This window comes from Dryobates pubescens (assembly GCF_014839835.1).
Source record: "Dryobates pubescens isolate bDryPub1 chromosome W unlocalized genomic scaffold, bDryPub1.pri SUPER_W_unloc_2, whole genome shotgun sequence".
Classification (NCBI taxonomy): Eukaryota; Metazoa; Chordata; class Aves; order Piciformes; family Picidae; genus Dryobates; species Dryobates pubescens.
Window position 1 is genome coordinate 341,667 of NW_026530689.1, and position 142,751 is coordinate 484,417.

The 142,751-nt window shown below is 47.2% G+C and overlaps 1 protein-coding gene across 2 annotated transcripts; it reads left to right on the forward strand.

The window, feature by feature from the left end:
* Positions 1 to 8,883: 8,883 nt before the first annotated feature.
* Positions 8,884 to 118,888, forward strand: LOC104296286 (ubiquitin-associated protein 1-like). 2 transcript variants are annotated; one of them, XM_054179266.1, is made up of 7 exons: positions 8,884 to 8,927; positions 12,469 to 12,593; positions 97,034 to 97,963; positions 114,332 to 114,367; positions 114,779 to 114,976; positions 116,183 to 116,284; positions 118,209 to 118,888. In XM_054179266.1, the coding sequence occupies exons 1-7, from the start codon at positions 8,894 to 8,896 to the stop codon at positions 118,347 to 118,349; spliced, it is 1,566 nt and encodes a 521-aa protein (XP_054035241.1). In that variant the 5' UTR covers positions 8,884 to 8,893; the 3' UTR covers positions 118,350 to 118,888. The 2 variants fall into 2 exon arrangements, with proteins under 2 accessions (XP_054035241.1, XP_054035240.1); XM_054179265.1 differs by lacking the exons at positions 114,332 to 114,367; positions 114,779 to 114,976.
* The last annotated feature ends 23,863 nt before the right edge of the window (positions 118,889 to 142,751 follow it).

A 142,751-nucleotide genomic window follows, 5' to 3' on the forward strand; every position in this document is an offset into this window, starting at 1 on the left:
GGACAGATGGGCAGAGTCCAACGGCATGAGATTTAACACATCCAAGTGCCGGGTTCTGCACATTGGCCACAACAACCCCATGCAGAGCTACAGGCTGGGGTCGGAGTGGCTGAGAGCAGCCAGGTGGAGAGGGACCTGGGGGTGCTGGTCGATGGTAGGCTGAACATGAGCCTGTAGTGTGCCCAGGCAGCCAAGAGGGCCAATGGCATCCTGGCCTGCATCAGGAAGAGTGTGGCCAGCAGGAGCAGGGAGGTCATTCTGCCCCTGTTCACTGCACTGGTTAGGCTGCACCTCAAGTACTGTGTCCAGTTCTGGGCCCCTCAGTTTAAGAAAGATGTTGACTTGCTGGAACAAGTCCAGAGAAGGGCGATGAAGTTGGTGAGGGGTTTGGAACACAGCCCTGTGAGGAAAGACTGAGGGAGCTGGGGTTGCTTAGCCTGGAGAGAAGGAGATTCAGGGGTGACCTTATTGCTCTCTACAACTACCTGAAGGGAGGTTGTAGACAGACGGATGATGGTCTCTTCTCCCAGGCAGCCAGTACCAGAACAAGAGGACACAGTCTCAGGCTGTGCCAGGGGAGGTTTAGGTTGGATGTGAGGAAGAAGTTCTATACAGAGGGAGTGATTGCCCATTGGAATGGGCTGCCTGGGGAGGTGGTGGCGTTGCCGTCATTGGAGGTGTTCAGGAGGAGACTTGATGGGGTGCTTGGTGCCATGGGTTAGTTGTTTAGGTGGGTTGGATTGGTTGATGGGTTGGACACGATGATCTAGAAGGTCTTTTCCAACCTGGTCTATTCTGTTCTGTTCTGTTCTGATATGTAAACACTCTTGGGTTCCTTGCTCTGGGAGACACTCACTTGTTTCTGCTTGGCTTTGCTTGATCTTGGCTGTTTTCTTTGTTTTGGCTAAGTACTAAAAAACATTTCTCTGCTCTTTCTCTTATCCCTTTGTGTCCAGGGGGGTAAGGAGTGGAGCAGGGAACGGAAGGCTTGTGTTGTTTATAAATTGTAAATAGCTGTAAATATTGTGAATACTGTATATTTTGTACATATTGATTGCATTTCATTGTAGATTGTAGTTTTGCTTGTAAATACAGCTTCATTTGCTTCCAAGTGGGCTGATCTGGCAAATTTAGTGTTGGAGGGAATTTTCAACTCACCACATCACCAAAAGCTGGTTTGCAGAGGGATGAGATTCCTTTAAATTCCCTTTTTAGCAGAGAGGTTCTCCTGTCTGCTAAGAACTGCTTTCCAGTAGAGAGAGGGACAGAACACAGAAAAAAAGTGGGGGCTCCTCTCTCAACAGTGCCCCATTGAAACCCTACTTTGAGTTTGAACATGTGATCCAGCTTGGGGTGGGGAGAAGGCACCGTTGGCTCTGAGCAGCTTGTGGTGGGAAGAAAAGGGTTTGTTCTCCCTCCCCCTGCCCGGGTTCTGAATTGAATCTACCACAGATACCCATGTCTGTCTTCAGTGTGATTAGTTTCTGTGCCAGGTACGCCTCAAAGTCTCTCACTTCTCCATCCTTTGCCATCTGTGAACATGTGTTAACTGTCTGCCAGCCTTCTGAAACTGAACACGGAGGACAAGATGCAAACGAAAACTGACAAATGTGAACAAACTCAATTATATCAAAATGTGTGCCCATTAGCTAGCTTCAGAGTTTCACAGCAAGATGGAGTGCCTGCTTGTGCAGTCTTGTCTCTGGAAATGTGAGTTCAGAGTCTGTCAATTCACTGGCTTTTACAGCTGTTTGCTTCTCAGATGTTTCTTTACATCCTTATAGCTTAGTCTTTGTGCTGGGTTGAGGCAGCCCCCTCTCTCCCCACCACGGGCAGGAATAAGACACTCAGACAAATGGATTGCAAAAGTGATGAAAGTTTAAATAGAAAGCAGTGAATGTTACAGAAAACCCAAAGCGCAGTGACAAAGACAGATCCCAAAGCAAACCCAGAGGCATCCCATTCCCACCTGAGGGTACACCCGAGACCCTCAGGGCTCCTTCTTCCCCCTCCCTCTGCTGGGCTAGTCTCAGCTGGCCAGGCCTGAGACTGCCCATCCCCCCGTGGCCTTGGGCCTAGTCAGGCCCAAAGCCAGCAGACATCTCCCCCAGTTACCGGCTGGCGGAGGAGGAAGAAAAGAGAAAGTGCCAGACCCCGCACTGGATCTTATAGTGGTGCAAAGAATTATGGTAGGAAATACACACAGTTTCCTGTGTCCATCCCTCTGGGCTGGACTTCTGGACACAGGAAGTGAAGACACCAGGGGGGCACCCAGCTCAAACTGCAACATGCCACCCCTTATTTCATACCATAATCTTTGCACCTAAACACATCATCAAATCAGAAATCTCCTGATGACATGTCCGGCGAAGTCCACATCTTCATCTGGGCGTCCACTCAACCAGTCTCTCATTCAGGCTCAAGTGTCAGTCCATTCCAGTTCTTCTTCTCTCATCTAATGGAACCTCCCACGATGCAGAGTTCACTCTTCTGCGGTGCAAGCTCTTCATGGATCCGTTGGACATCCTGGTCACCTGGAAAGAACCTCACAACTTCTCAACCAAACCTTCATTCCCATCTCTATCCACTCAGTGGCATATTTCCACTCCTGGGGCAAGCCAGTCAGAACAATCAGGCTCTGCTGCTTCTCCACCCCTCCAGGAAAACAGCACGCTGAGCCTCTCTCACCACTGCATGGACCTATCCCAAGCCCAGTGCTGACCGCTTCCAGCCGCGGCCCGAGGCTCCACAGACGCATGCCACAGGTACACCGCCCCTCCACTGGGCGTTCGCGTACCGCAGATGTGGCAGCTCCAAGTACACCGCCCCACCCCGGGAGAGGGAGGGGCTGCTCCACAACCTGCTGAGAAGAAGGAAGGTGGAGCCAGGTGCTAGGCGCCATTTTCGGAACTCGTCCGAAAACGTCGGGGAAGAGAACAGGGCTGGCCCCGCCGCCGCTCCGAGTGCACGGTCTGGCCCTCAGCCACCGCAGCCCGAGTGCACAGCCGGGGCCGCCGTCGCCGCCCCGGGCGCACGGCTGGACCCGCCACCGCCGCAACCCGAGCATACAGCAGGGCTCCAGCCACCTCTACCGCCGCGGTACAGAATCAAAATCGCCTCCACCCCTCGGGCATTCAAACGGCTCCTCCAGAGAAAGCCATAAACGCGTCCCCAGGGCCCTTGAGAACAGCTTTCGAACTGGAGTTCCCGTTTGCCCTCCTTGGGTATCGGGAGCCGGGCTCGCCCGCTCCGCCGCGGCTGGCCCTACCCCGCAGCGAGAACGGACCCGACTTTGCTCGCCGCTGCCCCTTCCCCCACTTCACCCCCTGCCGCTTCTGCCGCTCCGCAGAGAGTAAAGGTGGAGGAGGGGCAGGTCCCGCATTCTTAAGCGAAGCCCCAGTTCCGATGGTTAAGAGCCACCCCTGCTTGAAATAGCAGGAGGGGCTCCGTGCCACCGGCCACGCACCAAGTGTCCCCCGGCAATCCACGAGAACTCACACAATCGCCCCAACAACAACAATTTGAGCCCCAACTGCCAGAAAACCAGAACGACGCCCAGAACTAAATTTAAACTCTCTTATCTTTTGCAATCCGATCTGCAGAATGCACACAATAACAAACTCCCCTCCTGCCTGGCTCGCCAAGAATGTGGTGGGTTTAGAGGCAGACCCCCTCCCCACAACAACCATCCTCTGCTACCAAGAATGTGCTGGGTTGAGGCAGCCCCCTCTCTCCCCACCACGGGCAGGAATAAGACACTCAGACAAATGGATTGCAAAAGTGATGAAAGTTTAAATAGAAAGCAGTGAATGTTACAGAAAACCCAAAGCGCAGTGACAAAGACAGATCCCAAAGCAAACCCAGAGGCATCCCATTCCCACCTGAGGGTACACCCGAGACCCTCAGGGCTCCTTCTTCCCCCTCCCTCTGCTGGGCTAGTCTCAGCTGGCCAGGCCTGAGACTGCCCATCCCCCCGTGGCCTTGGGCCTAGCCAGGCCCAAAGCCAGCAGACATCTCCCCCAGTTACCGGCTGGCGGAGGAGGAAGAAAAGAGAAAGTGCCAGACCCCGCACTGGATCTTATAGTGGTGCAAAGAATTATGGTAGGAAATACACACAATTTCCTGTGTCCATCCCTCTGGGCTGGACTTCTGGACACAGGAAGTGAAGACACCAGGGGGGCACCCAGCTCAAACTGCAACAGTCTTTAAAGAATCCATTTTTCTTTTGGGCTTGGCATATATTGGTAAATTTATATTGCTATAGATTGGAGGAACCTTATGTACCAAGCTTTCTATGAACATAAAGATATTTACAATTTGAAGACTGAGAACTGTCCAACTGGGTTAGATGTGATGATCTCTGGAGGTCCCTTCCAACATCTAACGTTCTATGATCCCAGCTTTTACCCGTCCTTGCTTCCACGCTTTGTGGATTCCTCTTTTGTATTTAATTTTGGTCAGGAGTTCTTTGTTCATCCATATACTTTTCCTGATGTTTTTGCCTGATTTCTTCCTTTTACGGATGTAGTGCCTTTGAGTGTGGAGGAGATGATCCTTGAAAGTCAACCAGCCTTCCTGGGCTCCCAATGCCTCCAGGGTTTTGTCCCATGGTACACTACCAAAGAGGTACCTGAAGAGGTGAAAGTTAGCTCTTTTGAAGTCGAGAGTTTCAAGCTTGCTGAGCTTCTCCTCCTTTGCTGGCCTTAGGATCTTAAACTCCACCATCTCATGGTCACTGCAGCCAAGACTGCCCATGAGTTTAACACTGCCTATCAGCCCCTCCCTGTTGGTGAGACCAAGGTCTAGCATGGCACCTCTTTGCATCGGTTCCTCTATTGCTTGGAGGAAGAAGTTATCAGTGCATTCCAGGAATCCCCTGGATTGCTTATGGTCTGCTGTGTTGTTTCTCCAATTAGGGTGGCTAAAGTCCCCCAGGGCTTGTGAACAAGCTGCAACTCTTATCTGTCTATGAAGGGCCTCATTCACTTGGTCCTCTTGGTCAGGTTGTCTGTAGCAGATCCCCACTGTAACATATTCTACCCTTCCTTTCACTCTGGCCCACAAGCACTCAGTCTTCTCATCATCACTTGCCAGGTATAGCTCCATGCATTCTAGCTGTTCAGTGACAGAGGGCAACACCCCCACCTTGATTCCCCTGCCTGTCCTTACTGAAGAGTTTATACCCTTCTAATCCAACACACCAATCATAAGAGTCATTCTCCCATGTCTCTGTCATGCTGATCAGATCATAGTGCTGCAGGCACACAAGCAGCTCCAGCTCCTCTTGTTTATTGCCCATGCTTCGGGCATTCACATAATGGCATTTGAGCTAGGTCCCTGATGAAGTACAGTTGCACTTCAGCTGGGCCAGTGGTTTAGCTCCCAATGTCACTATGCCTTTCCCAGGGTCATCTTCATTTGATCTGGTTGTAACTCCTTCCCCCTTCATATCTAGTTTAAAGATTGATCAATGAACCCTGCCAGCTCATGACTCAGGATCCCTTTCCTCCTTAGAGTCATCTGAAGCCCATCTGGTCTCAGTAGGCCAGGTGCTGTGTAGATCTCCCCATGGTTGATGTGGTGGTTTGAAAGGAAAGGCTCTGCTTTCCCTCCCCCACTGAGAAAGAGACCACGGCTAAACCCAGTCGGAGAAATGAGAGTATATTTTACAAGGAAACAGATTATATGTAACACAACAAATACAGGTATTTTACAGTATATACAGGAATATACAGCAAATAAACTCAACCAGAAACCAGACCCCCCACAGAGGGGGCTTCCCCCTGTGCCCCCTTCACCCCCCTACCTCCCTTCTCCCCCAAAGAGGTAGAAGAAGAGACAAGGATGGTTAGCAGGACAGGGGAAGAAGCGGACAGGCCTGTTACAGGGAGAGAGTTAGTTCTTATCTCTTGGCAAGAAGCCCAGAAGCAGATCCAGCCGAGAGGGACAGCGAAGGAAGGAAGACTGAGAGAAAGTTCCCAACTCCCCTGGGTCCAATCTCTCCTCCCACAATCCTACCAATGAAATTCGTTTAGAATACCAAAATATTTTATAAACATTTAGCCAGTGTGCCCCTTCCTTAAAGGCACAGCGTCAAACGGCCACAGTCCACCCCTTCTAAACAATTTCATTGGTCGTTCGCACTGTCCATCCAATCAGAAACAATATTTACAGTTCGTGAGTAAAGTTCATAGTCCGTTCCGGCTACACCCAGATGTAGACAATTCATAAGTCCAAAAAGGTCAAGAAATAAGAAAATGGAAACCAGCTTGTCTCTCCGCAGACAAAGTGAAGAAAAGGCAAACAGGAACACAGGGACTCTCAGTTGACTCAGGGCTCTCAGGGTTCGTGCACTGTAGATTCCTCAGGGATTCTTCCTTTGGGCGCGTTGTAGCTGTACGACAGTCTGAAACTAAACTCTTTCAGCTAAAGTTAAATTTCTTTGTGGAATACACTGAATTTGACCATTCTCCTGCATTACCCAATAAGTGTGACCCGGACCTTCTGCTGAAACCACCCCTCGGACAGGTTTAGCCTCTCCTGAGGGAGAAAATACCCAAACAGTTTTACCTAACAGATTCTTTTCTCTAACAACAGGAACTCTATCACCTTCTACCCTCCGTAGCAGATCTGAATGTGCTGGTCCAGCTCGGTTCACTGAACCCCAAACTGGACCATTGGCACCACCTTTTAAGCCAAGTATTAATCTGGTGTGCTTTTTTGAGTCTCTCAGTATTTTTTCTTGTAATTGAAGGGACTGAGGCAAATAGAACCTGCACATGTGATCCTTTTAGCATCTGCCCCCAGTGCCCTTTTGATTGCCCCCATCATCTCTCCTCTACCTCATCATTACCATTCTGCATTACTAAAAGCAGCTAATAATCAGAAGGCCCTACCACACCTGGGAGCTTCCTATTAACAACCTTAACCTAGGCCCCAGGGAGGCAGCAGACTTCCCTGTGGGATGGGTCAGATGGGCATATGGGGCCTTCTGTTCCCCTGAGAAGGGAGTCTCCAATAACAATTACTCTCCGTTTTTTATAACATCGTAAGTAATAACGCATAGGGCAGATTGCCTCATTCTAGACAACCCTGTAGATGGTCCTTCTACATCCTCCTTTTCCTGGCTCTCAACTTCCAGTGCTCTATATCTGTTGCGTAAGGGTAACTGGGAAGGCGAGGGAGGCTGGGAAGGGGTTCACCTGCCTCCCTGTGGTGGGTTGAAAGGAAAGGCCCAGCTTTCCCTCCCCCACTAAGAAGAAGTAAAGGGAAAAAACCCCACAACTAGCCCAGCCAGTGAAGCAAAAGGGAATGCTATATTTACAAAGCAATGATCAGCAGGGAAATTATGTACACAAATATACAGAATTTACAATATATACAGAAATATACAGCAAAGAAACAAAATCAGAAACCAGACCCCCGACAGAGGGGGCTTCCCCCCGTGCCCCCTTCACCCCCCTACCTCCCTTCTTCCCCAAAGAGGAGTAGAAAGAGCAAAGGGGTGTTAGCAAGGCAGAAAAAGGCCTAAGTACAGGGGGTTAGTATCTTATCTGTTATTTGGCCAGAAGCCCAGAAGCGGTCAGCTAGAAGGGAAGCGAAAGGAAGCGAAACTAAACAAAAGTTCCAGCCGCTCCAGGTGGATCTTACTCCCCCATAATCCACCAATGAAATTAATTTAGAATACAATATATTTACAAACATTTAGCCAGAGTGTCCCTTCCTTAAAGGCACAGCCTCAAACGGTCACACTCCCCTAGCAGGAACCTGTATCCATTCCCTTCCTTTTCTTAGGCCTCTTCCTTCAGCCTGGTGACAGGAGGGGAGGGGATTCTCTGCTTTTTGAAGAGCCTCTACCTGCTGCCTTCGCATGGTATGATTCCATCAATCTATTTCATCTTATATTCTCTGATTCTTCTCAACCTTACCAGCTCCTCTTTCAGCTCTACCACCTGGCTGAGCAAATCATTGATCTGTTCACACCACAGACAGGTGGTGCCACTGCCTCCCATTGGAACAAGCACCAGGGGAAGGTACTCCTTGCAGCCGGACACCTGCATTGCCACATTTTCATACAGGAGCTCAGTCTGAGTTGCCACATTCCTTCTGGCAGTGGCTTTTGGCCATGTTATAACCATGTCAGGTCCTCTTCTGGGAGGTCTTTCCTCAGGCCCACCAGCCCCTGGCACAGGGATAGTGTTTTATCAGGCTTCAAAAAAGCCACAGAGACCTTTTTGCTTCAGATCCCTTCCCCAGTGCAGCCTTACCTGCCCTGAAGCTGGTCTCTGCAGACATTTGTATCCATTTGTTTGCTCTTTTTGGAAGGTTTCCCACTGGAAACAGGAGCAGTGTTCTTTGGGGGAGAATTTCCTGATACACTGGGCTGTGCAGGAGGGGAGTCAGATGAGTTCCCTTAGAATTGGTCAAACCTTCAAGTCAGTTCCTCCATGGCTGAAACATAGGCCTGTACATTAGAAGAGAAACTTCCCTCATATTGCCAGAGCAGGCTAATCAGTTCATCCACTGTTTGTCCTTGGCCATCTCTCATGGCCCAGACTGACATTGCCAATGAGCAGGCATATGGCAGCTCATAAGAACTTTTTTTCACATGGCTGGTGTGCACACTGCCTCATCTGGGTCTACAGGCTGGGGATTGTCATTCATGTCATAGAACATTTTCAGCACAGGCAGTTCCCTCAAATATTGGATGCCTTTCCTATGGCAATCCATCTTCCAAGATGATCCCTTATACCATCCCCGAAGGGGTACCTGTCTCTTACACCTGCTAGAAGTGTCTACAACACGTCCCATAATCTAGAGAACTGCATAGGCTTATGCTGTGCTACATGTATAAAGTTGATAAAGCTCTTTTAAAATGTTTTTCAGGTTCTAAATGGCTTCTAAGAAGTTGGCATCTGACTCTCATGGTAAGTGAAAACTGATATTCTTCTCTCTTCAATAGGATTGTTGGAGTTTAAGCTTTTCCCAGAGTCCAAGAGCCCAAATGGGACAGATTTAGATTGCCTCCCCTCTCCCTTTTTTCCTGGTAGGGTAAAAGCAAATTAGGCAGGAGAAAGGAGAAGTAAATAATAATAATAAAAAAAAAATCACAAAATAAATGGTCTGGAATTGACTTGGAAGTAAAAAAGGTAAGTTTAACAAAATATATATGGTATTTGAATAATAGAGAAAGTTACAAAGGTATAAGGAAAAGGGTAAATAGAAAAATATAAAAAACCAGGCCCAGCTGGCATTGTATTCCCTTGATGTAAATGTGGATCCTCTTTGGATGCAGTCCTTAGAAGTGCAGATGCAGCATGGAGGCAAGCCACATGGTAACTCAGGAAGCAGGGGCAGCAGAGATGTCTGTCAAGCAGGCAAGGAAGAAGCAAGAGCCAAGAAGATGGCTCCCCTTAATTAGGCTTGCTGGACAGGAAGAAGTGGTGGAATAGACTTTGACCTCGAGACCCCTTCCCCTGGGAGGGGGAAAAACCAAGTCTCTCTGCCCACCTGGGTCAGGTTTCTTTGTCCACTGGGGGGCTGGGTTCTTTTCAGCCCCGCCCCAGATGGGTGTAACCTGACACAAGGATGAATCCTACTATTTCTCTTGACTAATGTACCAGCCTAGACAGGTCATAAAGACTAATCTGTTTAGCCTCTGAGACTTGATAAGGTGCTTGGTTGCATGGTCTAGTTGATTAGGTGGTTTGGATGATAGGTTGGACGCGATGATCTTGAAGGTCTCGTCCAACCTGGTTTATTCTATTCTATTCTATTCTATTCTATTCTATTCTATTCTATTCTATTCGGAATTAAGTGCCTTGGCATCCTTCTTGCATAGTTGCTTGCTGATGCTTTGCCTGTTCTTTGGTTAAACTGTGACTATTCCTTGGTTCTTCATGGCAGAATAATACCTTCCTGTACTTCCACTTTCCCTTTCAGAATCAAAGCTGAACTGCAGTTGTGATACTGATCTGATGTTTGCTGAAGTGGACACTAGATCTGTAGCTCCTTTCTATGGAAGTCACACAAAAAGTTTAACTGAAAGTGAAGCTTTTAATATATCATTGAGCTATGCTTGCTTTTTGTTCAGCAGTGAATTTTTTACTAAATTGGATTAATCTGGTTCAGCAGGCAAGCAAAGAATATCTTCTATATTTGAGAGGTTTAGCACCATGCATATGATTGGTAACAAAAATTTACCTGCATACATGCTTAACTTTTAGAAAATAAGAGATTTAATATTATACATATTATATAATATATACATAATATATTATTATATTATTTGAGATTTAATATTTCTGTGGAACACGAAAGTTCCATTTGTTGTATGTAATGTAGTTTCTTGAAATCAGTAATCAAAGCAATATACTGGGAGGTTCATGTGAAATTTCTAAATCGATTTCTTATGCTATAGAAACTTCTGCTTTTAGAAAATCAGCCTTGATCTTTCTGGGCAATCTTTCAGATAAGAGGGTTCTGGGAAGTTCCATTTTTCCTTGAGCTTTTAATTGAGTCTCAAATGTGAAAAATTGAAGTACAGAAGAAAAAGCCTCATTTAAATACATGATTAAGGATTAATAAAAATGGCCTGTTAAGATGTTAAACAAGACTAGCTCCAAAATTGAGCCCTGGGGAACACCACTTGTGACCAGCCACCAACCGAATTTAACTCTGTTCACCACCACTCTTTGGGCCCAGCCATCCAGCCGTTTATTTTTTTTACCCAGCAAAGCATCCACCCATCCCAACCATGTGCAGCCAGTTTCTCCATGAGGATGCTGTGGGAGACAGTATCAGAGGCTTTACTAAAGCCCAGCTAAACAAGATCCACAGCCTTTCCCTCATCTACTAAGCAGGTTACCTTGTTGTAGAAAGACATCAGGTTTGTCAAACAAGACCTGCCCCTCATGAACTCATGCTGACTGGGACTGATCACCTGGTTGCCCTGCACATGCAGGGCACTTGAGATTCTCTGTTTCATGACCTTCCCCAGCTCCTCTTGTAGATGAGCATCACATTTTCCAATCTCCCTTCAAGTGATATCTCCACAGTTAGTCAGGACTGCTGGTAAATGATGGAAAGTGGCTTGGTGAGTGCTTCTGCCAGCTTCCCTAGTGCCCTTGGGTATACGCTTAAGTGACGCAGCAAGTCACTAACCATCTCCTCTTGGATTATGGGGACTTCATTCTTTTCCCTGTCTTCCAGCTCAGGGGGCTGATCACCCAGAAAACAACTAGTTCTACTACCAAAGAGTGAGGCAAAGAAGGCATTAAGTACCTCATCCTTGGTCATTATGTTTCCCTTACTTAAACTGTCATCTGAGTATGAAAATAGGTCAGATAAAAATGACAAGTTCACTGAGAAATAATGTTGTTCAGTGACTAACCTCTAATGTTGACACTAATGTTCTTTTTTGGGGGGAACTGCAACATTCAAAGCAAAGTTACAAATCAGTGCTAAAGGAACACTTCAGATTGTTGTACACAGCCAGAACCCTTGTTTGTAACTCTAAAAGCTTAGATCAGGGTTCCAAGAAACCTCTTTCAGTTAATCACAAAACTGAGTGCAATTTATATTGTGTGCTTCCTAATATTTCTCCACAGCTCCACATCAAGGAAAACAAATATATAGTCTGGCTTCTTGGAGGTGGTCAAGTTCTAAGTGATTCTGCCTCATGAGTTTGTAGGATGCCTGAAGAACAAGTTTCATCCAAAATTACTTTGGAAATGCCACATAAGAGTGATAGATATAAAGGACAAAGAGGAGACTGAAATATCTGAGGCCTCTCATTGGAGTGATCACAAATGAGACAGCTGATTAAGTTAGATTGCTTTGTTTAAAAAAAAATAAATCAGAAATACTATACTAAATAGTCTTGAGTTATTTGCTTAAAGTGGAGAATCTAGACTTTGGGTCACTTTGCCCTTGTGACCACTTCTGTCCAAATGTTGCTTCCTACTTTTATGGCAAACCCTGGAATTTAGTTTGGTTTAGCTGCTCTAAAGCTGGGTTGTTTTGAAGCCTGTTTTGAATATGACAAAACCAATGGATCTTTTTATAGAAACATAACAATAGTGTTCAGGAGACCTAAAATGTGATATATTGACTCCAAAATCTGTTCAATTGTGGGGTTGTTGCATTGTGTGTGCTTGGTTGTTTGTTTTTTTGTTTTTTTTTTAATAGCTATGAACTAGAACATGGGAAAAAACCCCAACACCCAGCACCAAAACAAACAAAACCCCTCACCAGAACAAAACACCCCAACAAACCACCAAAACCGAGGCGATCAAGTCCAACCAGATTCACTGGATTTCTGATCAAGCAACTTCCTTTGTATTGAGTCACCTGATGTAGTTCAGGCAGCAGAGAGAAAATACTTCCCAAATACAGAAACATGAGCTTTAATTGAATACATCAAATGCATAAGGGTTTTTTTGATACAATTTCTGCTTTTGATCTTAGGGCCTTTCAGTTATCTTGACGATGTCCCATTTAAGATAGGAGACAAATTCAAAACATCAGCAAAAGTTGGATTACCCATTGGTTTCTATTTGCCTGATTTTTCTCAGCTTGTCAGAAAAGCTCAGGTAAGTAATGTTTTTTCTTTTCTACTATTTCCCTCTCACCCCAAGCCTCCCAACATGTAGTGCTGTAAATTGCAAGAAGTCACAATTTGCACACATGTTCAATATTAGTCTTGTCGGTCCTGTAGTGTGACTTCATATTGCTGGCTGTAGCTGCAGATGATCTGTTAGAATGTATAGAAAGATAAAAATATGATAGGCTGTGTAAAAAGTTTTACTTATTTTTAAAAGCCCAATAGTATTTATTTTAGTGTATGTACTTCAAAAACACACAATGTTTTTGTGTAATACTTGTAGATCTAAATGTCACTGTAACTAAATTTGAGTAGCATTTTTAAGAGGAAAATGGTAAGAACTGATACACCCATAGTATGGCATACTTGCAGAAGCTCCTTTGAAGGTAACAAATGTTGCTATTGCCATATTTAACAAGTTCTCACCATAGTGGGATAAAGAAATAAATTTCCAAGTCTTGTTTTCTGTGCAGTTCTGAGTGGAAATTAATTTCTATCTGTAGGGAAAACAGGTTACAGCTTGGTACAGATGGCTTCCAGGTTTTTGAGGCGCATGTCTCCATCACCATAAACTTTTAGTAGCATAAAATCAATCACTTCAGCATAACCACTGAAGATCTAATCTCCAAATGCAAACTTTGATAAAGGAAACTTAATTGAACTACAGTTTCTTTTGGACCCATGTGCTGGGTTGAGGCAGCCCCCTCTCCCCACCATGGGCAGAAATAAACACTCAGACAAATGGATTGCAAAAGTGATAGAAAGTTTAAACAGAAAGCAGTGAATGTTTACAGACAACCCAAAGCGCAGTGACAAAGAGAGATCGCAAAGCAAACCCAGAGACATCCCATTCCCACCTGAGGGTACACTGTGACCGTTTGAGGCTGTGCCTTTAAGGAAGGGGCACTCTGGCTAAATGTTTATAAATATTCTGTATTCTAAATGAATTTCATTGGCGAATTAAGGGGGAGGTGAGATTGTAAGACCCAGAGCTGGGCCCTATGCTCTTTAATACCTTTATCGATGACCTGAACAAGGGGATTGAGTCCATCATCAGTACGTTTGCAGACGACACTAAGCTGGGGGCACATGTTGATCTGTTAGAGGGTAGGGGAGTTCTGCAGTGAGACCATGCCAGGCTGGACAGGTGGGCAGAGTCCAACGGCATGAGATTGAACATATCATTCCTAATGCACCAGGGCAACTATGATATAGTTGCCATCTCAGAAACATGGTGGGACAACAGGCACGATTGGAGTGCTACACTGGGGGGCTACAGGCTCTTTAGGAGGGATAGGCGAGGGAGGAGAGGAGGAGGGGTGGCTTTGTATATTAGGGAGACACTTTCTGCCTCAGAACTTGAGGTGGAAGATGAAGGAATTGAGAGCCTGTGGGTTAAAATCAGAGGGCAGCCCAACAAATCTGACATCCTGGTTGGAGTCTGTTATAGACCACCCAACCAGGATGAGGAGGCTGATGAATTATTCTATAAACAACTGGAGGCTGTTTCAAGATCATCAGATCTTGTCCTCGTGGGGGACTTCAACCTGCCGGATATCTGCTGGGAACTTAATTCAGCAGAGAGAAGGCAGTCCAGAAGATTCCTGGAGCGGATAGAGGATTGCTTCCTGACGCAGCTGTTAAGTGAGCCTACCAGGGGACAGGCTCTGCTTGACTTGCTGCTCTCCAATAGGGAAGGGCTAGTGGGAGATGTGACCGTGGGAGGCTGCCTAGGGTGCAGTGACCACGAGATAGTGAAGTTTTCAATATGCAGGGAGATAGGGAGGAGCACCAACAGAACCTTCACCTTGGACTTCCGGAGGGCAAACTTCAGCCTCTTTAAGAAACTTATTTGTAAAGTTCCCTGGGTACCAACCCTCATGAACCGAGGGGTCCAGGAGGGTTGGACCTACTTCAAACAGGAGCTCTTGAAGGCACAGGAACTGGGGGTCCCCATGTGCCGAAAGATGAGCCGGCGGGGAAGGAGACCGGCCTGGATGGACAAGCAGCTCCTGAAGGATTTAAGGGAAAAAAAGAGGCTGTATCACCTTTGGAAGGAGGGGAAGGCTTCTCGAGGTATGTTTAAGGAAGTGGTTAGACTATGTAGGAATAAAATTAGAGAGGCAAAGGCCCAGTTGGAACTGAAGCTGGCCACCTCTGTGAAAGATAATAAAAAGCAATTTTACAAATATATCAACGCTAAAAAGAAGGGCAAGAAGAACCTCCACTCCTTACTGGACCTGGAGGGGAACATGGTGACCGAAGATGAGGAAAAGGCTGAGGTCCTGAACGCCTTCTTTGCCTCGATGTTTAACAGCAAGGTAGGAGTCCAGGATGAGTGGCCTCCTGAGCTGGGTAATAGGGTCGGGGAGCAGTGTAATGCCCCGGAAATCCATGAGGAATTAGTCCGGGACCTGCTGAGCCACTTGGACACCCATAAGTCCATGGGACCGGATGGGATCCATCCTAGGGTGCTGAGAGAGCTGGCAGATGAGCTGGCCAAGCCGCTCTCCATCATTTTCCTCCAGTCCTGGCTCACTGGAGAGGTCCCAGATGACTGGAAACTGGCCAATGTGGTCCCCATCCACAAGAAGGGACGGATGGAGGAACCCGGAAATTCCAGGCCAGTCAGCCTGACCTCAGTGCCAGGGAAAGTGATGGAACAGATTATCCTGGCGGCAATAACTGCGCACCTGAAGGATGGCCAAGGGCTCAGGTCCAGCCAACATGGATTTAGGAAGGGCAGGTCCTGCCTCTCCAACCTGATCTCCTTCTATGATCAGGTGACCCGTCTGGTGGATGTGGGGAGGCCTGTGGATGTAGTCTATCTGGACTTCAGCAAGGCCTTTGACACCGTCCCCCACAGTAAACTGCTGGCTAAGCTGTCAGCTCGTGGTTTGGACCACAACACTCTGTGCTGGGTTAGGAACTGGCTGGACGGCCGAGCCCAGAGAGTGGTGGTGAATGGTGCCACATCCGGCTGGTGGCCAGTCACCAGTGGCGTCCCCCAGGGATCAGTGCTGGGCCCCATCCTCTTTAACATCTTCATTGATGATCTGGATGAGGGGGTTGAGTCAGTCATCGGCAAGTTTGCAGATGACACCAAGTTGGGAACAGATGTTAGTCAGTTAGAGGGTAGAAAGGCTCTGCAGAGGGACCTCGACCGACTGGACAGATGGGCAGAGTCCAATGGCATGGCATTTAATAAGTCCAAGTGCCAGGTGCTGCACTTTGGCCACGGCAACCCCATGCAGAGCTACAGGCTGGGGTCAGAGTGGCTGGAGAGCTGCCAAACGGAGAGGGACCTGGGGGTGCTGATTGACACCCACCTAAACATGAGCCAGCAGTGTGCCCAGGTGGCCAAGAAGGCCAATGGCATCCTGGCCTGTATTAGGAATAGTGTGGCCAGCAGGAGCAGGGAGGTCATTGTGCCCCTGTACTCTGCATTGGTTAGGCCACACCTTGAGTACTGTGTCCAGTTCTGGGCCCCTCAGTTTAGGAAGGACATCGAGACACTTGAACGTGTCCAGAGAAGGGCAACAAGGCTGGTGAGAGGCCTTGAGCACAAGCCCTATGAGGAGAGGCTGAGGGATCTGGGATTGTTTAGCCTGGAGAAGAGAAGGATCAGAGGTGACCTCATTGCCCTCTACAACTACCTGAAAGGTGGTTGTAGATAGGAGGGGGTTGGTCTCTTCTCCCAGGCAACCAGCACCAGAACAAGGGGACACAGTCTCAAGCTGTGCCAGGGGAGGTTTAGACTTGAGGTGAGGAAAAAGTTCTTCACTGAGCGAGTCATTCGTCATTGGAATGGGCTGCCCAGGGAGGTGGTGGAGTCGCCGTCCCTGGAGGTGTTCAAGGGGAGATTGGACGTGGCACTTGGTGCCATGATCTAGTTGTGAGGTCTGTTGGAACAGGTTGGACTTGATGATCCTTGGGGTCTCTTCCAACCTTAGTTACTGTGATACTGAGATACTGTGATATCTAAGTGCCAGGTTCTACACATTGGCCACAACCACCCCATGCAGTGCTACAGGCTGGGGTCAGAGTGGCTGGAGAGCAGCCAGGCAGAAAGGGACCTGAGACTCTGGAACATGTCCAGAGAAGGGCAACAAGGCTGGTGAGAGGCCTCAAGCACAAGTCCTATGAGGAGAGGCTGAGGGAGCTGGGATTGCTTAGCCTGGAGAAGAGGAGGCTCAGAGGTGACCTTATTGTGTCTACAACTACCTGATGGGAGGTTGTGGCCAGGTGGGGGTTGGTCTCTTCTCCCAGGCAACCACCAACAGAACAAGAGGAGACAGTCTCAAGCCACACCAGGGGAGGTTTAGGCTGGATGTTAGGAAGGAATTCTTCACAGAAAGGGTGATTGGCCATTGGAATGTACTGCCCAGGGAGGTGGCAGAGTCACCATCACTGGAGATGTTTAAGAGGAGACTGGATGGAGCACTTGGTGCCATGGCTTAGTTAATTAGTTGGTGTTGGATGATAGGTTGAACTTGATGATCTCAAAGGTCTTTTCCAACCTGGTTAATTCTATTCTAATTCTCTTACAGTTAATAAAAAAAAATGAGTGCAATTTATATTGTGTGCTTTCTAATACTTCTCCACAGCACATCAAGGAAAACAAATGTATAGTCAATTCTAAGTGATTTTGCCTCTCAAGTTCATAGGATGCCTGAAGAAAGAGTGCAGTTCTGAGTGGAAATTAATTTCTATCTGTAGGGAAAACAGGTTACAGCTTGGTAGAGATGGCTTCAAGCTTTTCGAAGCAAATGTCTCCGTCACCATAAACTTTTAGTAGCATAAAATCAATCACTTCAGCATAACTACTGAAGATCTAATCTCCAAATGCAAGCTGTGATATAGGAAACCTAATTGAACTATGCTTTCTTTTGGACCCATGACTTTCCTTGCTCAGTTCAAACTTGTGGTGGGTTGAGAGAGAAGGCCCAGCTTTCTCTCCCCCACTAAGAAGGAATAAAAATAACCACAGCTAACTCAGCCGGAAAAGCAAAAAGAATGCTGTATTTTACAAGCAATATGGAAATGCAGGGGTATGTACACAAAATATACAGATTTACAATATATATACAGAAATATACAGCAAAGAAGGATACAGGAACAGGCCACCCCCCACCTCCAGACAGAGGGGCGTTCCCCCTGTACCCCCTTCTCTCCCCCTACCTCCCTTTTTTCCCAAAGAGGGGTTAGAGAGAGAGAAAGGCAGTTAATAAGGAAGAAAACTCTTGTTAGGCCTAGGATTAGTGCTTATCTGTTATCTGCAGCCCCTCTGGCTGGATGCTCAGAAGCAAACAGGCTGGAAAGGGAGAGCGAAGAGGAACACCCAGGAAACTGAAGGAAAATTCCAGCTGCACTAAAACTTAAAGCTACATTCTACCAATCTACCAATGAAATTAGTTTAGAGTATCAATATTTACAAAAATATTCAGCCATAGTGTCCCAGCACTGTCCCTTTCTTAAAGGCACAGCCTCAAACGGTCACAAAACTGATGATTGTTTTCACTTCACCTATCACAGACTACTGTAGATGGTTCTGCCTTCCCCCCCAACCCTGCAACCCATCCACTGAAGAACTGAGTATCTCAATTACCCTATATCATGGCTTTTTCATTATAACCAGTAAATGATTACCTGATTGACCTAATACACATTTCCATTGAGTTAAGCTACCATGGGAGAGCTAAAGGAGACTCTAATGTCCTATTGCAGACTTAGCTGCTATGTCTTCATTTTCCTGCCAAGCTGAGGCTCAAGTAGAGCATGCCTAATTGGACTACAACACCTTGCATAATATGATGTGAGTATGCAGACTATGCATCTCACAGTACAATTTGACTTTTTTACAGCTACAGTGAGAACTGTTTAAAAAAAGTGCATGGAAGCGTGGTGGTGTTTGTGAGAACTGTGGAAAGTATAGTGGGCCCGATCCAGCCGGTCCCACCATTGTGAGCTGAAATACAAACTAACAGACCAATTTGCGAGGAGGTGGCCACAGCCACAGCTAAGCCAGAACGGCCCCATCCTGCCAAACCAGTGGCTATTTAGCGAGAGGTTTGTACGTGCTTCAATTCATTTTCCCACAGCCTGCCAACCTTAAAGCGCACTGTTTTGCCTTATTTTAACAGATGGCTTTTTCACCAACTGCTTTTCACATCAGCATTTCATTATCTCCACTTCCCAATCTTTCTCACACAGTTCAAGGTGTAACAAAATGTCCCATCACTTCTTATCCTGCAGGGATCCCAAATAGACATGTGTGGTGGTGAGAGAAAGTTCAGTTCTCCCCTCCCCACACACAAAGAAGCCATGGCTAACTCAGGCGGAAAAGCAGAAATGAATTAAAGCTATATTTACAAGCAGGATGAAATGCAGATGGATATATACACAATATACAATATTTACAATATATATACAGAAATATACAGCAAAGAATGTAATACAGAACAAAACTCCCTCCTCCAGCCAGGAGGGCCCCCCCCATACCCCCTCTCTCCCCCCACCTCCCTTTTTTCCCAAAAAGGGTTAGAGAGAGAAAAGGTAATTATTAAGGAGGAAATTTTGTTAGCTCAAAGCATATGCAAGAATTATTCTTATCTGTTAGTTCAAGGTTAACTCCATCCAGCAGCTGCTGCTCAGAAAGAGACTGAAAAACAGACAGGCTGAAAAGACAGAACAGACAGAACTGACTGAGACTCAACCAGAACTAAAACTTAAAGTTGCATTCTACCAATCTACCAATGAAATTTGTTTAGAATATCTTTTGTTTTTCAAAACATTCAGCCAGAGTGTTCCAGAAACTGTCCCTTTCTTAAAGGCACAGCCTAAAATGGTCACAAAATGAAGGCCAGCTAAACATTCCATTAGCTACTCCCTTAGGTCCCCCCATGGAAGAAATATTGTTCAAAGCTGCTTTTGTTGTTGCTTTTTAGATGAATGTCCCCCATTTTTTAATATGTAAAAAATATCACTTAGGTTAGTTTTGTGTGTATGTATATACAAAGAGAGTGTACACTTAGTCCATGTCTGGGGATAAACTATAGAAGTTGGTCTATCAAACAATGACCCTTCCCCATCAGAGAAGAGGGTTCAGAAAAAGGAGAGAAGACTTGTGGTTTGAAATGGAAACAGATTCAATGAAATAACCAAACTAATACCAATATAAAGTGCACACTGTTATACTCACCCTAGCAAACATACACCAGTCCTCATGAAAAGAAAGAAGATTCAGGCAAGTCCCAACCATTTTGGCAAACTTCCTCTTTTATACTGACTGCAATGTTTATAATATGGGATACACCTGTGAGCCAACTCCAGTCAGCTGTCCTGGCTGACTTAGAACTACTAATGGCCTGCAGCCTCTGGCTGTCTTATGATTCTGACCCAGTAAAACCAGGACAGGATTCCACCCCTTATCCCATACCATTTACATCACACCTAAGTCACCAGTATTTTTTCTTATCATATATATTTTCCCATACATATATATTTACACACACATTTATATACACACAGGTATTAGTCCCCTGGTTCGTGAGTTATTTCTTCAAAAAGTTCATTGAATTCATTTAGTCCAAAATCATGGGTTCTATCTGTTGGACAGGTGAAGTTTGGCACAGCAGGATGATGTACTGTGCATCTAGAGCTACCGGCTGATATATATGGTGCAGTCCATGTTTCATGATCTGTGGTGAAAATGCTGGTCTTGAGGAAATTACTGGGTGCCAGTTGCTGAGATTCATTCTTTGTTAATCTGTATGACTTACTGTAATAACTAGAGAAATGGTAGCCAGCAGTATCAGGTAATAATTAACATCATACAAATCAAACAATTGGCTTTTCTCACCCAAAATCAAATCTTGAGGTACACATTTAACTTTGCCATCCTCCACCAAGTGCAACCAGGTCCCTGAGCAAAAGCAACCCCACAAATGGGTTTTACCTTGGTTCAAGGCAAGAGTAGCCCAGACTGTTTTCCCCAACATATTCCTGACATGCGACACAAGGGCTTTATCCCTTTCTACAGTATGTAGAAGTTCCAGCTGAGCAGGTCCAGCTCAACTGACGTATACCCTGGTGTTAACTAACAAGGTAGCTTTTGCTAAATGTTCATTCCAATTTTGAAATGTTGCAGCACCCATTGCTTAGAGTTCAGTCTTTAATAGTTTATTGCATCATTCAACTTTACCAGCAGCTAATGCATGATAAGGGATGTGACCAATTTAATTGGTCGTTCGTACTGTCCATCCAATCGGAAAACATATTTACAGTTCGTGAGTAAAGTTCATAGTCCGTTCCGGCTATACTCAGATGTAGATGATTGAGAAGTCCAAAAAAGTCAGGAAATAAGAAAATGGAAAGCAGTTTGTCTTTCCGCAGACGAAGTGAAGAGAAGGGAAACAGGAACACAGGGACTCTCAGTTGACTCAGGGCTCTCAGGGTTCTCAGGGTTTGTGCACTGTAGATTCCTCAGGGATTCTTCCTTTGGGCGCGATGTAGCTGTACAACAGTCTGAAATTAAACTCTTTCAGCTAAAGTTAAATCTCTTTGTGGAATACACTGAATTTCACCATTCTCTTGCATTACCCAATAAGTGTGACCCGGACCTTCTGCTGAAACCACTCCTCGGAGAGGTTTAGCCTCTCCTGAGGGAGAAAATACACAAACAGTTTTACCTAATAGGTTCTTTTCTCTAACAACAGGAACTCTATCACCTTCTACCCTCCGTAGCAGATCTGAATGTGCCGGTCCAGCTCGTTTCACTGAACCTCTACTATTCACCAGCCAGGTTGCTTGCGCTAAATGTTTCTCCCAGTTTTTCAAAGATCCACCTCCCATGGCTTTGAGAGTGGTCTTCAACAAACTGTTGTAGCGTTCAATCTTCCCTGCAGCTGGTGCATAGTAAGGAATATGGAAAATCCACTCAATACCGTGCTCTTTTGCCCAGCTCTTTACAAGGTTGTTCTTGAAGTGAGTTCCGTTGTCTGACTCGATCCTCTCTGGAGTTCTGTGTCTCCACAGGATCTGTCTCTCCAGACCGAGAATGGTGTTGCGTGCAGTTGCGTGTGGAACTGCATAAGTTTCCAGCCATCCAGTGTTCGCCTCTACCATAGTAAGCACGTACTGCTTACCAGAGCGAGAACGTGGTAGGAGTAATGTAGTCAATCTGCCAAGCTTCACCATACCTGTACTTGGACCATCTGTCACCATACCACAAGGGCTTAATTCGCTTTGCCTTCTTAATAGCAGCACAAATGTCACAGTCATGGATGACTTGTGTGATGGCATCCATGGAAATGTCTATGGATCTGTCACGAGCCCACTGGTATGTTGCATCTCTGCCTTGATGTCCTGATGAATCGTGAGCCCACCGAGCTAAGAATATCTCACCTCGGTGTTTCCAGTCGAGATCAAGTTCAGAGTCCTTGTCTACTTGAGAAACTCTTGCAGCTAAATCTGCCTGATGGTTGTGCTGCTGTTCCTCAGTAGCTTTGCTCTTAGGAATGTGAGCATCAATGTGTCTCACTTTCACTGGAATTCTCTCGATTCGATCAGCAATGTCTTGCCACAGGTCGGCTGCCCAGATGGGTTTTCCTTTCCTCTGCCAGCCACTCTTCTTCCAGTTCTTTAGCCAACCCCATAGAGCATTGGCTACCATCCATGAGTCGGTGTAGAGATAAAGCTTTGGCCATCTCTCACGTTCAGCTACGTCGAGAGCTAGCTGGACAGCTTTTACCTCTGCAAACTGACTGGACTCTCCTTCTCCATCCTTCGCCTCTGCAACTCGGCGTGTCGGACTCCACACTGCAGACTTCCACCTTCGCTTGTTCCCGACGAGAAGACAGGAACCGTCTGTGAACAAAGCATATTTCTTCTCATCATCTGAAAGGTCATTGTAAGGAGGAGCTTCCTCAGCACGAGTTACTCTCTCCTCTGGAGGTTTAGCACAGTTGGTATCTTCAGGCCAACTTGAGATCACCTCCACCAGACCAGGTCTTTCAAGATTTCCCATTCGAGGTCTCTGTGTTATCAGAGCCATCCACTTGGACCAGGTGGAATCTGTGGCATGATGTGGTGTGGAACCTTTGCCTTTGAACATCCAATTCAAAACTGGTAATCTGGGAGCCAAGAGAAGTTGTGATTCAGTTCCAATTACTTCAGAAGCTGCTTTCACTCCTTCATAGGCAGCTAGAATCTCTTTCTCTGTTGGAGTATAATTTGCCTCTGAACCTCTGTAACCTCGACTCCAGAAACCAAGAGGTCGTCCACGTGTCTCACCTGGAGCTTTTTACCACAAGCACCAGGCATTGTCACCTGCAGCCGTGTACAAAATGTTCTTAATGTCTGGACCATCTCGCACAGGTCCCAGTCCCACTGCTTGTACTACTTCATGCTTTATCTGGTCAAAGGCTGCTTGTTGCTCAGGTCCCCAGTGGAAATTGTTTCTCTTTCGAGTCACATGATACAGAGGTTTCACAATCTGGCTGTATCCAGGAATGTGTAGTCTCCAAAATCCCACTATCCCCAAGAAACGTAGAGTTTCTTGCTTGTTCGTGGGATTTGCCATGGCAGAGACTCTATTTACCACATCCACTGGAATGTGTCGGCGTCCGTCCTGCCACTGCACTCCCAGAAACTGGATTTCTGTGGTAGGACCTTTCACTTTGTCTCTTTTGATGGCAAAACCTGCATTCAGAAGAATGTCCATGATTTTGTTACCTTTCTCGAAGACTTCCTCAGCAGTTTTACCCCAGACGATGATATCATCGATGAACTGGATGTGTTCTGGAGCACCACCTTCCTCCAGAGCATCGTGGATTACTGCATGACAGATGCTGGAGCTCTGGATCCAACTCATTGGCATTCTGTTGAAAGTGTACTGGATTCCTCTCCAGGTGAAAGCAAACTGAGGCCTGCATTCCTCTGCTATGGGAATAGAGAAGAATGCATTAGCAATGTCTATGGTAGCATACCATTTGGTCTCTTTGGATTCCAGCTCATACTGGAGTTCCATCATGTCTGGTACTGCTGCACTCATAGGCGGAGTTACTTCATTCAGGGCTCGGTAGTCCACTGTCAGACGCCAGTCTCCATTCGGCTTTCGCACAGGCCGCACTGGACTGTTGAAAGGTGAATGAGTTTTGCTGATGACTTTCTGACTCTCCAACTGACGAATCAGATTCTGAATGGGCAACAAAGAGTCATGTTTGGTTCTGTATTGTCTGTGATGCACAGTCTGAGAAGCAACCGGCAATTTAATGTCCTGAATCTTGTGTTGTCCCACAACTGCAGAGTCATCAGAAAGCTCAGGTCTAGTAGACAGATTCAGCTTTTGTCCATCAATTTCTACAGATGCTACTCCAAAAGCCCATTTGTAACCTTTAGGGTCCTTGAAACGCCCTTCTCTCAGAAAATCAATTCCCAAAATACAAGGTGCATCAGGTCCGGTCACAACTGTATGCTTCTTCCACTGCTTACCAGTTAGACTTATATTAACCTTCACCTTACTTAACTCTTGAGATCCACCAGTGTCTCCCAGAATAGTTATAGACTCTGATCCCTGATAATTTGATGGCAATATGGTGCACTGAGCTCCTGTGTCAACCAAGGCCCTGTACTTCCGAAATTGTGAAGTGCCAGGCCACTGGATGTACACATCCCAATAGATTCTGTTATCTCTATTACCCCTCTCCTCCCCCTGGCGGGAGGCAGGGCACCCCTAATTATGGGGAACATGCCCACATGTGCAATGAGCACACTGTACAATGTTAGAGCTGGAGCCATTGTTGGAGCTATTATAGTTGTCCTGGGGAACTGTGGCAGTAACAGCTACCCTTCTGGTATTGCTACCCTGGGTTCTGCCACTTTGCAGTTCCCGCAGTCTCCTGAAAAGATTAGAAGTTGGTTGGCCATCCCACCTGTTCATGTTCTCACCAAACTGATCACGCAGAGTTATCCTAATAGTCCTACATGACTGCCTTGGTGGTCTGTTTTGGTTTGGTCTGCTTTGGAATGACCTTCCTCACAGATGAAACCTGTATCCACCTGGAGGAAGAATTGGAATTATCTCTTTCTGCCAATTTTTATTTGGAATCTTTTAGCTCTCTCATGCAATTCTTAATTTTTCCAGAGAGTTTCAATGGCTGAAACCAAAGAAACATGTGTCATGCTATGATCCAATTGTCTCAGTTGATCAGTGAATTGGCCAACCGTAGGAGGATCTCCACCATAATTTCTGGCTACAATTCTACTTGCAAAAATATTTGCAAAATTGGAAGGAGCAAGCTTGATGAGCTTTTTAGCAAGAGCAGCTGCCACAGGAATATTGTCAGGATTCAGAGATTCATGTTCACCATAGAGCATCTCTCTAACAGCAAATTACCTCAGATGCTTAATTCCCTCATCTATGGTAGACCAGGGCTTAGGATTCCAGGGAAGATCATCTTGGGAAGGGTATCTCATCAGAACTGCCATTAAAAGGTGTATCCACAGATTAACCTTACCGAGAGCCTTGCCTAGATGTCTATCTATTCCATTATCCTTTGAGAGAGTTCCTAGCTGAGCTGCTGACTTGTCTCCAACTATTAAGAGCTGGAGCACCAGTATCATAACAGCTACCAAGCTAAGCTAGAACTGGCTCTTTATCTGCTCTGATGTAATCTTTACGCACATTTCGAAGCTCCTTGCGAGGGGGGGAGCATTCGGAAATGTCATCTGCTTCTTCCTCTGCTCCTTCCTCCTCAGCCTGTTGTCCCCATAATCTTGCTGTCACTTTCCTGAGGCTCTCTTTAAGCTGAGAAGCACTACCACTAGCTGCTGCCCTAGCTGCATCTCCATCCTGTGATGATCTCAATAACTCAGCTATATCTCTAAGACAAACGTTCTCTTCCTCTCCAGCAGGCCCCTTTTTAGCAGAGATTCCCTCACCAGGATCAGTCTCCTGCTCTTCTCCCCCATTAGCTCCTGGATCAGCTTTGGCCTTTCCACCTCTAATTTTTAAAACTGCTTCTTGCTTAATTGGAGCTGTGTTTGAATTTACAGCCCCCTTAATAGAAGCTGACAGGTCTTGAGTCAGATCAGCTGCTGTGGGGGCCCCTTCCGGTCCTGTCATGGTGGATGGAAATGTCCGTGCCTCGTTAATGGTGGCTGACGACAGGGGAGTCGCCATGTTAGGAGCTGGAGCCACCGCCCCTGGCTGCTTGCCAGAATCAGCAACAGTAGCATTTAAAGCAGCCTTTCCGATGGACTGTTTAGCTTTATCCTTAACTGACACAGATTCTCCACCTTCTTCATTACTGGATGTCTCTGGGAGAGACCCAGAGGCATGCCGCTGCTTCTTGGATCTATGCCTAATGACAAAGCACGGCCTGGAAACCTTTCTCTCCTGGCGCAGAGCCCACAGCAGATATACATTAATTATCACTGACAGCAGGATTACATACTGGTCCCAGCCATCACCTAAAATTACTTTTTCACCTACTGGAACCTTAAACTCCCTTATCTCAATTGGCAAAGTAGTTGAAGTGATATTTCCATAATTACTAAGCCAAAAAAACCCCAAACAGCGGTCATACAGAAGCTGGATCCTATACAGAAACCATAAATAGATTTTACGCATTAAATATTTACCTAGGTGGTCTAAAATCAATCCGATACAATACTTGTAGACCAACACCCCAAGAACGGAGAAGAATAGACGCTCTAAAAGCCAAAGCATCCTCATTTTGCTTCTCCGGCTGAAGTAAGCAATAAATCGAATTCCCGGGCCCCACGTTGTGGTGCCAAAAAGAAATGTGGTAGGTTGAAAGGAAAGGCCCAGCTTCCCCTCCCCTACTGAGAAGAAATAGCCACAGCCAACTCAGCCGGTGGAGCAAAAGGGAAAAATGCTGTATTTACAAAGGAATGATCGCAGGGAATTTATGTACACAAATATACAAAATTTACAATATATACAGAAATATACAGCAAAGAAACAAAACAGGAATAGGACCCCCTAGCAGAGGGGGCTTCCCCCTATACCCCCTTCATCCCCCTACCTCCCTTCTTCCCCAAAGAGGGTTAGAAAGAGAAAAGGGGAGTTAACAAGAGCAGAGAAGGGCCTAGTCCAGCAAGGTTAGTGCTTATTAATGCTTATCAGTTATTTTGGCCAGAAGCCCCAAAGCAGTCAGCTAGAAGGGTGAGCGGAGGGAAGTGAAACTGCACAAAGTTCCAGCTGCCCCCGGGACTTAAGACCTTACTCCCACCTATCAACCAATGAAATTCGTTTAGAATACAGTATATATACAAAATATTCAGCCAGAGTGTCCCTTCCTTAAAGGCACAGCCTCAAACGGTCACACTATGGTAGAGGCAAACACTGGATGGTTGGAAACTTATCCAGTTCCACATGCAACTGCACGCAACACCATTCTCGGTTTGGAGAGACAAATCCTATGGAGACACAGAACTCCAGAGAGGATTGAGTCAGACAACGGAACCCATTTCAAAAACAACCTTGTAAAGAACTGGGCCAAAGAGCACGGTATTGAGTGGATTTTCCATATTCCCTACTATGCACCAGCTGCAGGCAAGATTGAATGCTACAACAGTTTGTTGAAGACCACTCTCAAAGCCATGGGAGGTGGATCTTTGAAAAACTGGGAGAAACATTTAGCACAAGCAATCTGGCTGGTAAATAGTAGAGGTTCAGTGAATCGAGCTGGACTGGCACACTCAGATTCAAACTGAACTAAAGCTTAAATTTAAAGTTGCATTCTACCAATCTACCAATGAAATTTGTTTAGAATATCGATGTTTTCATTTTAATACCAAAACATTCAGCCAGTGTCCCAGCACTGTCCCTTTCTTAAAGGCACAGCCTAAAACGGTCACAAATAACAGATCAGAAAAATAATTCTTGCATGTGCTTTGAGCTAACAGAATTTTCCTCCTTAATAATTACCTTTTCTCTCTCTAACCCTTTTTGGGAAAAAAAGGAGGTAGGGGGAGAGAGAGGGTACAGGGGGGGACACCCTCCTCTGGCTGGAGGAGGGAGTTTTGTTCTGTATAACTTTCTTTGCTGTGTATTTCTGTATATATTGTAAATCTTGTATATTGTGTATATATTCACTGCATTTCATCTCTGCTTCTCCGACTGAGTTAGCCGTGTTTTCTTTGTGTGTGTGTGTGGAACTGAACTTTCTCTCACCACCACAATGACTCAGACAAACGGATTGCAAAAGTGGTGGAAAGTTTAAATGGAAAGCGGTGACAGTTTACAGAGAGCCAGAAGCACTGTGACAAAAGAGATCCCAAAGCACACCCAGAAATATCCCATCCCCACCTGAGGGTACACCCAAGACCCCCAGGGCTCCTTCTTCCCACCCCCCCACTCCACTGCTAGGCTAGTCTCAGCTGGCCAGATCTGAGACTGCCCATCCCCCTGGCCTTGGGCCTAGCCAGGCCCAAAGGGCCAGGAGACACCTCCCCCAAGTTACTGGTTGGCGGCAAGGGAAGAAAGAGAAAGTGCCAGACCCCGCGCTGAGATCTTATAGTGGCGCAGGGTATTATGGCATGAAATACCTGGCTTCCTGTGTCCACCCACTGGGCTAGACTTCTGGACACAGGAAGCACCCCTCATATGAACATTGCAGAGGGCATCCAGCCCAAACTGCTACACATGGTCATCCTGTTGTCCAGCAGGGCTCCCAGGTCCTTTTCCACAGAGCTGCTTTCCAGCAGTTCAACCCCTAACCTGTACACGGAGTTATTCCTCTCTAGGTGCAGTACCCTATACTTGCCCTTTTTGAACTTCATTATGTTACTCTCTGTCCAACTCTCCAGCCTGTCCAGGTCACACTGGATGGCAGCACCAGCCTTCTGGTGTATCAGGCACCCCTCCCAGTTTTGTGTCATCGGCAAACTTGCTGAGGGTACACTTTATCCCTTCATCCAGGTCACTGATGAATATATTGATCAGGGTTGGATCCAGTACTGACCCCTGGGGGACACCACTTGTTACAGACTTCAAACTACACTCTGCCACTGACCACAATCCTCTGAGCTCTATCCTTCAGCCAGTTTTCAATCCACCCCACTGTCCATTTATCTAACCCACACTTCCTAAGCTTGCCTATGAGGATGCTGTGGGAGACGATGTCGAAATCCTTGCTGTAGTCAAGGTCAATAATGTCCATTGCTCTCCCCTCATCTATCCATCCAGTCATGCCCTTGTAGAAGGGCATTAGTCAGTCTAATTAGTCAGACATGACTTCCCTTTGGTGAATCCATGTTGACTACTTCTGATAACCTTCATTTCCTTCATGTTCTTTGAGATGATATCCATCATTTCTCCAGGGATGGAGGTGAGGCTGACAGGCCTGTAGTTTCCTGGGTATTCCTTCTTGCTATTTTTGAGGATGAGTGACATTGGGTTTCCTGCAGTCTTCAGGTACCTCTCCTGTTCTCTAGGACCTTTCAAGGATGATAGAGAGTGGCCCAGCAGTGACTTCTGATTGCTCCCTCAGCATTTGCAGGTGCATCCCATCAGGACCTGTGGACTTGTGAATATCTACTTTATTTAACTGATCTCTAACTTGATCCTCCTCAACCAAGGGAAAATCTTCCTTCCTCCATACTTTCTTCCTTACTTTCAGGGACTGAGGGCTGTCCTTAGCAACAAAGACTGAAGCAAAGATGACATTCAGTAACTCCACCTTCTCTGTATCCTCTGTCACCTCATTCAGCAGCGGGCCCATATTTTGCCTGGTATTCCTTTTCCTGCTAATGTACTTGAAGAAATCCTTCTTACCATTTTTTACATCCTTTGCCACATTTAATTCCAAGAGTGCCTTAGATTATCCTTTTAGCATTCCTACATACTCTGGCAACATTACTATATTCTTCCCAAGTGGTTAGTCCCTTTTTCCATGTACTGTGAACTTCCTTCTCCCATTTGAGTTTTTCCAGAAGCTAATACCTTTATCTCTAGCTTGTCTCTTCAGGCATGAATATTTTGCCACAATGAAGCAGCCCCAATGGCTTTGCCTATGTGCTGCCAGTTGTTTTCTATCCTTTGTTTTAACTACCACCACAGGGCATTTGCTGCCTTCCATGAGTCAGTGTACAGATAAAGTACTGGCCATTTCTCTCATTCAGCAATATCTAAAACTGGTTGGATGGCTTTTACCTCTGCAAACTGACTTGATTCACCTTTACCCTCAGCTGTTTCTGCTACTCATCATGTAGGAATCCACACAACATCTTTCCACCTTCAGTGTTTTCCCACAATATGGCAAGATCCATCAGTAAACAAGGCATGTTGCTTCACATTTCCAGGTAATTTATTGTACGGAGGGGCCTCTTGAGCATGCATTGCTTTCTCCCCGGGTGCCATTCCAAAATCTTTGCTTTCTGGCCAGTCCATGATTATTTCCAAAATTCCCAGGCAATTTGGTTTACCTATTCAAGTCTACTGGTTATAGAATTATAGAATTGTTAGGGTTGGAAGACACCTCAAGGATCTTACAGGATGGGCAAGGGATCAGGCCCAGCCAGCATGGATTTATCAAGGGCAGGTCCTGCCTCACCAACTTGATCTCCTTCTATGATCAGGTGACTGCCTGGTGGATGTGGGGAGGGCTGTGGATGGAGTCTGCCTGGACTTCAGCAAGGCCTTTGACACCGTCCCCCACAGCAAACTCCTGGCCAAGCTGTCAGCCCGTGGCTTGGAGAGCAGAACTCTGTGCTGGGTCAGGAACTGGCTGGAGGGCTGAGCCCAGAGAGTGGTGGTGAATGGTGCCACATCCAGCTGGCAGCCAGGCACCAGTGGTGTCCCCCAGAAATCAGTGCTGGGCCCTATGCTCTTTAATACCTTTATCGATGACCTGGACAAGGGGATTGAGTCCATCATCAGTACATTTGCAGACGACACCAAGCTGGGGGCAGGTGTTGATCTGTTAGAGGGTAGGAGAGTTCTGCATTGGGACCATGCCAGGCTGGACAGATGGGCAGAGTCCAACAGCATGAGACTGAACACATCGAGGTGCCAGGTTCTACACATTGGCCACAACAACCCCATGCAGTGCTACATGCTGGGGTCAGAGTGCCTGGAGAGCAGCCAGGCAGAAAGGGACCTAAGGGTACTGGTTGATAGTAGGCTGAACATGAGCCAGCAGTGTGCCCAGGTGGCCAAGAAGGCAAATGGCATCCTGGCCTGCATCAGGAACAGCATGGCCAGCAGGAGCAGGGAGGTCATTGTGCCCTGTACTCAGCACTGGTTAGGCCACACCTTGAGTCCTGTATCCAGTTCTGGGCCCTTCAGTTCAGGAAAGATGTTGACTTGCTGGAACATGTCCAGAGAAGGGCAACGAGGCTGGGGAGAGGCCTCGAGCACAAGCCCTATGAGGAGAGGCTGAGGGAGCTGGGATTGTTTAGCCTGGAGAAGAGGAGGCTCAGGGGAGACCTTATTGCTGTCTACAACTACCTGAAGGGAGGTTGTAGCCAGGTGGGGGTTGGTATCTTCTCCCAGGCTACCATCACCAGAACAAGAAGACACAGTCTCAAGCTGTACCAGGGGAGGTTTAGGCTAGATGTTAGGAAGAAGTTCTTCACAGAAAGAGTGACTGGCCATTGGAATGTGCTGCCCAGGGAGGTGGTGGAGTCACCATCACTGGAGGTGTTTAGGAAGAGATTGGATGGGGTGTTTGGTGCCATGGCTTAGTTGATTAGATAGTGTTGGATGATAGGTTGGACTCAGTGATCTCAAAGGTCTCTTCCAACCTGGTTAATTCTATTCTATCCTATCCTATCCTATCCTATCCTATCCTATCCTATCCTATCCTATCCTATCCTATCCTATCCTGTTCTGTTCCAACTCCCCTGCCATGAGCAGGGACACCTCACACTAAAGCAGGTTGCTCAGAGCCACATCCAGCCTGGCTTTAAGAACCCCCAGGGATGAGGCTTCCACCACTTCTCTGGGCAACCTGTTCCAGTGTCCTCATTACATGGGTACTATACTGCTCCCTGACTGCATCTGCCAGCTCAGGAGGCCAGCTGTCCTGCAGACAACCTATCCTGCTATTAAAAATTGAGGCAAAGAAGGTGTTAAGTACCTCTGCCTTTTCCTCATCTTTTGTTACTATATTCCCCTCCATGTCCATGAAGGAGTGGAGGTTGTCCTTGCGCCTCCTTTTACCATTATTATAAGAACATTTTTTGTTGTCCTTCACAGCAGAGGCCAGTCTAAGCTCTAAATGGGCTTTTGCCTCTCTAATTTTTTTCCTACATGACCTAGCAACATCCTTAAACATTTCATGGGTTACCTCTCCTTTCTTCCAAAGATGATACACCCTCCTTTTTTCCCTTAATTCATTCAGAAGCTCATTTCCCATCCAGGCTGGCCATCTGCCCCGGCGGTTCATCTTCTGGCACACTGGCAGAGCCTGTTCCTGCACCTTCAAGATTTCTTTCAGAGTATCATAGTATCAGTCAGGGTTGGAAGGGACCACAAGGATCATCTAGTTCCAACCCCCCTGCCATGGGTAGGGACACCCCACACTAGATCAGGCTGGCCAGAGCCTCGTCCAGCCTGGTCTTAAACACCTCCAGGGACGGTGCCCTAACCACCTCCCTGGACAACCCATTCCAGGGCTTTACCACTCTCATGGTGAGGAACTTCCTCCTCACATCCATCCTGAATCTCCCCACCTCCAGCTTCATTCCATTCCCCCTACTCCTATCACTACCTGATATCCTGAGAAGTCCCTCCCCAGCCTTCTTGTAGGCCCCCTTTAGATACTGGAAGGCCACAATGAGGTCACCTCGGAGCCTTTTCTTCTCCAGACTGAACGGCCCCAACTCCTTCAGTCTGTCCTTATAGGAGAGGTGCTCCAGCCCTCTGCTCATCCTTGTGGCCCTTCTCTGGATACGTTCCAGCACCTCCAGGTCCCTCTTGTAATAGGGGCTCCAGAACTGGAGGCAGTACTCCAGGTGGGTCAGTACCCCAGGGATCAGTACCCCAGGGATCAGTACTGGGCCCCATGCTCTTTAACATCTTTATTGATGATCTGGACGAGGGCATCGAGTCCATCATCAGTAAATTTGCTGATGACACCAAGCTGGGGGCAGGAGTTGATCTGCTGGAGGGTAGAGAGGCTCTGCAGAGGGACCTCGACAGGCTGGGCAGATGGGCAGAGTCCAACGGCATGAGATTTAACACATCCAAGTGCCGGGTTCTGCACATTGGCCACAGCAACCCCATGCAGAGCTACAGGCTGGGGTCAGAGTGGCTGGAGAGCAGTCAGGCTGAGAGGGACCTGGGGGTGCTGGTCGACGGTAGACTGAACATGAGCCTGTAGTGTGCCCAGGCAGCTAAGAGGGCCAATGGCATTCTGGCCTGCATCAGGAACAGTGTGGCCAGCAGGAGCAGGGAGGTCATTCTGCCCCTGTACACTGCACTGGTTAGGCCGCACCTCGAGTACTGTGTCCAGTTCTGGGCCCCTCAGTTTAGGAAGGAGGTTGACTTGCTGGAACGAGTCCAGAGAAGAGCAACAAAGTTGGTGAGGGGTTTGGAACATAAGCCCTACGAGGAGAGGCTGAGGGAGCTGGGGTTGCTTAGCCTGGAGAAGAGGAGACTCAGGGGTGACCTTATTGCTCTCTACAACTACCTGAAGGGAGGTTGTAGACAGACGGATGTTGGTCTCTTCTCCCAGGCAAGCAGTACCAGAACAAGAGGACACAGTCTCAGGCTGCACCAGGGGAGGTTCAGGCTGGATGTTAGAAAAAAGTTCTATACAGAAAGAGTGATTGCCCATTGGAATGGGCTGCCTGGGGAGGTGGTGGAGTCGCCATCACTGGAGGTTTTTAGGAGAAGACTTGACGGGGTGCTTGGTGCCGTGGGTTAGTTGTTTGGGCGGTGTTGGATTGGTTGATGGGTTGGACGCGATGATCTTGAAGGTCTCTTCCAACCTGGTTTATTCTATGTATTCTATGTATTCTATGTGGGGTCTCACCAGAGCTGAGTAGAGGGGGAGAATCACCTCCCTTGACCTGCTGGCCACACTTCTCTTGATGCAGCCCAGGATCTGATTGGCTTTCCGGGCTGCAAGTGCACACTGGTGGCTCATGTTGAGCTTCTCGTCCACCAGCACCCTGAAGTCTCTCTCCTCAGGGCTGCTTTCCAGCCAGTCCCTGCCCAGCCTGGATTTGTGCCTGGGATTGCCCCGACCCAGATGCAGGACCCTGCACTTGGTCTTGTTGAACCTCATGAGGTTGGCTTGTTCCCACCTCTCCAGCCTGTCCAGGTCCCTCTGGATGGATCCCTTCCCTCCAGCGTGTCTGCTGCACCACACAGCTTGGTGTCATCAGCAAACTTGCTGAGGGTGCACTCAATGCCACTGTCCATGGCACTCACAGAGATGTTGAACAAGACCGGTTCCAGAACTGATCCCTGAGGGACTCCACTTGTCACTGGCCTCCACTGGGACATGGACCCATTGACAGCCACTCTTTGGGTGCAACCATCAAGCCAGTTCTTTATCCATCTAGTGGTCCACCCATCAAACCCATGTGTCACCAGTTTGGAGACCAGGATGTGGTGCGGGACAGTGTCAAAGGCTTTGCTCAGGTCCAGGTAAACGACATCAGTTGCTCGCCCCTTATCTATTAATGTTGTGACCTGTTCACAGAAGGCCACCAGGTTTGTCAGGCAGGATTTGCCCTTAGTGAGGCCATGCTGACTGTTCCAAATCACCTCTTCACTATTCTTCTGAGTTAGTAGTGCCTCCAGGAGGATCTGCTCCATGATCTCTCTGGGCACAGAGGTGAGACTGACTGGCCTGTAGTTCCCTGGTTCCTCCTTCTTACCCTTTTTGAAGATGGGGGTAATGTTTCCCCTTTTCCAGTCTGTGGGGACTTCCCCAGACTGCCATGACTTTTGAAATATAATAGAGAGGGGTTTAGCAACCTCATCTGCCAGTTCTCTCAGTACCCATGGGTGTATCCCGTTGGGTCCCATGGACTTGAACACTTTCAGGTTCTTAAGGTGATGTGGCCGTTTGACACTGTACCTTTAAGAAAGGGGCTTGTTCACAAACGGTTCCTGTCGTCTCGTCGGGAACAAGCGAAGGTGGAAGTCTGCAGTGTGGAGTCCAACACGCCGAGTTGCAGAGGCGAAGGATGGAGAAGGAGAATCCAGTCAGTTTGCAGAGGTAAAAGCTGTCCAGCTAGCTCTCGACGTAGCTGAACGTGAGAGATGGCCAAAGCTTTATCTCTACACCGACTCATGGATGGTAGCCAATGCTCTATGGGGTTGGCTAAAGAACTGGAAGAAGAGTGGCTGGCAGAGGAAAGGAAAACCCATCTGGGCAGCTGAACTGTGGCAAGACATTGCTGATCGAATCGAGAGAATTCCAGTGAAAGTGAGACACATTGATGCTCACATTCCTAAGAGCAAAGCTACTGAGGAACAGCAGCACAACCATCAGGCAGATCTAGCTGCAAGAGTTTCTCAAGTAGACAAGGACTCTGAACTTGATCTCGACTGGAAACACCGAGGTGAGATATTCTTAGCTCGGTGGGCTCACGATTCATCAGGACATCAAGGCAGAGATGCAACATACCAATGGGCTCGTGACAGATCCATAGACATTTCCATGGATGCTATCACACAAGTCATCCATGACTGTGACATTTGTGCTGCTATTAAGCAGGCAAAGCGAATTAAGCCCTTGTGGTATGGTGACAGATGGTCCAAGTACAGGTATGGTGAAGCTTGGCAGATTGACTACATCACTCTACCACGTTCTCGTTCTGGTAAGCAATACGTGCTTGCTATGGTAGAGGCGAACACTGGATGGCTGGAAACTTATGCAGTTCCACACGCAACTGCACGCAACACCATTCTCGGTCTGGAGAGACAGATCCTGTGGAGACACGGAACTCCAGAGAGGATTGAGTCAGACAACGGAACTCATTTCAAGAACAACCTTGTGAAGAGCTGGGCAAAAGAGCACGGTATTGAGTGGATTTTCCACATTCCTTACTATGCACCAGCTGCAGGGAAGATTGAACGCTACAACGGTTTGTTGAAGACCACTCTCAAAGCCATGGGAGGTGGATCTTTGAAAAACTGGGAGAAACATTTAGCACAAGCAACCTGGCTGGTGAATAGTAGAGGTTCAGTGAACCGAGCTGGACCGGCACATTCAGATCTGCTACGGAGAGTAGAAGGTGATGGAGTTCCTGTTATTAGAGAAAAGAATCTGTTAGGTAAAACTGTTTGGGTATTTTCACCCTCAGGAGAGGCTAAACCTGTCCGAGGGGTGGTTTCAGCAGAAGGTCCGGGTCACACTTATTGGGTAATGCAGGAGAATGGTCAAATTCAGTGTATTCCACAAAGAAATTTAACTTTAGCTGAAAGAGTTTAATTTCAGACTGTTGTACAGCTACAACGCGCCCAAGGGAAGAATCCCTGAGGAATCTACAGTGCATGAACCCTGAGAGCCCTGAGTCAACTGAGAGTCCCTGTGTTCCTGTTTGCCTTTTCTTCACTTCATCTGCAGAGAGACAAGCTGGTTTCCATTTTCCTATTTCCTGACGTTTTTGGACTTCTGAATCATCTACATCTGAGTATAGCCGGAACGGACTATGAACTTTACTCACGAACCGTAAATATTGTTTCTGATTGGATGGACAGTGTGAACGACCAATGAAATTGTTTAGAAGGGGTGGACTGTGGCCGTTTGACGCTGTGCCTTTAAGAAAGGGGCACACTGACTTAATGTTTGTAAAATATTTTGGTATTCTAAACGAATTTCATTGGCCAAGGATTGTGGGAGGTCAGTTTGGACCCGGGGGAGCTGGGAACTTTCTCTCAGTCTTCCTTCCTTCGCTGTCCCTTTCAGCTGGATCTGCTTCTGGGCTTCTTGCCAAGAGATAAGAACTAACTCTCTCCCTGTAACAGGCCTGTCCGCTTCTTCCCTTGTCCTGCTAACCATCCTTGTGTCTTCTTCTACCTCTTTGGGGGAGAAGGGAGGTAGGGGGTGAAGAGGGCACAGGGGGAAGCCCCCTCTGTGGGGGGTCTGGTTTCTGGTTGAGTTCATTTGCTGTATATTCCTGTATATATTGTAAAATACCTGTATTTGTTGTGTTACATAGAATCTGTTTCCTTGTAAAATATAATCTCATTTCTCTGACTGGGTTTAGCCGTGGTCTCTTTCTCAGTGGGGGAGGGAAAGCAGAGCCTTTCCTTTCAAACCACCACAGGTGATCACGAACCTTATCTTCACTTACGATAGGCAGTTCTTCCTCCCGGTCCCTGGCATTGTCTTCCATGACTCCAGGAGTGTGGCTAGAGGCCCTTGCAGTGAAGACTGAAGTAAAGACGCTATTGAGTACCTCAGCCTTTTCCTCATCACTTGTGACCATTTCACTAGTTTCCTTTCTGAGGGGGCCTACACCTTCCCTAGTCGTCTTCTTCCCATTAGTGTTCCCTTTAACTTCCCTGGCTAGATTCAATTCAAACTCTGCTTTGGCTTTCCTAACCAGGTCTCTTGCTGCTCGGGCACCTTCCTTATATACCTTTCTTGAAGTAGGTCCAGCCCTCCTGGACCCCTCTGTTTTTAAGGGCTTGTGGTGGGTTGAAGTTTCCCCCCCGCAACATTAACTTCTGCCGGAACAACTCAGAACCATATGAATCTGTATTTACAAGCAAAAACCACACTCTACAAATGGAATGCAATGAATATGTACAATTACAGTATTTACAATATTATACAGATATTTACAATTAGCAGACAACATGAAAACCCTCTTGGTCAAAAAGACCAAGAGAAAGTTCCCTGCCTCTTCCCCCCCCACACCTCCCTTACCCCCAGTACAAAAGGGAGAGAGAGGAGCAGAGAAGTTACACTTAGCCAAGGCCAGCCAATAAGTAGGTTATTTCTCCTGAGTGAAGCAAAACAGCCAGAGATCAGAAGGGAAGAGAAAAGGGATTAATTGTTGTAGTACAGCTCCTCTTATTCCAGATATTTACAAATGAATTTGTTTAGAATAATCTTTTGTTATCCTTTTTACACCCAATAGTGATTTATTCATATTTTTGTACTTTTCTGCTCAAAATCTGCAGCTAAATTTTAAAGGCATAGTCTAAAACCACCACAATCCACCCCTTCTAAAGATTTCATTGGCTGCTAATACTATCCATCTAATCTAAAACAATATCTACAATAATGAGTACATAAAGTTCATTGTCCATTCTGGCTATCTCAGATGTAGATGATTCAGAAGTCCAAAAACCAGGAAACAAGAAAACAGAAAACAGTTTGTTTCTCTGCAGATGAGGCAAAGAAAAGGAACAGGGACTCTCAGGTGACTCAGGGCTCTCAGGGTTCTTAGGGTTCATGCACCGTAAATTCCTCATGGATTCTGTGATACTATTCTTCTTTTGGGTGCAATGTTGTATCTATATAACTTTAGCCAGATATGGCGACGACGGAGGTTCTTGGAATCAATACGGCTGACCAATATGATCGGTACTGATCCTTTATTGTTCCAGCATTGCTCAGGCCTATGGTGAAAGCATGGCACAGTAAAGCATGGAAGGAAAGGAGATAGGACAGGCAGGAAAAGAAGAAGTGCGTATCAAGGAAACTGCTACAATTTATATAACCTTGGTGTGCCTTGTTGGCATGGACTCATTGGTTCCCTATGAGTGACCACACATCACACTACTACAGATTATTGGTCCAACTATGGATGACACGTGAGGTTTGTTGATGCAGGTGCATGTCCTGTTGTCCCGAGATAACTTACTATGTTTCTAGCTACCAACATCTTGTTTTAGTTACAGTGCTGCAGGCACAGCACTGTTTTGGCATACTGGTAGCTGGCTCTGCACTTACGCAGAGCATGGCCAACCACCATGTCAGGCTCTAGGCCTGCACTGCCAGATTGCTCACACCGCTCGTCGCTGGTGTTCCCACATACAACACTCTGAATTTAAACTCTCTCAGCTAAAGTTAGATTTCTTTGTGGAATACACTGAATTTCATCATTCTCTTGCATTACCCAGTAAGTGTGACCAGGACCTTCAGCAGAAACCACTCCTCAGACAGGTTTAGCTTCTCCTGAAGAAAATACCCAAACAGCTTTGCCTAACAGATTCTTTTCTCTAACAACAGGAACTCTAGCACCTTCTACCTTTTGTATCAGATCTGAGTGTGCAAGTCCAGCTCGATTCACTGAACCTCTACTATTTACGATCCAGATGGCTTGTGCTAGAGCTTTGTCCCAGTTTTTCAAAGATGGATCTTTGAAAGCCCCCATGGCTTTGAGAGTGGTCTTCTGCAAACCATTGTAGCATTGTAGCATTCAAACCTTCCTGCAGCTGGTACATAGTAGGAAATGTGAAATATACACTAGATGCCTGCTCTTTGGCCCAGTCTTGTTTTGGAAATTAGTTCTATTTTCTGCCTCAATCTTCTCTGGAGTTCTGTGTCTCCACAGGATTTGTCTCTCCAGACTGAGAATGGTGTTGCGTGCAGTTGCATGTGGAACTGGATAAGTTTCCAACCTTCCAGTATTTGCCTCTACCATAGTCAGTACATATTGCCTACCAGAATACGAATGAGGTAGAGTGATGTAGTCAATCTGCCAAGCCTCACCATACTTGGACAATCTGTCACCATACCACAAGGGTTTAATTCGCTTTGCCTGCTTAATAGCAGCACAAATGTCACAGTCATGGATGACTTGTGTGATAGCATCCATGGAAATGCCTATGGATCTGTCATGAGCCCACCGGTCGGGTGCATCTCTGCCTTGATATCCTGACAAATTGTGAGCCCACCGAGCTAAGAAAATCTCATCTTGGTGTTTCCAGGCAAGATAAAGATCAGAGTTTGTGACAACTTCAGAAATTCTTGTAGCTAGATCTGCCTGATGGTTGTGTTGCTGTTCCTCAGTAGCTTTGCTCTTAGGAATGTGAGCATCGATGTGTCTCACCTTCACTGGAATTCTCTCAATTCAATCAGCAATGTCCTGCCACAGGTCAGCTGCCCAAATAGGTTTCCTTTCCTCTGCCAACCATTCTTTTTCCAGTCCTTTAGCCAACCCCACAGATCGTTTGCTACCATCCATGAGTCGGTGTAGAGATAAAGCTTTGGCTATCTCTCTTGTTCAGCTACATCAACAGCTAGCTGGAAATCTTTTACCTCTGTGAATTGACTGGATGCTCCTTCTCCATCCTTTGCTTCTGCAACTCGGCGTGTTGGACTCCACACTGCAGACTTCCACCTTCGCTTGTTCCCGACAAGACAACAGGAACCGTCTGTGAACAAAGCATATTTGTTTTCATCATCAGAAAGGTCATTGTAAGGAGGAGCTTCCTCAGCACGAGTTACTCTCCCCTCTGGAGGTTTAGTACAGTTAGTGCCTTATGGCCAATTTGTTATCATCTCCACCAGACCAGGTCTTTCAAGGTTTCCCATTCGTAGCTCTCTGTGTTATCAGCGCCATCCACTTAGACCATGTGGCATCTATGGCATGTTGTGGTGAAGAACCTTTACCTTTGAACATCCAATTCAAAACTGGCAATCAAGGAGCTAGAAGTTGTGACTCAGTTCCAGTTACTTCAGAAGCAGCTTTTACTCCTTCATAGGCAGCTAGAATCTCTTTCTCTGTTGGAGTATAATTTGCCTCTGAACCTCTGTAACCTCGACTCCAGAAACCAAGAGGTCGTCCACGTGTCTCACCTGGAGCTCTTTGCTCCAAGCACCAGGTTGGACCATTGTCACCTGCAGCCATGTACAAAATGTTCTTAATGTCTGGACCATCTCGGACAGGTCCCAGACCCACTGCTTGAACTACCTCTTGCTTTATCTGATCAAAGGCTGCCTGTTGTTCAGGTCCCCAGTGGAAACTGTTTCTCTTTCGAGTCACATCATACAGAGGTTTCACAATCTGACTGTATCCAGGAATGTGCAGTCTCACAAATCGCACTATTCCCAAGAAACGTAGAGTTTCTTGCTTGTTCGTGGGATTTGCCATGGCAGAGACTCTATTTACCACATCCACTGGAATGTGTCGGCATCCATCCTGCCACCACACTCCCAGAATCTGGATATCTCTGGCAGGTCCTTTCACCTTATCTCGCTTGATGGTGAAACCTGCTTCAGGAGAATGTAAATGATTTTGTTACCTTTCTCGAAGTTTTACCCTAGACGATAATATCATCGATGAACTGGATGTGTTCTGGAGCACCACCTTCCTCCAGAGCATCATGGATCACTGCATGACAGATGCTGGAGCTGTGGATCCAGCCCATTGGCAGTCTGTTAAAGGTGTACTGGATTCCTCTCCAGGTGAAAGCAAACTGAGGCCGGCACTCCTCTGCTATGGGAATAGAGAAGAAAGCATTAGCAATGTCTATGGCAGCATACCATTTGGCCTCTTTGGATTCTAGCTCCTCCTGGAGTAACATCATGTCTGGTACTGATGCACTCATAGGTGGAGTTACTTCATTCAGGGCTTGGAAGTCGACTGTCAGATGCCAGTCTCCATTCTGCTTTTGCACAGGCCACACTGGACTGGTGCAAGGCGAATGAGTTTTGCTGACGACTTTCTGACTCCCTAACTGATGAGTCAGATTCTGAATGGGCAAGAGAGTCACAGTTGGTTCTGTACTGTCTGTGATGCACAGTCTGAGAAGCAACCGGCAATTTAATGTCCTGAATCTTGTGTTGTCCCACAACTGCAGATTCATCAGAAAGCTCAGGTCTAGCAGACAGCTTCAGCTTTTGTCCATCAATTTCTACAGAAGCTACTCCAAAAGCCCATTTGTAACCTTTAGGGTCTTTGAAACGCCCTTCTCTCAGAAAATCAATTCCCAAAATACAAGCTGCGTCAGGGCCTGTCACAACTGTATGCTTCTTCCACTGTCTACCAGTTAAACTTATATCAACTTCTAGCTTAGTTAACTCTTGAGATCCACCAGTGACTCCCAGAATAATTATAGGCTCTGACCCCTGATAATTTGATGGCATTATTGTGCACCGAGCTCCTGTGTCAACCAAGGCCCTGTACTTCTGAAATAGTGAAGTGCCAGGCCACTGGATGTACACATCCTAATAGATTCTATCATCTCTATTATCCCTCTTTCCCCCCTGGAGGGAGGCAGGGCACCCCTAATTATGGGGAATAGTTCCGCATGTGCAGTTAGCACAGAGCTGTTTCCCAAGGTACCTTCTGAGTTAGTTCCTTAAGTAATCTGATGTCCGGCCCCCGGAAGTCTAGAGTGGAGGTTTTGTTGATGCCCCTCTTAGCTTGACTGCTTATTGAAAACTCAATTATTTCATGGTTGCTGTATCCAAGACAGCCTCCAACCACCACATCTCCCACCAGCCCTTCTCTATTGGTAAAAAGAAGGTCAAGCAAAGCCTTCCCCCTTGTAGGCTCACATAGCAGCTAGGATAAGTAGCTATCCTCCATACACTCTAAGAACATTCTAGACTGCCTCCTCTCTGCTGTGTTAAGTTCCCAGCAGATATCAGGTAGGTTAAAATCACCCATAAGAATAAGGTCTGGTTATCTTGAGACAGCCTCTAATTGCCTATAGGATAATTCATCAGCCTCTTCATCCTGGTTGGGTGATCTATAACAGATTCCAACCAGGATGTCAGCCTTGTTGGCCTTCCCTCTAATTCTCACCCACAGGCACTTGATCATCCTTAATCTCTAGTTCCATGGTGTCTAGAGCCTCCCTGATGTACAGGGCCATCCCTCCACCCCTTCTCCCTCGCCTGTCTCTCCTGAAGAGCCTGTAGCCATCAATTACAGTGCTCCAGTCATGTGAGGCATCCCATCAGGTTTCTGTGATGGCAACTACATTACAACTTTCCTGCTGTAACAAGGCTTCCAGCTCCTCTTGTTTGTTACCCATCCTGCGTGCATTAGTGTACCTGCACTTCAGCTGGGCTGCTGATTTCACCCCTGACTCCAGCTTACCACCCTCAGACTCCTGTCTGGGGGGACTAGTTTCAGCCCCTTCCCCCTTCAAATCTAGTTTAAAGCCCTGTCAATGAGTCTTGCCAACTCCCTTCCTAGAACCCTTTTCCCTCTGTGGGATAGGCTGTTCTCGTGTGCTAGGATCTTTCCCCCCCTCTGGGACAGATATGCTCCATCTGTTGCTAGCTGACCTGGTGCCATACAAAGTTCCCCAAGATCAAAAAACCCATAAGTCTGTTGGTGGCACCAGCTCTGAGCCACTTGTTAATTACACCTGCTTTCCTGTTCCTTTCAGTATTTCTTCCTGCAACTAAGGGTATTGATGAAAAAATTACCTGTGCCCCTGACCCCTCAAACAGTTTTCCCAGAGCTTTGAAGTCCTTTTTGATTGCCTTTGAACCTCTGGTTTCAACATCATTGCTCCCTACCTGCATAACTATCAAGGGATAGTAATCAGAGGACTGTACCAGACTAGGCAGCCTTCTGGTAACATCTCTGACTCGGGCCCCAGGGAGGCATCAGACTACCCTGTGGGAAGGATGTGTCCAACATATGGGGCCCTCTGTTCCCCTCAGGAGGGAATCACCAATAACAATTACCCTCCTCTTTTTTTTAAGGGAACAAGTCCTGATGCGGGGGGCATGCTTTTTGGCTTTAGGCAACACCTCAGGATGGTGTGTGTAGTGGTGTGATGCTTTAGCCCACATGCACAGCTAACCCAGTCGGAGAAGTGAATGAAGGCTGTATCTTACAAGCAATGATAAAATGCAATGAATATATACAAAATACACAGTATTTACAACATCATACAAGAATTTACAGGAAAGAACACAAACATAGGAATCCCCCTCACAGAAGGATCCCACCTCAGGTTCCCCCCGAACTTCTTTCCCTCCTTCCCTTCCCCCTCAAGTTAATTAGATGAAAAAGGAGAAAGAGAGAGAAAAGGATATTAAGGGAAATTCGTTAGCTCAAAGCAGTTGTTAAAAAGTTAGTTTTCGCATCAGTTTCAGTCCAGGGTCAGCTGTATGCTCTCTGGCCAAGAAACGAAAGACAGAACAGACTGAAGCTGGAGTGAGTGAGAGAAAATAATGTGAGAGATATTTGCTATGGTACATCTCACATCTGACCAATGAAATTCATTTATAATTAATCTTTGTTTTCCTTTTTACACCCAAACATTCAGCTAGAGAATTCTGCAGCTATCCTTTCCTTAAAGGCACAGCCTAAACTGTCACAGTATGTCTTCTGTCTTCTCATTCACCTCACCCTCAACTTCCAGTGCCCCATATTTGTTTGGCAAGGGCAGCTGGGAAGGTGAGGGGAGCTGTGAGGGTTTTCCCTTGCCTCTCCTAAGAAGGGACCTGTATCCATTTCTTGCTGCTTCGTGTGTCACCTCCCTCTGCTAGGGGAGCCTCCAGAGCCTGGTTCCTCAAATCCAACTCCCTTTCACATTCCTTTACAGTCCTAAGTCTAGCAACTTCTTCCTTCAGTTCAGCCACTACATTAACCAGATAATAGAGCTGCTCACACTTAATGCAGGTGTTATCTCCATTGCCCTCCATTTCAGGTAGCAGGCTCCAGCACTCTCTGCAGCCAGTTGCCTGGACACCTGCCTGCTTAAGTTCAACCTCAGTCTGGGTAGACACAGATCTTTTGAAAGCAGCTATGCATCGAGTTACCACCATTCCTATCCCTGGCCACATGACCTAACTGGGGAACAATTCAGGAACGAGCCCATATGACTCAGCACTTACCTCCCTCTGGTGAAAGCACCACCACTGCAGCAGTCTGGACTCTTGGGAGAGAAAAGCTGGCTCGGGGGATGGGGGGGGGGACATGCTGCTCCACACAGTGTGATGTCTAGGTCCTGCCTCGGTGCACCCCAACTCCCTCAGTCAGTCCTCATAAGAGAGGTGCTCCAGCCCTCTAATCATGCTCATAGCCCTTCTCTAGTTGTCCTGGGGAACTGTGGAAGCAACAGCTACCCTTCTGGTATTGCTACCCTAGGTTCTGCCACTTTGCAGTTCCCTCAGCCTCCTGAAAAGATTAGAAGTTGGTTGACCATCCCACCTGTTCATGTTCTCACCAAACTGATCACGCAGAGTTATCCAAATGGTCCTGCGTGATTGTCTTGGTGGTCTGTTTTGGTTTGATCTGTTTTGGAATGACCTCCTTGGAGGACGTCTATTCCTCACAGATGAAACCTGTATCCACCTGGAGGAAGAATTGGAATTATCTCTTTGTGCCAATTGGTATATGGAATCTTTAATTTCATCCTTCAGCTCTCTCATGCAATCCTTTATCTCACCAGACAGAGCTTTAATGGCTGAAACCGAAGAAACATGTGTCATGCTATGATCCAATTGTCTCAGTTGATCAGTGAATTGGCCAACCGTAGGAGGATCTCCACCATAATTTCTTGCTACAATTCTGCTTGCCAGAATATTTGCATGATTGGAAGGAGCAAGTTTGATGAGTTTTTTAGCAAGACCAGTTCCTACAGGAATATTGTCAGGATTCAGAGATTCATGTTCACCATAGAGTATCTCTCTAACAGCAAATTCTCTCAGATGCTTAATTCCCTCATCTATGGTTGTCCAGGGCTTAGGATTCCATGGAAGATCATCTCGGGAAGGGTATCTCAGGAGAACTGCCAATAAAAGGCGTATCCACAGATTAACCTTACCGAGAGCCTTGCCTAGATGTTTATCTATTCCATTATCCTTCGAGAGAGTTCCTAGCTGAGCTGCTGACTTGTCTCCAACTATTAGAGCTGGAGCACTGGTATCATAACATCTACCAAGCCAAGCTAGAACTGGCTCCTTATCTGCTCTGATGTAATCTTTACACACGTTTCGAAGCTCCTTGCGAGGGGGGGAGCATTCGGAGAACAGCTCTGCAGGTCATCTTCCTCTCCATCTATCACATCTTCCTCAACCTTTTGTCCCCATAATCCTGCTGTCACTCTCCTAAGGACCTCTTTAAGCTGAGAAGCACCACTGCCATCTGCTGTCCTAGCTGCATCTCCATCCTGTGATGATTTCAATAACTCAGCTATATCTTTAAGACAAACGTTCTCTTCCTCTCCAGCAGCCCCCTTTTTAGCAGAGATTCCCTCACCAGGATCAGTCTCCTGCTCTTCTCCCCCATTAGCTCCTGGATCAGCTTTGGCCTTTCCACTTCTAGTTTTTAAAACTGCTGCTTGCTTTACTGGAGCTGTGTTTGAATTTACAGCCCCCTTAATAGAAGCTGACAGGTCTTGAGTCAGATCAGCTGCTGTGGAGGCCCCTTCCGGTCCTGTCATGGAGGACGGAAATGACCTGGCCTTGTGTCATCAGGATTCAGAGTATCATGGTCACCATAGAGTATCTCTCTAATGGCAAACTCTCTCAGACGCTTAATTCCTTCATCTATGGTAGTCCAAGGCTTAGGATTCCATGGTCATTCCAAAACAGGCCAAACCAAAACAGACTGCCAAGGCAATCACGTAGGACCATTTGGATAACTCTGCGTGATCAGTTTGGTGAGAACATGAACAGGTGGGATGGTCAACCAACTTCTAATCTTTTCAGGAGACTGAGGGAACTGCAAAGTGGCAGAACCCAGGGTAGCAATACCAGAAGGGTAGCTGTTACTTCCACAGTTCCCCAGGACAACAATGACAGCTCCAACAGTGACTCCAGTTCTAACACTGCACAGTGTGCTCGTTGCACCTGTGGACATGTTCCCCATAATTAGGGGTGCCCTGCCTCCCACCAGGGGGAGGAGAGGCATAATGGAGATAACAGAATCTATTGGGATGTGTACATCCAGTGGCCTGGCACTTCACACTTTCGGAAGTACAGGGCCTTGGTTGACACAGGAGCTCAGTGCACCATATTGCCATCAAATTATCAGGGATCAGAGTCCATAACTATTCTGGGAGTCACTGGTGGATCTCAAGAGTTAAGTAAGGTAGAAGTTAATATAAGCTTAACTGGTAAGCAGTGGAAGAAGCATACAGTTGTGACCGGACCTGATGCACCTTGTATTTTGGGAATTGATTTTCTGAGAGAAGGGCGTTTCAAGGACCCTAAAGGTTACAAATGGGCTTTTGGAGTAGCTTCTGTAGAAATTGATGGACAAAAGCTGAAGCTGTCTGCTAGACCTGAACTCTCTGATGAATCTGCAGTTGTGGGACAACACAAGATTCAGGACATTAAATTGCCAGTTGCTTCTCAGACTGTGCATCACAGACAATACAGAACCAACCGTGACTCTTTGTGCCCATTCAGAATCTGATTCGTCAGTTGGAGAGTCAGAAAGTCATCAGCAAAACTCATTCACCTTTCAACAGTCCAGTGTGGCCTGTGCGAAAGCCGAATGGAGACTGGCGTCTGACAGTGGACTACCGAGCCCTGAATGAAGTAACTCCGCCTATGAGTGCAGCAGTACCAGACATGATGGAACTCCAGTATGAGCTGGAATCCAAAGAGGCCAAATGGTATGCTACCATAGACATTGCTAATGCCTTCTTCTCTATTCCCATAGCAGAGGAATGCAGGCCTCAGTTTGCTTTCACCTGGAGAGGAATCCAGTACACTTTCAACAGACTGCCAATGGGCTGGATCCACAGCTCAAGCATCTGTCATGCAGTGATCCATGATGCTCTGGAGGAAGGTGGTGCTCCAGAACACATCCAGTTCATCGATGATATCATCGTCTGGGGTAAAACTGCTGAGGAAGTCTTTGAGAAAGGCAGCAAAATCATGGGCATTCTCCTGAATGCAGGTTTTGCCATCAAGAGAGACAAAGTGAAAGGTCCTACCACAGAGATCCAGTTTCTGGGAGTGCAGTGGCAGGATGGAATAAAGGCCTTGCACAGGGAGTTAGTATCTTATCTTAGTTGGCCAGAATCCCAGAAGCAGATCCAGCCGAGAGGGACAGCGAAGGAAGGAAGACTGAGAGAAAGTTCCCAACTCCCCTGGGTCCAATCTCTCCTCCCACAATCCTACCAATGAAATTAGTTTAGAATACCAAAAGATTTTACAAACATTTAGCCAGTGTGCCCCTTCCTTAAAGGCACAGCGTCAAACGGCCACACCTTGTTAACGGTGGCTGAAGATGGGGGAGCCGCCATGTTAGGAGCCGGAGCCACCGCCCCTGGCTGCTTGCCAGAATCAGCAACAGTAGCATTTAAAGCAGCCTTTCCAATAGACTTTTTAGCTTTATCCCTAACTGACACAGATTCTCCGCTCTCCTCATCACTAGAAGTCTCTGGGGCAGACCCAGAGGCATGCCGCCGCTTCATGGATCTATGCCTAATAACAAAGCAGGCCCTGGAAACTTTTGTCTCCCGGCGCAGAGCCACTAATAAGTATGCAATCACTATCATCATCAGCAGATTCACACACATCAAATAAATCACCTTTGGATCCCAGCCATCACTTAAAATTACTCTTTCACCTACTGGAATCTTAAACTCCCTTATCTCAATTGGCAGAGTAGTCGAAGTTATATTTCCATATCTGCTAAGCCGAAAAAAACCCCAAACAGCGGTCATATAGAAGCTGGACTTTATACACAAACCACAAATAAACCTTCTGCACTAGATATCTACCTATGTGATCGAGAATCAAACCAATACAATACTTGTAGAACAATACTGAACATATTGTAAAGAGCAATTGCTTAAAAATCCAAAACACCTTCATTTTGCTCAAGCTCCGGCTCAAGCAAGCAATAAATCAAGTTAATTACTCTCAAGCCCCACATTGGGCGCCAAAAAAAGAAATGTGGTGGGTTGAGAGAGAAGGCCCAGCTTCCCCTCCCCCACTAACTAGGAATGGGGGGAAAAACCCCACAACTAACTCAGCTGGTAAAGCAAAGGGAAAATGCTGTATTTACAAAGAAATTTTGGAACACAGGGAATTTATGTACACAAATATACAAAATTTACAATATATACAGAAATATACAGCAAAGAAACAAAAACAGGAACAAGACCCCCAGCAGAGGGGGTTTCCCCCCTGTCCCCCCTTCACCCCCCTACCTCCCTTTTTTCCTCAAAGAGGGTTAGAAAGAGAAAAGAGGAGTTAACGAGCAGAGGCCTAGAGCAGGGCAGGATTAATGCTTATTAATGCTTATCTGTTATTTTGGCCAAAAGCCCAGAAGCAGACAGCTGGAAGGGGTGAGCGAGAGGAATCAAACTGCCAAAAGTTCCAGCTGCACTGGAACTTAAAATTGTACTCCCACCTACCTACCAATGAAATTCGTTTAGAATACAATATATTTACAAAACATTTAGCCAGCACTGTCCCTTTCTTAAAGGCACAGGCTCAAATGGTCACGTTTGGACACACTCCAGCACCTCCAGATCCTTCCTGTAATAGGGGCTCCAGAACTGGATGCAGTACTCCAGGTGGGGTGTCACCAGAGCAGAGCAGAGGGGGAGAATCACCTCCCTCGACCTGCTGGCTATGCTTCTCTTGATGCAGCCCAGGATCTGATTGGCTTTCCGGGCTGCAAGTGCACACTGGTGGCTCATGTTGAGCTTCTCATCCACCAGCACTCCCAAGTCCTTTTCTTCAGGGCTGCTCTCAAGCTAGTCACTTCCCAGCCCATATTGGTGCTTGGGATTGCCCCGACCCAGATGCAGGACCTTGCATTTGGTCTTGTTGAACCTATGAGGTTGTTGTGGGCCCACCTCTCCAGCCTGTCAAGGTCCCTCTGAATGGCCTCCCTTCCCTCCAGCATGTCTGCTGCACCACACAGCTTGGTGTCATCAGCAAACTTGCTGAGGGTGCACTCAATGCCAATGTCCATGTCACCAACAAAGATGTTGAACAAGACCGGTTCCAGAACTGATCCCTGAGGGACTCCACTTGTCACTGGCCTCCACTGGGACATGGACCCATTGACAGCCACTCTTTGGGTGCAGCCGTCATGCCAGTTCTTTATCCACTGAATGGTTCATCCATGGAACCCATCCTGCACCAGCTTGGAGACCAGGATGCAGTGCAGGACAGTGTCAAAGTCTTTGCTCAGGTCCAGGTAAATGGCATCAGTTACTCAGCCTTCATCTATTAATGTTGTGACCTTGTCATAGAAGGCCACCAGGTCTGTCAGGCAGGATTTGCCCTTGGTGAAGCCATGCTGATTGTACCCAATCACCTCTTTGTTATTCTTCTGCCTCAGTAGTGCCTCCAGGAGAATCTGCTCCATGATCTTACCGGGCACAGAGGTGAGACTGACTGGCCTGTAGTTCCCTGTGTCATCCCTCTTTCCCTTCTTGAAAATGGGAATTATGTTTCCCCTTTTCCAGTCAGTGAGGACCTTCCCAGACTGCCATGACTTTTGGAATATGATGGAGAGCAGTTTAGCAACCTCATCTGCTGGTTCCCTCAGCACCAGTGGGTGTATTTAGTCTGGTCCCATGGACTTGAACACTTTCAGGTACTTCAGATGGTCACAAACCTGATCTTAACTCACCATGGGCAGTTCCTTCTTCCAGTCCCTGCCATTATCTTCCATTATTCTGGGAGTGTGGCTTGAGCCCTTGCCAGTGAAGACTGAGGTAAAGAAATCACTGAGAACCTCAGTCTTCTGCATGTCACTTGTCACCACCTCACCTGTTTCCTTTCTGAGAGGGCCCACACCTTCCCTAGTCTTTATTTTGCCATTAATATACCTATAGAATTTTTTACTGTTCCACTTGATCTCCCTGCATAGATTTAATTGTGGCAGAGCTTTAGCTTTTCCAACCATGTCTCTTGCTGCTCAGGCAGATTCCTTATATGCCCCCATTCCAGCTGTCCTGTCTTCCACTCTTTGTAGAGTTTCTTTTTGTGTGCCAGCATGTCCAGGAGCTCCTTGCTCATCCAGGCAGGTCTCCTAGCACTCTTTCCTGCTTTCTTCCTTGTGGGTATACTTTGCTCCTGGGCACAGAAAAGGTGATCCTTGAATACCGACCAGCTGTCCGGGCCCCTCTTCCCTCTAGGGCATTGTCCAACAGTACTTTGGCCAGCAGATCCCTGAAATGATCAAAGTCTTCATGCTTAAAGTCCAGGGTTGCAAGCTTGGGATATGTCCTCCTAGTTGCCCTGAGGATCTTAAATTCTATTGCTTCATGGTCACTGCAGCCAAGGTTATCCCCAAGTCTCACATTGGTCACCAACCTTTCCTTATTGGTGAGAAGAAGGTCCAGTATAGCACCTTTTTTTGTTGGTTCCTCTACCAATTGGAGGAGGAAGTTGTCATCTATGCATTCCAGGATGTGGTGGTTGAAGTTTCCCATTCACATTAACTAAGCTCGACTAACTCAGAAGCAAATGGAAGCCGTATTTACAAGCAAAAACTACACTCTATAATGGAATGCAATGAATATGTACAAAATATACAGTATTTACAATATATTACAGATATTTAAAATTAGAAAATAACATGGAGACCCCCCTGTACCCCCTCTGGTTCCCAGAGAGCAGGGAAGCTGCTCCTCTGCCCCCCCCATTTCTCTTTAGTAAAATGAAAGAATGTTAGGGGGGAAAAAAATGTGTTAGTGTTCTTATCTTTTCTCAAGGGCAGCCAGAAGTGATTATCATCTCCCCAGCAGAGCAGCTAAGCTAGAGAAAAAGACAAGGAATGGGAATAGAACTGAAATGTGAAAGATTGTTAGGGTACATCTGCGTAGATCCCACACATTTTGTCCAATGAATTTGTTTAGAATCATCTTTTGTTTTCCTTTTTACACCCAATAGTGAATTATTTATGTTTTTCTACTTTTCTGCTCAAAATCTACAGCTGATTTTAAAGGCATAGCCTAAAACTGCCACACAGGAACACCCTGGAATGCTGGTACCTAGCTGTGCTGTCCCTCCAGCAGATGTCAGGGTGTTTGATATCCCCCACGAGGACCAAGGCCTGTGAACATGAAGCCACTTCTATTTGCCTGTGGAGTGCCTCATCTGCTTGGTTCTGCTGGTCAGGTGACCTGCTGTAGACCCCTACAGTAACATCACCTCCTCCTCTCTTCCCCTTAATCTTCACCCATATGCTCTCAACCAGCTCATCATCCTTGCCCAGGTGGAGCTCCACTGATTCCAGCTGGTCATCGATATAGAGAGCAACACCTCCTCCCTTCCTACCCTGCCTGTCCTTCCTAAAGAGCTTGTACCTGTCTATCCCTACATTCCAGTTGTGGATATCATCCCACCAAGTTTCAGTGATAGCCACTATGTCATAGCATCCTAGCAGCTCTTTCTAAATGTTCCCTCATCCATCACCGATGTCAGAGGGATTGAGAAGAACACAACTTCAGCTCCTGATCCCTTTAGCAGTTGCCCCAAGGTCCTGAAGTCTCTTTTAATTGATTGTGAGCCTCTCACTACTTCATCATCACTACCTCCCTGAAAAAGCAGCAGTAGGTAATAGTCTGAAGGACTCACAACGGTGGGAAGTTTACCTACGACGTCCTTTACCTGGGCACCAGGGAGACAGCAGAGCTCTCTATGCAGTGGGTCCAGTCTGCATATTGGGCCCTCCGCTCCCCTCAGCAGGGAGTCATCTACAACAATGACCCTTCGAATTTTCTTTTCAGGGTCAGTTTTTTATGGCTGGCCTGAGGCTGGCCGGCCTTAGTGGTACCTCTGGCCATTGTGGCACTTTTGGCCTTTGTAAGCCCCCATCTTTGCTCGCAACCAGTTCCTCCTGCAGTGCCTCATACCTGTCGTGCAAGGGCACTGTGGGTGGTGTGCTTCTTAAAGGAGCACATTTGCTCCATTTGTATTGTTTGTTTTGTCAGGTAGCTGCCTGTTCCCATTGACCCTGCACATGTGAGTTACTGCAGGAAGTCTGGGGGGCTACCCAATGAAAGAATATTGAATCCTTTGCTCCACTACGAGTTGACTCCTGTTCTGTGTGGCCAGCAGGAGCAGGGAGGTCATTCTGTCCCTGTACACTGCACTGGTTAGGCCGCACCTCGAGTACTGTGTCCTGTTATGGGCCCCTCAGTTTAGGAAGGATGCTGACTTGCTGGAACGAGTCCAGAGAAGAGCAACAAAGTTGGTGAGGGGTTTGGAACACAAGCCCTATGAGGAGAGGCTGAGGGAGCTGGGGTTGCTTAGCCTGGAGAAGAGGAGACTCAGGGGTGACCTTATTACTCTCTACAACTACCCGAAGGGAGGTTGTAGACAGATGGATGTTGGTCTCTTCTCCCAGGTGGCCAGTACCAGAACAAGAGGACACAGACTCAGGCTGCGCCAGGGGAGGTTCAGGCTGGATGTTAGGAAAAAGTTCTATACAGAGAGTGATTGCCCATTGGAATGGGCTGCCTGGGGAGGTGGTGGAGTCGCCATCATTGGAGGTTTTCAGGAGAAGACTTGATGGGGTGCTTGGTGCCATGGGTTAGTTGTTTAGGTGGTGTTGGATTGGTTGATGGGTTGGACGCGATGATCTTGAAGGTCTCTTCCAACCTGGTTTATTCTATGTATTCTATGTATTCCATGTAAATATACAGCAAAGAAAGATACAGGAACTAAACCCCCGGACAGAGGGGGGTTCCCCCCCTGTACCCCCTCCTCTCCCCCTACCTCCCTTTTTTCCCAAAGAGGGTTAGAGAGAGAAAAAGGTAGTTATTAAGAAAGAAGAATTTTAGTAGCCTATTAGTACAGGATTAGTGTTTATCATGTCCAAAGTCGTTCTGGCTAGGAGCCCAGAAGAAGGCAATCCAGAACGGGAAGAACAAAGAGGAACACACAGACACACTGAACAAGATTCTAACTGCACTAAAACTTAAAGCTGCATTCTACCAATCTACCAATGAAATTAGTTTAGAATATCAATATTTACACAATATTCAGCCAGAGTGTCCCAGTACTGTCCCTTTCTTAAAGGCACAGCCTCAAACAGTCACAGTCCACCCCTTCTAAACAATTTCATTGGCTGTTTGTACTGTCCATCCAATCTAAAACAATATTTACAGTTCGTAAGTAAAGTTCATAGTCCATTGCGGCTATCCTCAGATGCAGATGGTTCAGAAGTCCAAGAAAATCAGAAAATCAGAAAATGGAAAACAGTTTGTCTCTCCGCAGACTAAGCGAAAAAAAAGGGAAACAGGGATACAGGGACTCTCAGTTGACTCAGGGCTCTCAGGGTTCTCAGGGTTCGTGCACCGTAGATTCCTCAGGGATTCTTCCTTTGGGCGCGATGTAGCTGTACAACAGTTTGAAATTTAACTCTTTCAGCTAAAGTTAAATTTCTTTGTGGAATACACTGAATTTCACCATTCTCTTGCATAACCCAATAAGTGTGACCTGGGCCTTCAGCTGAAAACACCCCTCAGACAGGTTTAGCCTCTCCTGAGGGCGAAAATACCCAAACAGTTTTACCTAACAAATTCTTTTCTCTAACAACAGGAACTCTGTCACCTTCTTCTTTCTGTAGCAGATCTGAATGTGCCGGTCCAGCTCGGTTCACTGAACCTCTACTATTCACCAGCCAGGTTGCTTGTGCTAAATGTTTCTCCGAGTTTTTCAAAGATCCACCTCCCATGGCGTTGAGAGTGGTCTTCAACAAACCGTTGTAGCGTTCAATCTTCCCTGCAGCTGGTGCATAGTAAGGAATATGGAAAATCCACTCAATACGGTGCTCTTTTGCCCAGCTCTTCACAAGGTTGTTCTTGAAATGAGTTCCGTTGTCTGACTCAATCCTCTCTGGAGTTCCGTGTCTCCACAGGATCTGTCTCTCCAGACCGAGAATGGTGTTGCGTGCAGTTGCATGTGGAACTGCATAATTTTCCAGCCATCCAGTGTTTGCCTCTACCATAGTAAGCACGTATTGCTTACCAGAGCGAGAACGTGGGAGAATGATGTAGTCAATATGCCAGGCTTCACCATACCTGTACTTGGACCATCTGTCACCATACCACAAGGGCTTAATTCGCTTTGCCTTCTTAATAGCAGCACAAATGTCACAGTCATGGATGACTTGGGTGATAGCATCCATGGAAATGTCTATGGATCTGTCACGAGCCCATTGGTATGTTGCATCTCTGCCTTGATGTCCTGATGAATTGTGAGCCCACTGAGCTAAGAATATCTCACCTCGGTGTTTCCAGTCAAGATCAAGTTCAGAGTCCTTGTCTACTTGAGAAACTCTTGCAGCTAAATCTGCCTGATGGTTGTGTTGCTGTTCCTCAGTAGCTTTGCTCTTAGGAATGTGAGCATCAATGTGTCTCACTTTCACTGGAATTCTCTCGATTCGATCAGCAATGTCTTGCCACAGGTCGGCTGCCCAGATGGGTTTTCCTTTCCTATGCCAACCATTCTTTTTCCAGTTCTTTAGCCAACCCCATAGAGCATTGGCTACCATTCACGAGTCAGTGTAGAGATAAAGCTTTGGCCACCTCTCACGTTCAGCTACGTCGAGAGCTAGCTGGAGAGCTTTTACCTCTGCAAACTGACTGGACTCTCCTTATCCATCCTTCGCCTCTGCAACTCTGTGTGTTGGACTCCACACTGCAGACTTCCACCTTCGCTTGTTTCCAATGAGACGACAGGAACCGTCTGTGAACAAAGCATACTTCTTTTCATCATCAGAAAGGTCATTGTAAGGAGGAGCTTCCTCAGCACGAGTTACTCTCCCCTCTGGAGGTTTAGTACAGTTGGTACCTTCAGGCCAACTTGAGATCACCTCCACCAGACCAGGTCTTTCAAGATTTCCCATTCGAGCTGTGTTATCAGAGCCATCCACTTGGACCAGGTGGAATCTGTGGCATGATGTGGTGTGGAACCTTTGCCTTTGAACATCCAATTCAAAACTGGCAATCTGGGAGCCAAGAGAAGTTGTGATTCAGTTCCAATTACTTCAGAAGCTGCTTTCACTCCTTCATAGGCAGCTAGAATCTCTTTCTCTGTTGGAGTATAATTAGCCTCTGAACCTCTGTAACCTCGACTCCAGAAACCAAGAGGTCGTCCACGTGTCTCACCTGGAGCTTTTTACCACAAGCACCAGGTTGGACCATTGTCACCTGCAGCCGTGTACAAAATGTTCTTAATGTCTGGACCATCTCGGACAGGTCCCAGTCCCACTGCTTGAACTACTTCTTGCTTTATCTGGTCAAAGGCTGCTTGTTGTTCAGGTCCACAGTGGAAATTGTTTCTCTTTCGAGTCACATGACACAGAGGTTTGAACGTGTCCAGAGAAGGGCAACAAGGCTGGTGAGAGGCCTTGAGCACAAGCCCTATGAGGAGAGGCTGAGGGATCTGGGATTGTTTAGCCTGGAGAAGAGAAGGATCAGAGGTGACCTCATTGCCTTCTACAACTACCTGAAAGGTGGTTGTAGACAGGAGGGGGTTAGTCTCTTCTCCCAGGCAACCAGCACCAGAACAAGGGGACACAGTCTCAAGCTGTGCCGGGGGAGGTTTAGACTCGAGGTGAGGAAAAAGTTCTTCACTGAGCGAGTCATTCGTCATTGGAATGGGCTGCCCAGGGAGGTGGTGGAGTCGCCGTCCCTGGAGGTGTTCAAGGGGAGATTGGACGTGGCACTTGGTGCCATGGTCTAGTTGTGAGGTCTGTTGGAACAGGTTGGACTTGATGATCCTTGGGGTCTCTTCCAACCTTAGTTACTGTGATACTGTGATACTTCAGAAGCTGCTTTCACTCCTTCATAGGCAGCTAGAATCTCTTTCTCTGTTGGAGTATAATTAGCCTCTGAACCTCTGTAACCTCGACTCCAGAAACCAAGAGGTCGTCCACGTGTCTCACCTGGAGCTTTTTGCCACAAGCACCAGGTTGGACCATTGTCACCTGCAGCCATGTACAAAATGTTCTTAATGTCTGGACCATCTCGCACAGGCCCCAGACCCACTGCTTGAACTACCTCTTGCTTTATCTGGTCAAAGGCTGCTTGTTGTTCAGGTCCCCAGTGGAAACTGTTCCTCTTTCGAGTCACATCATACAGAGGTTTCACAATCTGACTGTATCCAGGAATGTGCAGTCCCACAAATCCCCCTATACCCCATAAACGTAGAGTTTCTTGCTTGTTCGTGGGATTTGCCATGGTGGGGATTCTATTTACCACATCCACTGGAATGTGTCCACGTCCATCCTGCCACTGCACTCCCAGAAACTGGATCTCTGTGGTAGGACCTTTCATCTTGTCTCCCTTGATGGCAAAACCTGCGTTCAGAAGAATGTCAATTACTTTGTTACCTTTCTCAAAGACTTCTACAGCAGTTTTACCCCAGACGATGATATCATCGATGAACTGGATGTGTTCTGAAGCACCACCTTCCTCCAGAGCATCGTGGATTACTGCATGACAGATGCTGGAGCTGTGGATCCAGCCCATTGGCAGTCTGTTGAAAGTGTACTGGATTCCTCTCCAGGTGAAAGCAAACTGAGGCCTGCATTCCTCTGCTATGGGAATAGAGAAGAAGGCATTAGCAATGTCTATGGTAGCATACCATTTGGCCTCTTTGGATTCCAGCTCATACTGGAGTTCCATCATGTCTGGTACTGCTGCACTCATAGGCGGAGTTACTTCATTCAGGGCTCGGTAGTCCACTGTCAGACGCCAGTCTCCATTCTGCTTTCGCACAGGCCACACTGGACTGTTGAAAGGTGAATGAATTTTGCTGATGACTTTCTGACTCTCCAACTGACGAATCAGATTCTGAATGGGCAACAAAGAGTCACGGTTGGTTCTGTATTGTCTGTGATGCGCAGTCTGAGAAGCAACCGGCAATTTAATGTCCTGAATCTTGTGTTGTCCCACAACTGCAGAGTCATCAGAAAGCTCAGGTCTAGTAGACAGCTTCAGTTTTTGTCCATCAATTTCTGCAGAAGCTACTCCAAAAGCCCATTTGTAACCTTTAGGGTCCTTGAAACGCCCTTCTCTCAGAAAATCAATTCCCAAAATACAAGGTGCATCAGGTCCGGTCACAACTGTATGCTTCTTCCACTGTTTACCAGTTAGACTTATATTAACCTCCACCTTACTTAACTCTTGAGATCCACCAGTGACTCCCAGAATAGTTATGGACTCCGATCCCTGATAATTTGATGGCATTATGTTGCACTGAGCTCCTGTGTCAACCAAGGCCCTGTACTTCCGAAATTGTGAAGTGCCATGGCACTGGATGTAGACATCCCAATAGATTCTATTATATCTATTATCCCTTTCCTCCCCCTGGCAGGAGGCAGGGCACCCCTTATTGTGGGGAACATGTTCACAGGTGCAACGAGCACACTGGAGCCACTGTTGGAGCTATTATAGTTCTTCGGGGGAATTGTAGAAGCAACAGCTACCCTTCTGGTATTGCTACCCTGGGTTCTGCCACTTTGCAGTTCTCTCAGTCGCCTGAAAAGATTAGAAGTTGGTTGACCATCCCACCTGTTCATGTTCTCACCAAACTGATCACGCAGAGTTATCCAAATAGTCCTACGTGATTGCCTTGGTGGTCTGTTTTGGTTTGATCTGTTTTGGAATGACCTCCTTGGAGGACACCTATTCCTCACAGATGAATCTTGTATCCACCTGGAGGAAGTGTTGGAATTACCTTTTTTGCCAATTGGTATATGGAATCTTTAATTTCATCCTTCAGCTCTCTCATGCAATCTTTTATCTCACCAGACAGAGCTTTAATATCTGAAACGAAAGAAACGTGTCATGCTATCCTCCAATTGTCTCAGTTGGTCAGTGAATTGGCCAACCGTTGGAGGATCTCCACCATAATTTCTGGCTACAATTCTGCTTGCCAAAATATTCGCATAATTGGAAGGAGCAAGTTTGATGAGCTTTTTAGCAAGACCAATTCCTACAGGAATTTCATCAGGATTCAGAGTTTCATGTTCACCATAGAGTATCTCTCTAACAGCAAATTCTCTCAGATGCTTAATTCCCTCATCTATGGTAGTCCAGGGCTTAGGATTCCATGGAAGATCATCTTGGGAAGGGTATCTCAGAAAACTGCCACTAAAAGGCATATCCACAGATTCCCCCCTCTCCTCATCACTAGAAGTCTCTGGGGCAGACCCAGAGGTGTGCCTCCTCTTCTTTGATCTATGCTTAACAATGAAGCAGGCCTTAGACACCTTCTTCTCCCGGCGCAAAGCATACGACAAATATGCAATCACTATCATCAGCAGTAGATTCACACACATCAAATAAATCACCTTTGGATCCCAGCCATCACTTAAAATTACTCTTTCACCTACTGGAATCTTAAACTCCCTTATCTCAATTGGCAGAGTACTCGAAGTTGCATTCCTGTATCTTGTAAGCCAAAAAAAACCCAGTCAGCGGTCATATAGAAGCTGGATCTTATGCATAAACCATAAATAGAGCGCATTTTCTACATCTTTGCCTGTCCAGACTGGCCCAAGCACCCCTGCATGTAGAATCTTCTGTTTTATTTGTTCAAAGGCTTGTTGTTGTTTGGGGCCCCATTTTAAAGCATTCTTCTTCTGAATCACTTCATAGAGAGGGCTCACAATCTGACTGTAGCCTGGAATATGCATTCCCTGGAAACCCACACCACATTCGAAAACTTGTGTCTCCTTTTTAATAGTTGAAGGAAACATGGCTGTTATTTTGTTAATCACATCTATCAGGATCAGGCAATGCCTATCTTGCCATGTAATTCCTAAAAAATTAATTTCTTGTGCAGGTTCCTTGACCTTGCCTCTTTTGATGGTAAAACCAGCTTTCAGAAGGTGAATTTTTTCTCCATTTCTCAAACACTTCTTCCACTGTATTACTCCATCCAACGATGACATCAATGTATTGCAAATTGCTCCAGAAGGAGATCCACTCTTTTCTAGTACAGACTGAATCAATCCATGGCAAATCATGTTTCCACCCCTGGGGCAATTGATTCTAGGTGTACTGGATGCCCCTCCAGGTGAAAGAAAACTGTTGCATGCACTCCACTGACAAAGGAATAGAGAAAAATGCATTGGTAGTATTAGTTGTGGCATACCACCTGGCTGCCTTTGACTCTCCAGTGAGCCAGGACTGATGAAAAATCATGGAGAGTGGCTTGGCCAGCTCATCTGCCAGCTCTCTCAGCACCCTAGGATGGATCCCATCTGGTCCCATGGACTTGTGGGGGTCTAAGCTGCTGAGGAGAGTTCCTATCACTTGCTCATGGAACACAGGGAAACTATGCAGCTCCCTGGCTCCTTCTGCCAGCTCTGCAGGCCAGCTGTCTGGTAGACGTTCTTTCCCTCTAGTAAAAATTGAGGTAAAGAAGGTGTTAAGTACCTCTGCCTTTTCCTCATCCTGTGATACAACATTTCCCTTGTGGTGGTTTGAAAGGAAAGGCTCTGCTTTCCCTCCCCCACTGAGAAAGAGACCACGGCTAAACCCAGTCGGAGAAATGAGATTATATTTTACTAGGAAACAGATTATATGTAACTCAACAAATACAGGGATTTTACAATATATACAGGAATATACAGCAAATGAACTCAACCAGAAACCAGACCCCCCACAGAGGGGGCTTCCCCCTGTGCCCCCTTCACCCCCCTACCTCCCTTCTCCCCCAAGAGAGGTAGAAAAGAGATGTGGACAGTTAACAGGGCAGGAAAGGAAGAAAGGCCTGGCACAGGGAGTTAGTATCTTATCTTAGTTGGCCAGACTCCCAGAAGCAGATCCAGCCAAGAGGGACAGCGAAGGAAGGAACACTGAGAGAAAGTCCCAGCTACCCTGGGTCTAACAATCTCACCTCCCACAATTCTACCAATGAAATTCATTTAGAATACCAAAATATTTTATAAACATTTAGCCAGTGTGCCCCTTTCTTAAAGGCACAGTGTCAAACGGCCACATCCCTCCATGTCAACCAAGGAGTGGAGGTTGTCCCTGCCCTTCCTCTTGCTATTAATATATTTATAGAAGGACTTTTTGTTGTCCTTCACATCAGAGGCCAGTTTAAGTTCCAAATGTGCTTTTGCCTCCCTAATTTTCCTCCTACATGCCCTAGCAACATCTTTAAACATTCCATGGGTTGCCTCACCTTTCTTCCAAAGATGATACACCCTCTTTTTTTCCATAGCTCTATTAAAAGTTCATTACACAACCAGGCTGGCCTTCTGCCCCAGCGGCTCCTCTTCCGGCACATTGGCACAGCCTGCTCCTGAGCCTTCATCAGTTCTTTCTTGAAGCAGGTCCAGCCCTCCTGGACCCCTTTATTTTTAAGGGCTTTCTCCCAAGGAACCCTCTGAATTATTTCCTTGAGCAACCTGAAGTCCGCCCTCCGGCAGTCCAGAGTGGAGGTCTTCTTGCTGCCCCTCTTCCTTTGACCAAATACCGAAAATTCAATTATCTCGTGGTCGCTGGCCCCTAAACAGCCTCCGACCACCACATCACCCACCAGCCCTTCCCTGTTGGTGAAGAGAAGGTCAAGCATAGCCTTGCCCCAGGTAGGCTCAGAAGCAGCAGCCAGAGAAAGAAGAAAGGAATGAAGTGGGATGTGTGAGATTGCTAAGGGTACCCTTCACACATCTGGCCAATTAGTTTAGAAAAATATTTTGTTTTCCTTTTTACATCCAACTGTGAATTGCTTATATTTCTCCACTATTCTGCTTGAAAATCTGCAGCTAACTTTTAAAGGCATAGCCTAAAACTGCCACACCTATTTGCAGAAAAACACAGCAAAATACAGAAGCAGCAGCCAGCGACCTCCCCCACCAACAGACCCACAGCCTGCCCAGCATAAAAGACCCACCCCCCAAACTCAGAAACTGAAAGCAGCAACCGGAACAGGAGCTTCGCACCCCATAATATTTTGCTCCAGCCTGTGGGAACCCAATGGAGTAGTTAACGGAATGTTTAGCTGGCCTTCATGTCTATGTGGGCTCCAGGGGGGGTGATAAGTGATGGGACATCTTGTTGTACCTTGGAACCATGTGAGAAAAGATGGGAGTGTGTAGATAATGAAATGGTGTATTGCTGAAGTGGATGGAAAAAGCAGTTGGGGAAAAAAAAATGTCTGTTAGAATAAGACAAAAGAGTGAGTTCGATGATTGGTAGGCTGTGGGAAAGTAAAGCATGTATGAACCTCTCAATAAATAGCTACCGGTTCCACAGTTCAGGGCCATTTTGGCCCATCTGTGGCCATGGTCACCTCTCCACAACTGGTCTATCAGCTTGTATTTCATTTCTCCATGTTGAGACTGGCAGGCTCTGGAATCAACATACCTCATGATACATGCAGTCATAGCGACACCAGCCAGCACTTTCATTTTGAAGCTGGCATCACCGCAGGGTGGTATTGAATAACATCAGATTCAACTCAACCCATGACACTCACAAAGATGTCTTTACTTCAGCAGTCCATTTTTGCTAGTCCTTTAGGAGGGTTGCATCTCTGGATACATTTGCAATATCTTTTCTTTGGTTCGGTGGTGTTCTTCTCCCGATTCAGGCCACCACTGGGTGATGAATGAAGGCACAAACCCTGTTGCAGTATAGCAATGAGATTCCAGAAATACAGAGAGAAGAGAATCTCAGAAGTTCTCCCAGAAGTCCTTTATTGCTGCATTGTAGAATACCTTGCATTACAGAGTCTCATAGGCCCACTTACAGAAGTAGTCCTGGAATCCCTTAACAGACCGTGCAGCTAACAGAAGTCCCAGGCATATCCCTTGCAGCATCCCTACACCGAAGCCCTAGCCAGAAGCAGCAGCTAACAGACAGAAGCAGAAGTCCCTAGCAGCCCTAATCCCCCCCAATCTACCTTATAGGTCAGAGTGGCTGTTTTTTATATTCTTTGTTATCAATCCCTTAACCAGTAAAGTCCAACCACATGTATAAGCTAGAATCCTTTCCTAATAAGAGGTGCCAGCATGTCAAGGAGGTGGCTTCTGCAGCATGTTCCAATCCAAGGGCGCTAATGTGAGGATGTTGTTCTTGGCACACATGGAATGTTATTGTTTTGCTCTATGCAGCATGCTAAGTATTTGGTCGGCTAAGGAATCCTGCACTCTGCACACATCCAGCATCTGCCCTCAGAACAGTGGCTGCAACAGTTCGGGAACTTCTTCTATGTATGTCCCATTCGTGTGCTTCTAATTTCAAATTATCTTTAAAAGAAGCGTTTATCCATCAGTGTGTTCAAAAGGTAATAACAGGTATTGGAATGCCAATCAATGGCACCCCTTTCTTAGTGTTCTCAGGGAAGTGGGTGCATACCCAACAATTGGCTTTCGTTCAGCGGGAAGCCCTCTCGGGACCGCACCGGGACCAGCAGCCACCAGGGACCATCAGCTCCTCTCTTTTTCGGGCTACACGAACTGCCGGCACCGCGGAGATCCCTGCACACGCTGCGAGGCTTGCAGGAGCCGTCTTTTCACGTGCCTGAGGCTCGTGATCCCTGCGTCAGCAGCGGCAGATTTTAAAAGGGTTTGCCGCGGTTCGCGGGGTTTCGTTCGTCAGGCAGCCTGCATTCTCTTGTATTCTCTCATGCTCTCACGTGCCGCCGCACCTTTTTTTTTTTTTTTTTTTTTTTTGTCCAGTAGGTGCTGTGGCCAGGGACAAGCATGGTTGTAACTCTCAGCAAAAACTGCTTAAAAAAACCAGTGTCGACCCAGACTGAGGTAGAACACAAGCAGGTAGCTGTCCAGATATCTGGCTGTAGAGAGTGCTGGAGCCTGGCTCTTGAGATGCAGGGTAGTGGGGGCAACTCTTGCATAAGGTGTGAGCAAATTGACTATCTGCTTAATCTGGTGGCCAGACTGAAGGACGAGGTTGCTAGTCTTAGAGATGTAAGGGAATGTAGGAAAGAGATGAACCAGAGGAGGAAAGAGATGAACCAGAGCTCTGCAGGCTCCCCCAGCAGAGGCTGGTTACCCAAAAAGCAGAGGGGAATGGGCGCAGGTTCCTTTCAAAAGACACAAGGTTAAACTTCCTTGCCTCCCCTCACCTTCCCTGCTGCTCTTGGAAAACAGGTATGGGGCACTGGAGATCGAGGGTGAGGTGATTCTGATGCCAGAGGACACACCATCTGGGGTTTTCCCTGAGGCTAAACAGCCTAAGGTTAAACAGCCTAAGGCAAAGCAGCCTAAAGTTAAACAGCCCTCCCCTGGCATCAGGAACTGCTCCCTCAAAAAAAAGAGGAAGGTAATTGTTATTGGTGATTCCCTCCTGAGGGGAACGGAGGGTCCCATATCTCGGTCAGACCCATCTCATGGGGAAGTTTGTTGTCTCCCAGTAGCCCAAGTTGGAGATGTTACCAGGAGGCTGCCTAGTCTGGTCCAGCCCTCTGACTACTATCCCTTACTAGTTATGCAATTAGGCAATGATGATGCTGCAACTAGAACTCCCAGGGCTATCAAAAATGACTTCAAGGCCCTGGGAGATCTGGTCGAGGGGTCTGGTGCACAAATAAATTTTTCATCAATACCCTTAGTTGCAGGAGGGAATACCATAAGGAATAGGTCAGCAGCTATAGTTAACAAGTGGCTTAGAGGCTGGTGCAGTCAAAAGAATTTTATGTTTTTCAATCTTGAAAAACTTTCTACTGCACCAGGTCAGCTGGCAACAGATGGAGTACATCTGTCCCAGAGAAGGGGAAAGGTCACAGTATATGAGAATGGCCTGTCCCCCAAAGGAAAAAGGATTCTGGGAAGGGAATTGGCAGATCTCATTGACAGGGCTTTAAACTAGTTTTGAAGGGGGAAGGGGCTGAAACTAGTCCCCTCAGGCAGGAGTCTGGGGGTGATAAGCTAGAGCCAGAGGTGATTCCAGCAGCCCAGCTGCAGTGCATGTACACTAATGCACAAAGCATGGGTAACAAACAAGAGGAGCTGGAAGCCTTGTTGCAGCAGGAAAGTTATGATGTAGTTGCCATCACAGAGACGTGGTGGGATGACTCACATGACTGGAGTGCTGCAATTGACGGCTACAGGCTCTTCAGAAGAGATAGACAAGGAAGAAGGGGTGGAGGGGTGGCCCTGTACATCAGGGAGGCACTAGATGCCATTGAGCTGGAGATTAGGGATGATCGGGTTGAGTGCTTGTGGGTAAGAATTAGAGGGAAGACCGGCAGGGCAGACATCCTGGTTGGAGTCTGTTATAGACCACCCAACCAGGAAGAAGATGTTGATGAAGCATTCTATAGACAGCTTAAGGCTGTCTCAAGATCGCCTGACCTTGTTCTCATGGGCGACTTCAACCTGCCTGACATCTGCTGGGATCTCAACACAGCAGAGAGGAGACAGTCTAGGGGGTTCTTAGAGTGCATGGAGGACAGCTTCTTATCCCAGGTACTGCGTGAGCCTACCAGGGGCAAGGCTATGCTTGACCTCCTCTTCACCACCAGGGAAGGGCTGGTGGGTGATGTGGTGGTCGGAGGCTGTTTAGGGGCCAGCGACCACGAGATAATTGAATTTTCAGTATTCGGTCAAGCTAAGAGGGGCAGCAAGAAGACCTCCACTCTGGACTGCCGGAGGGCAGACTTCAGGTTACTCAAGGAACTAACTCAGAGGGTTCCTTGGGAAACAGCCGTTAAAAACAAAGGGGTCCAGGAGAGATGGACCTGCTTCAAGGAAGAACTCTTGAAGGCGCAGGAACAGGCTGTCCCAATGTGCCGGAAGATGAGCCACCGGGGCAGACGGACAGTCTGGATGGGCAATGAACTTCTAAAAGAGCTAAGGGAAAAAAAGAGGGTGTATCATCTTTGGAAGAAAGGGGAGGCAACCCACGGAATGTTTAAGGATCTTGCTAGGTCTTGTAGGAAGAAAATGAGGGAGGCAAAAGCACCTTTGGATCTTAGACTGGCCTCTGCTGTGAAGGACAACAAAAGAAATAAATACATGAATAGCAAGAGGAAGGGCAAGGACAACCTCCACTCCTTGGTTGACATGGAGGGGAATGCTGTAACAAAGGATGAGGAAAAGGCAGAGTTACTTAACACCTTCTTTGCCTCAATGTTTACCAGCAGGACAGAATGTCTTCCAGACAGCTGGCCTACAGAACTGGCAGAAGGAGCCAGGGAACTGCAAAGTTTCCCTCTGTTCCAGGAGGAGGGGATAGTTAGCGATATCCTCAGCCGCTTGGATCCCCACAAGTCCATGGGACCAGATGGGATCCATCCTAGGGTGCTGAGAGAGCTGGCAGATGAGCTGGCCAAGCCTCTCTCCATCATTTTTCAGCAGTCCTGGCTCACTGGAGAGATCCCAGAAGACTGGAAGCTGGCCAACGTGGTGCCCATCCACAAGAAGGGCCGGTTGGATGAGTCAGGGAATTATAAGCCTGTCAGCCTGACCTCAGTGCCAGGAAAGATTATGGAACAGGTCATCTTGAGTGCAATCACACAGCACTTACAGGATGGCCAAGGGGTCAGGCCCATCCAGCATGGGTTTAGGAAGGGCAGGTCCTGCCTGACCAACCTGATCTCCTTCAATGATCAGGTGACCCACCTGGTGGATGCGGGGCAGGCTGTGGATGTAGTCTACCTGGACCTCAGCAAGGCCTTTGATACTGTCCCCCCCCAGCAAACTCCTGGCCAAGCTGTCAGCCCATGGCTTGGATGGGAGCACACTGCAATGGGTTAGGAACTGGCTGGAGGGCCGAGCCCAGAGAGTGGTGGTGAATGGTGCCACATCCAGCTGGCAGCCAGTCAGTAGTGGTGTGCCCCAAGGATCGGTGCTGGGCCCCATGCTCTTTAACATCTTCATTGATGATCTGGATGAGGGCGTTGAGTCGATCATCAGTAAATTTGCTGATGACACCAAGCTGGGGGCAGGAGTTGATCTGCTGGAGGGTAGAGAGGCTCTGCAGAGGGACCTCGACAGGCTGGGCAGATGGGCAGAGTCCAACGGCATGAGATTTAACACATCCAAGTGCTGGGTTCTGCACATTGGCCACAGCAACCCCATGCAGTGCTACAGGCTGGGGTCAGAGTGGCTGGAGAGCAGCCAGGCAGAGAGGGACCTGGGGGTGCTGGTTGATGGTAGGCTGAACATGAGCCTGTAGTGTGCACAGGCAGCCAAGAGGGCCAATGGCATCCTGGCCTGCATCAAGAACAGTGTGGCCAGCAGGAGCAGGAAGGTCATTCTGCCCCTGTACACTGCATTGGTTAGGCCGCACCTCGAGTACTGTGTCCAGTTCTGGGCCCCTCAGTTTAGGAAGGAGGTTGACTTGCTGGAGCATGTCCAGAGAAGGGCAACGAAGTTGGTGAGGGGTTTGGAACACAAGCCCTACGAGGAGAGACTGAGGGAGCTGGGGTTGCTTAGCCTGGAGAAGAGGAGACTCAGGGGTGACCTTATTGCTCTCTACAACTACCTGAAGGGAGGTTGTAGACAGGTGGATATTGGTCTCTTCTCCCAGGCAGGCAGTACCAGAACAAGAGGACACAGTCTTAGGCTGCACCAGGGAAGGTTTAGGCTGGATGTCAGGAGGAAGTTCTATACAGAGAGAGTGATTGCCCATTGGAATGGGCTGCCCGGGGAGGTGGTGGAGTCACCATCGTTGGAGGTGTTCAGGAGGAGACTTGATGGGGTGCTTGGTGCCATGGGTTAGTTGTTTAGGTGGTGTTGGATTGGTTGATGGGTTGGACGCGATGATCTAGAAGGTCTCTTCCAACCTGGTCTATTCTATTCTATTCTATTCTATTCTATTCTATTCTATTCTATTCTATCCCTCTTATTAGCTATTTGCATTGGTTTCTGTATCAATCCATAACAGACATTTTCTTTCTAGGTGTTTCTTTCTAGATCTGAATGGTGGGATTCCCTCTCCTGTGATAGTGCTTGATGGGATAATATCCACATGATTAAGAAGAATCCACTGAAAATTTTTGGGGAGCCTCAGATTAAACAGAGGTAGCTTGCACAATATATGTTTACAGAACAATATAAATCCTACAATACTGAAAGTAACAATTGTCACACAGCTTTGAATACAAAGGATATCCTAATATGAAATAACAAGATTACAGCTGCAAATCATGAAGTCTGTCTGATCTTGCTCTTCAAGGGTCCTTCCATATCTGCCTCCCACTGACCCATTGGGCTCTTCTTTGCTTTTGTGTAATGTATCCACATCAGAATTCCAGCTACCTCCAAAGAAGTATAACTTGATATGGTCCTTTCCATTTTGGTTTTAGGTGTTCCTGATTCCATGTTTTTATGTGCACCCAATCCCCAGGTTCAAAAGGATGGACTTTGTGATCTATCCCTAGGGATGTAGCTGACACACGTATTTTCACAGTATCACAGTATCACAGTAACTAAGGTTGGAAGAGACCCCAAGGATCATCAAGTCCAACCTGTTCCAACAGACCTCACAACTAGACCATGGCACCAAGTGCCACGTCCAATCTCCCCTTGAACACTTCCAGGGATGGCGACTCCACCACCTCCCTGGGCAGCACATTCCAATGACGAATGACTCGCTCAGTGAAGAACTTTTTCCTCACCTCGAGTCTAAACCTCCCCTGGCACAGCTTGAGACTAAGATAATTTAGAATTTTCCCCAGTTCACAGAATCACAGAAGCACAGAAATTTAAGGGTTGGAAGGGACCTCAAAAAATCATACAGTCCAACCTCCCTGCCAGAGCAGGATCACCTATGGCAGACCTCACAGCAACTCATCCAGGTGGCTTTTGAATATCTCCAGAGAAGGAGACTCCACAGCCCCCCCTGGGCAGCCCATTCCAGCATTCTGTCACCCTCAGAGTGAAAATTTTTTTTCCTCATGTTTACATGGAACTTCCTGTGCCTCACCTTCCACCCATTCCCCCATGTTCTATCATCTAGCATCACTGAGAAGAGGCTGACTCCATTCTTTTGGCACTCACCCTTTACATATTTATATCACAGTATCACAGTATTGCCAAGTTTGGAAGAGACCTCGAGGATCATCGAGTCCAACTTGTCACCACAGACCTAATGACTAGACCATGGCACCAAGTGCCACGTCCAATCTCCTCTTGAACACCTCCAGGGACAGTGACTCCACCACCTCCCTGGGCAGCACATTCCAATGACAAACGACTTGCTCGGTGAAGAACTTTCTCCTCACCTTGAGTCTAAACCTCTCCTGGCGCAGCTTGAGACTGTGTCCCCTTGTTCTGGTGCTGGTTGCTAGAGAGAAGAGACCAACACCTTCCTGGCTATAACCACCTTTCAGGTAGTTGTAGAGGGCAATGAGGTCACCCCTGAGCCTCCTCTTCTCCAGGCTAAACAATCCCAGCTCCCTCAGCCTCTCCTCATAGGGCTTGTGCTCAAGGCCTCTCACCAGCCTTGTTGCCATTCTCTGGACACATTCAAGTGTCTCGATGTCCTTCTTACAATGAGGGGCCCAGAACTGGACACAGTACTCAAGGTGCGGCCTGACCAATGCAGAGTACAGGGGCACAATGACTTCCCTGCTCCTGCTGGCCACACTATTCCTAATGCAGGCCAGGATGCCATTGGCCTCCTTGGCCACCTGGGCACACTACTGGCTCATGTTAAGGCAGCTGTCAATCAGTACGCCCAGGTCCCTCTCTGTTTGGCAGCTCTCCAGCCACTCTGACCCCAGCCTGTAGCTCCGCATGGGGTTGCCGTGGCCAAAGTGCAGCACCCAGCACTTGGACTTGTTAAATGCCATGCCATTGGACTCTGCCCATCTGTCCAGTCGGTCGAGGTCCCTCTGCAGAGCCTTTCTACCCTCTAACTGACCAACATCTGCTCCCAACTTGGTGTCATCTGCAAACTTGCTGATGACTGACTCAACCCCCTCATCCAGATCATCAATGAAGATGTTAAAGAGGACGGGGCCCAGTACTGATCCCTGGGGGACGCCACTGGTGACTGGCCGCCATCTGGATGTGGCACCATTCACCGCCATTCTCTGGGCTCAGCCTCCAGCCAGTTCCTAACCCAGCACAGAGTGTTGCGGTCCAAGCCACAAGCTGACAGCTTGGCCAGCAGTTTACTGTGGGGGACGGTGTCAAAGTCCTTGCTCAAGTCCAGGTAGACCACATCCACAGACCTCCCCACGTCCACCAGACGGGTCACCTGATCATAGAAGGAGATCAGGCTGGAGAGGCAGGACCTGCCATTCCTAAATCCATGCTGGCTGGACCTGAGCCCTTGGCCGTCCTTCAGGTGCGCAGTTATTGCCACCAGGATAATCTGCTCCATTACTTTCCCTGGCACTGAGGTCAGGCTGACTGGCCTGGAGTTTCCAGGTTCCTCCATCCGTCCCTTCTTGTGGATGGGGACCACCTTGGCCAGTTTCAGTCATCTGGGACCTCTCCAGTGTGCCAGGACTGGAGGAAAATGATGGAGAGCGGCTTGGCCAGCTCATCTGCCAGCTCTCTCAGCACCCTAGGATGGATTCCATCTGCTCCCATGGACTTGTAAGTGTCCAAGTGGCTCAGCAGGTCCCGAACTAATTCCTCATGGATTTCCGGGGCATTACACTGCTCCCCGACCCCATTGCCCAGCTCAGGAGGCCACTCGTCCTGAACTCCTCCTGCCTTGCTGTTAAACATTGAGGCAAAGAAGGTGTTCCGGACCTCAGCCTTTTCCTTGTCTTCAGTCACCGTGTTCCCCTCCAGGTCCAATAAGGAGTGCAGGTTCTTCTTGCCCTTCTTTTTAGTGTTAATATATTTGTAAAAATGCTTTTTATTGTCTTTCACAGAGGTGGCCAGCTTCAGTTCCAACTGGGCCTTTGCCTCTCTAATTTTATTCCTACATAATCTAACAACTTCCTTGAACATACCTCGAGAAGCCTTCCCCTTCTTCCAAAGGTGATACAGCCTCTTTTTTCCCCTTAAATCCTTCAGGAGCTGCTTGCTCATCCAGGCCGGTCGCCTTCCCCACCGGCTCATCTTTTGGCACATGGGAACTGCCAGTTCCTGTGCCTTCAAGAGCTCCTGTTTGAAGTAGGTCCAATCCTCCTGGACCCCTCGGTTCATGAGGGTTGGTGTTGTAATGGTTGCAATAAGCAGTGTGAGCAATATGGCAGTGTAGGCTTAGAGCCTGACATGGTGGTAGGCTGTGTCCAGCATGGGTGCAGAAGTGGCTAGCAGTATAGCAGAATAGTGCTGTGCCTGCACTGTGTAACCAAAGCAGGACTCTGGTAGCTAAAAACACAGAGAGTTATCTTGGAATAACAGGATGCACACGTGCATCAACAATCTTGCGTGTTATTACTAGTTTAACCAATAATCTATAGTAATAGTGTGTGGTCACTCGTGAGGGGCCAATGAAGCCATGCCAGCAATGCCCCCCGAGTTGATATAAGTTGTACAGGTTTTTGTCGCTGTATAGGGGTCGGGGTATGGATAAGGTGACGGTCTGCGTGACAAGAATCAAACACAAGCAGAGCATCTAGAAGGCCAAAAAAGCGACTGATTTATTCCCGCACACAACTCCTATATTGTGTGTATCGTTAGTGTGGCTGCCTGCAATTGGTTAATGAACTTTTCTCAAGATTCTCATGGGTCAGCGATAGCATTGTCATAGCTACTTGTTAAGCTAGTCCAGGTGGCCTCACATCTTATCTTGCGGTTTCTCCTTCCCACTCATTCTGTCCAGGGAGTTTCCAGATTCTCATGGGAGCACAGAGATGTTTTCTCACCAGAGCTCTTCCAAGGGTTCACAGATACATCACAGTCCCCCACAGGTTTTCTTACTGTGCACTTTCTTCTAGGCACTTTCCTCTATGCACTTCTTACTAGCCTGTCAGCACTACTGTCTGCTCTGTACCATGCTTGCATCATAATCGAACAATACTGAAGCAATAAAGGGACAATACTAGATCATATTGATCAGCTGTATTGATTCCAACCTCCGTTGTTGTGGCCGTTTGACGCTGTGCCTTTAAGAAAGGGGCACACTGGCTAAATGTTTGTAAAATATTTTGGTATTCTAAACGAATTTCATTGGTAGGATTGTGGGAGGAGAGATTGGACCCAGGGGAGTTGGGAACTTTCTCTCAGTCTTCCTTCCTTCGCTGTCCCTTTCGGCTGGATCTGCTTCTGGGCTTCTTGCCAAGAGATAAGAACTAACTCCCTCCCTGTAACAGGCCTGTCCGCTTCTTCCCTTGTCCTGCTAACCATCCTCGTCTCTTCTTCTACCTCTTTGGGGGAGAAGGGAGGTAGGGGGTGAAGAGGGCACAGGGGGAAGCCCCCTCTGTGGGGGGTCTGGTTTCTGGTTGAGTTCATTTGCTGTATATTCCTGTATATATTGTAAAATCCCTGTATTTGTTGTGTTACATAGAATCTATTTCCTTGTAAAATATTATCTCATTTCTCTGACTGGGTTTAGCCGTGGTCTCTTTCTCAGTGGGGGAGGGAAAGCAGAGCCTTTCCTTTCAAACCACCACACTCCTTTTTTTTTTTTGGCTCACCAACGTGGGGCCGGGCAATTAAGTAATTAAGTTGATTTATTGCTTGTCTCAGCCGGAGAAACGAAATTAAGATGTTGTGGGTTTTTAAGCAGTTGCTGTTTTCCGTGTGCTCTATATTGGTCTACCGGTACTGCATCGGGTTGATGTTAGACCAGATAGGTAAATATTTAATGCGTAAAATCTATTTGTGGTTTATGCATAGGATCCAGCTGTTGTATCAACGCTGTTTGGGTTTTTTTCGGCTCACTAATTACGGCAATAGAACGTCTTCCACTTTGCCGATCGAGATAAGGGAGTTTAACGCTTCAGGAGGTCAAAGAGTAACTTTAAGTGCTGGCTGGGATCTTAAGGTGATTTATTTGACGGGTGTAATCCTGCTGTTGCTGATAATTAATGTCTATCTGCTGTGGGCTCTACATAGAGAGAAAAAGGTTTCTCGACCATGTTTTGTGATTAAGCAAAAATCTAGGAAGCGTAGGCGTTCCTCTAAATCTGCCCCAGACTCCTCGAGTGACGAGGAAGGGGCTGTGTCAGTTAGAAAAATAGCAAAACCTATTGGCAAAGCAGCCTTAAATGCTCCACTCTATGACTTTGGCAAGCAGCCAGGGGCGGCTCCCATTCCCAAGATGGCGACCGGTAGTGAGGCAAGGTCATTTCCGTCCACCATGACAGGACCGGAAGGGGCCCCCACGGCGGCTGATTTAGATCAGGACCTGTCAGCTTCTATCAGGATGGCTGTAAATTCAAACACAGCTCCAGTTAAACAAGTAGCAGTCTTAAAGACCAGAGGTGGAAAGGCCAAAGCTGATCCAGGAGCTAGTGGAGCTAATGGAGGAGAAGAGCAGGAGACCGATCCCGGTGAGGGAACCTCTGCTAAACAGACTGATCCTGGTGAGGGAACCTCTGCTAGGAAAGGGCCTGCTGGAGATGAGGAGAAGATTTGTCTTAGAGATATAGCTGAGTTATTGAGATCATCACAGGATGGAGATGCAGCTAAGACAGCAGCTGGCAGTGGCGCTTTTCAGCTTAAAGAGGTCCTTAGGAGAGTGACAGCAGGATTATGGGGACAAAAGGTGCAGGAAGATGTGATAGATGGAGAGCAAGATGACATCACCGAATGCTCGTCACCAAGGGAGGAGATTCGCAATGTCCGCAAAGATTATCTCAGAGCAGATAAGGAACCCATCCTATCTTGGCTTGCTAGGTGTTATGATACAGGTGCTCCAGCTCTAATAGTTGGAGACAAATCAGCAGTTCAGCTAGGAACTCTCTCAAAGGATAATGGAATAGATAGACATCTAGCCAGGATTCTCGGTAAGGTTAATCTGTGGATACGCCTTTTAATGGCGGTTTCCCTGAGATACCCTTCCCGAGATGATCTTCCCTGGAATCCTAAGCCCTGGACTACCATAGATGAGGGAATTAAGCGTCTGAGAGAGTTTGCTGTTAGAGAGATACTCTATGGTGACCATGATACTCTGAATCCTGACGATATTCCTGTGGCAGCTGGTCTTGCTAAAAAGCTTATCAAACTTGCTCCTTCCAATTATGCAAACATTTTGGCAAGCAGAATTGTGGCAAGAAATTATGGTGGAGATCCTCCTACGGTTGGCCAATTCACTGATCAACTAAGACAATTGGATGATAGCATGACACGGGTTTCTTTGGTTTCAGCCATTAAAGCTCTGTCTAGTGAGATAAAGGATTGCATGAGAGAGCTGAAGGATGAAATCAAAGATTCCATATGCCAATTGGCACAAAGAGATAATTCCAATTCTTCCTCAAGGTGGGTGCAGGTTTCAGCTGTGAGGAATAGACGTCCTCCAAGGAGGTCATTCCAAAACAGGCCAAACCAAAACAGACCACCAAGGCAATCACGTAGGACCATTTGGATAACTCTACGTGATCAGTTTGGTGAGAACATGAACAGGTGGGATGGTCAACCAACTTCTAATCTTTTCAGGAGACTGAGGGAACTGCAAAGTGGCAGAACCCAGGGTAGCAATACCAGAAGGGTAGCTGTTACTTCCACAGTTCCCCAGGACAACGATGACAGCTCCAACAGTGACTCCAGTTCTAACACTGCACAGTGTGCTCGTTGCACCTGTGGAAATGTTCCCCACAATTAGGGGTGCCCTGCCTCCCGCCAGGGGGAGGAGAGGGATAATGGAGATAACAGAATCTATTGGGATGTGTACATCCAGTGGCCTGGCACTTCACACTTTCAGAAGTACAGGGCCTTGGTTGACACAGGAGCTCAGTGCACCATATTGCCATCAAATTATCAGGGATCGGAGTCTATAACTATTCTGGGAGTCACTGGTGGATCTCAAGAGTTAAGTAAGGTGGAGGTTAATATAAGTCTAACTGGTAAGCAGTGGAAGAAGCAGTTGTGACCGGACCGGATGCACCTTGTATTTTGGGAATTGATTTTCTGAGAGAAGGGCGTTTCAAGGACCCTAAAGGTTACAAATGGGCTTTTGGAGTAGCTTCTGTAGAAATTGATGGACAAAAGCTGAAGCTGTCTGCTAGACCTGAGCTTTCTGATGAATCTGCAGTTGTGGGAGAACACAAGATTCAGGACATTAAATTGCCGGTTGCTTCTCAGACTGTACATCACAGACAATACAGAACCAACCGTGACTCTTTGTTGCCCATTCAGAATCTGATTCGTCAGTTGGAGAGTCAGAAAGTCATCAGCAAGACTCATTCACCTTTCAACAGTCCAGCGTGGCCGGCGCGAAAGCCGAATGGAGACTGGCGTCTGACAGTGGATTACAGAGCCCTGAATGAAGTAACACCGCCTATGAGTGCAGCAGTACCAGACATGATGGAACTCCAGTATGAGCTGGAATCCAAAGAGGCCAAATGGTATGCTACCATAGACATTGCTAATGCCTTCTTCTCTATTCCCATAGCAGAGGAATGCAGGCCTCAGTTTGCTTTCACCTGGAGAGGAATCCAGTACATTTTCAACAGACTGCCAATGGGCTGGATCCACAGCTCCAGCATCTGTCATGCATAGAATAGAATACATAGAATACATAGAATAAACCAGGTTGGAAGAGACCTTCAAGATCATCACGTCCAACCCATCAACCAATCCAACACCGCCCAACTAACCCATGGCACCAAGCACCCTGTCAAGTCTTCTCCTAAAAACCTCCAGTGATGGCGACTCCACCACCTCCCCAGGCAGCCCATTCCAATGTGCAATCACTCTTTCTGTATAGAACTTTTTTCTAACATCCAGCCTGAACCTCCCCTGGCGCAGCCTGAGACTGTGTCCTCTTGTTCTGGTACTGCTTGCCTGGGAGAAGAGACCAACATCCGTCTGTCTACAACCTCCCTTCAGGTAGTTGTAGAGAGTAATAAGGTCACCCCTGAGTCTCCTCTTCTCCAGGCTAAGCAACCCCAGCTCCCTCAGCCTCTCCTCGTAGGGCTTATGTTCCAAACCCCTCACCAACTTTGTTGCTCTTCTCTGGACTCGTTCCAGCAAGTCAACATCCTTCCTAAACTGAGGGGCCCAGAACTGGACACAGTACTCGAGGTGTGGCCTAACCAGTGCAGTGTACAGGGGCAGAATGACCTCCCTGCTCCTGCTGGCCACACTGTTCCTGATGCAGGCCAGGATGCCATTGGCCCTCTTAGCTGCCTGGGCACACTGCAGGCTCATGTTCAGTCTACCGTCGACTAGCACCCCCAGGTCCCTCTCAGCCTGACTGCTCTCCAGCCACTCTGACCCCAGCCTGTAGCTCTGCATGGGGTTGCTGTGGCCAATGTGCAGAACCTGGCACTTGGATGTGTTAAATCTCATGCCATTGGACTCTGCCCATCTGCCCAGCCTGTCGAGGTCCCTCTGCAGAGCCTCTCTACCCTCCAGCAGATCAACTCCTGCCCCCAGCTTGGTGTCGTCAGCAAATTTACTGATGATGGACTCGATGCCCTCGTCCAGATCATCAATAAAGATGTTAAAGAGCATGGGGCCCAGCACTGATCCCTGGGGCACACCACTGGTGACTGGCTGCCAGCTGGATGTGGCACCATTCACCACCACTCTCTGGGCTCGGCCTTCCAGCCAGTTCCTAACCCATCTCAGTGTGCTCCCATCCAAGCCATGGGCTGACAGCTTGGCCAGGAGTTTGCTATGGGGAACGGTGTCAAAGGCCTTGCTGAGGTCCAGGTAGACTACATCCACAGGCCTCCCCACATCCTCCAGGTGGGTCACCTGATCATAGAAGGAGATCAGGTTGGTCAGGCAGGACCTGCCCTTCCTAAACCCATGCTGGCTGGGCCTGATCCCTTGGCCATCCTCTAAGTGTTGCGTGATTGCACTCAGGATGACCTGCTCCATAATCTTTCCTGGCACTGAGGTCAGGCTGACAGGCCTGTAATTCCCTGGCTCATCCAACCGGCCCTTCTTGTAATCCACAATGCTCTGGAGGAAGGTGGTGCTCCAGAACACGTCCAGTTCATCGATGATATCATCGTCTGGGGTAAAACTGCTGAGGAAGTCTTTGAGAAAGGCAACAAAATCATGGACATTCTTCTGAATGCTGGTTTTGCCATCAAAAGAGACAAAGTGAAAGGTCCTACCACAGAGATCCAGTTTCTGGGAGTGCAGTGTCAGGATGGATGCCGACACATTCCAGTGGATGTGGTAAACAGAGTCTCTACCATGGCAAATCCCACCAACAAGCAAGAAACTCTACGTTTCTTGGGGAGAGTGGGATTTTGGAGACTACACATTCCTGGATACAGCCAGATTGTGAAACCTCTGTATCATGTGACTCGAAAGAGAAACAGTTTCCACTGGGGACCAGAACAACAAGCAGCCTTTGACCAGATAAAGCAAGAAGTGGTACAAGCAGTGGGTCTGGGACCTGTCCGAGATGGTCCAGACATTAAGAACATTTTGTACATGGCTGCAGGTGACAATGGTCCAACCTGGTGCTTGTGGCAAAAAGCTCCAGGTGAGACACGTGGACGACCTCTTGGTTTCTGGAGTCGAGGTTACAGAGGTTCAGAGGCTAATTACACTCCAACAGAGAAAGAGATTCTAGCTGCCTATGAAGGAGTGAAAGCAGCTTCTGAAGTGATTGGAACTGAATCACAACTTCTCTTAGCTCCCAGATTGCCAGTTTTGAATTGGATGTTCAAAGGCAAGGGTTCCACACCACATCATGCTACAGATTCCACCTGGTCCAAGTGGATGGCTCTGATAACACAGAGAGCTCGAATGGGAGAGCTCTGCTACGGAGAGTAGAAGGTGATAGAGTTCCTGTTGTTAGAGAAAAGAACCTGTTAGGTAAAACTGTTTGGGTATTTTCGCCCTCAGGAGAGGCTAAACCTGTCCGAGGGGTGGTTTCAGCAGAAGGTCCGGGTCACACTTATTGGGTAATGCAGGAGAATGGTCAAATTCAGTGTATTCCACAAAGAAATTTAACTTTAGCTGAAAGAGTTTAATTTCAGACTGTTGTACAGCTACAACGCGCCCAAAGGAAGAATCCCTGAGGAATCTACAGTGCACGAACCCTGAGAACCCTGAGTCAACTGAGAGTCCCTGTGTTCCTGTTTACCTTTTCTTCACTTCATCTGCAGAGAGACAAGCTGGTTTCCATTTTCTTATTTCCTGACTTTTTTGGACTTCTGAATCATCTGCATCTGAGTATAGCTGGAATGGACTATGAACTTTACTCACGAACTGTAAATATTGTTTCCGATTGGATGGACAGTGCGAACGACCAATGAAATTGTTTAGAAGGGGTGGATTGTGGCCGTTTGACACTGTGCCTTTAAGGAAGGGGCACACTGGCTAAATGTTTGTAAAATATTTTGGTATTCTAAACGAATTTCATTGGTAGGATTGTGGGAGGAGAGATTGGACCCAGAGGAGTTGGGAACTTTCTCTCAGTCTTCCTTCCTTCGCTGTCCCTTTCGGCTGGATCTGCTTCTGGGCTTCTTGCCAAGAGATAAGAACTAACTCTCTCCCTGTAACAGGCCTGTCCGCTTCTTCCCTTGTCCTGCTAACCATCCTCGTCTCTTCTTCTACCTCTTTGGGGGAGAAGGGAGGTAGGGGGTGAAGGGGGCACAGGGGGAAGCCCCCTCTGTGGGGGGTCTGGTTTCTGGTTGAGTTCATTTGCTGTATATTCCTGTATATATTGTAAAATCCCTGTATTTGTTGTGTTACATAGAATCTGTTTCCTTGTAAAATATACTCTCATTTCTCCGACTGGGTTTAGCCGTGGTCTCTTTCCCAGTGGGGGAGGGAAAGCAGAGCCTTTCCTTTCAAACCACCACAGTTGTCGCTAAAGGTTGGTACCCAGGGAACTTTACAAATAAGTTTCTTAAACAGGCTGAAGTTTGCCCTCCAGAAGTCCAAGGTGAAGGTTCTGTTAGTAGTCCTCCCTATCTCCCTCCATATTGAAAACTTCACTATCTTCTGGTCACTGCACCCTAGGCAGCCTCCTACCATCACATCTCTCACCCGCCCTTCCCTATTGGAGAACAGCAGGTCCTCATTCATAAACATGTATGAGGTCACCCCTTAGTCTCCTCCTCTCCAAACTAAAGAGAACCATCTCCCTCAGTGTCTCCTGGTAAGGAAGATGTTGCACTCCTGTTGGATGCAGGACCAGCATGGAGAGAAAACACAGACACCTTGGAGCTTTTACATCAACAGCCGCTAGCACTTTATTGAATACACTCTGTCCCACTGACCACAACCCTCTGACTTCTTCCCTTCAACCAGTTCACAATTGTAGTGGTTTGAGCCTTAACTGAATTTTAAGAGCTCAGATGGCAGCAAAGAAAACCTGAGAATTCCTCCCCCTGCCCCCCCTCCTTTTCCCTGGTAAGGAAAAAGGAGAGAAAGAATAAAAAAAAGGTGTAGGGGAAAAGAGAAGGAGGTAAATCTACAAAAAAATAATCTGGAGTCAGTTTGGAAGTAGGAGAAGTAAATTTTTTAACAAAATATATAAATAGCAGTAACAGGAAGGATTTACAAGGGTAAGGAATAAGGATGAATAGGAGAATATACAAAACCAAATTTGGATGGCCTTGTACCTCCTTGAATGTATGTGGACTTCAGTCCTTCAGAGAAGCATGGATGCAGCAGGTCAACTCCGACCACGTGGCAGAACCAGGAGGCTAGCAGCGGCTGTTGGTCCTTTTGAATATGCGAGGCAGGAGCAAAGAGAAAATTGCCACAGCATCTTCCTTTTTTATAGGCTTGCTGGACAGGAAGGGGAAATGGAATAGACCACTTTTGACTTGGGGGACCCCTCCTCCTGGGAGGGGGAAGCCAAGTCCCTCTTTGTTCACCTGGATCAGGTTTCTTTTGTCCCCTAGGGAAGCAGGGCTCTAGCAGCCCTTCCCCAGGATGGGTGTAACCCATCACAACAATCCACCTCACTACCCAATCATCCAGACCACACTTCCTCAGTTTAGCTGTGAGGATGCTGTGGGAGACAGTGTCAGATGCTTTACTGAAATCAAGATAACCCACCTCCACTGCTCTACCATCATCTATCCACCTGGTTATGTCCTCATAAAAGGCTATCAGCTTGTTCAAACATGACTTCCTGTTCCAGGTTGCACCCATCCCTGGAGGGGCTAAAAAGAACCCAGCCCCCAGGTGGACAAAAGAAACCTGACCTAGGTGGGAAGAGAAACTTGGTTTTGTATATTTTTCTGTTTACCCTTTTCCTTATACCTTTCCCTATTACTCAAATGCTATATATATTTTGTTAAACTTACCTTTTTACTTCCAAACTGATTCCAGACCATTTCTTTGGTGATTTTTTACCTCTCTTTTCTCCTGCCTAATTTGTTTTTACCCTTTCAGGAAAAAAGGGAGAGGGGAGGCAATCTAAATCTGTTCCATTTGGACTTTTGGACTTCAGGAAAGGCTTAAACTACAACAGATGAAATTGGCGTACCCAAATTGAAAAATAATATTTTGCTTGGAAAAAAGAATTGGAAATGGAAATGGAAATTTTGCAGATTCTAGTAATCCAAGCTTTGGGTTTCATTTTTTGGAGCTCTGTGTGTAAATTGATAACTTGTCATGTGACTTAGATGATGATAGAGATGGTGTTTGACTGGGTAAATGCTTTCCCAATGCATTTTTGCATGTATTTCTTGAATTTTACCAACTTTGCTGACAGTGGGAATTTCTCTGATATAAAGAATTTTTCTGATGATGCATGCTGTGAAACAGGCTATCTGGATAAAACTGTTTTGGGGGAGAAATGGTATTTTATAGCAATATGTGCCCTATGTTTGAATGTAATCCAGCAATCATTATAATTAAATCAACTCTGACCACATGGTGGGGGGAGGTGTTAGTAAATCCACTCAGCAGTTCCCTACTTAACCGTGCGTATCTCCTGGATCCCTTTCTCAATTTCCTACTTGTTTGAATGCCCTGAGCTTGAGCTTGGAAGAAGTGGTCCTTGAATATTAGCCTCTTTGCCTTCTAGTTTCCTGTCCCATTGGTTTTCCCCTAGAAATTGATTGAAAAGGCCAAGGTTGGCTCTGCTGAAGTTCAAGGTTGTGATCATTCTTGATATTCTGTTCCTACCACACAAGATTTGGCCTTTGACACCGTCCCCCACAGCAAACCGCTGACCAAGCTGTCAGCTCGTGGCTTGGACAGGAGCACTCTGTGTTGGGTTAGGAACTAGCTGGATGGCCAAGCCCAGAGTGGTGGTGAATGGTGTCACATCCAGCTGGCAGCCAGTCACTAGTGGTGTGCCCCAGGGATCAGTTCCGGGCCCCATCCTCTTTAATATCTTCATTGATGATCTAGATGAAGGGATTGAGTCAGTCATCAGCAAATTTGCAGATGACACCAAGTTGGGAGCAGATGTTGTTCTGTTAGAGGGTAGAAGGGCTCTGCAGAGGGACCTTGACTGACTGGACAGATGGGCAGAGATCAACATGATGGCATTCAACAAATCCAAGTGCCGGGTGCTGCACTTTGGCCTCAATAACCCCATGCGGAGCTACAGGCTGGGGTCAGAGTGGCTGGAGAGCTGCCAAATAGAAAGGGACCTGGGGGTGCTGATTTGCATCTATAGGCCCAGCTATCCAGCCACTTTTTTAATCCAGAAAAGAGTACACCTGTTTCACGGAGTAATGCAAGATATCTCTTGCTCCCTCCCCCTCTCCCCTTACTGGGAGATAAGAACAGGAGGAAAAAAAAGATAGAGAGTTTTAGTTGATTTGCACAAAATATTTTACTCCTCTGTTACAAAGGTATCAGATTACACCAGTATATACAGAAAGAATAGAGGGAAAAAGGAATACCTGTCCAAAATCCCATAACAGGCAAAATGCCCATAAAAAGAACCAGAAGAGTGAGAGAGCGACCAGTGCCCTGTCTCCCGGGGTTATAATACATCATGGTCCTAATGCAGTCGTAACTCATGATCTAATAGTGGGGCATATATATTATGCAGTTCAAATCACTGCATTCTTCACCCCTTATTCCATGCTATTTTGTACCATGCTGAACAGCAGTTAACGTCATAATATATATATAATTTACTGTGCATTCTCACCTAGAGTGAGATTATTCTGTGGCACACAATAAACTTTTCCATCTTTCTGCATCACCCACCAAGTGCATCCTGGTGCTTGGGCAAAAGCAATCCCACAAATGGATTTGTTTTTACCTAAGGCAGGACTAACCCAAACCTTCTTCCCTAGGATATTCTTTATGTGTACCACAGGAACTTTATCACCTTCTACATCACATGGCAGCTTGGATTAGGCAGGAGTGGCCCGATTAATAGATCCTCTGGTGTTGACCAGCCAAATTGGTTGTGCTAAATGTGCATCCCAGTTTTTGAAGGTCAGTCCTCCCATTGCTTTCAGAATGGTTTTTAGTAGGTGTGGTAGGTTGAGAGAGGGCTTAGCTCTCCCTCCTCCACAGAGTAAGAAACCACAAACTAGCCCAGTCGAAAGAGCAAGCTATATATTTACAAGCATATATGGAAAGCAGGTTATATATAACACAATATATACAGGTATTTACAATATATATACACAGAAATACACAGCAAAGAGAAATAACACTACAAAAATCCCTCCCCAAGGGAGGGATCCCCTCCTTGGAACCCCCTCTCTCCCCCCCTACCTCCCTTTTTCCCCAAAAAGGGGTTAGAGAGAGAGAGAAAGGCAAGTTATTAAGGGAAAGAGTTGTTAGTAAGCTTCAAAAGCCCATGCAGGATTAGTTTTTGCTTATCTGAAGGCCAACTCCAGCAGTTCGCAGAAGAAGCAGGCAGGGAGAACAGGCTGAAACCCCCCCCAACTCCTCAAACCGAACTGAACTGAGGAAAAAAAAATTCCAACTGCTTCACAATCTAAAGTTACATTTTTTTTCTATCCACCAATGAAATTCATTTAGAATATCAGAATGTTTTGGTTCTAGTACCGAAAACATTTAGCCAGTGTTTCAGCACTGTTTGTTCTTAAAGGCACAGCCTCAAACGACCACAGTAGGCCATTGTAACACTCGACTTTCCCAGCAGCTGGTGTCTGATAAGGCATGTGATACATCCACTCGATGCCATGCTCCTTGGCCCAAGTGTCTATGAGGCTGTTTTGGAAATGAGTTCCATTATCTGACTCAATTCCTTCTGGGATGCTGTGTCACCATAGCACTTGTTTTTCAAGGCCTAGAACGGTGTTTCAAGCAGTGGCATGAGGCACTGAATATGTTTCCAGACATCCAGTGGTTACTTCTACCATTGTAAGCACATAGTGGTTGCCTTGGCAGGTTTGTGGCAGTGTGATATAATCAATTTGCCAGACTTCCCCATATTTATATTTCAGCCATCGCCCCCCCCATACCATAAAGGCTTTACCTGCTTAGCTTGTTTGATTGCAGCACACATTTCACATTCACAGATAACCTGGGATATAGTGTCCATGGTCAAGTCCACCCCTTGATCCAAGTCCATCTGTATGTTGCATCTCTCCCTTGATGGCCTGAGTCATTGTGAGCCCATCGAACTAGAAATAATTCACTTTTACTTTGCCAGTCCAGATCTACCTGCCCTTTCTGTTGTCCTTGACCTTGACCTAAACCTTGAAAGGTTTAATTCCAAGGAGGCCTTACCTTTCCTAGTTGCCTCCCTACATCCTCTGACAACAGTCCTTTATTCCTCCCAAATGGCCAGCCTCTCCCTCCATGATTGGTAGACTTCTTCCACTTGAGTTTGCTCAGCAGTTCCTTTTTAACCATGCAAGTCTCCTAGCTCCCTTTCTTGGTTTCTTACCTGTTGGGATGCTCTGATCTTGAGCTTGGAAGAAATCGTCCTTGAATGTTATCTAACTATCTTGGGTCCCTTCTAGTTTCCTGTCCCATGGGATTTCTCCTAGCAATTGCTTAAAAAGGCCAAAGTTGGCCCTGCTGAAGTCCAGAGCTGTGGTCCTGCTTGTTACTCTATTCCTACCGCACAAGATCCTTAACTCCACTTCCTCATGGTCACTGCAGCCAGGGCTGCCCTCAACCTTCACTGCTTTAACCAGACCTCCTTCTTTGTTAGTGGGTCCAGCAGCGCTCCTCTCCTAGTTGGCTCATCCATCATTTCCATCCAGAAGTTATCATCAGTGCACTGGAGGACCCACTTGGGCTGAGAATGGCTGGCTCAGTAGGCCTTCCAGCAAATATCTGGGTAGTTAAAATTCTCCATGTGGTGGGTTGAAATTACCCCCCCGCATTAACTTTTAGCCAGACCAACTCAGTTAGAAGCAAATGAATCTGTATTTACAAGCAAAAACTACACTCTACAATGGAATGCAATAAATATGTACAAAATGTACAGTATTTACAATATTATATGGATATTTACAATTAGCAAACAACACAACAACACAACCCACCCCCACCCCCGGTCAAAAAGACCAGGAAAGCCATTCCACTGCCCCTCCCAAACCCCCCTGTCCCAGAGAGAGAGAGGAGTTGAGAGAAAGCAGTGGGTTAGACTTATTCAAGACCAGCCAGAACCACGTTATCCCTCGCCCGAGGCAAGCAAAACCAGCCGAGATCAGAAGAGTAGAGAAAAGGGAATGGGACTGGGAAGAATTGTTATGGTACAGCTCCTCTTTTCCCAGATATTTACACAATGAATTTGTTTAGAATAATCTTTTGTTTTACTTTTGACACCCAATAGTGATTTATATATATTTTTCTACTTTTCTGCTTGCAATCTACAGCTAAATTTAAAAGGCATAGCCTAAACCCACCACACTCCATGAGAACCAGGGCTTGTAACTGTGAGGCTGGTATCAGCTGCCTGTAGGCCTCATCAAGTTCCTTGTCCTGATCAGGTGGACTGTAATAGACGCCCACAAAAGTAACACCCATGCTAGCCTGCCTCTTAATTTGCACCCACGAACTCTCAACTCGCTCCTCATGCGCCCCTGGACAGAACTCAATACATTCTAGTTGCTCCTTCACATAGAGAGCAACTCCACTGCCTTGCTTTGTTGACCTGTCTTTCCCAAAAAAGACGTAGCCAGGAGGGAGTTGGTCTCTTCTCCCAGGCAACCAGCACCAGAACAAGAGGACACAGTCTCAAGCTGCACCAGGGGAAATTTAGGCTCGAGGTGAGGAGGAAGTTCTTCACTGAGAGAGTTGTTCGCCATTGGAATATGCTGCCCAGGGAGGTGGTGGAGTTGCTGTCCCTGGAGGTGTTCAAGAGGGGATTGGACGTGGCACTCGGTGCCATGGTCTAGTCATGAGGTCTATGGTGACAGGTTGGACTTGATGATCTTTGAGGTCTCTTCCAACCTTGGTGATACAGTGATACTGTGACCACATTCCAGTCATGTGAGCTGTCCTACCAAGTCTCTATAATTACCACCAGATCATAACCCCTTGACTGCACACAGATTTCTAACTACTCCTGTTTGTTCCCCATGCTGCATTGCTGCAGGTTAGGGTTAGACACCTTTAAGAACCAGAGAGCTGACAGTCCTCCAAGGGACTAGAGAGACGCAGGAAATTGTAATCTATGTTATTTTATCCCATAAGCCCTGTATCTGCTATATAAGCTGAGTACAGAGATCATTCAACCCTTTCCTGGCCTTCTTTCTGCCTCACCCTTCCGAGGGCAGATCCTTATCTCTTGCAATGGGGGGGGGGGGGTTTGCTGCCTGGCTCAGTTGTGGCAAAGCTAGTAGCTAGTTTTGTAGCAGAGAGCAGAGCCATTTGGCCAAGCTTGGGAAGTAAGGAGGAAGGGTGGGAGGCCTGGGAGGGAGTTGAAGCCTGGGTTTTTGGAAGGCTTTTGGCTTACTAAACTGGTTGTAAGCTGAAATGTGAACCCAGGTGTTTTGCATTCATGTACATATTGTAAATATTTGTAAATAGTATATCCATTTAAATTTCCAATTCTGTGTGGAGTGTTTTAATTTTACTCCTGTAAAATAAAATGCAGTTTCCTCCCCACCTGTCTGGAAGATCAGTAGAGGGTAGTAGTCTGGTGATTGCACCAGATACAGGAGTTTCCTAGTGATACCCCTGATTCGGGATCCAAGAAGACTACAGACTTACCTATGATGAGGGTCAACCTGGCATATTAGAATAGAAGAGAATAAACCAGGTTGGAAGAGACCTTCTAGATCATCGCGTCCAACCCATCAACCAATCCAACCCACCTAAACAACTAACCCATGGCACCAAGCACCCCATCAAGTCTCCTCCTGAACACCTCCAACGATGGTGACTCCACCACCTCCCCGGGCAGCCCATTCCAATGGGCAATCACTCTCTCTGTATGGAACTTCCTCCTAACATCCAGCCTAAACCTCCCCTGGCGCAGCCTGAGACTGTGTCCTCTTGTTCTGGGCTGGCTGCCTGGGAGAAGAGACCAACCTCCTGTTGCTATGGCCAATGTGCAGAACCCAGCACTTGGATGTGTTAAATCTCATGCCGTTGGACTCTGCCCATCTGTCCAGCCTGTTGAGGTCCCTCTGCAGAGCCTCTCTACCCTCCAGCAGATCAACTCCTGCCCCCAGCTTGGTGTCGTCAGCAAATTTACTGATGATCGACCCAACGCCCTCATCCAGATCATCAATAAAGATGTTAAAGAGCATGGGGCCCAGCACTGATCCTTGGGGCACACCACTACTGACTGGCTGCCAGCTGGATGTGGCACCATTCACCACCACTCTCTGGGCTCGGCCCTCCAGCCAGTTCCTAACCCATTGCAGTGTGCTCCCGTCCAAGCCATGGGCTGACAGCTTGGCCAGGAGTTTACTGTGGGGGACGGTGTCAAAGGCCTTGCTGAAGTCCAGGTAGACTACATCCACAGCCTGCCCCACATCCACCAGGCGGGTCACCTGATCATTGAAGGAGATCAGGTTGGTCAGGCAGGACCTGCCCTTCCTAAACCCATGCTGGCTGGGCCTGATCCCTTGGCCATCCTGTAAGTGCTGTGTGATTGCGCTCAAGATGACCTGTTCCATAATCTTTCCTGGCACTGAGGTCAGGCTGACAGGCCTGTAATTCCCTGGCTCATCCAACCGGCCCTTCTTGTGGATGGGCACCACGTTGGCCAGTTTCCAGTCATCTGGGATCTCTCCAGTGAGCCAGGACTGCTGAAAAATCATGGAGAGTGGCTTGGCCAGCTCATCTGCCAGCTCTCTCAGCACCCTAGGATGGATCCCATCTGGTCCCATGGACTTGTGGGGATCCAAGCAGCTGAGGAGAGCTCCATCTACCTGCTCATGGAACAGAGGGAAACTATGCAGCTCCCTGGCTCCTTCTGCCAGCTCTGCAGGCCAGCTGTCTGGAAGACATTCTGCCCTGCTGGTAAACATTGAGGCAAAGAAGGTGTTAAGTAACTCTGTCTTTTCTTCATCCTTTGTTACTGCATTCCCCTCCATGTTCACCAAGGAGTGGAGGTTGTCCTTGCCCTTCCTCTTGCTATTCATGTATTTATAGAAGGACTTTTTGTTGTCCTTCACAGCAGAGGCCAGTCTAAGCTCCAAATGTGCTTTTGCCTCCCTAATTTTCTTCCTACAAGACCTAGCAAGATCCTTAAACATTCCGTGGGTTGCCTCCCCTTTCAACAAAGGAGCAACAAAGTTGGTGAGGGGTTTGGAACACAAGCCCTACGAGGAGAGGCTGAGGGAGCTGGGGTTGCTTAGCTTGGAGAAGAGGAGACTGAGGGGCGACCTTATTACTCTCTACAACTACCTGAAGGGAGGTTGTAGACAGATGGATGTTGGTCTCTTCTCCCAGGCAGCCAGTACCAGAACAAGAGGACACAGTCTCAGGCTGCGCCAGGGGAGGTTCAGGCTAGATGTTAGGAAAAAGTTCTATACAGAGAGCGTGATTGCACATTGGAATGGGCTGCCTGGGGAGGTGGTGGAGTCGCCATCACTGGAGGTTTTCAGGAGGAGACTTGATGGGGTGCTTGGTGCCGTGGGCTAGTTGTTTGGGTGGTGTTTGATTGGTTGATGGGTTGGACGCGGTGATCTTGAAGGTCTCTTCCAACCTGGTGTATTCTATGAATTCTATGTATTCTATGTATTCTTCCAAAGATGATACACCCTCTTTTTTCCCCTTAGCTCTTTTAGAAGTTCATTGCCCATCCAGACTGTCCGTCTGCCCCGGTGGCTCATCTTCCGGCACATTGGGACAGCCTGTTCCTGCGCCTTCAAGAGTTCTTCCTTGAAGCAGGTCCATCTCTCCTGGACCCCTTTGTTTTTAAGGGCTGTTTCCCAAGGAACCCTCTGAGTTAGTTCCTTGAGTAACCTGAAGTCTGCCCTCCGGCAGTCCAGAGTGGAGGTCTTCTTGCTGCCCCTCTTAGCTTGACCGAATACCGAAAATTCAATTATCTCGTGGTCGCTGGCCCCTTAAACAGCCTCCGACCACCACATCACCCACCAGCCCTTCCCTGGTGGTGAAGAGGAGGTCAAGCATAGCCTTGCCCCTGGTAGGCTCATGCAGCACCTGGGATAAGAAGCTGTCCTCCATGCACTCTAAGAACCCCCTAGACTGTCTCCTCTCTGCTGTGTTGAGATCCCAGCAGATGTCAGGCAGGTTGAAGTCGCCCATGAGAACAAGGTCAGGCGATCTTGAGACAGCCTTAAGCTGTCTATAGAATGCTTCATCAACATCTTCTTCCTGGTTGGGTGGTCTATAACAGACTCCAACCAGGATGTCTGCCCTGCCGGTCTTCCCTCTAATTCTTACCCACAAGCACTCAACCCGATCGTCCCTAATCTCCAGCTCAATGGCATCTAGTGCCTCCCTGATGTACAGGGCCACCCCTCCACCCCTTCTTCCTTGCCTGTCTCTCCTGAAGAGCCTGTAGCCGTCAATTGCAGCGCTCCAGTCATGTGAGTCGTTCCACCACGTCTCTGTGATGGCAACTACATCATAACTTTCCTGCTGCAACAAGGCTTCCAGCTCCTCTTGTTTGTTACCCATGCTTCGTGCATTAGTGTACATGCACTTCAGCTGGCCTGCTGGTTTCACCCCTGACTCCAGCTTACCACCCTCAGACTCCTGCCTGGGGGGACTGATTCCAGCCTCATCCCCCTTCAAATCTAGTTTAAAGCCCTATCAATGAGACCTGCCAATTCCCTTCCCAGAATCTTTTTACCTCTGAGGGATAGGCCATTCTCATACACTCTGATCTTTCCCCTCCTGTGGGACAGATGTACTCCATCTGTTGCCAGCTGACCTGGTGCAGTAGAAAGTTCTTCAAGATCAATATTGGGCCCCCTCTTCCCTTTAGGAGCCACTCTCCAAAAACTACAACTCTTCTTCCTTGTGGAAGAGGGTGTTATATTGCTGAAAGGCCTACCTGACTGTGGTAAGACCCCTAATATAGGTTGTCTATCATCCACATCCCCATCAGATTGGCTGTCTTCCAGCAGGACCTCATATCTATTTCTCAGAGGTACCTGGGGAGGCGAGATGGGCAAGGAGGGTACTTGCCTTCTGCCACGGCCATGAACTTGCCTCCAACTCACCCCTTTCATTTGGGTTTCTGTCTTCCACCTGACAGGGGCAATATACAGAGGCCCCATTGATCCTGGGTGCAATTTGGTGGGTGCTCCCATTTCTGTTGCAGGGAAGGCAGAGCCTGGCTCCACCAGTCTATCTCCCTCTCATGCTCCCTTATAGGATGCTTTAGCCACTCATGTCCACTCAGACTTATTTCAGCTTCTGCTACAGTCAGTTCCTGGGATTCTATAAACAACTGGAGGCTGTTTCAAGATCATCAGATCTTGTCCTCGTGGGGGACTTCAACCTGCCGGATATCTGCTGGGAACTTAATTCAGCAGAGAGAAGGCAGTCCAGAAGATTCCTGGAGCGGATAGAGGATTGCTTCCTGACGCAGCTGTTAAGTGAGCCTACCAGGGGACAGGCTCTGCTTGACTTGCTGCTCTCCAATAGGGAAGGGCTAGTGGGAGATGTGACCGTGGGAGGCTGCCTAGGGTGCAGTGACCACGAGATAGTGAAGTTTTCAATATGCAGGGAGATAGGGAGGAGTACCAACAGAACCTTCACCTTGGACTTCCGGAGGGCAAACTTCAGCCTCTTTAAGAAACTTATTTGTAAAGTTCCCTGGGTACCAACCCTCATGAACCGAGGGGTCCAGGAGGGTTGGACCTACTTCAAACAGGAGCTCTTGAAGGCACAGGAACTGGCGGTTCCCATGTGCCGAAAGATGAGCCGGCGGGGAAGGAGACCGGCCTGGATGGACAAGCAGCTCCTGAAGGATTTAAGGGAAAAAAAGAGGCTGTATCACCTTTGGAAGGAGGGGAAGGCTTCTCGAGGTATGTTTAAGGAAGTGGTTAGACTATGTAGGAATAAAATTAGAGAGGCAAAGGCCCAGTTGGAACTGAAGCTGGCCACCTCTGTGAAAGATAATAAAAAGCAATTTTACAAATATATCAATGCTAAAAAGAAGGGCAAGAAGAACCTCCACTCCTTACTGGACCTGGAGGGGAACATGGTGACCAAAGATGAGGAAAAGGCTGAGGTCCTGAACGCCTTCTTTGCCTCAATGTTTAACAGCAAGGTAGGAGTCCAGGATGAGTGGCCTCCTGAGCTGGGTAATAGGGTCGGGGAGCAGTGTAATGCCCCAGAAATCCATGAGGAATTAGTCCGGGACCTGCTGAGCCACTTGGACACCCATAAGTCCGTGGGACCGGATGGGATCCATCCTAGGGTGCTGAGAGAGCTGGCAGATGAGCTGGCCAAGCCGCTCTCCATCATTTTCCTCCAGTCCTGGCTCACTGGAGAGGTCCCAGGTGACTGGAAACTGGCCAATGTGGTCCCCATCCACAAGAAGGGACGGATGGAGGAACCTGGAAACTACAGACCAGTCAGCCTGACCTCAGTGCCAGGGAAAGTGATGGAGCAGATTATCCTGGCGGCAATAACTGCGCACCTGAAGGATGGCCAAGGGCTCAGGTCCAGCCAACATGGATTTAGGAAGGGCAGGTCCTGCCTCTCCAACCTGATCTCCTTCTATGATCAGGTGACCCGTCTGGTGGATGTGGGGAGGCCTGTGGATGTAGTCTATCTGGACTTCAGCAAGGCCTTTGACACCGTCCCCCACAGTAAACTGCTGGCTAAGCTGTCAGCTCGTGGTTTGGACCACAACACTCTGTGCTGGGTTAGGAACTGGCTGGAGGGCCGAGCCCAGAGAGTGGTGGTGAATGGTGCCACATCCGGCTGGCGGCCAGTCACCAGTGGCGTCCCCCAGGGATCAGTGCTGGGCCCCATCCTCTTTAACATCTTCATTGATGATCTGGATGAGGGGGTTGAGTCAGTCATCAGCAAGTTTGCAGATGACACCAAGTTGGGAACAGATGTTAGTCAGTTAGAGGGTAGAAAGGCTCTGCAGAGGGACCTTGACCGACTGGACAGATGGGCAGAGTCCAATGGGATGGCATTTAATAAGTCTAAGTGCCGGGTGCTGCACTTTGGCCACGGCAACCCCATGCAGAGCTACAGGCTGGGGTCAGAGTGGCTGGAGAGCTGCCAAACGGAGAGGGACCTGGGGGTGCTGATTGACACCCGCCTAAACATGAGCCAGCAGTGTGCCCAGGTGGCCAAGAAGGCCAATGGCATCCTGGCCTGTATTAGGAATAGTGTGGCCAGCAGGAGCAGGGAGGTCATTGTGCCCCTGTACTCTGCATTGGTTAGGCCACACCTTGAGTACTGTGTCCAGTTCTGGGCCCCTCAGTTTAGGAAGGACATCGAGACACTTGAACGTGTCCAGAGAAGGGCAACAAGGCTGGTGAGAGGCCTTGAGCACAAGCCCTATGAGGAGAGGCTGAGGGAGCTGGGATTGTTTAGCCTGGAGAAGAGAAGGATCAGAGGCGACCTCATTGCCCTCTACAACTACCTGAAGGGTGGTTGTAGCCAGGTGGGGGTTGGTCTCTTCTCCCAGGCAACCAGCACCAGAACAAGGGGACACAGTCTCAAGTTGTGTCAGGGGAGGTTTAGACTCGAGGTGAGGAAAAAGTTCTTCACTGAGCGAGTCATTCGTCATTGGAATGGGCTGCCCAGGGAGGTGGTGGAGTCGCCGTCCCTGGAGGTGTTCAAGGGGAGATTGGACGTGGCGCTTGGTGCTATGATCTAGTTGTGAGGTCTGTTGGAACAGGTTGGACTTGATGATCCTTGGGGTCTCTTCCAACCTTAGTTACTGTGATACTGTGATACTGTGATTCCCCTTTCACTCCGGAAATACAAATGGATTATGTCCCTCTGTAGTTGTAGCATCAAGGTGCATTGGGCACCAGTGTCCAAAGCTTTATATTCACAGTATCACAGTATCACCAAGGTTGGAAGAGACCTCAAAGATCATCGAGTCCAACCTGTCACCACAGACCTCATGACTAGACCATGGCACCAAATGCCATGTCCAATCCCCTCTTGAACACCTCCAGGGATGGCAATTCCACCACCTCCCTGAGCAGCCCATTCCAATGACGAATTACTTTCTCAGTGAAGAACTTTCTCCTCACCTCCAGCCTAAATTTCCCCTGGCACAACTTGAGACTGTGTCCTCTTGTTCTGGTGCTGGTTGCCTGGGAGAAGAGACCAGCCCCTTCCTGGCTACAACCACCTTTCAGGTAGTTGTAGAGGGCAATGAGGTCACCCCTGAGCCTCCTCTTCTGCAGGCTAAGCAACCCCAGCTCCCTCAGCCTCTCCTCACAGGGCTGTGCTCAAGGCCTCTCACCAGCCTTGTTGCCCTTCTCTGGACACGTTCAAGTGTCTCGATGTCCTCCTTAAACTGAGGGGCTCAGAACTGGACACAGTGCTTCTGATGTGGCAGGCCATCAAATCCACACAGTCCAATAAACTCTGTTGACCCTCTCCTCCACCTGGCTGGAACCAGAGCCCCTCTGATTCTGAACAGAATGCCTGTCATCAACATATGGGTCCAAGCAGCTCACATGGACTAGACCTCTATCGCTAGTCATGTTTTGTAAATCAGGATGAGTGGGAGGACTGCCCACTGGAAACTGGAGCAGCACTGTCCCTGGAAGAATCTCCTTTTCTGATTGTTTTACCTTGCAATTCATGCACACATGCCTGCAAGACAGAAGTAGGTTTTCCATCCCATTTTCTCATGTCTTCCTCATAGTTACACAGGAAAAAAATCACAGGGTGCTTAGGATGTGTACTGTCACTCATGAGCAGCCCGTACAAGAGAACACTTTCTCCTGGTGGCCAAGACCCTTACTGGTATGGCTGGGGAGTGGAACATATCCTCCAACTGGGACAATATATCTTATTGAGCAGTTCCATGGATTTGTCAGTTTTTCAACATCAGAGACGTCAGCCCATGGGGAGGAACAGAAATTAGCTGCACATTATCTTAGTGGAGCAGCCATGTCACCCACTGTTGGTGTGGTGGTCTTTCCAGCTGAATAATGCTAATGTGTTGACATATGACAGTGGCTTACTCGGGACCCACTTGCACCACATGAATCTAATGGTGTCCATGGGTCATCCAGGTCAGCAAAAATCATCTTACTTCACTGCCATTTCTCTCAGATTCCTAACACCTTTCTCAATGAATGTCAACTTGCCTGGCAGTATATGACATCATCTCTAAAGGGATATCTGTTTCTCATGCTCAGCAAGAGTAGCCTCTTGTGCATGACCCCTGTCAATACCCACTGCTCTAGCCATTAGTCCCAAATGCTTGGCTTCTCCCCTCTCTTAAGTCCAAACAATTTGCTCTATCATCCCAGTATCAAAGCATCCAAGTAACAGGTTGCTCACCTTCATGAGAATTGTATTCTTTACATGTCTCGCAACTCACTTAGGGATAAAGACTGAGTGGCCACCTCAAATTCTTCTGTCTGTGATGTCCCTACAGGACCTCCTTTTTTATTTTGTCTTCTCTATAGGGGCAACTGATCCTGGCACTGGTTGAGTCCCTACCTAAGTCATCCACATCACACATCACCAGGTGCTGAGTAACTGCAGTGCTTCTCATGGGGGCTGAGATAGTTGCAGGACCCTTTACAGAGGTTGTGACAGCTACACAGTACCCACATCTATACCAATATTTTGCTCTAATCAAGACCAAGAACAGAAAGACATTCAAAAGGCATATGTTAAGACCCAGTCCTCCCCGTACCAACCTTGGTCAGCAGGGGATGAGGCGGTGGGGTGGCCATGCAATGAGTGTGTAATGAGTAGTGCCCAGCACTTCTGCCAATGAGTTGTTTTTCAAAGTCACAGTCCTGAAATTTTGTTTATCACACCTCTTGGAATCTTAGATCTAAGGGAAGGGAAAAGTGTTATATAGTTGAGACAACAGGTCTCCAGGATCTCAATGGATCCTGCTGTAGGATAGAATATGATGCAACACATTGCGAGTCCCAGAAAAGCCTTAATGGCTTGTTGCTCTTTAGAGCTAGGAATTTGTATGACCTAGCAGCCCCATGGCAAGAGCACTCCATTTGGTTTTGTGCAATTATCCAGGCAATGATATCTTGTGATTTCTTGTTAGTTACAGGTAGCTTATATTGTGGACTTAGCTTGCAGACTGTTGTGTGAAGTGGGGGTAGAATCATAGAATCAATAAGGTTGGAAAAAACCTCAGAGATCATCAAGTCCAACCTATTACCTAACACCTCATGACTAACTAAACCATGGCTTCAAGTGCCATGTCCAATCCCTTTTTGAACACCTCCAGGGATGGTGACTCCACCACCTCCCTAGGCAGGACATCCCAACAGCCAACAACTCTTCCTGTGAAGAACTTTCTCCTCACCTCCAGCCTAAACTTCCCCTGGTGCAGCTTGAGACTGTGTCCTCTTGTTCTGGTGCTGGCTGCCTGGGAGAAGACACCAACCCCCACCTGTCTATAACCTACTTTCAGGTAGTTGTAGAGAGCAATAAGGTCTCCCCTGAGCCTCCTCTTCTCCAGGCTAAACAACCCCAACTCCCTCAGCCTCTCCTCATAGGGCTTGTGCTCGCAGCCTCTCACCAGCTTTGTTGCCCTTCTCTTGACGCGTTCAAGTGTCTCAATGTCCTTCTTAAACTGAGGGGCCCAGAACTGGACACAGTACATAGAATAAACCAGGTTGGAAGAGACCTTCAAGATCATCGCGTCCAACCCATCAACCAATCCAACACCACCTAAACAACTAACCCATGGCACCAAGCACCCCATCAAGTCTTCTCCTGAAAACCTCCAGTGATGGCGACTCCACCACCTCCCCAGGCAGCCCATTCCAATGGGCAATCACTCTCTCTGTATAGAACTTTTTCCTAACATCCAGCCTGAACCTCCCATCGCGCAGCCTGAGACTGTGTCCTCTTGTTCTGGTGCTGGCTGCCTGGGAGAAGAGAACAACATCCGTCTGTCTACAACCTCCCTTCAGGTAGTTGTACAGAGCAATAAGGTCACCCCTGAGTCTCCTCTCCTCCAGGCTAAGCAACCCCCACTCCCTCAGCCTCTCCTCGTAGGGCTTGTGTTCCAAACCCCTCACCAACTTTGTTGCTCTTCTCTGGACATGCTCCAGCAAGTCAACCTCCTTCCTAAACTGAGGGGCCCAGAACTGGACACAGTACTCGAGGTGCGGCCTAACCAGTGCAGTGTACAGGGGCAGAATGACCTCCCTGCTCCTGCTGGCCACACTGTTCCTGATGCAGGCCAGGATGCCATTGGCCCTCTTGGCTGCCTGGGCTCCAGGCTCATGTTCAGTCTACCGTCAACCAGCACCCCCAGGTCCCTCTCTGCCTGGCTGTTCTCCAGCCACTCTGACCCCAGCCTGTAGCTCTGCATGGGGTTGTTGTGGCCAATGTGCAGAACCCAGCACTTGGATGTGTTAAATCTCATGCCGTTGGACTCTGCCCGTCTGTCCAGCCTATTGAGGTCCCTCTGCAGAGCCTCTCTACCCTCCAGCAGATCCACTCCTGCCCCCAGCTTGGTGTCGTCAGCAAATTTACTGATGATTGACTCAATGTCCTCGTCCAGATCATCAATAAAGATGTTAAAGAGCATGGGGCCCAGCACTGATCCTTGGGGCACACCACTACTGACTGGCTGCCAGCTGGATGTGGCACCATTCACCACCACTCTCTGGGCTTGGCCCTCCAGCCAGTTCCTAACCCAATGCAGTGTGCTCCCGTCCAAGCCATGGGCTGACAGCTTGGCCATGAGTTTGCTATGGGGAACGGTGTCAAAGGCCTTGCTCAAGGTGTGGCCTAACCAGTGCTGAGTACAGGGGCAGAATGACTTCCCTGCTCCTGCTTATGCAGGCAGGTAAATTTAGTAAGAGATGAATTCCCTTGTTCTCTAGCCAGTTCTCGGAGATCAGAGGGGCTAAGTGCAGCTGGGCTTATCTCTTAATAGGGATGCCAGTTAGGGTGGCTTGCTATAGGTCTGACACCAGACACACTAACAGACCAGTTTTGCTGTAGGTCTGGTTGCATTTCAGCAGATATACAAATAACATGGTTTGTTTACACTTGCAACATATATACAGTTCCTTTAAGATTGCTGGTGATAGGAACTTAACTGCATACATCACTATACAGCTTTAAGAAAATACAATTGTAATTACATGTGTAATTACCTGGGACAAAATACACTTGGTAACACCAAGATTGCAGCTTACCAAAAGAAAGAGTAACCCTTCTGGGCAGAATGAGGAAGACAAAACCCATCTATGTGTCCCCAGGGCTTTGTTGTTGAATTCTCATCCACACAACTGTGTTCTGTGAACATTTTGTGGTTATTTCAAGAGCATTTAAGGCTGTTCATTCTTCATAAGATATTAAAGTTTTAAGTAGATTTAATTTGTTTAGAATTTTGTCCTTTCAACCAGGGCACTAGAGTGACCAGTAAACTGGTGGTGAGTAGTTTACAAATGTCTTCCTGTTCTAACCTGGCTCTGAAGGAGATGATGTTAAATGAGAATAGCTTGTGGGTTCCTGTCATGCCAGTAACTGCAGCAATATCTGCTGCAGCAGGTAGTTGTCATCATTGGTATAGCCAGTATATCCTCATTGACTAGTGAGCCATTGGCACTGTAGTAAGAATACCAATACCTCTTTAACTACTGGATGTAAAACTCTAATATCAATTCCCTTTGGAATCTTTTAGGCATAACTGAGCAATACTGTATTGTTCTTTAGATGCAAAAATACTCTGCTGTAGTCTTGAATGATTTGTGGACAGGAGGTAGATCAGTGGTGCCAGATCTGGGTACGATTGTCCATCTAGTAACACATTAGACTTCCCTTGCTACATCCATTGTCTCTGGGGGGAGAGGGTGGGAGGACTGTGAAACTGATCTTGGGATGATCAGTACCTCTAAAGCAAAACTAAATGTAGCAAGGAGGCAAAATATTATATTCTAATCCAGGATAGTAGGCAGGTTTTGCTGCTAGAGGCAAAACAAACTACTTCTGGCGCCTTCTATTTTTGCCAGTCTTTAGCATAAAAGAGATGCTGGGAAAAATTGATGCCTCTCCATAGAAATTCATGTAACTTTTATTATTTGTTACTTATGTTGCTGTTAGAACTAGTGGATATGATCCTTATAATTTATCTTTTTTTTTCCTCCTCTCCACCCTGGTCAGTATGACTTCTCATTGGAAAAAAAAACAATTGAGTGGGCTGAAGATATCAAAAAAATTGAAGCTGCCCAGAGAGAAGCTGAATGCAAGGCAGAAGCAGCACTATTGAACTCAAAAGCAGCTCCAGGTGTCAACAACAAAACGAGATTCTCAGAAGAATCTTTCCCTGAGGCCATGCCTCCTCCCATTAACCCCATCCTCGCTAGCCTGCAGCACAATAATATTCTTACTCCCACGCCAGCCAACAGCAGCTCTCTGAAGCAAAAGGTTCTCAGTCCACCTTGTCCAAAAGCAGACTTCAACCCAGCTGATTTTGAATGTGAAGAAGACCCATTTGACAAACTGGAATTAAAAACTATCAATGATAAGGAGGAATTAAAAAATATTCTTGAAATTCATGTTGGTACTACTGAGCCAGTTGTTGCCCAGCTGTTAGATAACACTTTGCCCAAAGGAGGATATGAGTCTGTGTTACAAGATGAGAAAGTTCTGGCATCCATAGAAAGGGGCGCATTGGACTTCAAACCCCTTCATAAACCCAATGGCTTTATCACTTTACCACAGTTGGGAAACTGTGAAAAGATGTCCTTGTCTTCCAAAGTGTCCCTGTCCCCTATCACTTCAGTGAGCAATATCAAATCCTTGTCCTTTCCTAAACTTGACTCTGATGAGAATGATCAAAAATCATCAACGTTCACAAACACTTTTCACAGCACTACCTGTCTCCACAATGGCAGTTTTCTCAGCTCTATGCAGACCTGTGCTCAGAGTAAATCTGGTGAACTGACTGGACACCACATGGTTGGTCATTCCGCTGTAAATGAGGACAGTGACATGGAGACATCAAAGTTATCCTCTTCATCCAGGCTACCTTCCTTGACTGTGTCAACAGTTTGTACAGAAGAAGAATCATCTCAAAACACAGCGACTATGGTAAACATGCAGTGGATTAGAATTGGGATTGCTGGGGAGATGTGGAGGTCTGGAGGCAAATGTTGCTTATAAAACATCCTATGGTTTCAGGTTCATTTAATGAGAGTGTTGTGTAGATCATGAGTTGTAGTTCCTCTTCATTTATGTGGCAAATCGATCAATTGGATCTTCATGCTAACAATTCTAAATCTCAGATTATTACTCTGCAGATTTCTCTCAAATCTGGTATTTTTAGACCAGTTTTGGTGATTTTTTTTCAGCGTTTCAGCTCTTGTTCATAGTTGTACACCTTTGAGCTAAGCATATGAGATATCTTCTTTGTACAGTCCTGCATTTTGTCTTATCCAACTGTGATATATCAGATTCTGAACTGCCCTTAGGTTTTGAGTTAAATTTCTACTAGATTTGTTCCTCAGCTTGCTTTTTTTTTTTCTGCAAGTAATGGAAAACACAGGCTTTTCAAGGAATATAAGCTCAAACTTGTAGCAAGTTCTAAAATTACATGGGGGACACAACTTCACACCAGCTGTTGTCTCTTTGTGAATAAGAAGTAAGTGAGTAAGCTTGTGGACTTTTTTTTCTAAAGACCCTAAGAGCTGGACACCAATACTTGTGAAATCTAGTGAAAACTGTGTAGACAAATCCTCTGACTCTAAAATAATCTGTCTCTTCTGTCCAATATAAGTAGTGCTTCAGCAGTTCTGTGTTCTTACTAGTGTACTATAGGCTTTTGTGTGATACTATGTGCCCTGAAACAAGTGACACTTCTGGTCTTTCAGGTGGGTAGTGATGATGCAGCAATGAGAAGCTCACAATCAATTAAAAGAGACTTCAGGGCCTTGGGGCAACTGGTAAAGCAATCAGGAGCTCAAGGCGTGTTCTCCTCCATCCCTCTGACATCAGCAATAGACGAGGCAATATATACGAAAAGCCAACAGGTCAGTTCATGGCTCTGGGACTGGTGTCGTCAACAGGGGTTTGGATTTTACAATCACGGCTCATTTTACAGGGCACCAGAGTTGTGAGCAACCAATGGGATGGACCTGTCCTAGAGTGGGAAAAGGATTCTGGGGCAGGAGTTGGCAGGGCTCATTAACAGGACTTTAAACTAGATTTGAAGGGGGGGAGGGGTTATTAATCTGTGACCATTTGATGCTGTGCCTTTAAGGAAGGGGCACACTGGCTAAATGTTTATAAAATATTTTGGTATTCTAAACGAATTTCATTGGCCAAGTTAAGGTGGGAGGCGAGGTTAGTCCCAGCGCGGCTGGAACTTTCTCTCAGTCTTCCTTTCTTCGCTGTCCCTTTCGGCTGGATCTGCTTCTGGGCTTCTGGCCAACTAAGATAAGATACTAACTCCTGTAACAGGCCTCTCCGTTTCTTTCCCTGTCCTGCTAACAGTTCTCGTCTCCTTTCTACCTCTTAGGGGGAGAAGGGAGGTAGTGGGGTGAAGGGGGCACAGGGGGAAGCCCCCTCTGTGGGGGGTCTGGTTTCTGGTTGAGTTAATTTGCTGTATATTCATGTATATATTGTGAAATACCTGTATTTGTTGTGTTACATATAATCTGTTTCCTTGTAAAATATACTCATTTCTCCGACTGAGTTTTAGCTGCAGTTTCTTTCTCAGTGGGGGAGGGAAGCAGAGCCTTTCCTCTCAACCCACCACACTCTCTTTTTTGGCGCCCAACGTGGGGCCTGGTAATTAAGTAATTAAGTTGATTTATTGCTTGTCTCAGCTGGAGAAACGAAATGAGAATGCTCTGGGGTTTAGAACGTTTATTCTTCTCGGTCTGTGGCATGTTGGTCTACCGGTACTGCATCGGATTGATGTTAGACCAGATAGGTAAATATTTAATGCGTAAAATCTATTTGTGGTTTATGCATAGGATCCAGCTGTTGTATCAACGCTGTTTGGGTTTTTTTCGGCTCACTAATTACGGCAATAGAACGTCTTCCACTTTGCCGATCGAGATAAGGGAGTTTAAGGCTTCAGGACGTCAAAGAGTAACTTTAAGTGCTGGCTGGGATCCTAAGGTGATTTATTTGACGGGTGTAATCCTGCTGTTGCTGATAATTAATGTCTATCTGCTGTGGGCTCTACATAGAGAGAAAAAGGTTTCTCGACCATGTTTTGTGAGTAAACAAAAATCCAGGAAGCGTAGGCGTTCCTCCAAATCTGCCCCAGAGTCCTCGAGTGACGAGGAAGGGGCAGAATCTGCGTCAGTTAGAAAAATAGCAAAACCTATTGGAAAGGCTGCCCTGAATGCTCCGCTCCCTGACTTTGGCAAGCAGCCAGGGGCGGCTCCCATTCCCAAGATGTCGACCGGTAACGAGACAAGGTCATTTCCGTCCGCCATGACAGTACCGGAAGGGGCACCCACGGCGGCTGGCTTAGATCAGGACCTGTCAGCTTCTATTAAGGTGGCTGTAAATTCAAACACAGCTCCAGTTAAACAAGTAGCAGTCTTAAAGACCAGAGGTGGAAAGGCCAAAGCTGATCCAGGAGCTAATGGAGCTAATGGAGGAGAAGAGCAGGAGACTGATCCCGGTGAGGGAACCTCTGCTAGGAAAGGGCCTGCTGGAGATGAGGAGAAGGTTTGTCTTAGAGATATAGCTGAGTTATTGAGATCATCACAGGATGGAGATGCAGCTAAGACAGCAGCTGGCAGTGGTGCTTTTCAGCTTAAAGAGGTCCTTAGGAGAGTGACAGCAGGATTATGGGGACAAAAGGTGCAGGAAGATGTGATAGATGGAGAGCAAGATGACATCACCGAATGCTCGTCACCAAGGGAGGAGATTCGCAATGTCCGCAAAGATTACCTCAGAGCAGATAAGGAACCCATCCTATCTTGGCTTGCTAGGTGTTATGATACAGGTGCTCCAGCTCTAATAGTTGGAGACAAATCAGCAGTTCAGCTAGGAACTCTCTCAAAGGATAATGGAATAGATAGACATCTAGCCAGGATTCTCGGTAAGGTTAATCTGTGGATACGCCTTTTAATGGCGGTTTCCCTGAGATACCCTTCCCGAGATGACCTTCCATGGAATCCTAAGCCCAGGACTACCATGGATGAGGGAATTAGGCATCTGAGAGAGTTTGCCATTAGAAAGATACTCTATGGTGACCATGATACTCTGAATCCTGATGATATTCCTGTGGCAGCTGGTCTTGCTAAAAAGCTCATCAAGCTTGCTCCTTCCGATTATGCAAACATTTTGGCAAGCAGAATTGTGGCAAGAAATTATGGTGGAGATCCTCCTACGGTTGGCCAATTCACTGATCAACTAAGACAATTGGATGATAGCATGACACGTGTTTCTTTGGTTTCAGCCATTAAAGCTCTGTCTAGTGAGATGAAGGATTGCATGAGAGAGTTGAAGGATGAAATCAAAGATTCCATATGCCAATTGGCACAAAGAGATAATTCCAATTCTTCCTCCAGGTGGGTGCAGGTTTCAGCTGTGAGGAATAGGCGTCCTCCAAGGAGGTCATTCCAAAACAGACCAAACCAAAACAGACCACCAAGGCAATCACGTAGGACCATTTGGATAACTCTACGTGATCAGTTTGGTGAGAACATGAACAGGTGGGATGGTCAACCAACTTCACAGTATCACAGTATCACAGTAACTAAGGTTGGAAGAGACCCCAAGGATCATCAAGTCCAACCTGTTCCAACAGACCTCACAACTAGATCATGGCACCAAGTGCCACGTCCAATCTCCCCTTGAACACCTCCAGGGACGGCGACTCCACCACCTCCCTGGGCAGCCCATTCCAATGACGAATGACTCGCTCAGTGAAGAACTTTTTCCTCACCTCGAGTCTAAACCTCCCCTGGCACAACTTGAGACTGTGTCCCCTTGTTCTGGTGCTGGTTGCCTGGGAGAAGAGACCAACCCCCTCCTGTCTACAACCACCTTTCAGGTAGTTGTAGAGGGCAATGAGGTCTCCTCTGATCCTTCTCTTCTCCAGGCTAAACAATCCCAGCTCCCTCAGCCTCTCCTCATAGGGCTTGTGCTCAAGGCCTCTCACAAGCCTTGTTGCCCTTCTCTGGACACGTTCAAGTGTCTCGATGTCCTTCCTAAACTGAGGGGCCCAGAACTGGACACAGTACTCAAGGTGTGGCCTAACCAATGCAGAGTACAGGGGCACAATGATCTCCCTGCTCCTGCTGGCCACACTATTCCTAATACAGGCCAGGATGCCATTGGCCTTCTTGGCCACCTGGGCACACTGCTGGCTCATGTTTAGGCGGGTGTCAATCAGCACCCCCAGGTCCCTCTCTGTTTGGCAGCTCTCCAGCCACTCTGACCCCAGCCTGTAGCTCTGCATGGGGTTGCCGTGGCCAAAGTGCAGCACCTGGCACTTGGACTTATTAAATGCCATGCCATTGGACTCTGCCCATCTGTCCAGTAGGTCGAGGTCCCTCTGCAGAGCCTTTCTACCCTCTAACAGACTAACATCTGTTCCCAACTTGGTGTCATCTGCAAACTTGCTGATGACTGACTCAACCCCCTCATCCAGATCATCAATGAAGATGTTAAAGAGGATGGGGCCCAGCACTGATCCCTGGGGGACGCCACTGGTGACTGGCCGCCAGCCGGATGTGGCACCATTCACCACCACTCTCTGGGCTCGGCCCTCCAGCCAGTTCCTAACCCAGCACAGAGTGTTGTGGTCCAAACCACGAGCTGACAGCTTAGCCAGCAGTTTACTGTGGGGGACGGTGTCAAAGGCCTTGCTGAAGTCCAGGTAGACTACATCCACAGGCCTCCCCACATCCACCTGACGGGTCACCTGATCATAGAAGGAGATCAGGTTGGAGAGGCAGGACCTGCCCTTCCTAAATCCATGTTGGCTGGACCTGAGCCCTTGGCCATCCTTCAGGTGCGCAGTTATTGCCGCCAGGATAATCTGTTCCATCACTTTCCCTGGCACTGAGGTCAGGCTGACTGGCCTGGAGTTTCCGGGTTCCTCCATCCGTCCCTTCTTGTGGATGGGGACCACATTGGCCAGTTTCCAGTCATCTGGGACCTCTCCAGTGAGCCAGGACTGGAGGAAAATGATGGAGAGCGGCTTGGCCAGCTCATCTGCCAGCTCTCTTAGCACCCTTGGATGGATCCCATCCGGTCCCATGGACTTATGGGTGTCCAAGTGGCTCAGCAGGTCCCGGACTAATTCCTCATGGATTTCCGGGGCATTACACTGCTCCCTGACCCTATTACCCAGCTCAGGAGGCCACTCATCCTGGACTCCTACCTTGCTGTTAAACATCGAGGCAAAGAAGGCGTTCAGGACCTCAGCCTTTTCCTCATCTTCGGTCACCATGTTCCCCTCCAGGTCCAGTAAGGAGTGGAGGTTCTTCTTGCCCTTCTTTTTAGCGTTGATATATTTGTAAAATTGCTTTTTATTATCTTTCACAGAGGTGGCCAGCTTCAGTTCCAACTGGGCCTTTGCCTCTCTAATTTTATTCCTACATAGTCTAACCACTTCCTTAAACATACCTCGAGAAGCCTTCCCCTCCTTCCAAAGGTGATACAGCCTCTTTTTTTCCCTTAAATCCTTCAGGAGCTGCCTGTCCATCCAGGCCGGTCGCCTTCCCCGCCGGCTCATCTTTCGGCACATGGGGACCGCCAGTTCCTGTGCCTTCCAGAGCTCCTGATTGAAGTAGGTCCAACTCTCCTGGACCCCTCGGTTCATGAGGGTTGGTACCCAGGGAACTTTACAAATAAGTTTCTTAAAGAGGCTGAAGTTTGCCCTCTGGAAGTCCAAGGTGAAGGTTCTGTTGGTGCTCCTCCCTATCTCCCTGCATATTGAAAACTTCACTATCTCGTGGTCACTGCACCCTAGGCAGCCTCCCACGGTCACATCTCCCACTAGCCCTTCCCTATTGGAGAGCAGCAAGTCAAGCAGAGCCTGTCCCCTGGTAGGCTCACTTAACAGCTGCGTCAGGAAGCAATCCTCTATCCGCTCCAGGAATCTTCTGGACTGCCTTCTCTCTGCTGAATTAAGTTCCCAGCAGATATCCGGCAGGTTGAAGTCCCCCACGAGGACAAGATCTGATGATCTTGAAACAGCCTCCAGTTGTTTATAGAATAATTCATCAGCCTCCTCATCCTGGTTGGGTGGTCTATAACAGACTCCAACCAGGATGTCAGATTTGTTGGGCTGCCCTCTGATTTTAACCCACAGGCTCTCAATTCCCTCATCTTCCACCTCAAGTTCTGAGGCAGAAAGTGTCTCCCTAATATACAAAGCCACCCCTCCTCCTCTCCTCCCTCGCCTATCCCTCCTAAAGAGCCTGTAGCCCCCCAGTGTAGCACTCCAATCGTGCCTGTTGTCCCACCATGTTTCTGAGATGGCAACTATATCATAGTTGCCCTGGTGCATTAGGACCTCCAGCTCATCTTGCTTTTTGCCTAGTCTGTGTGCATTGGTGTACATGCACTGCAGCTGGGCTCCTGAGCTCTCAATTGACCCTACCTTGTGCCCTACTCTTACCTCTGCAGAGGGACCGATGTCTTCACCCACCCCCTTCAGACCTAGTTTAAAGCCCTCCTAATGAGCCCTGCCAACTCTAGTGCTAGGACTCTCTTGCCCCTTCTAGATAAATGCACCCCATCAGGACCCAGCAGGTCGGGTGCCGTAAAAGTAGCCCCATGATCAAAGAAACCAAAGTTCCTCCGCTGGCACCATTCCCTGAGCCACTTGTTGATGGTGTGGGTTCTCCCGTTCCTCTCAGTGTACTCCCCTGCCACTGAGGGAACTGAGCAGAATACCACTTGTGCGCCTGCCCCATCAATCAATTGTCCAAGGGCCCTGAACTCCTTCTTAATTGCCCTGGTGCCCTTCCTGTCGATCTCATCACTCCCAGCCTGTATTACCAGCAGAGGGTAATAGTCAGAGGGACTGATGAGCTTGGGGATTCCCCTTGCAATGTCCCTTACCTGCGCCCCAGGTAGAGAGCAGACCACCCTGTGGGATGGGTCGGGACGACATATGGGTCCCTCAGTACCCCCCAGGAGAGAGTCCCCAACAACTATAACCCTTCTCCTTTTCTTTGTGGAGCTGGTCGTTATAGCTGGTGGTGGCCGCTTGGCCTTAGGCTTGGCCTTAGGCTGCTCCCTGGAGCTGGTCGTTACAGCTGGCGGGGACCGCTTGGCCTTGGTCTCCCCTCTGGATGGCTGCTCCTCAGCCCTCTCATCCCCACCGCCCTCAGCCCGCAGGGCCTCATACTTATTATGCAAGGGCAGCGGAGGAGGAGGAGATGGCCGGGGTGGATTTCTCTTGCCACCCTTGGCAGGGACCTGTGTCCATCCCTCCGTTTTCAGGGGCCCGTCCCTCAGCAGGGGAGATCTGCAGAGCCTTCTCCCACAAGTCTAACTCCCTTTCGCTTTCCCTTATTGACCTTAGCCTAGACACCTCCTCCTTCAGCTCGGCCACTTCATCCTTCAGCTCAGCCACCAGGCTGAGGAGAAAGTTCACCTGTTCACACCTGACACAGGTGTCCTCACCCTCTCCCTCTTCCTCTATTCCAACTGCCAGGCTGAAGTACTCTCTGCAGCTGGCAGCCTGGACTCCAGCATGCTGGAGAAACAACTCTGTCTGGGTAGATGCTGTTTTTCTACCCTTGGTCCGAGTAATGACCATGGTGCAGCGTATGAGTGAAAACCAAAAATTTTTTTCTTCTAATCTTTTCAGGAGACTGAGGGAACTGCAAAGTGGCAGAACCCAGGGTAGCAATACCAGAAGGGTAGCTGTTACTTCCACAGTTCCCCAGGACAACTATGACAGCTCCAACAGTGGCTCCAGTTCTAACACTGCACAGTGTGCTCGTTGCACCTGTGGAAATGTTCCCCACAATTAGGGGTGCCCTGCGTCCCGCCAGGGGGAGGAGAGGGATAATGGAGATAACATAATCTCATGCTGGCCTTTGACAAACAGTGGGGCAGCTCACCAGAGGCAGAGGGAGGGAGTGCTAGTCTGGGCTCTCAACTTGTTGCCCTGAGGCAAGACAGGGACACCCCAAAGGAATCAAGGGGGATTTGCACAAGGGGGCTCAGCTGAAGTACCTCTATGCCAGTGCACACAGCTTGGGCAACAAACAGGATGAATTAAGGGTCACTGCGCTGCTAGGATGCTATGACATAGTGGCTATTGCTGAAACTTGGTGGGATGATTTCCACAACTGGAATGTACAGATAGACAGGTACAAGCTCACAAGCTCTTTAGGAAGGACAGGCAGGGTAAGAGGGGAGGAGGCATTGCCCTCTACATAAGTGACCAGCTAGAATCAGTGGAGCTCCACTTGGGGAAGGATGATGAGCTGGTTAGGAGCATATGAGACACAGTCTCAAGCTGCGCCAGGGGAAGTTTAGGCTTGAGGTGAGGAGAAAGTTCTTCATGGAGAGAATCATTCGTCATTGGAATGGGCTGTTCAGGGAGGTGGTGGAGTCACCGTCCCTGGAGGTGTTCAAGAGGGGATTGGACGTGGCACTTGGTGCCATGGTCTAGTCATGAGGTCTGTGGTGACAGGTTGGACTCGATGATCTTTGAGGTCTCTTCCAACCTTGGTGATACTGTGATATGGGTGAAGATTAAAGGGAAGACAGGGGAAGGAGATGTTTCTGTAGAGGTCTGCTACAGGCCATATGACCAGCAGAACCAAGCAGATGAGGCCCTCCACAGGCAAATAGAAGTGGCTTCACATTCACAAGCCCTGGTCCTTGTGGGGGATTTCAACCACCATCTACTGGAGGGACAACACAGCAAGCCACTAGCAATCCAGGATGTTCCTGGAATGCATAGATGACAACTTCCTCCTCCAATTGGTAGAGGAACCAACAAAAAAAGGTGCTATACTGGACCTTCTTCTCACCAATAAGGAAAGGTTGGTGACCAATGTGAGACTCGGGGATAACCTTGGCTGCAGTGACCATGAAGCAATAGAATTTAAGATCCTCAGGGCAACTAGGAGGACATATACCAAGCTTGCAACCCTGGACTTTAAGCATGAAGACTTTGATCATTTCAGGGATCTGCTGGCCAAAGTACTGTTGGACAATGCCCTAGAGGGAAGAGGGGCCCAGGACAGCTGGTCGGTATTCAAGAATCACCTTCTCTATGTCCAGGAACAAAGTATACTGACAAAGATGAAGGCAGGAAAGAATGCTAGGAGACCTGCCTGGATGAGCAAGGAGATCCTGGGCATGCTAGCACACAAAAAGAAACTCTACAAAGAGTGGAAGACAGGACAGCTGGAATGGGGGCATATAAGGAATCTGCCTGAGCAGCAAGAGACATGGTTGGAAAAGCTAAAGCTTAGTTAGAATTAAATCTATGCAGGGAGATCAAAGGGTACAGCAAAAATTTCTATAGGTATATTGATGGTAAAAAGAAGACTAGGGAAGATGTGGGCCCCCTCAGAAAGGAAACAGGTGAGGTGGTGACAAATGACATGGAGAAGGCTGAGGTTCTCAATGACTTCTTTACCTCAGTCTTCACTGGTAAGGACTCCAGCCACACACCCAGAATAATGGAAGATAATGGCAGGGACTGGAAGAAAGAACTGCCCATGGTGAGTTATGATCACGTTCGTGATCATCTGAAGTACCTGAAAGTGTTCAAGTCCATGGGACCCGATGGGATATGCCCACAGATGCTGAGGGAACCGGCGGATGATGTTGCTAGGCCACTGTCCGTCATATTCCAAAAGTCATGGCAGTCCAGGGAGGTCCTCACTGACTGGAAAAGGGGAAACATAATTCCCATTTTCAAGAAGGGAAAGAGGGATGACCCAGGGAACTATAGGCCAGTCAGTCTCACCTCTGTGCCCAGTAAGATCATGGAACAGATCCTCCTGGAGGCACTGCTGAGGCAGAAGAATAACAAAGAGGTGATTTGTTATAATCAACATGGCTTCACCAAGGGTGAATCATGCCTGACAGACCTGATGGCCCTCTTTGAAAGGGTCTCAGCATCAATAGATGAGGGATGAGCAACTGATGTAATTTACCTGGACCTGAGCAAAGCCTTCAATGCTGTCCAGCATGACATCTTGATCTCCAAGCTGGTAAAATATGGGTTTGATGGGTGGACCACTCGATGGATAAAGAACTAGCTTGATGGCTGCACCCAAAGAGTGGCAGTCAATGAATCCAAGAGGATGCTAGTGACAAGTGGAGTCCCTCAAGGATCAGTACTGGGACCAGTTTTGTTTAACATGTTTGTTGGCGACATGGACAGTGGCATTGAGTGCACCCTCATGTGGTGAAGAGGGAGGTTATTGCTTTATTACTTATGACTTATGATTTATGAAAATTAATTTTTTATTATAACTATAAAATTGTCAATAACCGATGAATCACCAACTTATATACATGTTCTAGTGCACGTTCGTGAAATATATCCCATAACTGGCTTAGTATTATGATTAGAACTTATTTGAGCTAATTACAAGCTATTTCTATATTTATATGCAAGAAGGGTGCAGTTCCGCCGCTTGGCCACTAGATGGCGACTCGACGGGACGTGCGCAACTTCTGGTCGAGCTCAGACGGAGCTTTGTCCTGTGTGCCGCCGGTTCGAGACTGGGGTCTCGCAGAGCTGGCGTGCACGAGAGGACGGGCTGGTAGGGCTGGTCCGGAGACGAGCTGGTCCTCAGAGTTGATCCGCACCACACGGCGGGACGGCGATCGCCGGCAGACTTGCCTGGGGGACGCGGCGGTACGCGGATCCGCAGGGGCGGCCCCGGGAACGAGGAATATCGGCGGGGCGGACCCGGCTCGGCAAGTTCTCTCAGGCAGCAGCTTCTCGTTTGCTGGGCTCAAAGCAACAGCAGGATACCCGGAGCGGTCCGGGGGGAGTTCAGTGCAGTGTAAGCACGAATGCTGCTGAGTAATCCCTGGAGTTAACAGGGCTCGGAGCGGCACGTGGCGCTCTTCTCTCCACTATAGTGGGGTTAAGCAATTGCGCGGGGACTTGGCACGGTCAAGTCCCTTCTCCCCGATAATTAGGCAGATCTTACCCTCGGGGGTTGATCCAGTCCACGGAGTAGCGACGGGGGGGTTCCTCTCCCGGTCGTGTGACTGGCTGTGACGCTAGCTTCTCAGCTTAGCGTGGTATCCTTCCTCTATGGAAATAATTTCTCCAGTCGCTTCTCACATGCAGATGCCTTGATATGCGTGCATGTATGTAACAGAAGCTAAACAATAAACTCAGTTGCAGAGGCAGTGGCTCGGACTTAACTCTCGAGCTAGCACAGAGACAGAAATGGAGGAGGAAGGCAGGAAGGCAGGAAAAGCACTTGTTTACTCACTGGGGTAATACTTATAGAATACCTCGAGGCTGGGTTTGACCAATGGGCATTCTCATAAACAACTGGCTTCAGCCTATGGGAAAGCATGAAGCTAGAATTCTTCCATATTTGGAGAATGCACGAGCACAGCATGCACCAGCAGCGTGCTAGCCTGGCTTTTGTCTTCCTCCTGAGGGAGGGGGAGCTTGCCCACATGCTGGGGCAAGATTCAATGTCTCGGCACAATGTGCCTTCACCACACCTCAGCAAGTTCAGTGATTACACCAAGTTGTGTGGTGTGGCTGACACGCTGGAGGGAAGGGATACCATCCAGAGGGACCTTGACAGGTTGGAGAGGTGGGCCGAAGCCAACCTCATGAAGTTCAACAAGACCAAGTGCAAGGTCCTGCATCTGGGTCGGGGCAATCCCAAGCATTGATATAGGCTGGGCAGTGACTGGCTTGAGAACAGCCCTGAAGAAAAGGATTTGTGGGTACTGGTGGATGAGAAGCTCAATATGAGCCACCAGTGTGCACTTGCAGCCCAGAAAGCAAATTGTATCCTGGGTTGCATCAAGAGGAGCATAGCCAGCAGGTCGAGGGAGGTGATTCTCCCCCTCTGCTCTGCTCTGATGAGACCCCACCTGGAGTACTGTGTCCAGTTCTGGAGCTCCTATTACAAGAAAGATATAGATGTGCTGGAATGTGTCCAGAGTAGGGCCACCTCTCCTTATGGAGACAGACTGAGAGAGTTGAGGTTGTTCAGTCTGGAGAAGAGAAGGCTCTGAGGTGACTTTATTGTGGCATTCCGGTGTCTTAAGGGGGCCTACAAGAAAGCTGGTGAGGGACTTTTTAGGGTGTCAGGTAGTGATAGGACTAGGGGGAATGGAGCAAAACTAGAAGTGGATAGATTCAGATTGGATATTAGGAAGACGTTCTTCACCATGGGGGTGGTGAGACACTGGCACAGGTTGCCCAGGGAGGTGGTGAAAGCCTCATCCCTGGAAGTTTTTTAAGGCCCGGCAGAATGGGGCTCTGAGCAACCTGATCTATTGTGAAGTGTCCCTGCTTATGGCAGGGGGGGTTGGAACTGGATGATCTTTGAGTTCCCTTCCAACCCTGACAATTTTGTGATTCTGTGACACTGATTCTCTCCTGTTCTTTCTCTTCTTTTCAGGCTTGGGTAAATGTATTATTAATTTTGAAATACAGTATTCTGGCAGCATATTCATCAGAGCACAGCATAACAGCTGTTTATTGATCACTAGAACAAATTTAATGTAGTAAACTTTGGTAGTAGCTGAAGTGTGCTCAGCAACTGCTTGCTGCTATAGAGCACAGATTTGAGAGTCAATTGTATGATTGTATGTATCTCAGAGGTGAAACCTTGAAGTATAACACATGACATCTCTAGGGATTAAGATGAAAAATCACAGCTAGATAGGTATTCCAGTGGACAAATTTTCACTCTAATTATTCAAATGTTTATGCTGGATTAAAACTTATTAAAGGCTAAGAAGGAAGGTATATTCTTGAGAATTCTGTAAAGGAAGAGGCAAACTGATAAACAAGCAAAAAATAGTCTTACTAGGAGAAATAATAAAGATCTTCATTGGAAATTATTACTGCTTTGGAAGTAGGAAACCAAGGAATAGGTATGACAACAGAATTAGTTCTTTTTGTTTCAGTTCCAAGACTTAAGAAATATACTTGGTTTATACTTTTATAATATGGTCCCAGTATCTGGAAAATGACAGCTGAGCTGCAAGACAGTGAAGTAAATGTAACAAAAGTCCTCAAAGTATGAAAATGATAGAAGGAAGTCACAGTCTGCCCCTATGGCTGGGGGCAGAAGGGTCATGCATCCCTTTTGTTCAAGGTTACACAAGATTAAGCCTGTCCTCAGGACAATTATGTCTCAGTGTATTCCACAGTGATTTTATATATAATTTTTTTTTCTCACAAGACTAGAAATTGTAACTTTGGATTTGGATTTATCACTGGAATTTATGCTTTACCAGGAAACTGAGTCTTGGGGTTTTTGGATTGAATTAAACTTAAAATTTCTTTGAGGATGCACTCATTCAGTCCTAGGTGGTCCCCTCTCTTCTGAGATTTTTGGGCTTTTTTGGAAGCTTACTGGTTTGCTTTTTTGCATCATTAGCAGAGGGAGAAATTAGGAGTGAAACAACAGGTTGGAATTAAACAAAGATGACCAGAGACCTCATTAGTACGATGCATTTTATGTAGAGAAATCTCTGGTTACTGGAGGATGGGGCACTCCTGGTGAACCAATGAATATATATACAACTGCAGTAGCATAATTTGTTCAGGCACATCAGCTGCACACAGTGTTCCTGGCCTGTGTATGAAGTCTCTAGAAGTAGTCACAGTGGAAAAGCACAACTGAAAGCACTGCATGTTTGCTTCCTGAAGGGCACTGAGATGCAAATTTGCTATCTAAGGGAGTGCAGCTGCTGAGTGACCAGTCCTGGCTTTGGCCCTTGCAAATCCTTTGGGTGTTTCCTTCGTCTTCCAGAAGTCACTGACCACAAGCATGGGTTGTCAAGCTCAGACTGAGGAGGAGGAATTGGTTTTCCTGGACTCTTGAGTCTCTGGAATCAGAAGCAGTTTATGGTTTCCTGGCTGCAGCATCAATATCAAAGCATCATCTTTCAATTTGATAACCAGCTGATTTCAAGAATACTGCAGACCTCCAGTTTAGAGTATCCAGTATTCTAGTGCTTTTTTGCTCTGGCAAAAGTACCTGGAGGAAGGGAGTGTGCAAAGAGCTTTGAACCTCTCTACCACCATGGGGAGAGGTTCTTGAGTAAACCAGTCCATCAGACTGAACATGATATACATAGAATACATAGAATAAACCAGGTTGGAAGAGACCTTCAAGATCATCGCGTCCAACCCATCAACCAATCCAACACCGCCCAAGCAACTAACCCACAGCACCAAGCACCCTGTCAAGTCTTCTCCTAAAAACCTCCAGTGATGGCGACTCCACCACCTCCCCAGGCAGCCCATTCCAATGTGCAATCACTCTTTCTGTATAGAACTTTTTTCTAACATCCAGCCTGAATCTCCCCTGGCGCAGCCTGAGACTGTGTCCTCTTGTTCTGGTACTGCTTGCCTGGGAGAAGAGACCAACATCTGTCTGTCTACAACCTCCCTTCAGGTAGTTGTAGAGAGTAATAAGGTCACCCCTGAGTCTCCTCTTCTCCAGGCTAAGCAACCCCAGCTCCCTCAGCCTCTCCTCGTAGGGCTTATGTTCCAAACCCCTCACCAACTTTGTTGCTCTTCTCTGGACTCGTTCCAGCAAGTCAACATCCTTCCTAAACTGAGGGGCCCAGAACTGGACACAGTACTCGAGGTGCTTGGTCTTTGTCAATTTTCATCTCAAGGGTAAGAATTTATCTTCTAGGAGACAGAAATGCAGAGCAAAGCTTCCCCCCCCCCCTTCCCCAATAGATGGAATTTGCCAAAATCCTAATATATATTCTCCAATTTTTTTTTCCTATAAATGAAATTTTGTTGTTGTGCTTTTTTGTTTTGTTTTTGGTTTGTGTGGGATTTTTTCTTTGGTTGGGTGGGTGGGTGTTTGGGTTTTTTGCCTTTTTTTTTTTGTGGGCGGAGGATTGGAAGTGATTTGGAAGAGAGCTTTTCTGAAAGAAGTGGAAAAGCTTTCAAGCAATATATATTTGCTTTAAAAGTTATTAAGGAAAGTCAGTAAATGGAGGCTCTTGGTCCAAAGTAATTCCTTGCAGTTTTTACTAATTTGATTTAAAATGCAGACTTTTAAATGTATTAATTGAAATGTGCAGATTTGATGGGGCAAAATTCTGACTTTGCATTCCTGTTATCCTTGGGCTAAGTAATATAAAGTAGTGAGTTAGTTCTGCCTTCTGACAGCCTGGTTCTGCAGAAATGGAATGAGTGTACAGTGGAGAACATTATCCAGCCTTGTTGGAGTACTAGGAATGTGACCAAGTGTTGGGCATTGGTAGAAAAATCATGCGCTCTTTTTAACCAGTGCTATGCTGCTCATATATGGTGTATGAAATGCAGTGCTTTGAGAGTAGAAAAAGGGTATATGTTTCTTTTACCCCTTCTTATGGTCAAAAATATCAAGGAAAGTCTCCAGGCAATTACTTTAAAATTTTCATTGTCATTCAGGCAGCATAGCACTGAGTCAAGACAGGAGACAATGTGTTATACTGAGCCGTATGAACACATACCAGTCAGAGTGACAGAAAAAAACAACCTTACAATTATTATGAATGGGTCAATCCTTCTCAGAGTATAATCTGGCTTTCTAGAGTGCTGAGAGAAGAAATGATCCAATTCTGCCCCTGTACACTGCAGTGGTTAGGCCATACCCTGAGTACTAGGTCCAGTTCTGGGCCCCTCAGTTTAGGAAGGATGTTGACTTGCTGGAACACATAGAAGGGCAACATAGTTGGTGAGGGGTTTGGAACACAAGCCCTGTGAGGAGAGACTGAGGGAGCTGGGGTTGCTTAGCCTGGAGAAGAGGAGATTCAGGGGTGACCTTATTGCTCTCTACAACTACCTGAAGGGAGGTTGTAGTCAGGCAGAGGTTGGTCTCTTCTCCCAGGCAACCAGCACCAGAACAAGAGGACACAGTCTCAAGCTGCACCAGGGGAAGTTTAGGCTGGATGTTAGGAGGAAGTTCTACACACAGAGAGTGATTGCCCATTGGAATGGGCTGCCCGAGGAGGTGGTGGAGTCACCATCATTTGAGATGTTCAGGAGGAGACTTGATAGGGTGCCTGGTTGCATGGTTTAGTTGATTAGGTGGGTTGGATGATAGGTTAGACATGATCTAGAAGGTCTCTTCCAACCTGGTCTGGTCTATTCTATTCTATTCTATTCTATTCTATTCGCATCTCATGTGGAAGCCTGATCAGACCACAAGTCTCCCTAGTATGGTAGACTTATTCTCAGATCTCTTCCGTAAAACCCTTCTTCTATAGCTGTAGCAAATTCTGCTCCCTGGTACATAATGTTTATAGTGATCTTATTTGAGTGTTTTCCAACAGGTACACCCAGACTATAAGAAAACAGAAATCCCTGTGGTAAGTTCCCAAATACCTCTGTGCTTGCACTGAATCATGTTTCTGAAAATCTCCAGAAGTAGTGTTCTTTGAGTACAGAAAATTATAGGTGACAATTAAATTAGGGGTGAAGGAAGCAATCTCCATTCTTCCTCTGAGGTACAGGGTTTGACTCCATCATAAGTTTTGATACTGAAAGTTTTTCTTCCAACAGTAGGACAGGGTATATTGCAAAGAACCCAGGTTGTTGATTGTTTTGAGGGTAAAAAGGGTATGGTGGGAGTTAGACTTTGTGTGAATAACTTCCCAAGGGCAGTCTAGAAAGCCTCTCAGATTAATTACATGGGGTATCCTGGTTCTGTACTAGCCAGAAATAGGATGTGAAGATGCAGAAGATGACCATCATTTCAGCCTCTGGGTTTTCCCCTTTAGGTAACGCACCAAAATTTCTCACTGTCTAAAGTTCCCAATAACACCAGTCACACAAAGCAGTCAGGTGGCCCCGCTCCTGAACTACAGCATGTCCTCTCTGCTAGTGAGAGGCAGTGCATAGAGATGGTCGTCAACATGGGGTACTCACCTGAAAACGTCCTTAAAGCCATGAAGAAGAAGGGACACAACATAGAGCAGGTAAGAGCTTGTGGGTGCTGGGTTGGAGATGTGCTGAGCTTGGGATGGGGCCTAAGCTCCACAAAACCATCTGAAGGAAGCTTAGCATAGCTCTATGACATGCTTAGTGCCATGTGACAGAAAAATAGCCAACTTCCCTTGTTCTGAGCATGGGTTACAATGCTGTCATCTCCTTGTAGAGAGAGACTGTCCCCACATCTCACAATCACAGAATAATAGGGATTGGAAGGGAGATCATCTAGTCCAACACCACCCCCCCCCCCCCCCCCCAACAGAGCAGGTTCACCAAGAGCAGGTTGCACAGGACGGCATCCAGGCCTCAAATGCTTGCTAAAACCAGATAGCATAAAGCACTGCAGGGTGAAGCATGGCTCTGGGTCTTGCATCCACTTCAAACAAATATTTTAAAGTGGGGAGAGTGTGACCAAACTTTCTGTGCTGAACCTAGGCAGGCTGTGTGCTGTGCAGAGCATCACCTGGCAGGACTGCACCTGTTGCCTGAGGAGGAGTGCCCCAGTGATTTCTACTTGTGGAGCTGATCTGTTTGCCTACTACCTATGCATTGAGAACAATTTAAGATGTTCACTGGAGTGAACTGTAGTATCAAATGGAAAAAATGCCCTTGTGTTTGCAGGCTGCATTCCTTCATGTACCTATCTGACCTTTCACCATACCTCTCAAATCTGAGGATGGATAAGAAATTTGACAGCAGTTTCTGGGCATGTGTGCTGGGATTTGCAGCTTACTTACCAGTATGCTGAGTTGATCTTAAAAGGCTGACTGCTGACAGATCTTGCAGCTGTTTGAGAGGAAGTGAAAAGCTGACACATCTTAACTGCTGGACCTACAGTTTCTTTTTAAAAACATGTAATATAAAAAGCACAAGTAAACTTCTGCCTTCTGCTCAGTGATCAGGCACAGAAGGCTAAAGACAAACTTCTGAGACTGTTGTGACAGTTTGACTAGAGAGGAAGATGACATTAAGAGCTGATGGAAGAGCACAGGAGGATAGGACTTCTTTGTTTTCTCTGAATGAACTCTTGCATAAAGAGCATCTTAGCTCTACTAGTAAGGACTTTATCTGAGTCCCTGGTGAAGCCTGAGGTAGAGTTGTGCTTGATCCCTCTGCATGTACAGATGTGGTATTCAACTGCATGCTGCAAATGCCACTCTGCAAACTTAGTTTCTTTTCTTCATTCCCCACAGGTTTTGGATTACCTGTTTGCACATGGACAGCTTTGTGAGAAGGGCTTTGATCCTCTTCTTGTTGACGCAGCTTTGGAAATGCACCAGTGTTCAGAGGACAAGGTGAGGGTGCAATGTGTGAAAGAATATAGAGAATGCACCATGATGGGGAATTTCAGCAGCATTTCCTCTGGATGATGTAATTCTGGCTTTCATGGTAATGCTGCTGTGGTAGTGAGAAAAGTTCAATTCTCCACATACACACAAACCACAGCTAACTCAGTTGGAGAAGCAAATGGAAAGGCTATATTTTTACAAGCAGAATGAAATTCAATTAATATATACACAATATACAGTATTTACAGTATATACAAAAATATACAGGAAAGAACATAACACAGAAAACTCCCTCCCAATGGAGGAGGGTTCCCCCCAAAACCCCCCTTTCCCCCTTCCTCCTTTTTTCCCAAAAAGGATTAAAGAGAGAAAATGGATATTAAGGGAAATTCTGTTAGCTCAAAGATGTTGTTAAGGGAGGAAAAAAAGTTAGTTTCTTATCTCATTAGTCCAAGGTCAGTACCGCCAAGAACAGAACAGAAAGAAGACAGCTGCACCGACTGAACTCCGACTAAAATCTTTAAAGTTACATTCATTTAGAATTATCTTTGTTTTCCTTTTTACACCAAAACATTCAGCTAGAGAATTATGTAGCTGTCTTTTCTTAAAGGCACAGCCTAAAACTGTCATAGCTGCCTTGTTTCCAAAACTGACTGATGAAGGACATCCTTGTGGTGATTAAAGTGAATATGTATTAAACATTAGTATTGTTGCTTTATCACTCTCACTTGCATGTATTTTTATGGGGACAGGATTTTTTTTAAGACCCTGCTTATTATGGTTGTAATGTTTTGAACTCATTTTTGTTGGTGGTGAGGCACAGAGACAGGTAATTTCAGAAGCAGAAAAGCTGCTGAATTTTCTCGTTTGTACAAACACATCTGCCTAGCTGCTCAGCAAATTGTGTTATTGCTCTCTCTGAAAGAAACTGAAAAATTATTTTTGGGGTCTAGTGCATTGTCTGTCTGCTTTACCAGCAGACAGGTACAGAAGCAGGAGTGGGTAGTCAGGGTATAGTACAGCAGGATCTTTTAAAGTTTGCAAGCCTGTTGTGTGCCAAGTTATATGAAATCTTTAGAGGTGCAACCTGATCCCCTCATACATATATATACCGTTTTGTCTTTCTTGGACTTAGTGATGAGTTTGCAAACAGTGTGAAGATGGGAGAAGTGAATGAGTTCAGGAAATGCATTTGCTACTGGCTTAACCCTAAAACTGGAAATGACTAATCTCCTGATTGTCCATTTCAACCTGATCTTTTTTTTTTTGGTGTTGTTCATGTCCCATCCCCTATCACACACACACACCCCCTGAAGTGGGATGGAGGCCTAAATGGCAGAGGGTTCATAAAAAGTATGATCAGTTGATTCACTTCTTGTTACTTTAGTTTCCCAAAGCTTGGGGAAGATTTGTGGTTGATGTTGGTAGTATTGGACACAATGTGCCAAACAGGATTTGTGCTAACCCCCCCAAATTTGCCCTAGATATGAAGAGCCATTTGATAGCAAGGGCTACTGTAGTGTTTCCAAAGTCAAAGTACTTTTAAAAAAAAAATAGATTCAATAGTAGCTGCTAGATGAAGGATCAGGGTGACATTAATCAGAGTCTGAATTAGGCCAGGCTGATAAATTTCCTACTGGGAGAGATGTCCCCACAGACTGAGCTTTGGTGCCCTTATTGGAGAGGATTTTGTAAATGCAAAGCTGCAAACACAGAGGACTGAAGGTGAGGCTCTGAGGGCTACTGCACCCAGAGTTCTGCCAGCTCTCATGTGAGTGGATTTTCTCCAGAGCTGGGATGGACTGTACTTGTAGGAGTAGGAATCCACCCCATGGGATGTCCAGTCTCTGAAAACTGGCTCTGTGCTAAACCTCCACCAAGAACTGATCCTCTTTTCTCTTACAAACAATGGACTGTGTGTGTCTTTCAGATCACAGAACTCCTACAACTAATGAGTCAATTTAAAGAAATGGGCTTTGAACTAAAAGACATTAAGGAGGTCTTATTATTGCATAACAATGATCAACACAACGCTTTGGAAGATCTAATGGCCCGTGCAGGAGCCAGTTGAAATACATTCCTGGATTCTTGGTGTGCAACAGAGCAGGACCAGCCCTGCTACATTCACATCCAATGTGACTTGCTCTCTGCAAGAAGGAGTCCAGCTTTTCACATACAAGGGAGAGTGACTGAGCAAGCCCACCCACATGCATCACTAGCATTTCACTTTCCACTGAGAGGCAACTTTCTTTCTTAAATTAGTTGTTTTTAGTGTCCTTTCCCAAGTTTCCTTTTTCCATCTTGGCCACAGAGAATTTAGACTGCCCAACCTCTGCTGGGAATGTACATACCTAGAGACAGGGAGTGTTTTTTCCCCCTTCACTGTTGCACTGGAGTTGGACAGAAGAAATTTGTGTTGGTTATGAAACTAGTTTTTTTGAAGCTTTTTTCATGGTGTCTGCTTGTACTGAATTACTTGACTGTGTCATAGTCCAGATTAATTGGTTACATTTGATGGAATTTTATTTTTTGGTTGAAAGTCTGTAACTTAGTAAAACACTGGTTCAGAAACTGTTGCTATGCATAAAGAGAGAAGCTGTTCCTCTTGTGTTTTGTTTTTTTTACCCATGCATCCAACACTTATGCTGGGCATGAAGGTCCAATGCTGAATGGTGTGTAAATTCTCATAAAACATGTAAGCTGTGAACTCTGCTTGGACCTGCAATTTGTGTTGATTCTTGAACCTGGAAGCAGAGAGCTGGAGCTCACTATTCTTAATCCCCTAGATTTGTAGGATATTTAATACAATGTCCTGCTAGGAAATCAGTTATCTTTTTTGTTTTAAATAATAATTGATGTGATGCAGGAGGTTTCTTTCAAGCACTTTCTTTAAAACAAACATACTCACTCCATTAGTTCCTTTAGTCACACTTCTATAGAATTACATCATAACATCTAGTACTAGAAATGAGGTTTTGGGTTTGAAGTATTACTTTGTACACTGTTTGAGTTCTAAATATATAAAATATCAGCAGTCTTGAGGAATCTTTACTTTGCTAAATATTTTGATTCTGCAGAAGCACAACTAATAAAATCTTCAAATTTAACTCCTGGTGTCATGGGTCTCATCTCTTGTGCTCTTTGGCTTCAGCAGAAGCTAAAGAATTTCCTAGAACCTGTCCCCTCAGGTGCTGCCAGCTCCTGTAGGCATGCATGAATACTGTCTATGTTGGGCAGAACAACCAGAAGTCTCCACGCAGACAGCTACAGTGGTGAAATGTGCTGCTTTTTTAACATGGTTTATTTTTGTTTTGTTGCAAAAAACAAGCCTAGGTATCTAAACTCATGTTACAGTATGAAGCTGAAAGCACTAGACTTTGAGAAGGGAAAACAATTCAGCTCATTACTTCATTTTAGGTTTTTCAGTAGGAAGTTTTATCTCATCAGGATCCAGAAGGAGATGGCATTTGTCTCTGTTATGTTGTTAAATTTATATGACCAAATCATCTAATTTGATTCTAGTGTTAACTCCTGGAATTCTCTGTGAGGTTCTCAAGTATATTAATGTAATGGGTTGGGGCAGATCCCCTCCCCACCACAGGCAGAAATAACGACTCAGACAAACGGATTGCAAAAGTGATGAAAGTTTAAATAGAAAGCAGTGAATGTTACAGAAAACCCAAAGCGCAGTGACAAAGAAAGATCCCATCCCCACCTGAGGGTGCATCCAAAACCCCCAGGGCTCCTTCTTCCCCCTCCCTCTGCTGGGCTAGTCTCAGCTGGCCAGGCCTGAGACTGCCCATCCCCCTGTGGCCTTGGGCCCAATCAGGCCCATGGCTGGGAGATCTCTCCCCCAGTTACCAAGTCTCGTAGAGGGAAGGAAAGAGGAAGTGCCAGACCCCACCGCAAAATTTATAGTGGTGCAAGGGATTATGGTAGAAATACCTAATTTCCTGAGTCCACCCACTGGGATGGACTTCTGGACACAGGAAACACCCCTGTAGCAGAGGGCACCCAGCCCAAACTACGACAGGAGCCACCCCTTATTTCATACCATAATCCCTGCACCCAAACACATCATCAGATCAGAAAACTTCTGATGACATGTCCGGCGGAGTCCATATCTTCATCTGGGCGTCCACTCAAACAGTCTCTCATTCAGGCTCAAGCATCAGTCCATTCCAGTTGTTCTTCCTCATGTGATGGAACCTCCCAGCGACGCAGTCCTTCTCCTGCAGCGTGAATTCCTTGTGGACTCCTTGGGACAACCTGGTCACCTGGAAATACCTCACAACTTCTCAGCTAAGCCTTTACTCTCATATTCAGGGGCAAATTCTCCACCCCTGGGGCAGGCCAGTCGGAACAATCTAGCTCCACGACTGCCTTTTTCAATCCATCCAGGGTGCCACAGCCAACCGCTTTCACGCGGACCAAAGCTACACAGATGCATGTCAGAGGCACTCCGCACCCCCCGGCTGGGCGCTCGCGTACCGAGGCAGGACAGCATCCGGCTGCACAACCTCCACCCCCGGAAGAGGGAGGAGCTGCGCCACAGCCCACTGAAGAAGCAGGGAGGCGGAGCCAGGTGCTCGGCGCCATTTTCGGAACACGTCCGAAAACACCAGGGAAAGATTTACAGCTGCCGCCGCCGCCTGAACGCAGCCCGGCTCGGGCGGTGCCGCCGCCGCCGCTTGAACGCGGCCCGGCCCGGCCCCCGCCGTCTCTGTCGCCGCGATGCAGAGTCCGAGTCACCTCCAGCAGTCGCTTGCCCGCTCGCCACGGGTGTCCGCCCCCCGCAGCGGCCGCGGGCCGACCACGCTCTGCTTGCCGCTGCCCCTCCTCCGCTCCCTGCCGCTCCGCAGAGAACGAGGAGAAGGCAGGTCTCGCCTTCTTAGGCTACTCGAGCATTCTTAAGCTACCCTGGGCAGAAAGTCACAGAAAGAACCACCCCTCGCTGTTCCCAAGCAACAGGAGGGACTTCCATGCCATCAGCCACGCACCAAGTATCCTTCTGCAGTCCACAGGAGTTCACACAGTCGCCCCAGTAACACAAAACCTGAGCCCCACCTTTCCAAACCCAAACCGACGCCCAGAACTAAATTTAAACTCTCCATCTTTTGCAATCCGAGCTGCAGTTGGCCCCACGTTGGCGCGCCAAAATGTAATGGGTTGGGGCAGATCCCCTCCCCACCACAGGCAGAAATAACGACTCAGACAAACGGATTGCAAAAGTGATGAAAGTTTAAATAGAAAGCAGTGAATGTTACAGAAAACCCAAAGCGCAGTGACAAAGAAAGATCCCATCCCCACCTGAGGGTGCATCCAAAACCCCCAGGGCTCCTTCTTCCCCCTCCCTCTGCTGGGCTAGTCTCAGCTGGCCAGGCCTGAGACTGCCCATCCCCCTGTGGCCTTGGGCCCAATCAGGCCCATGGCCGGGAGATCTCTCCCCCAGTTACCAAGTCTCGGAGAGGGAAGAAAAGAGACAGTGCTAGACTCCGCACTGGATCTTATAGTGGTGCAAAGAATCATGGTAGGAAATACACACAATTTCCTGTGTCCATCCCTCTGGGCTGGACTTCTGGACACAGGAAGTGAACACACCAGGGGGGCACCCAGCTCAAACTGCAACAATTAATTACATACCTTTACTTAAAATGATGCTGAGGAGAGATGTATCTGACAAGTATCTAGGAGATGTGGAGCTGGATGATGAGTATGACCAGGGCAGATTGCCTTACATCGTATCCCATAGCATTGAGCTTCACCATCTTACAGTGGTGGGAATGAAATTACAATTTGTCTAAGACAGACATCTGGTGGGTCAGCATCTGCTGCCTCTGTGGGTGCAGGTAAAGCAGTTGCCCAGAAGAGAAATGTGATGGTTTGAAATAAGGAAATGGGGTTCCTGATTAGCCAGAAAAGCTGTAAAACAAAACTCAAACTGCTTTACTGTCACTGCTGAGAGCATTCAGTTATGTTGCTTGTTTTGGTTTTCTCATAATTAATATCCAAACAAGTCTGTCTGGTGCTAGACAGTCCTGAAGGGGCAAGAAGTCTTGCCAGCAAAGAAACAACTATTTAGACCAAATTGTGAATAAAATCATCTATTTGGTTGTGTTAATATGTGTTAAGTTTTTTTGTTGTCTCCCACACTATGGTAACCACTTTGCTTGTGGAGACTGTTGTAGAGGTGAGAGCAGACAGGTGAAGAAGGGAGGTGATACCTTTAAAGCTGGTCTCTTCCTTCCAAAGACACATACCCGTCTGTCTTCCCTGGTGAAGATGCTCTTGTTTTGTCAGTGAGATTTCTGGATTTACATCTCTACTGAGTTTGTGCAGCTAGGTTTTGGTAACCAAGTGTCTATATGTAGGAACCCAAAAAGCCCAGCATCGTCACAGCCAGTCGTACTGAGCGGGAGAGCCCACCGTGCCACCGGAGGACTGGACCAGCCCCCCGAGGGTAAGATCTGCCCAGTTGTCGGGGAAAAAGGACTTGATCGAGACTGAGTCCACATATGCCTAGCCCCGCCGTAGCGGGAGAGGAGCCACCATGTGTGCCACTCTGAGCCCTGTAAACCTCAGGGAAAACTAAAGCACTGTTTGTGCCTATACTGCACTAAACCCGAGACCACTCCGAACATCCTGCTATTCCTTTAAGCCCAGTAAATGATAAGCCGCTGCTCAATGCAGCTGCATTCTCTCCCCGAGGCCGTTTACATTAGCCCCGAGATTTGCCGTAGTCGAGCCGACCCCATAGCCCGCCTATCGGCAACTCGACTAGGAACCAGTCCAGCAACAGGAGTCTGCCAGACCTCCACCTTGTTACAAACAACAGCTACAGAGTATCTTCCACGTGCTTTCCATCCACTAGCACTCAGTTCAAAGTATCCACGTCTAGCAGAGTAATCGCTGATGCATAGAAAGATTATAATATTGCTGTATATAGCCAGAAGCCGCCCTCGACTCGCCGAGTCGCCATCTAGTGGCCAAGTGGCAGAATGGCACCCTCCGTTATATAAGTATAGAAATAGTCTGTGGATAGTTCATTTAAGTTCTAATCATAACACTAAGCCACTTATGGAATGTATTTCACGAATGTGCACTAGAACATGTATATAAGTTAGTGATTCATCGGTTATTAATAATTTGATAATTAATAAAAATATTTTAATAATTCATATTTTATATTCCTAAATTTTATAACCTCTTCACAACAATGGCAAGGTTCAATTGGCAAAAGCTGCAGGTTTAAGTTTTCATACATGCACTGAGATTTCATTATAAACATGCTAGATTAGGTACTAGCTCTCTATAGTAGATGCTTGTGGAATGCTGGTGGTGGCGAACAGACCAACACTAAGATGGTTCACGTATCAGCAACCATCATCAGGCATTAGCCCCTTTATTAACACACATCATGGCTTATATCTTCTGCCTCCCATGTCTGTGCACACTCTGTACTTAAGTGCTTTTGATAAGTGTCGCTGTATAGGGATAGGGTGACGGCAACAGCGACAAAAGTATATGCAAGCAGAGTATAAAGACAAATGACTCCATTTATTCCAGCAAGCAACACATATTTGTGTGTATGTTTTTAGTGTGGCTGCGTGTAATTGGTAACAAACTTTTCTCAAGATTCTTACTGGCTAGTGATAACATTGCTATAGTTACTCGTTAACCTAGTGCAGGTGGCTCCTATCTCATCTTGCGGTTTCTCATCTTTAAACATTCAGTCCAGGGACTTTCCAGATTCTCGTGGGAACACAGTGATGTTTTCGATATTGAACTCCTCACCATTGCTCTTCAGAAGGTCCACAGATTCATCACAGTCCCCCAGAATTTCCCCTTTTTGTTTTTCTGCTACAAATGTTGCTTTGATCATCTGTTGCAGGGCCCTTTGCAACATTAATCAGGCAGGGCAACATCAGTAACATTACAACCACAATTACCAAAATTAACAACCCAGTTTTAACAATCGAAAGAAGCCAGCCAGAGACTCCCCATCCTTTAAACAATCCTTCAAACCATCCTTCATTATCAGTCTTCAAATGTGTTACTCCGTGTTCCAGTTCTTTACATTTTACATTTATGTGTAGAGACTGAATGATCTGACAGATTCATACAACACAATCCTTCAAATTCTTGACAACCATGACCCTGAGCTAACAACAAATCTATCGCAGCCTTATTTTGTAAGGAAGCATGTCAAACAGAATCCACATCAAGCAATAGTTCTTTCAAAGCTAGAGAGGAAGCGTTACTCTGTTTTGCTAACCAACATCCCATTCTATTTAATGTACCTAGTGCCTTAGCTGCTGCCACACCTGGAGAGAGAACAGAGGCTATTACGACTTGTCCCCTCCTGCAGAAATTAATGTTGTCATCACAATCCTTCTCAAAGGCATGAATACTATGCTTTTGCCTCTTTCTAAAGTGATTGAAAATATCAGATGCATTTGGTGTTAACATGGTCAGTCAACCAAGACTGCAAGGTCTTCCCCTCATATGTGAGGGTAAGGCTGGCCAGGCCCTATCCCCACAAATAAGGAAAATACCTTGTAATGGGTTGGGGCAGATCCCCTCCCCACCACGTGCAGAAATAACGACTCAGACAAACGGATTGCAAAAGTAGTGGAGAGTTTAAATAGAGAACAGTGAGTGTGCACAAAAGGAAACATAGTGACAAGAAAGGAACCAAAGTAAACCCAGAAAGACTCCAAACCCCACCTGAGGGTGCATCCAAAACCCCCAGGGCTCCTTCTTCCCCCTCCCTCTGCTGGGCTAGTCTCAGCTGGCCAGGCCTGAGACTGCCCACCCCCTGTGGCCTTGGGCCCAATCAGGCCCATGGCCGGGAGATCTCTCCCCCAGTTACCAAGTCTCGGAGAGGGAAGGAAAGAGGAAGTGCCAGACCCCACCGCAAAATTTATAGTGGTGCAAGGGATTATGGTAGAAATACCTAATTTCCTGAGTCCACCCACTGGGATGGACTTCTGGACACAGGAAACACCCCTGTAGCAGAGGGCACCCAGCCCAAACTACAACATACCTGCAGGCAAACAATGAGGATAAGAATGCAGTGGCATTGTTATAAATGTAGTGTGATTACACCAGGCACTATAGTTTCTATATTCCCTCCCTGCTGGGGTAACATCCTGAACATTCGTGGCTTTGTCCAATGTAACATTAAACATAACACAATAATCCATTTTTACTGACCCTAAAATATCAATTTCTTGAGGCTCTAATGCAGCCCTCGAAAGGCACTGGGTCCAGTTATTCCAACCCCTAGCCATATATTCTAATGTTAAATTAGTCTTTTCAAATCTTTCCCAACTAAAACCATGAAGGTTTTTAAGTCCTTGTGGTGGGTGGAAAGGAAAGCCTCTGCTTTCCCTCCCCCACTGAGAAAGAAACCGCGGCTAACTGAGTAACTAGAAAAGCAGACTATATTTGCAAGCATATATATAGGAAGCAGATTATATGTAACACCACAAATACAGGGATTTTACAATATATATACAGAAATATACAGCAAATAAACACAGTCAAAAACCAGACCCCCAACACAGGGGGCTTCCCCCTGTGCCCCCTTCACCCCCCTACCTCCCTTCTCCCCCCAAAGAGGTAGAAAAAGAGAGAAAAGGGGAGTTAGCACAGCAGACAGAGGTCTAAGCATAGGAAGTTAGTTAGTTCTTATCTCTTGGCAAGAAGCCCAGAAGCAGTCCAGCTGAAAGGGACAGCGAAGGAAGAGGAACTGAAAGTCCCAGCCATGCTGGGACTAACAATCTCACCTCCCCCCTTAATTAGCCAATGAAATTCGTTTAGAATACAAAATATTTTATAAACATTTAGCCAGTGTGCCCCTTCCTTAAAGGCACCGCCTCAAATGATCACAGTCCTCCAAATGTTTTGTTAAGATTCCATCAAAACTGTATATAAAATGGTCTTTTTAAGTTCAGAGGTTCAATCTTTTCAGTAATGTCCTTCTATCCATTCACCAGAACACCCACCAGGCAGGTGCTGAAAGGATTTGTTGGAGTTGATACTGAGAGGCACAAAGTATCTTGTTTCAGGATGTTAGCAAGTGTGATCCACACATTCTTCTGTGGTTGCTTTGGCATCTGCATGACTGTTGCAGCAGTCAATGTCCAGAGGGTGATGAAAACGCTAGACAAACCCATCTTGCTGGAACCCAGCGTGGTCTGGAATCTGTTGAGACACAAGCATACCCTCGTCCCCAAGTTATAAAATCACAAGGATCAGACCACTGACCTGTTTGCACATCCCGAACCCTGACTTTAGCTCCTGAGGGAACCCCACTGGTGGTAGCTAATGAGCTAATGAGCCAAAAGGGTTCCTCAGAATCATCAGAAATCTGCAAATAATTTTGAACATTGTGGTGAAGAGGTTATTAAATTTATTAATATGAAATATGAATTATGAAAATATTATTTTTATTAATTATAGATTTATTAATAACCTATGAATTACCAACTTATATACATGTTCTAGTGCATGTTCATGAAATAGATTCCACAAATGGTTTAGTGTTATAATTAGAACTTAATTGAACTAGTTACAGATTATTTCTATTAAGTATAATGAAAGGTGCAGTTCCGCCGCTTGGCCACTAGATGGTGACTCGGCTGGACGCGGGCGGCTTCTGGCCACACGCAGCAATATTATACTCTTTCTGTACGTCAGCGATTACTCTGCTAGACACAGATACTTTGATCTGAGTGCTAATGGATGGAAAGCATGTAGAAGATACTCTGTAGCTGTTAGTTTGTAGCAAAGTGGGGGTCCAGCAGGCGACTGTCGCTGGACTGGTTCATAGTCGAGTTACACGGCTGTGGTAGGTTGAGAGAGGGCTTAGCTCTCCCTCCTCCACAGAGTAAGAAACCACAACTAGCCCAGTCGAAGGAGCAAAACTATATATTTATGTGATGGTTTGAGGCTGTGCCTTTAAGGACAAGCAGTGCTGAGACACACTGGCTAATGTTTTCTGTACTAGAACCAAAACATTCTGATATTCTAAATGAATTTCATTGGTTGATAAACAAAAATGCAGCTTTAGATTGTGAAGCAGTTGGAAGTTTTTTTCCCTCAGTTCAGTTTCGTTTGGGAGTTGGGGAGTGTGGTATCAGCCTGTTCTCCCTGCCTGCTCTCTCTGCGAACTGCTGGAGTTGGCCTTCAGATAAGCAAAAACTAATCCTGCATGGGCTTTTGAAGCTTACTAACAACTCTTTTCCTTAGTAACTTGCCTTTCTCTCTCTCTAACCCCTTTTTGGGGAAAAAGGGAGGTAGGGGGGGAGAGAGGGGGTTCCAAGGAGGGGATCCCTCCCTTGGGGAGGGATTTTTGTTGTGTTATTTTATTTTGCTGTATATTTCTGTGTATATATTGTAAATACCTGTATATATTGTGTTATATATAACCTGCTTTCCATATATGCTTGTAAATATATAGCTTGCTCTTTCGACTGGGCTAGTTGTGGTTTCTTACTCTGTGGAGGAGGGAGAGCTAAGCCCTCTCTCAACCTACCACATTATTGGCTGCCCAACTCGGGGCTTGGTGACAAATGAGTTTGATTTATTGCTTGCTTGAGTCGGACGAGCAAACATGAAGGTGTTTTGGCTTTTAGAGCATCTGTTTTTCTCAGTCTTTGGTGTATTGATCTACAAGTATTGCCTGGGTATGATTATCGATCAGATAGGTAAATATATAATGCAAAAGTTATATTTGTGGTTTTAGTAGAGGATGCAGCTCCTATATGATCGGTGCCTGGAATTCTTTTGGGTGAAAAAATACAGAAATGATACATCGAGCACACTCCCTATTGAGATAAAGGAGTTTAAGATTCCAGTCAGTGAAAGGGTAATTTTGAGTGATGGCTGGGATCCAAAGCTGATTTTCTCGATGTGTGTAATCCTGCTGCTGGTGATGATTAATGTGTATTTGTTGGTAGCACTGTACCGGGAGAAAAAAGTGTCTAAGGCATGTTTTGTTATTAGATGGAGGACAAAGAAATGAAAAAACCACCCTGGCTCTGTTTCAGGAACATCCAGTGAGGATGATAATGGAGAATCTGTGTCAGTTAAAGATAAAGCTAAAAAGTCAATCGGCAAGGCAGCTCTGAATAGCAGTGTTGATGATTCTGGCAAGCAGCCAGGGGCTGCAGCAGCCCCAAACATGGCGGCTCCCGTGTCCCCAGCAGCCACCATTAACGAGGCAAAGTCATTTCCTCCTTCTTCCATGGCAGGAGCGGAAGCATCCTCCAAAGCAGCTAATCTGTCTCAAAGCTTATCAGCTTCTGATAATAAGGCAGCTGGAAACCCAAACACAGCTCCAGTAAAGCAAGTAGCAGTTTTAACAACAAGGAGGGATAAGCCTAAATCTGATTCAGGAGCTGATGGGGATGCACAGCAAGGTTCTTCTGCTGGGGAGGAAGAGAAAATTTGTCTTAAAAATATAGCTGAGTTATTGAGATCATCAGAGGATCGAGATGCAGCTCTTGGTAGGACAGCAGCTAGTGGTGGTGCTTCTCAGCTTAAAGGGATCCTTGAGAGAGTGACAGAAAAGTTGTTGGGACCACAAGTTGATTAAGAGGAGGCAAAGGAGCAAGAAGGAGATGACATAACCGACTGCTCTTCACCGCATGAGGAATTACAAAATGTGAGAAAAGACTATCTCAGAGCAGATAAGGAGCCAGTTCTCGCTTGGCTTGGTAGATGTTATGATACAGGTGCTCCAGCTCTAATGGTTGGAGACAAGTCAGCAGCTCAGCTAGGAACTCTCTCAAAGGATAATGGAATAGATAGACATCGAGGCAAGGATCTCGGTAAGGTTAATCTGTGGATACGCCTTTTAATGGCAGTTCTCATGAGATACCCTTCCCGAGATGATCTTCCATGGAATCCTAAGCCCTGGACTACCATAGATGAGGGAATTAAGCATCTGAGAGAATTTGCTGTTAGAGAGATACTCTATGGTAAACATGAATCTCTGAATCCTGATGATGTTCCTGTAGGAAATGGTCTTGCTAAAAAGCTCATCAAGCTTGCTCCTTCTAATTATGCAAACATTCTGGCAAGCAGAATTGTAGCAAGAAATTATGGTGGAGCTCCTCCTACGGTTGGCCAATTCACTGATCAATTGAGACAATTGGAGGATAGCATGACACGTGTTTCTTTGGTTTCAGCCATTGAAACTCTGTCTGGAAAAATGGAGAATTGCATGAAAGAGCTGAAGGATGAATTTAAAAACACCATATCCCAATTGGCACAAAGAGATGATTCCAATTCTTCCTTCAGGTGGGTGCAGGTTTCATCTGTGAGGAATAGACGTCCTCCAAGGAGGTCATTCCAAAACAGATCAAACCAAAACAGACCACCAAGGCAATCACGTAGGACTATTTGGATTACCCTGCGTGATCAGTTTGGTGAGAACATGAACAGGTGAGATGGTCAACCAACTTCTAATCTTTTCAGGAGACTGAGGGAACTGCAAAGTGGCAGAACCTGAGGAAGCAATACCAGAAGGGTAGCTGTTACTTCTACAGTTCCCCAGGACAGCTCTAGTAGCTCCAACAGCGGCTCCAGCTCTAACACTGTACAGTGTGCTCGTTGCACCTGTGGACATGTTCCCCATAATTAGGGGTGCCCTGCCTCCCGCCAGGGGGAGGAGAGGGGTAATAGAGATAACAGAATCTATTGGGATGTGTACATCCAGTGGCCTGGCACTTCACAATTACAGAAGTACAGGGCCTTGGTTGACACAGGAGCTCAGTGCACCATATTGCCATCAAATTATCAGGGATCGGAGTCCATAACTATTCTGGGAGTCACTGGTGGATCTCAAGAGTTAAGTAAGGTGGAGGTTAATATAAGTCTAACTGGTAAACAGTGGAAGAAGCATACAGTTGTGACCGGACCTGATGCACCTTGTATTTTGGGAATTGATTTTCTGAGAGAAGGGCGTTTCAAAGACCCTAAGGGTTACAAGTGGGCTTTTGGAGTAGCTTCTGTAGAAATCGATGGACAAAAGCTGAAGCTGTCAGCTAGACCTGAGCTTTCTGATGAATCTGCAGTTGTGGGACAACACAAGATTCAGGACATTAAATTGCCGGTTGCTTCTCAGACTGTGCATCACAGACAATACAGAACCAACCGTGACTCTTTGTTGCCCATTCAGAATCTGATTCGTCAGCTGGAGAGTCAGAAAGTCATCAGCAAAACTCATTCACCTTTCAACAGTCCAGTGTGGCCTGTGCGAAAGCCGAATGGAGACTGGCGTCTGACAGTGGACTACCGAGCCCTGAATGAAGTAACTCCGCCTATGAGTGCAGCAGTACCAGACATGATGGATCTCCAGTATGAGCTGGAATCCAAAGAGGCCAAATGGTATGCTACCATAGACATTGCTAATGCATTCTTTTCTATTCCCATAGCAGAGGAATGCAGGCCTCAGTTTGCTTTCACCTGGAGAGGAATCCAGTACACTTTCAACAGACTGCCAATGGGCTGGATCCACAGCTCCAGCATCTGTCATGCAGTGATCCATGATGCTCTGGAGGAAGGTGCTGCTCCAGAACACATCCAGTTCATCGATGATATCATTGTCTGGGGTAAAACTGCTGAGGAAGTCTTCGAGAAAGGTAACAAAATCATAGACATTCTTCTGAATGCTGGTTTTGCCATCAAGAGAGACAAGGTGAAAGGTCCTACCACAGAGATCCAGTTTCTGGGAGTGCAGTGGCAGGATGGACGCCGACACATTCCAGTGGATGTGGTAAATAGAGTCTCTACCATGACAAATCCCACCAACAACCAAGAAACTCTACGTTTCTTGGGGAGAGTGGGATTTTGGAGACTACACATCCCTGGATACAGTCAGATTGTGAAACCTCTGTATGATGTGACTCGAAAGAGGAACAGTTTCCACTGGGGACCTGAACAACAAGCAGCCTTTGACCAGATAAAGCAAGAGGTAGTTCAAGCAGTGGGTCTGGGACCTGTCCAAGATGGTCCAGACATTAAGAACATTTTGTACACGGCTGCAGGTGACAATGGTCCAACCTGGTGCTTGTGGCAAAAAGCTCCAGGTGAGACACGTGGACGACCTCTTGGTTTCTGGAGTCGAGGTTACAGAGGTTCAGAGGCTAATTATACTCCAACAGAGAAAGAGATTCTAGCTGCCTATGAAGGAGTGAAAGCAGCTTCTGAAGTATCACAGTATCACAGTAACTAAGGTTGGAAGAGACCCCAAGGATCATCAAGTCCAACCTGTTCCAACAGACCTCACAACTAGACCATGGCACCAAGTGCCACGTCTGCCGTGTGGAGTCCAACACACCGAGTTGCAGAGGCGAAGGATGGAGAAGGAGAGTCCAGTCAGTTTGCAGAGGTAAAAGCTGTCCAGCTCGCTCTCGACGTAGCTGAACGTGAGAGATGGCCATAGCTTTATCTCTACACCGACACATGGATGGTAGCCAATGCTCTATGGGGTTGGCTAAAGAATTGGAAGAAGAATGGCTGGCAGAGGAAAGGAAAACCCATCTGGGCAGCCGACCTGTGGCAAGACATTGCCGATCGAATCGAGAGAATTCCAGTGAAAGTGAGACACATTGATGCTCACATTCCTAAGAGCAAAGCTACTGAGGAACAGCAGCACAACTATCAGGCAGATTTAGCTGCAAGAGTTTCTCAAGTAGACAAGGACTCTGAACTTGATCTCGACTGGAAACACCGAGGTGAGATATTCTTAGCTCGGTGGGCTCATGATTCATCAGGACATCAAGGCAGAGATGCAACATACCAATGGGCTCGTGACAGATCCATAGACATTTCCATGGATGCTATCACACAAGTCATCCATGACTGTGACATTTGTGCTGCTATTAAGCAGGCAAAGCGAATTAAGCCCTTGTGGTATGGTGACAGATGGTCCAAGTACAGGTATGGTGAAGCTTGGCAGATTGACTACATCACTCTCCCACGTTCTCGTTCTGGTAAGCAATACGTGCTTACTATGGTAGAGGCGAACACTGGATGGCTGGAAACTTATGCAGTTCCACATGCAACTGCACGCAACACCATTCTCGGTCTGGAGAGACAGATCCTGTGGAGACACGGAACTCCAGAGAGGATTGAGTCTGACAACGGAACTCACTTCAAGAACAACCTTGTAAAGAGCTGGGCAAAAGAGCACAGTATCGAGTGGATATTCCATATTCCTTACTATGCACCAGCTGCAGGGAAGATTGAACGCTACAACGGTTTGTTGAAGACCACTCTCAAAGCCATGGGAGGTGGATCTTTGAAAAACTGGGAGAAACATTTAGCGCAAGCCACCTGGCTGGTGAATAGTAGAGGTTCAGTGAACCGAGCTGGTCCGGCACATTCAGATATGCTGCAGAAAGTAGAAGGTGATAGAGTTCCTGTTGTTAGAGAGAAGAATCTGTTAGGTAAAACTGTTTGGGTATTTTCGCCCTCAGGAGAGGCTAAACCTGTCCGAGGGGTGGTTTCAGCAGAAGGTCCGGGTCACACTTATTGGGTAATGCAGGAGAATGGTCAAATTCAGTGTATTCCACAAAGAGATTTAACTTTAGCTGACAGAGTTTAATTTCAGACTGTTGTACAGCTACATTGCGTCCAAAGGAAGAATCCCTGAGGAATCTACGGTGCACGAACCCTGAGAACCCTGAGAGCCCTGAGTCAACTGAGAGTCCCTGTTTCCCTGTTTCCCTTTTCTTCGCTTTGTCGGCGGAGAGACAAACTGTTTTCCATTTTCTTGATTTTGATTTTCTTGGACTTCTGAATCATCTACATCTGAGTATAGCCGGAATGGACTATGAACTTGACTTACAAACTGTAAATATTGTTCTGGATTGGATGGACAGTACGAACAGCCACTGGCTAATGTTTTCGGTACTAGAACCAAAACATTCTGATATTCTAAATGAATTTCATTGGTTGATAAACAAAAATGCAGCTTTAGATTGTGAAGCAGTTGGAAGTTTTTTTTCCTCAGTTCAGTTTCGTTTGGGAGTTGGGGAGTGTGGTATCAGCCTGTTCTCCCTGCCGGCTCTCTCTGCGAACTGCTGGAGTTGGCCTTCAGATAAGCAAAAACTATTCCTGCATGGGCTTTTGAAGCTTACTAACAACTCTTTTCCTTAGTAACTTGCCTTTCTCTCTCTCTAACCCCTTTTTGGGGAAAAAGGGAGGTAGGGGGGGAGAGAGGGGGTTCCAAGGAGGGGATCCCTCCCTTGGGGAGGGATTTTTGTTGTGTTACTTCTCTTTGCTGTATATTTCTGTGTATATATTGTAAATACCTGTATATATTGTGTTATATATAACCTGCTTTCCATATATGCTTGTAAATATATAGCTTGCTCTTTCGACTGGGCTAGTTGTGGTTTCTTACTCTGTGGAGGAGGGAGAGCTAAGCCCTCTCTCAACCTACCACATCTAGCAACATCCTTAAACATTCCATAATACTGGAACATCTAAGTCTGAAAGCTCGGGAACTTACAAGACAGACCCACCTCCTGAAATATATGCAATAGCGTGTGATATTGAATCTGCATTGCAAGAGAACATTGAGGAATATCCCCATTTCATTATGCTTATAAAGCATCCTAGAACTCATGGGGATGGGTAACTTGTAAATGTTTTAAATGTTGTAAGAAATGGTCTTGTATCTCTTATAATTGAGGAGCATTTTGTCCTGAATGTGGTAACTGTAAAACTGTAAAAGTAGGCCTGAAAATAAGCAGTTTGGATTGATAAATATAGAGACCTTATTTTGTGGTGAACAAAAAGGATTTAAAGCCCCTTGGAAAATTCTTGAAAGGGATTGGCATAAGTGGGAAATAAAGGCTAGAGAAATTTTTAGTTAGGGATACCAAGAACAATTAGAATAGAATAGAATAGAACAGAATAGAGTAAACCAGGTTGGAAGAGACCTTAAAGATCATCGTGTCCAACCCATTTACCAATCCAACCCACCTAATCAATTAAACCATGGCACCAAGCAACCCATCAAATCTCCTCCTGAACACCTCCAGTAATGGTGACTCCACCACCTCCCCGGGCAGCCCATTCCAATGGGCAGTCACTCTCTCTCTGTAAAACTTCCTCCTAACCTCCAGCCTAAACCTCCCCTGGTGCAGCCTGAGACTGTGTCCTCTTGTTCTGGTGCTGATTGCCTGGGAGAAGAGACCAAACTCCACCTGTCTACAACCTCCCTTCAGGTAGTTATAGAGTGCAATAAGGTCACCCCTGAGTCTCCTTCTCTCCAGGCTAACCAACCCCAGCTCCCTCAGCCTCTCCTCGTAGGGCTTGTGTTCCAAACCCCTCACCAACTTTGTTGTCCTTCTCTGGACTCGTTCCAGCAAGTCAACATCCTTCCTAAACTGTGGGGCCCAGAACTGGACACAGTTCTCGAGGTGTGGCCTAACCAGTGCAGTGTACAGGGGCCGAATGACCTCCCTGCTCCTGCTGGCCACACTGTTCCTGATGCAGGCCAGGATGCCATTGGCCCTCTTGGCTGCCTGGGCACACTACAGGCTCATGTTCAGACTACCATCGACCAGCACCCCCAGGTCCCTCTCTGTTTGGCAGCTCTCCAGCCACTCTGACCCCAGCCTGTAGCACTGCATGGGGTTTTTGTGGCCAATGTGCAGAACCCGGCACTTGGATGTGTTAAATCTCATGCCGTTGGATTCTGCCCATCTGTCCAGTCGGTCGAGGTCCCTCTGCAGAGCCTTTCTACCCTCTAACTGACTAACATCTGTTCCCAACTTGGTGTCATCTGCAAACTTGCTGATGACTGACTCAACCCCCTCATCCAGATCATCAATGAAGATGTTAAAGAGGATGGGGCCCAGCACTGATCCCTGGGGGACCCCACTAGTGACTGGCTGCCAGCTGGATGTGGCACCATTCACCACCACTCTCTGGGCTCGGCCCTCCAGCCAGTTCCTAACCCAACACAGAGTGCTCTTGTCCAAGCCAAGAGCTGACAGCTTGGCCAGCAGTTTACTGTGGGGGACGGTGTCAAAGGCCTTGCTGAAGTCCAGGTAGACTACATCCAAAGCCTTCCACACATCCACCAGGCAGGTCACCTGATCATAGAAGGAGATCAGGTTGGAGAGGCAGGACTTGCCCCTCCTAAATCCATGTTGGCTGGACCTGAGCCCTTGGCCATTCTTCAGGTGAGCAGTTATTGCTGCCAAGATGATCTGCTCCATAATTTTCCCTGGCACTGAGGTCAGGCTGACTGGCCTGGAGTTTCCAGGTTCCTCCATCCAACCCTTCTTGTGGATGGGGACCACATTGGCCAGTTTCCAGTCATCTGGCACCTCTCCAGTGAGCCAGGATTAGTGGAAAATGATGGAGAGAGGCTTGGCAGCTCATCTGCCAGCTCTCTCAGCACCCAGTCCCATGGACTTGTGAGTATCCAAGTTGCTCAGCAAGTCCTGAACTAATTCCTCATGGATTTCCAGGGCAATACACTGTTCCCTTTTGCAGTCATAGGGTATAACTCATGTTACAGGTATCCCTCATTCTCCCACTGGACAAGGTATTGTTGAACGTACACATGGCACATCAAAACAACTGTTTTAATGGGGGAATGGCAGGGATCCTCCAGAAGCTTGATTGAACAAAGCTATGTATGTTTGTGGTGAAGGCACATTATGCCCAGATACTGAATCTTGTCCCAGCATGTGGACAAGTTCCCCCGCCTTCAGGAGGAAGACAAAAGCCAAGGCATTAGGCAGGCCAGCACGCACCCAGAGCATGCAGTGCTCGTGCAAACACCAAGTATGGCAGAATTCTAGTTTCACGCTTTCTATAGGCTGAAGCCAGTTGTTTATGAGAGTGCCCATTGGTCAAACCCAGCCTCGAGGAAATCTATGAGTATCACCCCAGTTGCTAAACAAGTTGCCCCCTCTTCCACTTTGTCTCTGTGCTTGCTCGAGAGAGAACTCTCGAGCCACAGCCTCTGTCATTGAGTTTATTGCTGTTTAGCTTCTGTTATACATGCACTCATACTGAAAACCTCTGCATCGTGAGAAGCAGTTGGAGAATCATCTCCACAGAGGGTGGACCTTCGCTGAGCCCGAGGAGCCCAGCGTCACCACAGCCAGTCATATCGACCAGGAGAGCCCACTGTGCCACTGGAGGACTGGACCAACCCCCAAGGGTAAGACCTGCCCAGTTGCCGGGGAGAAGGGATTTGATTGAGATCGAGTCCACATATGCCTAGCCCCACCGTAGCGGGAGAGGAGCTGCCTAATGCAGCTGCATTCTCTCTCCGAGGCTGTTTCCTTCAGCCCCGAGAATCTGCCGTATCTGGGCTGACCCCGCAGCTTTGCCTGCTGCTGTATCCTCTGAGCCCGCTTGCCGGCAACCGTCGCCCTGCCCTGTCATGCGAGCTGACTCCCAAGGGCTGACCCCGACCAGGACCAACCCCTGTTGTCTAGAGGGAATCGACCGAGTTCTGAAGGGACCCGCTTCTGAGCTAAGCTCAGGTTCCATTATTTCCCTCTCCACTGCTGCGGAAAGAGGACACAGTAACCCAACACCGCCGTTGTGACAGTTTGACACTGTGCCTTTAAGAACAAACACTGCTGGAACACACTGGCTAAATGTTTTCGGTACTAGAACCAAAACATTCTGATATTCTAAACGAATTTCATTGGTGGAGAGACAAAATGCAACTTTAGATTGTGGAGCAGTTGGAAATTTTTTTTTTCCCCCTCAGTTCAGTTCGGTTTGGGGAGTTGGGGGAGTGTGGTTTTCAGCCTGTTCTCCCTGCCTGCTTCTTCGTGAACTGCTGGAGTTGGCCTTCAGATAAGCAAAAACTAATCCTGCATGGGCTTTTGAAGCTTACTAACAACTCTTTTCCTTAGTAACTTGCCTTTCTTTCTCTCTAACCCCTTTTTGGGGGAAAAGGGAGGTAGGGGGGGGAGAGAGGGGGTTGCAAGGAGGGGATCCCTGCCTCGGGGAGGGATTTTTGTTGTGTTATTTCTCTTTGCTGTATATTTCTGTGTATATATTGTAAATACCTGTATATATTGGGTTATACATAAACATACATATACTCTCACCATTCTCTTGCATTACCCAATAAAAGGACTGTGGTGGTTTGGCCCTGGCCTGGAGGCCAGATACCCACCAAGCCGCTCTATCACTCCCCCTCTTAAGTGAAGAGGGGAAGAAGGGAAAGAAAATATAACAGAAGCCGGGGATAAGATAAGAGCAATTTAATAACACTAATGAGCAAATTGCAATAGACCGCGCGGAAGCAAAGAAAGCAGAGAGAGAGAGAGATGTTAGTCTCTACTTCCCATCGGCAGGACGGTGGTCGGTCTCGGGAAGCAGGGCTCTCTAAGCTTGATGGTTCCTCGGGAGGATAAACGCCATAGACGAATCCCCACACTTCCTTCTTTCACTTCCTACTTATACCTGAGCTGACGTCATATGGTATGGAATACCTCTTTGGCCAGTCTGAGTCAGCTGGCTCAGCTGTGTCCCCTCCCAAGATTTTGCTCACCCCTCAATGTACTCCTGGGGCAGGGAAATGTTGAAAGGACACAGCTTGAATACTGGATTTAGCTGTAGCCAAAACACTGCTGTGTTATCAACTACTGCTGAAAAAAGAAACAAAACACCACAGCACTAGAACAATACTGCGAGGAGAATTAACTCCAGCTCAGTTCAACCCAATACAATCTCCACCCCTTATTCCATACCATTTACATCATGCTCAGGTTCTACACATTTCAATGCACTTAGCCATCTCATTTGATTCTTACACCAAAACAACAAAAGGAAAAGCTTCTTGCTTACATTCACAACCCGATCTACATACTTAAACTATCTCAATACTCCAACATATAAAGACTTATATCAATGTCTCAGTCCTTCAGATGTCACTTGGGATTATTCAAGACAGGAGATGCAGGATATTCTGTTCTTAGACACCAACTCCAGCTGGTCCCAACCACTGTGTCACTCTTGATCTTTGCAAACCTTCATCAATCTGGGTTCTTCTTACTTCATTACTTTCTGCAACATGCAACTCATTATTCACATTCCAAATCATCTTTCCCCCAGTGTTAGATCCCTTTGAGGCACACACTGAGTCTCCCCATTTCTTTTCATTACCCACCAAGTACATCCAGGCCCCTGAGCAAAGACAATCCCACGCATGGGTTTGCCTTTCCCCATGGGAGGAGCAACCCACACTGCCTTTCCTAGCCACTTCCCCATGTGTACTACAGGGACTTTATCCCCCCCCACAGTGTGCAAGGGTTCTGTTTGGGCAGGACCAGGACGGTTAGCAGATCCTCGAGAATTAACCAGCCAAGTGGCTTCTGCTAAATTTACATCCCAGTGCCTCCATGATCCATTACCCAATGCTTTCAACATAGTCTTTAACAGTCCATTGTATCTTTCAACCTTCCCAGAGGCCTGTGGGTAGTAGGGAATGTGATACACCCACTCGATGCCATGTTTCTTGGCCCAGGAGCTGACGGTATAGTTTCTGAAGTGAGTCCCATTGTCAGATTTGATTCGCTCAGGAGTGCCGTGCCGCCACAGGATTTGCCTTTCAAGGCCTAAGATGGTGTTCCGGGCAGTAGCATGATTTACAGGGTATGTTTCTAACCAGCCTGTAGTTGCTTCTACCATGGTGAGGATGTAACGCTTGCCTTGGCGTGTTCGTGGCAGTGGTCCAATATAGTCAATCTGCCAGGCCTCACCATAGCGAAAACCCAGCCACCGCCCTCTGTTCCAGGGAGACTTGGCTCTGGTGGCCTTCTTGATTGCAGCACAGGTTTCACAGTCATGTGTGACCTGTGTGATGGCTTCCATGGTCAAGTCCACCCCTCGGTCACGAGCCCATCTGTACGTAGCATCTCTCCCTAGATGTCCTGATGTTTCATGGGCCCATCGAGCTACAAACAGTTCACCTTTTCGCTCCCAGTCTAGATCCACTTGAGCTATGTCAATCCTTGCAGCCTTGTCTGCATGCTCATTGTTTTGATGTTCTTCATTAGCATGACTTTTAGGCACGTGAGCATCAACATGACGTACCCTCAGAGTCATGTTCTCCACTCGAGCAGCAATGTCTTGCCACAATGAGGCAGCCCAAATAGGCTTACCCCTGCGTTGCCAATTGGTCTTCTTCCACTGCTGTAGCCATCCCCACAAGGCATTAGCCACCATCCAAGAATCTGTGTAAAGATAAAGTACTGGCCACTTTTCTCTTTCAGCGATTTCTAGAGCTAGTTGGATGGCTTTCACCTCTGCATACTGACTCGATTCACCTTCTCCTTCAGTGGCCCCAACCACTTGTCGCGTAGGACTCCATACAGCAGCTTTCCACTTCCGATGGTTTCCTACTACACGACACGATCCATCAGTAAACAGAGCATAAGGCCTTTCATCTTCAGGTAATTCATTGTATGGTGGTGCCTCTTGGGCACGAACCACTTCCTCAGGCGATGCTCCAAAATCTCTGCCTTCTGGCCAGTCCATAATCTCTTCCAGAATTCCTGGGTGGTTTGGTTTTCCCAGTCGAGCTCGCTGTGTAATCAGTGCTACCCACTTACTCCATGTAGCACTGGTGGCATGATGAGTAGAAGGGATGTTTCTTCTGAACATCCAGTGCAACACAGGCAGCCTGGGTGCTAAGAGGAGAGGTGCTTCTGTGCCCACTACTTCCGACGCAGCTCGAACTCCCTCATAGGCTGCTAAGATCTCCTTCTCAGTTGGTGTATAGTGGGCTTCTGATCCTCGATATCCTCTACTCCAAAATCCCAGTGGCCGACCTCGGGTTTCACCTGGTGTTTTCTGCCAGAGACTCCAAGTGAGACCCTGCTCCCCGGCTGCGGTGTAAAGGATATTCTGCACCGATGGTCCTGTGCGAATGGGCCCAAGTGCCACTGCACGAGCTATCTCTTGCTTGATCTGTTCAAAAGCTTGTTGTTGCTCACTACCCCATTCAAATTGATTCTTCTTTCGGGTTACTCGATAGAGAGGGCTGACAAGCTGACTGTAGCCTGGAACATGCATCTTCCAGAACCCCACAAGGCCTAGAAAGGATTGTGTCTCTTTCTTGTTGGACGGTGGAGACATGGCTGTTATCTTGTTGACCACGTCCATAGGTACATGACGGCGTCCATCCTGCCACTTTATTCCCAAGAACTGAATTTCTTGCGCAGGTCCTTTGACCTTGCTTTTCTTTATAGCAAACCCAGCCTTTAAGAGTATTTGAATGATTTTTTCTCCCTTCTCGAACACTTCCTTTGTGTTATTGCCCCACACAATGATGTCATCAATATACTGTAGATGTTCAGGGGCCTCACCCTTTTCCAGTTCACTCTGGATTAGTCCATGACAAATGGTAGAGCTATGCTTCCACCCCTGGGGCAATCGATTCCATGTGTATTGAACCCCTCTCCAGGTGAAAGCAGACTGTGGCCTGCACTCTGCTGCCAATGGAATTGAGAAGAACGCGTTGGCAATGTCAATAGTAGCATACCATTTAGCTGCCTTTGACTCCAGCTCGTACTGGAGCTCTAGCATGTCTGGTACAGCAGCACTCAGTGGTGGTGTCACTTCATTCAGGCCACGATAGTCCACAGTTAACCTCCATCCTCCATCAGATTTTGGCACTGGCCATACGGGGCTGTTAAAAGGTGAGTGTGTTTTGCTGATCACTCCCTGGATCTCCAGCTGGTGAATCAGTTCATGAATGGGACCCAGGGAGTCTCGGTTTGTACGATACTGCCGTCGGTGCACTGTTCTAGTAGCAATTGGCACCTGTTGTTCTTCAACCTGCAGCAATCCCACAACGAAGGGACTTTCTGAAAGGCCAGGCAGGGTCGACAGCTGTCTGATCTTCTCTGTATTCACCGTGGCCACACCAAAAACCCATCTATAACCCTTTGAATCCTTGAAGTACCCTCTCTTGAGGTAATCAATACCAAGAATGCAAGGGGCCTCTGGGCCAGTCACAATGGGATGTCTTTCCCACTTGTCCCCTGTTAGGCTCACGTCGGCTTCTAGCACAGACAGCTCCTGGCAGCCTCCTGTTACTCTAGAAATCCAAAGAGATTCAGCGCCTCGGTGTCTTGACGGCATCAAAGTACACTGTGCCCCTGTGTCTACCAGTGCCTTGTATTTCTGTGGCTTTGATGTGCCAGGCCATCAAATCCACACAGTCCAGTACACTCTGTTGTCCCTCTCCTCCTCCTGGCCATCATCAGAGCATTCACTGTCTGATCTGGGTAGTACCTGGCTAGAGGTCCCCTCATCGGGATCAAGGGATGTAACCTCTGTTCTTTTTCTCCTGAGAGATCGTTGATTACTTTCTTGGCTTTTAACAGCAGATACCTTTGCTGTTTTCTTAAATGATCCTTTTTTAGTTCTTGCCTTCCCTTTCAGTTCACGGACCCGAGCTTCCAATTTATAAGTGGGTTCAGCATCCCACTTCCTCATGTCCTCCCCCTGGTCACGAAGGAAAAACCAGAGTACTCCTCGTGGTGTGCGTCTGGGGCTCCCTTTCCCTCCGACTGAGGCAGGAGGTGATGGATTTCTTGGGGTACACCTGGTCGATGAGGCATTGGCGCGTGGAAATGAGTTAGTACAGAGGTTATCTTCAAAATTCTGGAGCCAGGCTGACACAATCTCCACAGACCGTGCATCCTCATCCAAATAGTACATCATTGCTAGGCTGTTAGAATACGATGCTGGAGCACTTTGGATCACTTTCCTCCACATGGCCCGTGTGCATGGGACATCTTCTGGATCTGTGGAGACACTTTGATCATCTAAATCACCATAGATAACTTCCAACACCGCTAATTCTCTTAAGTATTGGATTCCTTCATCTGCATTATTCCACTTCCCTGGGGAACTCATAAGGTCCTCCTTGCATGGGTACCTTGCCCTCACACTTAGCAGGAGTCGTCTCCAGAGGCTGCATATGCCTGTCTCCTTTGCAATGCCTTTCTCAATACCTCTGTTTCTAGCAATGGCTCCCAACTGTTGGGCCTCTCTCCCTTCCAGCAGTTGGCTGTCAGCCCCATTATCCCAGCACCGGAGCAGCCAAGCAGCAATTCGCTCTCCTGGCTGGCGACTATAATCCTTGCGTATGTCCCTCAGTTCTGCTGAGGTTAAGGACCGGGTAGTCTCTGCTTCTTGTTTAATCTCACTCACTTGCTCTGATTTCTCACTCGATGGACCAGCCTCTTGATCATAATCTTCCTCATCCCTTATCAATCGATGAGAGGGACCTGTTGACCTCCTTGTCCACTGCTTCTTTTTTACGACTGGAGCAATCTCCCTGGTTGCTGTTTGGGTCCCCATCTCCACCATGGTAACCTCAGGTAGTGTTTGGGCGCCTGCCTCAGCCATAGTCCTCATAGAATATTGAACTGTGGCTCGGTAAGCGCAGGCC

Coding starts and splice junctions, on each gene's coding strand:
- LOC104296286 (XM_054179266.1), top strand. CDS start 8,894: ATGGCTTCTAAGAAGTTGGCATCTGACTCTCATG. Junction 114,368..114,778: donor AGAAAACAGAAATCCCTGTG/GTAAGTTCCCAA, acceptor TTTCCCCTTTAG/GTAACGCACCAAAATTTCTC. Junction 114,977..116,182: donor AGGGACACAACATAGAGCAG/GTAAGAGCTTGT, acceptor CATTCCCCACAG/GTTTTGGATTACCTGTTTGC.